A 144,179-nucleotide genomic window follows, 5' to 3' on the forward strand; every position below is an offset into this window, starting at 1 on the left:
GGTCGAGAAATTGCTGGAGATGTATGAGTCCTGACGAGATCCCCTGTTAGTTAGTTGGCAGCACTGATTTTGCTGTGCCTTCCTCTTCCACTTGTTTGTTTAGCTTTGCCCTGCATTAAAACCTGTCAAGCCTGCAAACAAGACAATGTTTTTTGATTAGGCTGCTCAGCTGACAATAAAGCAGAGCTGGGAGAATTTCCTGCTCTTCTAAAGCAGAGAGAAGTTGTGTGATTCTATTAGGATACAGCCAAAGTACACCCTGAGAAAAGGAACTTTCTGGATTATTGGAGATGCCCCCAATGCTGCATTGAGCATCATCTGAAGTCCAAAGCTTCCCATAATCTCTATAGTTCACACAGGCTCAGAGAAGAGCTCTGGAACCTCACAAAGGTGTCTCCATCTCCACTGGGGGCAGTCAGAGCTGTGGATCTCCTGCTCAAGTCCAGCCCTATCATACCCTGCACTCATACAGAGACAGCAGTCCCAAGGCAGCCACGGTTGTGCTGTTCTTTTAAGGCCTATTGCATTTTGGAAATAGAACAGCTTTGTTCATGCCTGTCAAAACACTGCTGACAGTCCAAACGTGGACAGCAGCGTGTAAGGTGAGATTGGCCACTGCTGTAAGCCTGGGATGTGCAAGGATGAGGCACTATCAGGATCCCCTCCTTGTCTCTTTGGTATTAAAGTTCCTTTGCACAGGACTCCACCCACTGAGCACTGGAGAGATGGGCAGAAGGTGACTGCTGCTGCTTTCATTTCACTGGCTTATACAGAATATCCTCAGCTGGAAGGGACCCACCAGGACCATCAGCTCCAACTCGTGGCTCTGCACAGGACAGCCCCAAGAGTCACCACAGGCTTTTTCAAGGTCTGTCTCATTCCTGGTGAGGAACACTGAATGACACATTTCCAGTTTGAAAACTCCCACATTGCCTGGCAGCCCAGCAGAGTGGAGGGAGAGGGAGAGGGCAGCCACAGCTGGGCTGAGGAGCAGCTTTCCTTCGAATTCCTGCTCTGCAGCACGAAGGCAGCTGTCCTGCCAAGCTGAGTGAGCACAAGTGGAAAACAGTGAATGCAAACACATCTGTGCTGGTGTCAGACATGGGAAGATGGGGTGGTGTAGGATGACAATGTTGTTCAACCCTCTTCCCACTGAGGGTGACAGAGCTACCTCCTCCAGACATCAGGAGATCAGGGGAAAGAGAAACTGCTCTGCAGCCTGGGGGCAGCTCAGGCTGTGAATTCCAGCAGGGCTCAGCTCTATCCAGCTTCACTCCCTGCATTCCCACCAAACCAGAGCCCTCTGAGCAAAAGGGGAAGTTGAGGGATGGACATGAGCTGGGACAGAGACACAGCCCTGTGACATGGGGAGGGATGGGAGGGATTGAGGAATAACCAGACATAAAATGTGCTTGTTTTTGCCCAAGGCTCCTTGCATCAATTTGCACGAGTGTGCAACACAGGACAGCAGCCAAACTCCAACTAGGGAGTGCTTGTCCTGAAGGTCTCCTGATTTTGCCTTCTCTGGCCAGGAGAAACGTGTATAAGTGACCATACACCCTTTGTTCAGGCCAGGTATTTTCTTTCATGGAGAACAGCTCCATCTTTCTGTTCTCTCCTCCACTGAGCCTTCTGCAGAAAGCCTCCTTCTTCCCCCCATTTGCATAAGTGATGATGCAGCCATCCTAATTATCGAGGGAATCCACTGCTCCCCCCTTCCAGCACCTCCCCCCTTTGCTGCTGCTCTTTCCCTGCTGGGGCTTTCGCTGGCAGATGGAACTGGAGCCTCCTCAGCCCACTGGCTCTTCCTTGAAGAAGAACAAAGTGACAGCCCTGCAGGCAGCCGAGCCACGGCAGCGTGACTAATCCCTGTCGGGAGCATCCCAAAGGCCAGCGCCAGGGCTGTGCTCCCACAGCTCTGCTGGGGGAAAGGGGTGCTGAGCACGGGCTGGAGGGGCTGCATTGTCCCCTCTCATGGATCAAGTGTGTTCTCCACACTGCTGAGCTCTGCTTGCTGCCCCAAGGCTCTCCTTTTGTACTCAGGCCAAGGGGCAGGGGAAGGGAGGTCTGGAGCATCCAGTGTGGGGGTAAGCAGCAAGGAGATGAACAAGCTCATACATATGGAAGGATGACCTCACGAGCTCCACTCAGCATTCTGCACATCAGATGTGATTTGCAATCAGCCATGGCCATGCTTGTCTCCATTTCCCCCTCAAGTCCTGCTCCTGCAGCATTGCTTACATATGGTTTTGCCCATGTTTTCCAATTTATCTGTCCTACTTCTCTGCCCCTAACCCATAAGCTCAGCAAATTAGCATTTACCCATTATGCCCTTTCAGCCAGACATTTCTGGCTATGTTTGTGTTAGGATTGGGTCTTCCATGCAGAGGAAGGTGTATTTTTCAGTGTTATTTACCTGCTGGTGGCAAAGTCCTGACAGCAGATCTGCAGCCACAGCAAGTCCTGTTTAGCACAGTCCAGTCTGTACACAGCTCATTTTTTATGTACATGGCATCAGATGGGCTACCCATGTGATCCTCTTCTGCTGTGTGCCTGGAAATGCTCCAAAGAGCTGATGAACCAATTGGAATTGCAGACAAGAGTTTAGTTATAGTCCCTGGGGGGAAATGAGGCCTGTGTGGAAGGAAGTAGGACAGGGGAGATGAAAATAGTCTATCAGGAAAGGAAGCCAAAAACCTGCCAAGCTCCTCCACCACACAAACACAAGGCAGCCTTCTCCCGTACTCCAAGCCATGAGCTCCTGCATCCCACAGGCATCATCTGAGCTGTCAGTACACTCAGCACTTCCAGGACATCCATTTCAGGGCCCAGAGCTGCAAATCATGACAGCCAGTTTTGGGGGAGTGCAGCAGCACGGGGGAGGACAGCAACCAGATCCATGTCAGCAAGGAGAGACTGAGCACCTCCTCCTCTGTGCTGGGCAGGACTCTGGGATCCCACAGGGGGATCTTGGTTCTGCTGGGAAAAGGCACCAAGAGAGCGGATCAGTCAGCTCCTCTCACAGCAAGCTTCTGTAGTGGACATTGCTGGCCATAAATCCAGGGCTGGCCTGAATCTAGTTCATGCTTTAAGGCTATGGCAGCTCACACCTCACCTTCTTAGAGCCCTGGCTCCTGGATCTGTGCTCAGGGATCACCCTCTGTTCTAACTTCTTGTTAGAGATCTGTCCTGTCATTTCCTACTTGCTCACTTCCTCCTCCCAGCCAGCATCTCTGTGGGATCTGACACGCTCCATCTGCAAATATCCCAGTCCAGCCTCCCCAGAGTGGCCAAAAATCATTCACAGCTCCAGCCAGGGAAAAGGCAAAATCCCTCCTGCAGTTGGATTCCACAGGAGCTTTCACCAAGCTCTCATGCCCCAAACTCTGGCCAGATGGCCTCACCACACGGTGTCCCACCACATTTTGTCAGTGGCAAAGGTGCCAATTATCTCTTCCTTCCCTGCTTTGAAATCATCACTCTCTCCACAACACAAACACTCTTTCAGTTGTCCTGCTTTCCACATTCCAGGTTGGCAAGAAGAATCTGCAACCTCTGAGCTTCTCTGCAAACTGATGAGCTGCTAAAAATACAGCCCCTGCAGGCACCCATTCAACTTCTATTTCTGTATTTTTTATTATTTATTTTTTTACTTTTTTTTTTAACCAATTTGAGATGAACAAAGCACTTCAGCAAAGAGAAGGAGAAAATGCTGTGATTGTGAAGATGGATTGCTGCCACTTACTTTGTTCATTTTAATTATACAAAGTCATCACTTAGTGGGAAGCCTCAGGATAGGAAAAGGGAGCACAAAGAAGTTACCATATCCCACCTCCTTATTTCACTATGCTTCATTTTAAAGCCTCCCTGACATCCTGGCAACAATACCTGAGCTGGCATTTCCATACTTTTAAATCTTTCCATATGTTACTCACCTGCTGTGCCTTCAACCTGGAAAGCCCAGATAGCCCCAGTCCTCCTGGTAAAAATCAGAGTGGATCAGCAGGAACAAACAGCCTCATCCCTTCATAGGAGGCTAGGGAGTTTGTTTCAAAACTTCTCTTAACCAATCCTCTTGTGCCAGCTCCTAAACTGGCTCTAGCTGGGATATGAGGGTAGAAATCAAGATCTTCAGGACAATTAAGAGGTTTAAGGCAGAACAGTTCCTCCTTTTGCCTTTGCTGTTAACTCACTTTGCCACCTGGGGCAGCTAATATTCCCATTAGTGACTCCCTGAGGGCACACTAAGGATCACTTAATTCCCCTGAAGCGAATCATGTGTTATTCAGCCTGGCATCCCTGCCTGGCTAGTGCCAGGGGTTGTGGAGGAGCTGCTGAGCCCAAAGCTGGACTATCCCAGGAGGTTATGCTCTCATCCAGCACAGGCAGGAGTGGAGTGTTCCCCTCCCAGCTGCTGCAGGTCTCACCTGAGGGACACATTTCACTCTAACCCAGTGGTTTTGCAGAGGCTGAGGGCAGTCTCTGCCCTCCCTGTCCTGCAGTGGCAGCTGAGAAATGACAGTGTGCCATTTTCTGAGCAGACTCCCAGTAAAACCTCTGTCCTGCAGGACACACAGGCTTCCCAGGGGACAGACCTTCCCCTAGTGCACTGCAGCTGCTCTTTGGGCCTCTTCTGTTTGTCTGGACCACTCAGGCTCAGCTCAGAGGATGAGGACATCTCCTCTCCCCATCAGAGCATTTCTGCAGAGAGCAGTCTCTGTTTCTAGCATTGTTTCTGATGCCAGAATTCCCAAACCCACGACCTCTCCTTTACCCTGACGTGGCTGCAGCAAACTGCCTGGTTTTGGGGGACTGAAGGGATTCTGCCCCAGTCCCTTTTAACCATGAAATGCCATCATTCCTCAAATAAATTCTCTCACTTGGGTTTCCCACATCTGCCTGAAATGTTTCTGGTGGGCCAGAACAACTTCACCATCTCTGCCCAAGCTTTCAGCTCCATCTTTGCCTTGCTAAAAGTTTGAACTTTCCCCCAAGGAAATTTGTGATTTGATCCTGTTCATTTTCACCCAAGGGCTGTTTGCAAACACTCTCTGTTTATTGCAGCTTTGGCATTGAGTGATTTTGGTTTTCACTCCAGGATTTCTCTGCCCGTTTTATGAGTAGTTGAGGCTGTGTTTAGATATTCTCTCCTCACACACCAGTTGCCACCTTGTTCTGTGTCTGACACACATTTTTGCCTGTGCAGTTTTATCTCCAGTAAGCTGTTGTCTCTCTTGTTTCACTCCAGGGTTTGCAGGCATTCCCTGGCTGTCCTTCCCCCTCCAGGGCCCGGGGGTTGCATTTCCATTTGCTTCTGGCATCACTGAGAGCTTTCTCACAGCCACTATCTGGTCCTTATATTGTTTTTTTTTTTTTTTCACATTCCTCTCTGATATTTTGTACATACTCTGAGCATTTTGTTCACAGGTTTGTTCCCACACTCCCTTATTAACCTCTTTTTTTGGATTATGTTCAATAGATAAGACTCTCACTTTTGTGGTTGCTATTTGCCTTAAAATATTTACAGAGTTTCTTACAAGTTTGTTTTTCCTTTCCTCTTCAATTTTGCATTGATTTTAAAACTATTTTTTTAAAAATAATTCCACTCATTTCTCCTTCTTTTTTTTTTTTTTTCTTCATGCACAGGTAGAATTAGATTTGGACAAGAGTCAGAATTTCTATTTCTAACAGAGTTCTTGTAATTTTGTTTCAAAGAAAATCTAATTCCTGAAGATAAGCCAAAGTTTTGAAACTTCTTTAAAAATTACTTCACTAGAGCAAGTTTTTAAACAACCCAAGTGATTTGTTTGGAAAACATTGAAAGTAAATTGACCTTGGAGGCAAAGTGAAACATAAAAATTGTCACCATCATGAAAGTTGATCCACTTGGTTGTTAAAAATAATACCAAGAATGATAGAGCTCTAAATTTTAAAATAATGTTGTTAGGAATGAAGGTTGTGGAGAAGAGGTGAACATGACAGGATCCAGCATGATAACACTGCAGGAAAATGAGAAACACTCAGTGTGGGCAAACAGAGGATTGTAACTAAGTAATAAGTATATTTTCTGTTCCAACAGCAATAATTTTCATAAGTTGAGAAAGATTACAAGCAAAGCTGATTAGAAAAAAAAATGCAGGCAGAGAAAATGCTGATTGCAAATTGGTGATTCTGCAAGAAAAGTTTATTAGAAAGTCAAAACCTAAACACTACAATTCCATATGAAATAAGAACACAATTTAATATGAAATAAGTTTAGCTGAAATCCAAACCTTGATTTATTTAAAAAAAAAATTAAAAAAAAAAGCAGCAGTGGAAAATCTCTATTCATACACAAGGATTACATATGAAAATTCAAGGTGGGAAATTAAAAACTTGCACCAAGACCATTTGAAGAATTAGCTGAAGTCCATTTTGGTCTGCTGATTTTAATTTCTAATATCTCTTCTTTACTTACAGAACTGCAGCACTGCCCCCACTATCCAGAGTTATCCCACCCACAGAGATGTCCCTGCTGTTCACCTGAAGGATTTCTCTGAACCTGTCTTGGTCTAAAGGGATCAGTTACTTGGGAGCATGGGAAGGGATAGAAGTTGGACTGGATGATCTCAAAGGTCTTTTCCAACCTCGTTAATTCTGTAGTTAATTCTGTTAAATCAACCCCTGGAGATGGAGATGGAAATGTGTTTGTACCAGGGAACAGGCCAGCCCCAGGAGAGCAAGGTGCTCCCTCTGACTTGCTGAAAATTCTCCCTGGCTGACACAGACCAGCTGGGATCCTGGGGATCCTTACCCAAAAACAGCCCCCCAAGCATTGCAGGTGTAGCTGCCTCACACAGCAGGTGTGGGAAAAGCTCTCTTTGTGCCAAGCAGGCAAAGAAAGGCTGAAAGGAGGAGGTAAGGGCCATTCACTCATTCATTCAGCCATTCAGTTACTCTCTGTGATGGACCTTAGACAAGGATCTATGTCCCAGCTTTGGCAGCTCCATGCCTGAATTCCCCTACCTGCACTAAGGAGATACCACGACCTCCAATGGAAAATGCCCTTCCCAGGACTGCCTTCAGTACTTTTTGAGGTTATGCACAGGTTTGTCATTCCTCTCCTGCTCCTCAGAGCTGGCAGCAGCATTTGTGTTGTTTCTCATCACTCAGAGCTATTATTAACACCCTTCTGGAGACATGAAATGTATCTACAGGCACCTCTGCTAATTAGACTAAAAATCCTACTGGTGCTGATGCAGCTCTTGCAGAATATATTAGAAGTAAAGCCAGCGCCAAAAAGTTTTTTGGAACTCGCTAATCACACTTGAGATCAGGATTAGAAGGTTTTTTGCTGCACAGAAGGTGGGCTGGGAAAGGTGGGAGTGAGGAGCACTGTGTGAGCACTCAGCCAGGTTCCCTGGGTGCCTGTGGCAGTCACAGGTGCCCCAGCACAGCCAGCCTGGCTCTGGCACAGCTGAGCTGCTCTGCAGGACCAGGCTGTGAGCAGCCTGCTCTGTCACACCTCTGCTGGGAAATAAACTCTGAACAGAGCCACATTCCCCCCCACAGCTCCCAAAACTGTGTGTGAGCCATCCTGGCAGGTTAACTTTGCTTTCCTGACCTCTCAGATTCAGGGGCAGATGGCCAAGCCTTGGACATTTGAGGGAGGGAGACTCAGAGCTGGCTCTGCACTCTCTTTTGTGGCACATCCCTCTTGCCTCTCCCCAGGTGTCTCAGACATGGCTGTTCTAGAGCTGCTGAACCTGTGGGGATTCAGACAGTGGGATGAGCTGCTGGGAGAGACACCCCATGTCCCCCTCTCACAGCTCTGCATCCCTTCTCTTCCATCCTACCCCCGTGCTGGTCTGGGTGCTGCAGGTGAGGGGAGAAATCCTTAGGAAGGAAAGAGTGGAAAGTGGCTGTGGTGATCCCCCTTTTCCTGTGGCCACCCATCAGAGCATTGTGGGGTGCCAGTGAGTGATGCTTTGGGGATCTCTGAATGCTCCCCTTCCCCCCCCAGCCCCACTGCAGCACCACATGTACTGAGCAGCCAGGACCTGGCAGGGCAGGACCCTCGGGAGGGAGGTTATGTGGAGCAGAATGACCTCTCTAAGTGAAGAGCAGCACTTCATTGCTTTTCAATCCTTCTGCTGACGCCAGTTCACAGCCTGCAGCAGAGTCCAGAATACACCTAAAAATAAAACAACACCTGGGCCCTGTGCTGCTGCAGAGAGCAGGCAGGGTTTGCAGTCAGTGTGGTGGGAGTGCTCTGAGCTCAGCCCTGCCCTCTGCTCCTGGCACTGATTGCAAACATCTCCTCCAGAGCTCCTTTCCCTGCTGCTCCAGCTGACACAGTGGAATTCTGGTGTGGAATCACATCACATTGGTGTGGGATGGCACACAGAGAAAGGAAGGTTGTGTTATTGCTGGGAGAATGATGTTTTTTCTCAGTGGCAGGGCATTTCTGGGTGTGTGTTCTGCTGGGGCAGTGTCACCTGAACAGCTAACAGGCAGACAGTGCCATGCTGAGACACCCCTAACCCCAGGGAGAGGGCAGTGACTGGGACATGTGCCCTGTCCCACACAAAGTTCCAATCCCAAATCTGGGGTCTCGATGCTCAGTGCTGCCAGACACTCATGAGGGTTTCTGTCATGTCATGGCTCAGAGGCAGGAATTAGGGTGGAAACCACCTTTAGTGAAAAAATCAGCATTAGCAAGGATTTGGTGATTGTTGGGCTGAGTGACAGAGAAAGGGAGATCAGGGACACTTCCTTATGCCAAAAATCCTCTTCATGGCAATAGCAGTGAGCATAATATTCTCCAAAAATGGGAGAAAGGGAGAAGGGGAGGAGGGGGAAAAAGGAGGAAGGAATAAAAGGAAAAAGAGAGAATGGGAGAGGAGGGGAAGGAGAGAAAGGGAGAAGTGGAGAAAAAGAGAAGAGGAGAGAGGGACATTTATCTGAAGTCAGGAGGAATTTTTGCCACCTCCAAAGCAAACAAATGGTCCCCAAAAAATTTATACCTAGGAAATCAATTTCTTGGAAACCAAGATTGAACTAAACAATGATGTAGCAGGTTGATCAGCTACCTAGACACTACTAGACTGAGAGTTTGTTTGAGGCTATAGTTTTACAAATGCATATGAAATCAGATTTCTAAGACCTCTGAGATATCATTTGCTAAAATGTCTGTGTGAAAGGGAATAAAATATTTTGTTTCAAAAGATCACACAATAATGGGGACAAGAGAAATGCAAAGGTTGTCTGATCTGCTACTGCAATTCTGATAAAAAATTCAGTACTGGGTGATTCAGAAGAAGGTTTAACATACCTGCTCATCAGCTCAGATCTAACACATCTAATTGTGCAATTCTTCCCATGGGAGGTCATTTTTGCCTAACCCTGTCTGATAATTAGATTATGTTGTACAGATTTAGTCATTATAAATTTCAACCTGCATAATGTTTGGCTGGACACAGCTCTCAATGAGGTTGCAAACTCTTTGATTCCCCCTAAATTATTCATTTCAGTAATATCCTGTGACAATAAATTCCACAGGTTCAGTTCATCTCATACATGGAAGGTTTTCCCATGGCTACACCATCTATACCTTGTCACCCTCATTTCCTTCTGCTGTGTGAAATCCTGGTTTTGGGGCTGGATTTCTCCAAAGGGGAGTGTTTATATAGGCTAAGCTGATCACCTTCACAGTACCACCCATCATTAGGGGCTTCTCCAGAAGGAGCATCCCAAGAGAAGACTGCAGGGAGCTTATTCTCTGTGTACACTGGGTAGTAAATGTGTTGTTCATCACAGCTGGAGAATGGCTGGTAAAACAAAAATAGATGGAGAAGTTCCATTTTCTCCATCAAATACCAGGAGAATGTGATGTCACTGTGCAAGGCAGGGTGGAAGGATGAGCTCCTCTGCTCAAGTCCATGGAGAGCCCTGTCAGTCACGCCGTGGGTGACAAAGCAATGTTTAACCTCATTTCAGCCAATATGCAGCAATGTTTGTAATAACCAGCTGTCAGAGGAGCAGAGGAACAGACAGGAAAACAGACAGGAGGGAGACACAGGAGGGGGAGGAAGGGAGCAGGAGAAGCAGACCAAGCTGATGGTGAGCTCTGGGCTAAGCCAGCCTCCCTCAGCACTGCCATGGGCACAGAAATGTATGGGAACATCCCAGCTCAGGAATTCCAGCCCCTGGAGACCCCAGAGTCCGGGTGACACCCAGCCACACCTCAGAGCAAAGGTGGGAACAGCAGATGGTGCAGCCCTGTGGCTCTAGGCAGGATTGCTGCCACAAAGCAAGGGAAAGCTGCAGGAGGTGTAGAGAGTACATGAGGGGAATGGAATGTCACAATGAGCACCAGCAGCTGCCTCTGCCAGATGTGCTCAGGCTGGCTCCCTCTCCTGCACACCCCTGACCTGACCCCCTTCCTGGAGCACTGTTTGCCTCTTCCTCAGTCACTTTCAAACCCACTGCTTTGGGCTCAAATGTGCTCCAGCCTGCCCCCACCTTTCCTGGCAAGTACCACTGGCTCTCAGCCATTCCACACCATCCTCCATCCTCTCTGATTTCCAGAGCCCTCTCTGAGCTTCAGCACTGCAGATCCAACCCACATCCCTGCTGCCTCTGGACTTTCAGAGTAAATCCACTTTCTGCTCCCTGCCTTGCCCCTCTCCAATGCACACTCTGGAACAGGCAGTGACTGCTTTCCCATCAGCTTCCTCCCTGCTGCACACTTTCCTCTCCTCTTCATTTCCTCCTCCCCTCAGGGTATTGATGCTGGATGAAGTTTCCCATTAAACCAGCCACTCTTGTAGAAAGGGGGGCTGACATGATTAATGCCATTCACTAGGAAGGCAGAAGTGCAGCCAGGGAACAAGGAGACAGGCACGTTCCCAGCAGCCACTCATTAGCATTTGCCCCAAAGTGCCAGCAGGGCACAGGATGGACACAATTTTTTCAGCTTTTTCTTATGCTGGATGCAAACTTTTTGAGGGCAAGAAGGAAGAGAAGCCTCCTTCTCTCATTTTTCATTTAATCTGTACCCAACAGTGCTGCCTTGGGCCCAGGTACAAAGGAAAAAGGGATTCTACCAAGCCTGTCTTGGTGGCTGTGTGGAATCCACAATTCAAGCTTCAGATTGGGCTCAAGGGAGGTCAGATTTATTTCTGGTCTTTTTAGGTTTTAGCAGCTTTATGTTTTCTCTCTCTTCACCCTGTTCCCTCTTCCTCTCTGCCAAATGCAGCAGGTCCTCTGTGAGCAGCTCTACTGACAAACCCATTCCTGAGATTTTCTTCACTAACCTGGAAGCCCCCAAGAGAGGCCATCCCCTTTTCCTGACTCCAGACTGCCATAATTTGGGAGAAAGGGCTTGGATGGCAGCCCCCAGCTACACTCAGCTGAGTGGAGCTCCCCTTGTAGTCAAGAGAGAGGAAAAAATCCTCTCCACATTATAAAAAGCAGGAATTTGGCTTGTGTGAGCTGGAAGAGTGTTTCCCTCAGACAGCCAGAGGTCATGGTGATTGACTTTTGGCCTTTGCAAACCTCCCCCACCACCAGCACACTGTGATCAAGATCCTACATCTTCCCAAAATAGTTTGCTCTAAGCACCCTGAATATTTAAATAAGCAAATCAATGAATAAGTAACTAAAAAAAAAAGGAAAACTAGTTTTTAATTGGATTTATTGCCTTCAGCTTCCAGCCATTGATTCTCCTTATGCTTTTTCCAGACTGAAGAACATTTTAGTATCCAGGATCTTCTCCCTTTGCAAGTGCCTGTGAAGAACTCCAACAGTTTCCAAGTCATCCTTCCTTCCCCAGTTGTTTTTAGAATACTTTACAAATGATCCATGAAAAATGCAGAAAAAGAGCAGCTCTGGCTCTTCTATCTGTGCAAAACCTCATAAATACTCTTGTTGGGGTTTGTTTGTTTATTTGTTTTTCCAGGTTACCCAATGTCCCTAAGACCTGCAGTTATCCAGTTTCAAATGTGTAAATGCTCTGAATCTCAAATGAAATTAGCACCATAAAGAGCCAGGAGCCTGGGAATTGCCTCAACAAAAGTCAATCCATTATGTTCATCCACACTTTTATCAATCAAAGCCTCAGTCTCATAGAATAAAACCAATTCTGTTTGAAAATATATTTTTTTCTGCAAAATCATGTTGACAACACTGGTTTCTCTTTCTAGGCTTTGATTCTTTATCAATTTGCATCAGATTATGTGGGCCCATTATTTGATCTGACTGATAACACGTTACCTATTACACAGCTACAACCTCCTGGCCTTTTTGAAAAATAATGTTATTACATAAAGTTCACACAATTACCTATCATGCTGTGAGGTTTATTAGAAACTATAGTCAGCAGACCAAGAACAAGTTCAGCTAATTCCTCAAAGGGTCTTGGTGTGAGTTTTCCATTTCCCATCTTGAATTTTCCTGTGTAATCCTTGTGGATGGATGTAGAATTTCCATCCTTCTTTGCTTTGTAACAGAGCTTGGATTCCAGCCAATGTTGTGTTCTTATTTCATATGAAATTCTGGTGGTTGGGGTTTGGGCACTCTAATAAACTCCTCTTACAGAATCACCAATTTGCAATCAACATTTTCTCTGCCTACAGTTTCTCTTCTAATCAATTTTGCTTGTAGTTTTTCTCAACTTTTGAAAATTATTGCTTTCGAGACAGCAAACGTACTTATTACTAGTCACAATCCTCTGTTTGCCCATATTGAGTGTTTCTCAACTATGCAAACATCTGATAAGTGAAGAACAGGGAAAATTGTCCAGAGAGTTCTTGCAACTCATTAAGGAAAAAGAAAAAAAAAGAAAGAAAAAAAATATGGAAAACCAGAAAGAAGGAAAGAAGAGATTTCTTAGTAAATTAATTTTAGAGCTGGAAGGGAGGAAAATTTGAGGCACTGATTTTGTGCCTTTGGAAGAAAGCAAGAAAATAAACACTGACAGTGAGCTGGCATCACCTCCATGACAGATATCACGACACTCCCACTCATGCTCATGCTTTGTGTGAGTTTGGAGTGTCACCTGACAGAAGCTGTAGTCACAGAACCATCCTGGTCCAAAGGGACTCAGGATCTCACTCAGTTCTTTCTCCTCAGAGTAAAGAGAACACTGAATTCTGTCAAAATCCACGAGCAGAGGTTCCTGGGTGGAAGAATGGGTGTGACTGATAATTCCAGAGCAGAGGGAAGTTCTCCTGCCTTGGCAATGGCAGGTCCTGCCTCAGGGCACAGCCCTGGAGGCCTCTCCATGTCCCTGGAGATCCCTTTTCCTATGACTCAATAGGCACTGCTTCAGCTACAATCAGCTTCCAGCCTAGAGAATAATTTCTCTTTATTCCACACAACGTTTCCTCTTGTAGAAGAGCTACAAGAAGAGTCACACATTACAGAACCTGTTGGAAAATCACATATTCAGAAGTTAACCTAAGATTTTCACGGAGGTTTTCAAGACAGGCTGCTCACAGGGGGACCTGTTGTGCCTCTCCCACTCCATCTGAGCTCTGTTTAGGCTGCACGTGAGCAGTGCTGATGGAGAAGCCCTTGCTGCTCTCTGAACCTTCCCTGAGCTTTGCTGAGGTCGCTCCCACACTTCAGCTGGGCTCAGTTACTGCCTGAGGCACTGGGGATGCTCCTCCACCAAAATGTTGCCCTAATTTTGCTCCCTCAGTTAAAATCTTCTCTGTGCTGCCTCCCTTTGTAGGCAACAGAGAGAAACATGGACTTGCTGTTGCCTGTGCGTGGTTCCAGGGGAAACTAATTGTTTTAATTAGACTTTTTAATAATATCTGAAGTGAAGCAGCTTGAATGTTTCATATGTTTCTTCCTTGATCTAAGTGCATGCCAGAATCCTGGTTTCTGTGGTATCAATTACACCCAGCCTGTATCTTCCAGTTCCCTCACTTTCTGCTGTGGTTTTTCCCTACCTTGGTATGATTCAGCCACTGAATTTCAGGCCTGCCAGTTAAGAAACATTTTCTTTCCTCTCTGAACTTCTTGTTTTGTTAACCAGCATGAGGACCTAGATCAGTGATGAATTAGTTTTCAATATTTACTGAAACATTTGCCCAGTCTCTATGAGCACTTCCCAGTAATTTGGGATGGAGTCCAAGCCCTGGTCTCCACCCTTTCCTTCCTTTTCAACTTCTCCACTTTTTTTCTTCTTTTCAGCACCTCTAAGTTGACATCCAGCCTAACTTTGGTAGAAGCTGAACTTCCCTGCCTATGAAGGCTGAAACTCTGTGACCATGCAGGCTGTTCCTCCTTCCTTATGCAAATTACCTTTGTCTGGATCAGGAAGTGGCCTGGCAGATGCACGACCCAGACATGGAGATGGAAAGAAATCGTTATCAGATCTGTGCTCCTGACTTAGATAAATAAGCATTGGGCATGATTTGCCACTCATTAAAGTGTCTCCCTCAGGAGATGGCTGACAGTTCATTAAGTAAGATGAAATATTATTATTTAAACTCAAGACTGATCAGGCTGGGTGGAAACTCAGTCTACTGTATTCATGATTTCATGCATTGACAAGCAACTTCTGCAAAACATTCCTCTGAAGTGGCTGACCCACGTGGACATTCAGCTCCTGCTGTAATTTATCTAACAGGGTAAATTGTGTCATTTAAGTGGCAGAACTCTGCACTCAGCCCTTGCATTCCAAATATTTGTTCCCACTCCCAGAGAGGTTTGGTACAGTGTGTATTCACCAATCTAAGCTTGGTCCAAGTCCCAAACTCAAGATATGTTGCTTTCCAGTTCCTCCATCCCAATAATCCCATTTTCCAGGCCTTCTGTCCCTGCTGTGGTCAGGAGGAAGTGCCCCACAGTCTGTCTGCAAAGCAGAACTCAGTAGGTGCTGGCAAAGTGATGAAAATCCAGCACAAACTGCCCATCCTTGTTTGTCTTCCTTCATTTCACACCTCAAATTCAGCTCTCCTGGTTCCTCTGCTCAGCAGTGCTGTACCTGATGCAGGGTCATTCATCTTCAGGACAAGTGTCTATTGATCAGCTGTTATCCAATTTACAGCAGCCATGTAATACAACATGAACTCGGGGCTGAGGAGGGAATTCAGTGTGGGGCCAAGGAAAGGACCTGCAGAGCAGGCACAGCATGGACAGATGCTGGTGCTTTACAGCACAGCCCCCAGCCCCAAGCACAGCAAGAGCAACAGGGTCACTGCCAGAAAGAAATAATAATTTAAAAAAAACCAGTCCAATCCCCTCCTGGAGGAACATTTCTGGCCATGTTTTAACAAAAAAAAAAAAAAAAAAAAAAAAAAAAAAAAAAAAAAAAAAAGAGAAAGAAAAAGAAAAAAGAAAAAGAAAAAGAGAAAGAAAAAGAAAAAGAGAAAGAGAAAGAAAAAGAAAAAGAGAAAGAGAAAGAGAAAGAAAAAGAAAAAGAAAAAGAAAAAGAAAAAAGGGAATCCATGCCCAAGCAACTTTAGAGGGAGAGTCCATTAAGTCCATTAATGGCTCCTAAACCTTTTTTTTTTTGTCTTTTTTTTTTTTTTTTTTTTTTTTTTTTTTTTTGGTCAAGCCTGAACATAAGGAGCAAATACCTCCTTTCCAATGCACCAGGAGAAGGAGAGAAGCAGAGCAGAGGCAGAGCCCTGTGAGAGGGGAGCCACACAAAGCCTGCCCTGGCTCTCCAGGCTGGGCTGGGCTGGGCCCAGGGAGGGTTTTTGTCTGCACAGACAGCAGAGCTCTTGAAAACAGAGCTGCACTCACCAGCCACAGCACAGGATGCCTGGGTACTTTCAATAGACCTATTATACCTTGGAAAAGCCCATTTCTTGGAAATCAGAGCCATTTGCAGGAAAGAATCAGTTTTAATAAATCCTTTCCTGTTTTGGTTTTTTTAATTTGTTGTTTTTTAAGGGAATTTACATAGTGTTTAATTTCTCTCTTATTTTTTCCCCAGATTAATTGATCTTACAGCATTCTCAATAATTAAAACTAAGCTAAAATACCAAAATGGCCAAAAAGGACAAAAGAAAACTCCACAGAAATGTTTCTATTTTTGCCCTAACCAGAATGTAGCTTTGTAAAAACTCAAGTTTCTCTCTGGATATTTTCCCTGGGACATGCAGACCTTTTTCAAGCAGCTCCATGTCATGCTGTTTCTTGTAGTAATTTTGTAGGACATGAGCACTGATATTAAGGGTAAAGTAACTCTATTTTGCACCTTCCTCTGATTTCCTTTTCCCTCTTTGATGTTCACCTCCTGCTAGAACATTTTCCCTGATACCATTCTTGAGTTGAAAGCAACCTGATTCACATCTCATGCCAATTACTGTGACATTGTCAGAACTAAACCAGTTTACAGAACCTGAGCAATATGATTATTTAGCAGTGGTATCAGTCCTCTGCCTCCTCCTTCAAGATTTCTGCCCCAGGCTTTGAAGGAAAGCTGACTCCTCTCCTCCCCCTCAGAACAAAAGCATAAGCAGCTTCATTAACTCCTATATTAGTTAAAAATCAGAGAAAAATAAAAATAAATATAAAATCATAGCTGAAAATGTGTAGATTTATTTTATTTTTTTCATGATTCTAAAGAAATGGAGCATATTCCTTCTGGACCACATTCTCCCACCTCCCAAAAAAAAAGTTTATCAGAGTTTCCCACCCTGGCTGTGCTTCCCTGCATTGCAGCTCCATTTCCTACTCCAGACCCAGGAGGGAACTGCTGTGGGGGCTGGGCTGGCACTGGACCACTCTGAAAATAAATCTTTATAAACTGATTCACTTGAGCCCCTCCACAGAAGTGGAGGGACACATCTACAGTGTGGAAAAGGGAATAAGTGGCTGGAGAAGGGTGGGACACTCTTAATCTGCCTTTGCTGCCAGGGAAATTGAAATGCAGAGCCATCCTTTCCTTGTCTTTCTTCTTTCTTGTTCACCTCTGGGCAAGGACTGTGTTTATAAAAACACAGATAATTGGCATATGTTAGAAACATAAACAAAACCAAAAATGACAATTAGGGGGAATGAGAGGGTGGATTAGAATTTTCTGCCTAGATCAGCCCTCATTGTGGATTCAGCAGCAGGCTTGGGGATCTGGCTTCAGTTCTGTTTATGCATTTGTTTGTTCAGCTTTTTATGTGCTTTGTTTCATTTCACCTAATAAATACAGACACAAATATGGATGATGTGAATCTCCACAAATTTCAAGATACAACTTTGGCCATTTGATCCAGAACCCATCTGAACTCGCACCCAAGTAATAGGATTTTTTTTCCCTTGTAATAACTATGTTAAAAACATTTTAAAAACCCCACAAACTCAAATACATAGTGCTGCTCTTCTACCTTTTTAAAATACAGTGCTGCAAATTCATCTGATTTGAGGCCTAATGTGTGACAAGATTCACACACTGAGATAATATCTTCTATTAAAGCAACGGATATTGTTAGAAGGAACTTCAGCACTCTTCATTTTCTTTGAGACTCTCACCATTCTATGCAACATCTTTGGCATATACACAAACCCAGGGTCTCTCAACCCCCAGTGGGTCCTACAGGCACAAATCCATTATCACAATATCCCAAACACAGGGAAAAGATTGTCAGGGGTAGCAGGGAAGGAGGTTTTTTATTTGTCTTTCTGTTATGGACTTCAAATTGAATCTGTCAGACAATATCCAGATTATCTGCTCAGCATGAAAACAAAGAATGATTTTTTTTTTTTTTTCTTTTTTGATGAAAGTCGAGGTGTGTACTAATGTCTTGAGGGCTGGGAGTGTTTCAGACATCTATTACCATAAATTAGCCCTAAAATATTGGAAGCTGGCAGCCCTGCAATTCTCTGATCTCCCTTCCCCAGTCTGCAGAACAAACACAGATGTGGGCACGTTGTGCCCCCCCTGACCCATGTGGGTTTGTGCCAGTGGATGTCTCGATGTGATACCACAGGAGGAGGCTTGGCTTGTTTGTTTGCACATTGATTTGTGCCTGAGTGAGAAATAACTCAAACACCACCTTCTTATCAAGTGGAAATATTGAAGTCTGACTTTGTGATACAAATACTCCGGGTGGGAGCTGTGGCAGTGTGGGCCATGCTGGGCAGGAGGAAGATGTGTCTAGAACTGGAGCCCTTCAGTGGAAGGCACCCACTTTTCCTTGGGGATTTCAGCCACACACCCTCCCACTGTCCCAGGCTGCTCCAAACCCTGTCCAGCCTGGCCTTGGACACTTCAGGGGATTCTCTGCTCACACTGTGCCAGGACCTGCCACCCTCACAGGGAAGGGTTTACCATTTAAATCCAAATTGAGAAACGTGGCAGCACTTTCTATTCACATTACACTCACTTTTTTCCTGGTGTAAAAGCCTTCTGAGAACAGAGGGCAGGCACCACCATTGTGCCCAATGGTCCTGAGTGTCTGTGTGCCAGCAGCAGATAACCCTGGATAACCCTGCACACCCCTGGGAACCTGCACTAAAGGTACCTTGCCATCCTCTCCTCTGTGTGGGCACTCTCAGAGCTCTCCAGTCCCCGTCACCCACCAGGATGGATCATATCTGCACTCACTAATTTCACAGCCCCTAAATTACAGGCATACCCTGCGTATCTTCATCTCATTAGAGAAGGTTAATTTAAGCAGACAATCAACAAAAATACAGAAAACTGGTTTGGAAAGAGGATTTTGCTGTGTGTCTGACAGACAATGAATTCACAACCCCAACATCTGCCACCACTAGAGAGAAAATGCTAGAGGAAAAAAAAAACAAGGAAAAAAAGAAAGGAACTCATTTCTATTTCCTCTGATGAATGGTGAATTTCCAATTAGCATTTTAATTACTCAAGCCAGACTTTCAGTTGGTTTGATGATCACAAGAAATTCCATAAGCAACAAGTCATCTTGGTTTGGCAACATGTGCTGGGGAAATGCAGAACACACTTGTAGGGTTTGGCCTCTAAGACCGTTTCTCTTCTGGAAAAATCCTACAGCATTAATTGTCCTCAAGTATTTGTTTATAGTTTTACATAGTTTTTATATAGTCTGTATAGTTTTACACTTCTGTTTCACCCAAGAAAAACCTCAAAGACTCTTGTACCTGAGGCCTTTGGTATAAATGGCATAGATTTATTTTCTGGCAGATCCTACAGCAAATCCATCTATAACACCCCAAACATCTGAACCTGTATCACTTGCCCGAGCAAATCCTTCAGCAAATCCATCCCATATCATTTCAGACACCTTTGTGTGCCCTTCACCTGAGCTAATCCTACAGCAAACCTGTCCCTGGGGACTGATGGATGGGCTCCTCCCTGCAGAAGGTCTGGTGGTGATAACTCCACCACCTTTCTGGTTTTGTAACAAAAAAAAAAAACAAATAAGAGCAGGGCATTTTCTAAATTTCCTGTGCAGTGTTAGTAAATTCTGTGTCCTCTGGGGAAGGAGAATGAGCAGGGATGTGTTATCCTTGCAGGTGAGGGGTGCAATGTTGACTACCCTAAACTTTGCACTCTGTTTCTGCACCACCCGTGGGTTTGGCAGGGGACACACCCCTGCCACCAGCTGGGTTTTCCAGAAGGCCAAGGCTGTCATTACTGACAGAGGTGCTGACCCAGGATGCTCCTGTCATTCCTTGGACACCTTGAGTTTTGCCTTGGGGGAAAAGCCAGCAGGTAGAAAGGTGTGCTCAGCTTTGAAGCCACAGCTCAGTGCTGAAGATCCACAAACCTATCAATGAACCGACATCAGCACAGATCAGTCAAGTCTTACAAGTACTCAGAAAGGTCTTAGTCTTAGTTTAAGACTTAAAATGGCTGATCTGGGGATTTGGATTGTTCTAATCCCTTGATTTGAACAGGCCTGGAACTGATCAAGATGAGGATGGGCCCTTTGGGACCTTGTAGACCATGGTTCTTCATTTTTATTATCTGCCCACTTCAGTAATTTTTTTCTCCCATTTTGGTTTGCTGATGTTGGGTTTTTTCCTGTGAAGACTTCCTTATCCCTCCATTTTTATGTGATTTCTCATCCTCTCTGGATGTCCATCAAAGAGCAGCCTTCTGTGGTGTAAAGCTACCTGCACATCACTGGTGTATATCCATCATCTCTGAAAATACCACCTTTTCTCCCTAGTAGCAATAATAAAATATCAGGACCAAATCTGTTTACTTGAGAAAAAAAATTACACATGGGGGACAATCATTTATTCAGAGCAAAGAAAACCAAAACAACCAAGCCAGCAGTGCCCGTTTCATTAACTGGACAAATGAGAGGTTTTTAAGTTCTTGGCAGTCTGATGGATAAAGGTACCTTGTCAGAAGGTCCCTCTAGATTGAGTTGCAAACAAAAGAGAGGGAAAACTCGGGAAGAAAAGCAGATTTGTGGTGATTTGTAGTTTCTGTGGTGCAGCTGTCCAAGGTGCTGCCAAGTGTGTGCCCAGACACCAACACTGGATGGACACTGGGCCTTTTTCCTTCTCTTTTTCAAAGTGGCCTTGTCAAGTCAATCCTTCACTGCAGCTTTTCTTCTTGCTTCCCACATCCTACCCCTGCATCCCATCCTTTCATCCTCAATGAAGCTGACCAGACTCATTCCCTTCTTGCAGTATATTATTTATGCATTTATGTTATTTTTCCCTCAAAAGTCCAAAAGTGGTCATGGCTCTGTCACTTGGAGAAGCTCCAGGAGCTGAGCTCTGTAAATCCCACAGGGAAACACATCATGCTCAGTGAAATGAGAAAAAAAAAAAAATAGAAATATAAATTATCTCTACCTGCCCTTTCCCCTTTCTGCCCCTGAAGCTTCACATCCTCTGTGTCCTGTTTTTCCCTTTCCTCCTTGCAATTCCAGCCCTTGTCCCATCCCTCTCCAACTCACAACAGTCTGGTAGAATTTCACCAATGCAGGCAAGTGGAACACTTCACTTCCAATCCCTGAACGAGGCCAGGGCACAGAGGAGTTTATTATATCATAAATTAGAACATGAAAAGCTAATACATTTTATACATTTGTCAGAGAGGGAGAGAGAAGGAAAAACCTTTGCTGCCAGATTCCTCATAGCAAATCTGTCATGCTGGAGAGAGGCTGCTGGAATGGAAGCATTTACAGACAGACAGAGACAGCCCTGGTGCAGAATAGCAAAGCTCCTGCTGGAGGCTCCAGGGCTGAGCCAGGAACCAGGATAGAGTTCTCAAGCCAAACCACACACAGCCCACCACAGCACCTCTGCTCTTCTTGTGTGGGGATAAAATGATGCCCAGCAGAGCCGTGGGGAAGCTGGCTGTGGCTGCTGGGGGCTTTGGGTGGAATCAGGGGGTGCTGCTGGTGTTCATTTTGTGGGTCTGAACTCACCTGGTGCTGACAAAAGAAGGGGAGAAAATGTACCCAGAGAAGGGAATGGAGCTGGGGAAGGGATTGAAGCCCCAGGAGAGGCTGATTGAGCTGGAAAGGGGCTCAGCCTGGAGAAAAGAAGGCTCAGGGAGAAATTCTGGGTCTGCACAAGTCCCTAACAGGAGGGGACAGCCAGGGGGATTTGGGATCTGCTCCAGGGAACAGGGACAGGAGGAGAGGGAACAGCCTCAGTCTGGGCCAGGGGAGCTCGGGGTGGACATCAGCAGGAATTTCTGCATGGAAAGGGTGGTCAGGGCTTGGAACTGCCCAGGGGGGATTCCCCATCCCTGGAAGAGTTGAAAAGGTGTGTGGATGTGGCACTTTGGGGTATGGTGATGTTAACAGCTGGACTCTGTGATCTTACAGATCTTTTCCAACCGTAGTGGTTCTATGATTCTAAGTCAGATACAGAATAATACAGAATTTTCTGGGAAATCTGTTCTACCTTCCAGGCACACATCCCCATGGTTTTCTTGCTCTGTGCTCATTCCAGATGGATTGTCCCATTTTAACTTTTGAGTTAACTGAGCTTTTGCCCAGTCCCACTTCACCTCCAGTCCCTATGACATTGCATTTCTGCTGCCTGGCAGACCCAGTGACGATGGGATTCACATTTCTCCTTCCACAATCCAAAATTCAAGGCAGGAAGGCATTTCCTAGACATCATCTCCCTTGAAATAGTCAGCAAGTCAGACTTAATTAAGACAAAGAACAGCAAAAAGCAATAATAATTAAAACTTAGAGTCACCTGCACAGATGAGAAAGTAGAAGGAGCTGATGCTGGCAGGGGCATGGTGTCTGAGGCTGCATTCCCACAGCCCTTTATCCACAAGGATGGAGCATGGGAGATGGCAGGGGTGGTGCCTGCAAGAGTTTAGCTGAAATTACCCACAAAAGTTGCTTCTCCAGCCTGTTTTGCCTCTCAGGCAGCTGCTGAACTGGTGAGGGAAAGGCAATAGTCATTGCTTTGGTTATTTCAGCCTTGGCCATCCCCAGGCCTCAGTACACAGCTGGAGGCACAGCTGGAGGCACAGCTGGAGGCAGACCTGTGAGACTCTTGTTTCTGGGAGTATTTATCTCAGTGGAGGTAAAGGTGCACTGGGACACAGCATTGGTGGAAGGAATGGCAGAGGACCAGCCAAGGAAACCCATCTGATCTGCCACCATGAGCTGACATCAGCTGAGAGCAGCACAGCAAGAGGGAAAACGTGCAGCAGTTCTTCCTCTGAATGCTCTCCCAGCCCCTGGAAAACTGCATGGCACTGGCTCCCTGAGTTGTTGCCACCTGTGGTCCCTCCTGGGTGCTGTTTCCTTGGCTCCTGCCATGGCTGTGGGTGTCACTACATCACAATTCTCAGATCCATGCTGCAGCCACCCAGCTCTCTTTGCTCAAAGCACTCCCCTTTTTCACAGAGGGATTTTGCTCTCTCCACCCTTCAGACTCCCTCCTTTGCTCCTCTTCCCCAGCCCCTTTGCTCCCTGTGGCAAAATGACCATTGGTAGTCCTGAATACAGATCAGACACCAAAACAGAGAGCTCAGAAGAGCAGCTGGAGCTGGGTGCAGCATCCTCAGATCCACCTCTCTCCAGAGCTCTGCTTGGCCCCCAGTGCTCTTTCTGTCCCATCTCCCTGGCCAGGGTATCTTTTCAGGCACCCACAGAAGCTGCCAGACAAAACACTCCAGATTAATCTCACTCTCTTCCTCTCTCTTTTTAGAAACTTTTAATTAGTCCCCAACTCGGCACCATTATTAGTATTTGTTATTAAGTATTAAAACTGCTCACCCCCAGCTCCTTCTCCCTTTGCTACCCTCTTCCAGCCCTTTGTTTTAATTGTTATATTTTTTCATCAGTGATCAGCCAAGCTTCCCTAATGATCTAGGCTCATTTAAAGGGTTTATAACTCCGGCACAAAACTCCAATAAAAAAGCGGCAGCCTTGCTGGGAACCTCCTGGGGCTACTCAGCAGCCAGGAACACAAACTCATTTAACACTTGCCTGTTCCCCCCTTTTCTTAGTCACCATCACACATTCTGTCAAAATATCTTCCTCTGCACGCACAGAAACCCTTCATTTCTCCTTTTCCACATCTTTCCCTCTCAATTCTTTTTCCCTACGGATCGAGACAGGAGAACTGGAAAAATCCTTGATTAGGCACATGGTGGAGTTAACAGCAAATAGACCAAACCCACTGTTCCTCCCAGCCTTTTCCCTGCCTATGCTGCATTCCTGTCCCCTCTCAAGAGGAAAAATATAAAGAGTTGTAGTGAGGCTGAGGAAAGAAATGATCTGGCTGTATTTCTCCTGAAGTATATTTAGCAGTTGCAAGTTACCCCTCTGGAGAGCTTAAAAGCCTCTTTTACAAATCTGCAAGTTGGCACTGCCTTTCCCTCCTTGCTCTTCTCCCTTTGCAAGAGGTGTAGATTTACACACCGTAGACAAAGGGCTGCTTGGCAGACTCTCAGAGTCTTGGCCCAGCTTCCCATCGAGTGCAGATGTTGCTTCCAAACCTGTCTTTAGCCTTGTGCACAGCCAGCAGAAAAATTCCTGGGGATCCAGGCAGGAGGAGGAGTGCAAGCTGTTCTCCAGGAACAGAGACTATGACCTAGACTCAGGTAGGCTCTAATGTGACCTACTGGGCTTCTTGCCCGTGGCCTTGGGCACTGGGCAATTAGCCAGGGTGAGGGGCAAGCCAGGAGAACACACCCTTCCTACAGTGACCTCCTTGTACCAAGCTTTTTGAGGGAAACCTCACACATCTATTCCATCTCTGTTTACACACCAAACCCTCCTGAAATGAGGAGGAAAGAGGGAGTGTAAGTGGTAAATAGGAGATGAGTAGAGCGAGGCACAGGGTGGGTTTATGTTGCTGTAAGGCAGGGAAGTGGCAAAAGAACACAGCAATAGAACTCCTTCCAGGCAGCAAGAAGGAGCAATTTCTTGAAAAGCCATGGCATTTATATAAGGGAGATCACAAAAACAAAGTAGAAAAGGCTCATTGGTCCAAAAAGGCAACACCTCTCTGAAAACATGCTTTGTGCAAAATATCATGAGACACTCAAGTGACTCGGTGTTCAACACCAGGTGTTTATCTTTCTGTCTTCCCTTGTTTTGTCTCTGAGAAAGATCTCCAGCCTGGAAAAGGTCCGAGCTGAAGCTGAGAAAGTCAACAGCCTGGGAAAAATCCAGATTGGGTTTTTCCATGAGCCTTCAGCAGTGTCCACAGATTTATTTCACCTGCCTTTAGCCATCTGCCATGTGTGTACTTCCATCTAAGCTGCCACTCTGGGCCTCCCCCTGGAAATGCCATTGAGAAAATAAACACTTAACACCCTGATTACCCTGCCCTTGTAAACCAGTGGAATATTGACCTTTTTACACTGAAAAAAACCCCCAGTTCTTCCAGGTGATGTACTTCCCCAAGCCATCCATTTCAAAATTATGGAGCAAACGATGCCATTAAATGGTCTTGCTTTGAAGTCACTATTGCACCCAGGACAGCATCACACCTGCAATGACCATGGCAGCCACAATTGCATTGATACACTTTACAAGCAGCCTTTTGTTCTCACTTGAAAGGAGCTCAGCTGAAAGGCCCAGCAATGTGTTCAGTCATCTTCAAAAAGCCAGAATCATTTGTTGGGAATAAACAGTCGGAGCTCCTCAGTCAGTCATTTGAAAAGGACAGCTTCCCTAGGAACTTCAGCTATCCTCCCTTGTCTAGCTGCTGGGCTCCTCTGGGAGATGATTTCTGGAGCTGGTTGAGCTGCTTTGACACATATTTATCAGCAGCAGTTTGAGTTTTAGGGAGAGAGAGAAATAGCAAAAGGAAACAAATCAACCCATTGGAATATTTAATGAAATGCGGAAAAAAAATCATAAGGTTTTGGGGTATTCAAAGTGTTGGGTTTTCAACTTGGGCTGAAAGTGCAGCACACTAAGTAGGGTCTGTGGAGGATTCCTGCAATTAGAGACCTGCGTGGTGATACAGAGCTATCTTCTCCTTGTTTCCAGCTGCTACATTTAATTAAAAGAAAGCTAAACAATCCATTACATTAAATTACTTTCTGCACATTACTTTTCCACATAGACAACCGAAATGGTTGCCACAGGCATGTTATCTGACCACAGGCTGGAAAGGAGATAAACCATTCTCAAAATTATTCTACTCTTGCTTGAAATATCACCCCAATGACCGGTCAGGAGCCATTCCTGACTGTGTGAGTGCCTTCAGACTGGTGGGGATTCTCCAGGAATGTGAGGATCATTAATGAACTGCAATCCCAGCCTCATCTTGCTTATTCCTGCATCATGTCACAAGATGATGAGAATGCCAAATCACTCTAATTTCATGGCAAACTAAAGGGCTTCTTTCATGTTTCCTCTCTCTACTCTCTGTCACCTTCACCACGGAATCTGCAGTAAATAAAATCATGAGTTAGTCTCTACCTCAGCTGCTTCTTCAGAGTTTCTGATCAGTACCAAACAGTCGATATACCTTGTTTCACCTTCTAACTGAAATAGTCCTTTGATATTAGAATGTCAGGGATATCTTGAAATATCTTGTGGAAACAGTATTTGTGGGAAAACTCCTTGTCCCTGTGGGCATTTTGTTTTCCTTTCAATTCTTGTTCAAATAATGATAAAAAAAGGTTTGGAATATTCCTCAGTAACCCATTTGTCCACAGAGCAGGCTTTGCCTCCTGGAAAAGAATTCCCTAGGAACACAGCCTGAGTCCAGACTGCAGCAGGGAAGGAGATGCTGCTCAAAGCCCTGCTCTGACAGCCCCTGTGTGCTGCCACCAAGCCCCTGCCTCACCACTCTGCCATTTCAAAAAACATTCAGGTCTTAAAGCAGCTCCCAAAGCATGACCAGCTTGAGGCAAAACCAACCTGGACTGGCTTCAGGAGGAGAACTGAACAAAAACAACATCCTGGCTCGACTCTGCTGCCTTTGTTACAGCTCTGCCCTTATTTTCTGCACTCCACACCACTTTCCCTCTGAGATAATTGTTGCCAAGTGGCTGTTTTGAACATGGCTGAGTGCAGATTGTTAAAGCAGAGACAGGCTTCTGCTTCTGTCTTGCTGACTATTTTTGCTTTATTCCCCATGTCACACAAAACCATTTTGAGGGTATCTGTTTACTGTTTGTAAATGTGTTATGGTAGGAAATGGTCTCTTCCTCCCTCATTTTACAGCATTTGCACCTCATCCTGGGGTGACCTCCCAGCAGCAGCACAGACCTTTATGACCACAGAGCTCCAGCACTGCCACTGTCCCTGAGCCAGCCTTCCAGAAGGGGAATGCCTTTGGCTTTGGGTTTGGGCACACAGTGGGAAATGTGTTCACTGGCTGGACCCAGTCACAGCCTCACTCTGCCTCACATTTGCCCTGTTTGAAGCCTATAAACTGCTGGACTGGGTTTGCACTTTCAAACATCCTCTTGACCCAAGCAGCATGAGCTGAGTCCTTCAGCAGCCTCATCCAGACAAGCATCTTACCCAAACACCTTGGGAATTATCCCATCCTCCCTCTGAATCTGAGGTCACAGGGCATAGGAGACAGGAATCTCAGATTCTGGTGATGGCCATGAGAGAGGAGGCTTTATGAAAGAAGGAAGAAGGAAGCTCAGGCTGTGTCCACTTTATCATGGTCACAGTAAATACCAAACTTTTGGTTTTAAAAGAAAAAACATTGCCAATTAATCACCCCCTGGGTCACATCCTGCTTCCCTCCACTTATGTCTTCATACAAGGAAGTTATTCCTGCAGCTTTATGGAATGAAGAAAACCACATCTCACACTGGGGACTTCTCCTTCACCAGAGACCCAGAAGCCAACCCAAAAGGCAGTAGGTCAAAACCATTAACAACTAATTTGTATTATATGGATTATATTTTCTCTCTGACTGTTTTTAATTCTCTCCTATCAACATAAGCTGTTGACCCTCAAAGCTTTCAGCCTCTTCTGAAATTTCAGTGGTTATCTCACAGGCTGTATTTGTATCTGTAGGTCCCCATCAGCACAGGGCAAAGATGGAGTGAAAAGAAGGATGTTTTTCAAGCCCTGCAGTCAAGTCCTCAATGTTCCCAGCATCTGACTCTTGCCTGCAGAGGTGTGAATCAAATTCTGGTTTCCCATGTGGTCACACCAGATGGTTGGCTCAAAACCCATCATTTCTTTACAGCAAAACTCACTAGACACAGACAGTAACCATAAGATATGTTGGAAACTCAAATGTCGAATAATTTAGACTGCAGACACCCATGCAAAAGATCCTTCACCCTACTCCTTTTGTCAGCTCTTCAAGAATGGTTTCTCTGCTGAAAACATCCTGAAACATTTTGAGGCAGTGACAAAAATACATTCTTACAGTCAGCCTGCATCCTCTCATTCTGAAAGATCTTGTTGCTACTTCTGAACTTCAATTGTCAAATTACATTCAAGGATCATTTCACATGCCCCAAAAGGCAGCACTGCTCCCAGGGAATGCTTGGAAGCAGCTCTGCAGGACAGCAGAACACATCCCAGGATTAGTTCATTCTCTGAGGCCCATTGCAGTGGGTTCTGGAATTCTTTGGGGGTGGACACCTCCAGCCACATCTCACCATGCCTTCTACAAAAGAATTGGGAATGTTGAGTAAGTCCCTGCCCTGGTGAAATAGTGAAGGGAGCACTTGAGAGAACATTATTCAGTAAAGAAAATAAAAATCTCGGAAGGAGACTGTGTTGAAAACAATCATATGCTTGGGAAATCTGGCTCTGTGTGTTTAGTGACCACAAGAGGTCAGGGCATCAGTTTTCCATTGCATCTTAAAAGCAACATCTCGAAGAGCCTGGAGCTAGGATACTATTTTAGCTGAGACTGTTCAGTTCAAAATTCCATCTTTAAACATTTCTTAACAGGGGTTACCACAGGAGCAACAGCTCTTCTTTTCTTTGCACTTGAGTCTATCAGGATAATAGTCAGGTTTGTCTTTCTTTATGCTCCAGGTCTTGCCCCACAGTTTGAGGGTTTACAGAAATATTATATTTTACACTAAAAGCCACAGTCAACACCTCCATTTCCTTGGCACAACCAGACTTCCTTCATTAGGAATAAACCATGCTGGTGACAAAGATCTCCCAGGTGTGACCTCAGGTGTGTAGAGTTTTCTCCTGCAGAAGCTTTTAAGCATCAAAAGCCTCCTTTTTCTCCCTTCCAAATGCACTTCTCCAGCATAAGTAAAGGTCAGTCAATGATATAGCAAATGCATTACATATTTCAACTCCACATTAAGACTATTTCTGCAAATGCAGCTCTCAGTCTGAGAGGTCTGTGTGAGAGGTCTGTGTCAGGAAGACAGGGAAAAAGGGAGCTGTGTAAAACAGTAACATATTCTTTGCATATATATATATATATGTATATATAGATATAGATATATAAAACTATAGGAACTGTGTGCACACTTGCCCTCTGAGAACCACTTTCTGTGGAACCTCTTTTTACTAATGGAGTTTTTCTAGAGTGTCCTGCCCAGGCACTAACTGGGCTTGACCCAGTTTGATGTATAAAAACAGGCAGGATTGCTGCCTGGGATATTAGATGATGAATTTTTCATGTGCAGCCTTGTTTCACTGCAAAGTCCAGCCTCAGTTCCCCCTCTGTCTGCAGCATGTCCCCTTTAGTTGGTCCTGCTTTGTGAAATTACATTTCTTTGTTTACTCTGCATGATGCCAAGAAATGCCTTTCTTTCCCCTCATTTTTTTTTCTTTCCTTTATTTTTGAAGTGAAAGTTATTAAGCTACTTCTGGCATAATACCTCTAAATGCCGAGTTCGTGAGAGGGAATTTTAACTTGGTTAATCTGACACAAATGAAAAACTATTCAAGGCTTGAGATGACTGGAAAGTTTAGTGTCATGGCTTTTTCAGGAGAAAAAGAGGGTTCTCAGCAAAATTTCATTTGAACACTTGACGTTATTTATTTCCTTTAAAGTGTTGGGCATGGTTTAAAGACACAGGAAAAATGGAGCTGTTGGTTCTGCTCGCTGCTGGGGGGCACATGGGGCAGAGAGAAGGGCAGAGGGGATGGAGAACATTCTCCCACAGTGGGACAGTGGTAACTGCTGCCACTGCCGGCTGCATCCTGCAGGCTGGCTCAGGGCTGAAATGGAAATGTCACTCTCTTAAAAGTTAAATTTCAACTGCCATCATTTCTGTGACTATTATCAGCAGAGGAAAATGGGAAGGAGAGGCTGGCTGTGATACAGAGACCTCATAAGTCTGAGATCATTCCTTTCCTTGTTCAAAGCCATTACATCTGAATTAAAGACATCTTGGGATGCTCCTCATCCAAAAGCTTTTCCATTTTTTTATTTGCATCAAAAAGAATCTGCCAGAGTTAAGCTATGCCAGTGCTCAGAGGAGTGGTCCCAGGACAGTGTTCAGCCAGTGGATAAACTTCCATATCTGGAGAGACAACTCTGGAGATTTGAGGACCATTTTCAGAGCTATGCTGTGAGCTGGTGGAGTCCCAGCATCTTTTCCTCCTTGGAGTGAGTGGGGTGTGTGTTTGAGTGTTGCTTTCACTCCTGAGCAGTAGTTGGGATAAATGGGCTGAGCTTCCCTCTACTTTTTGCTCCAATAGCCATGTATCAGGTTTTCCACAGCTGAGCTGAAACCCATGATTCATAATCAGTTTCGTTTGCGAAATGTTCTTCTAATTGATCAGACGGAGACCAATTTCAGTGTGGGAAACTGAACCCAGAGAAAATTAATTACCCGCCAGGCTAAACCCATTTCCTTTGGCCCAAGTACAGCTTATTGTATGTTACTGAGAGATGACTGGCTGTCGAGAGAAAGGCAATGCTATAATTCTTTCTAGGACACGCTACATTGGGAGCAGATAAAGTGCTGCTGGCTGAGGGCACTGGCTATGCAGAGTGGGGAGGTGGCACAGGGAAAGGGGAAAAGGGACAGTAAATACATGGCAAAAGGCTCAGAGGGAGTAGAGATAAGAGAAAGGAGAAAATACACCAATTTTAAAATCCTGGATTCTCCCAGGGATTAGTCACTACAGAGTTTGCCTTTGGGGACAAGAGGTTTTAATATTTCCTGTGCCTATTTGGTGCTCATTTTACACCTGTGAGATATGGAGGGAAGTCACAGACCCTGGGCAAGAGACACAGGCAGAGAGAGATTTTTTTTTTTTTTTTTTTGCTGTGATGCTCCAGTAATGAGGGTAGTGAACTTAGCAAGGCTCCACAGCCTCGGGGCAGGAAAGCTTGGAATAAGTGCTGTAACTGAGCAGAAAGCATCAGGGAGTAAAAGTAGCTCTCTTTCCTCCTTTAGGCTGAGGAGTTGTGGAAGATGCAGGGGCTCACAGGTGGCTCCACAGGAATGTGAATGAGGGTGGTGCACACTGGTGCATCCCCATCCCCATTCCCAGCATGGGAATTGCTGCTCTTGCATCCCCTGCCATCCCTTCTCTTCCAAGGACACCTGGCACCAGGATACCAAACTCAGAGCCCTCCAAGACAGGAGGTGCTACAGATTTTTTAATTAAAGCCAATTGGGTAATGAAAGTAGCAGGAGTATGTTCCCACTCCATGAGTGGATAAATTAAAGCTCCCAGCAAAGACGGCAGAGATGGAGTCTGGGTGGGGAACAGATTTTAGATGGAAATTCGAACGGCTGCCATCTTTAAGCTAATGACATCCTGCCCACACAATTGTGCCATCTTCCAGGGTAGAAAAATAATGCCAAGGGAACACAGATATCCTTGTTTTTAGACTGGGGCTTCAACAGTGAAAAACATTAGTATTTCAGGATACTCGGGCTGCAATCCCCTGACAGTGAGAGCCAGCTACTCTCCAGCTGCTCCAGGTTAATAGAAATACTTCCTTGGCTAGCCCCCAGCACAAAACAAAATAGGATTTACAGCCAGAGTAAAGCTAATCAAAGAAAAAGGACAAAGGTTTATCAGCAGCCAGAACTTTTCAGAAGCAAAGAACTTAGTGATGTCTGGGTCAACAATGTTCTCGTGCTTCAGAGAGCCCTCGATGCAGATTGCTTGGAGAATACCTTGCCTTGATGGAAAGTTTTAACCCTTTGACTTTTGAAAGGACACGGTCTAGGTGTATTTATTGGAAAACCTCAAATTCAAACAAAATAATCTCTGTGTTGCTGCCAGCCTTTTATCAGCACCTGTGTGGAGGTGCTCAGGAGCTCTGTGTAAATGCGATGTACTTAAGAAACAAAGGTTGAGTGGAATGACCTCTTCAAATGCAGATGTCAGGCGTCTTTAAAGCCCTGGGGTTCAAGGATCACAAAGCTGGGTTAAGGCTCCTACTCTGTTTTCCTTCTCTATCCACCTTTTTCCTGCTGTAAGAAAGAGGATGGCATAACTGAGAGTCAGCTCAGTGAGGTTCTCCGGGGAAAACACAATTCCACAGTAATTCCTTATGGTACATTGAGGAATTTTCTCTTTAAGACAGGATGTTCCTTCTTACATACCCTGCACCAGAGACCTCTGTTCCTAAAATCTGGAGTGCTCCAGGGCTCCATCTCCCTAACAAGTCAACTGGGAGGAGGAGATACGCTTCTGTTAAGAGGGAGAGAAACCTGGGAGCAGAGAAGAGGTGCAGGAATCAACACGGAACAGAGAAAATTGAAAAATGTTCCCACTGAATTAATAATATTGAGATAATTGCTATTCTATTTAGGACCTCTTATTTAGGCAGTGACACAGCCAAGGTGTAATACAGCTGGAAATCAAAATGGATGGAAGTTAATTCATTGAGGTTTATGGCTACTGTTAGTTTCTGATGGATCCTGATAGTCTGCTAAGCAAACACCTCACTACCTGCCTCTTAAACCAGAGTTCACAGCTCCTCCAATCTCTTGCAGCAGGAACACTTTTATTAACCCACTTAGTGCATTTGAGTTGACCCTTTTCCTGGAGGAAAAGTCAGAGCTCTCTGAAGTGAAACACCAGTTTTGAAGGGGCAAATTCCATTTACACCATGACTGTGAGCCAATATTTTTACAGGCAACTATGCAAGTATAAAACCACTAAAAAATGTTGGTGAGTTAAATCAGTTTAGTGTTTTCCCACCCATCAACTGAGCTACTATAACAGAGATTGTGTCCACTCTTATCCCCTAGCTCTTGGACAAACTGCAAAGCCATATTCCTTGGCTACAACTTTTTTCCCCTGCTTGTCTGCCCCTCCACTCTTCTATTTTTCCATAGGAAAAGAAAAATAAGAAAAAAACCCACACATTTTAAAAGACAAAAGCTATTTTCTAAATACTCATTAATTCTAACACCCAGAAAAGATTGGTAAAAGATCAACATGCACTTATTGAACAGAAATTCAGGAGAGCAGTGGGAGGTGAACAGTGACTCTCCTGGAGAATGGTGCTGGTCCAAGTGCAGCTCACCTGGCCATTCATTCAGTGCCCACTGAGGGGGAAAGGAGATGAGATATTACTCCATTATAGTCTCGAATGTATAATTCATACAATGCCAATGAAATAATGATAAATGACTGAATTGTTCACAAAGGCCATTCTTCACACTTTAGCCCATTTTAAAAAATCTTTTATTCCTCTCTTTGAAACTTTCTGTTAATGACTCCCCTCCTTGCCTTTGCTTCCCTTGCAGCCACTTGGCAGAGAGGCCCTAAAGAGGCAGAAAGACAATTGTTGGAGAAGCCATAGAGAATTGGATATGTGGATTTTGGGAACTTTTATTCAGTGAGGGTGGTGACCTCACAGGGTGCCCAGAGAAGCTGTGGCTGCCCCTGGATCCCTGGAAGTGTCCAAGGCCAGGTTGGACACTGGGGCTTGGAGCAACCTGGGATAGTGGAACTTGTCCCTGCCCATGTCAGGGTGTGGAGTGAGGTCCAAAGTGTTCTGTGATTCCAAACCCCTCTCTGTCTCCATGGACATCCCATTCTACACCCAAGTATGAAAGTGTGTGTGAGCCAGCTCACTTTTTACACATCCCTCTGCCATCTGATCTGCCTCAGACAACCTCTGCCCATGGTCAAGAGATGTGTCTGCCTTCCAGTTCCCTCCCCTGTTCTGTGGACAAGGCTAAGAGCATGTTCCAAATCAATTCTTCATTTGTTTGGTTGTTGTTTGCCCCCTGTGAGATATGACAAACATGAGATTCTTGCACATGTACTGCAAGGGTTTTGAGTCCACAAAACCAAACCACAGCACTTTGAATCCTTGAGCTGGATGGGAAAGTTTCCTTGCTCACTCACCTGGCCCTGCCTGGTGTTCTTTATCCCTGGGAAAGGTGAGCCACAGATGAGGAACTGCTGGAAATAGGAGCTGGTAAAGGAATTGCACCTTGGAGAGCCCCAGCTCTGTGTGAGATGGATTGGGAGAGGTGGATGTATCTGTCATCCCTTGCTCAGAGCTGCTGTGCTCAGGTAATCAAAACCTGGGGAAAAAACTTGTAAAGATCGTAGCACACAGATGGATGGACGAACACTGAGATAGATCATGAGCAAAAATAACAGTTTAAAATGGCATTTCTGTTTGTGACCTGGTTTTCCCCAGTCCGGAGTGCTCGGTCCAGTGGCACATGCTGTGGGAGCAGCCCCCTGGGGAATTAGTCCAGAGGCAGTCTCTGCACTTACAGGCCTATTTTTGCAAATTTTTCTTATGTATATTTGAAAAGGTGAGAAAGCACCAACCAAGGATGTTTTCTAAAGGTCGAACCTTTCTTTTTGCAGGAGCTTTCCCACTCTGCTTGCTTTTATTTCCAGGTGCTCCCTAAGGAGGATTGAAACTCCATAGCTCCGAGCACATCCTTTGTCCTGCCTAATCATTGTTAACAGCCTAAAAGATGAGATAATGGCGACCCATCCTGGGGACTCCAAGATCCTGATTGTTCAGAAAGGTCATAGAAAAGCCACGTTTCTAATCTCTGCAAAAGAAGAGATTAACAGGCAGCCTTGCTGAGATGTTTGGCGGGGGAAGGAAAAGAAGAAGAAAGGTGATAGAAGGCTCTTTGGGTTTGACTTGGATACAAGGAGTAGGAACTGTGAAACAAAGTCTTGAAACCTCAAAGGAAGCAGGGAAAAAAAATTCCTGTGCAAAATACGCAGGCACCATGAGGAGCAACTGGGAAAAAGTGTGAAAAGGCACAAGCTTTGGGGAAAGAATATTCGGTGTAAGATGAGTCAGGGTGCTCTGTATTCCTCCAGCATTCCAGGGTGCTGGCCTTCACATCTGATCCCTAAGGAGACTGGTACTGGAGCTGTTGTGGCTGAAAATAGGGATGGGACAGATGGGATTTGTCCCCCATTATATTCTATACAAATTAAAGCTGACAGACAAGACTCAAGGAGCTCTCCAGGCTTCCTGGAGTCCATGGAGGAATCGTCACCCACAACAGGCAATTCCACCCATTATGACAGAAGTGACCAGTGAAGAGGGAAGAGATGCCTCAGCTCTAGAGGAGCTCATCTGTCTTTGGTTAAAGAAAAAGAAAATAAAACAGGACGAGTTCAGAATGGAGAGATAATCCCAGCTCTCCTGAGTCAGAAAAATCCCATCCAGGAGCCTCTGAGAAGTCTTTTATGGCTGGAGCAGGTTCTGGGAGAACAGAGGGTTCCTGCCCATGCTCTCATCCCATGCTATGTGTTATGGAAGGACTGGAAAATGCAGAAGCAGAGCTAAACATGAAAGGCTGTGTCAGACAGCACATGATCACCTTGTTCACCATTTCGTCTGTATTTCATCCAAATGATTAAGGAATGTGTTAGGGATTGTGATTCCTCTCCCAGTTTTGAGGAAGTTCTGGCAGCAGATGAGAGAAGCATTTGGGGCCAAAGACTTAAAAAATTCAGGCCCAGATTTGAAGTTTCTGAGGTTTGAAGTTATTTTATGCTGGAAGTTTGGCTTGGACACATCTTCAGTATTTGCTAGAATCAGACAGAATCTCCAAAGATTTGGAAGTATTCCTAGTGCAAGAAATTACCAATTTCCATATATTTGTTGCTCTTGATGTTTTTGACATACAGGAACAAACGATCTTCATTTAAATGAGATGAGAAAAGTATCTCCTGTAAATTATGCCATTTCTTTTCCCCATTATGTTTTTCTGCATCTTCTGGCAGTGCTGTTGCAAAACCAACAGCAAACGGTCAAGTGGAACTGCAAAGACAATAACTTTAATGGAAAGAAATTGGGAACTGGAAGATGACACAGATTGCATTAGGGGGGGAAAAAAAGTGAAATAATATTTAATTTCCTTAGTCATAAATAATATGTCCGCCCACATTACAAACACATCAAATATGACAGGAAAAATAGGCAGTGACATGAGAAAATATCATTAGTCCTTCATTAAATGTTTTATACATTTATAAGGGGGGGGAAATTAAAAAAGCACCCTGACAAGCAAAAATATAACAGCTGAAGGGCCATTATGGAAATGAATTAGGACTCTAGAAGTGTGCAGAAGCGGAAACCAAAAGGAAAGAGAAAAAATATGTCATAGGCAAAACTTTGTTAGAACCCAGTTCCTTTCCAGGAAGGAAGTGGGGCTGTTGCTGGGGGGCTCTGGACATTGGGCAGCCTTTGATGGGACTGAGTGATCCCATCAGGGCTGGTTTTGGGGTTAAAGAAAGGGATCTGCTCTGCCAAGTGTTTTTGTGTAGTGGTAGTTGAGCAAAGAGGATTTGTGCACAGCACCTTGCAGAATGCATCAGGCTGAACACAAAACTAGAGGCACTGGAAGCTTGATGTTGATTTTGCAGGAAGCTGCAGGAATTCGGGAAGGTCATAGAGGCTGAGGGTGTAAATTTACATGTCAGGGCCCATCAGGGGAATGAGAGGAGCCTTGCAGATCCAGCTGAGCTGCTCTATTTGCAAAGGGATTTACATTCCATGAGCGTCACTTTATCATCTTACTGGATTTCGGTTTCTTGTGCACACTATTGCTCACCTCTGGACCCCAAAAATACCAACAGTGGGTCAGGGAGGGCAAAACAGGCTCCAAATGAAAGATGACCTTTAGGGAAAAGGGGACAAACACTCCTGCGTGTTGTTTCTTCACTACACTCATGGCCAGCACCTCTGTGAGAATCAACACTGAGGCTTTCTAATTGTTTGTGTCTCTCTAATGATCCATCCTCTCCATCCCTCTCCAGCCTGGGTGACCAGAACACGTCCATCCAGAGGAACATTATCCCTGTCAGTTCTGCTCCGAGTCACTCGCCATCGCTCAGCAACGAGAAGTCAAGGTCACGACACCCCCCAAAGCAGCAGGCACAGCCTCATCTCCTCTGCTCTCTGTGCTGCTGAGGAGCTCCCTCCTCACCCCCACACTAATGGCACAGCCCTGCTCCCCTCCAGATTGTTTAACAGATGCTCCTGATAAACACCCGAGCAGCTGAAATTCTGCGGGAAATGGAGCGCGGCCGCCGGGCTGCCGGTGAAGGATGGGAGACACTCACAAGGTCTTTGGGATGGGTCTCACACCAGCAAAGGTGTTTGGCCCTGTCCTGGATTGGAGGACAGGTGTCTGCTAAAAAAAGCAGAAGCTCCTCTTTGAAATGGAGAATGTAAACTCCCTCCCTCCAAATTATTATCATTTTGAAATTAAGGGGCTCTCAGGCAAAGATATGGGAATTAGGAATAACAGTTCTTTACCAGGAAAATTAAAATAGAAATGCACTATTACAAAGAACAATCCCAAACCCTGCCAGAGTCAGAATCCAAGCTGACACCCGTCAGTCAGTCAGGGTGTTGGCACAGTCCCATTCAATGGTGGCTGCATCCTCCTGCAGGGGCAGATGTGGTTCAGCTGGAGCAGTGCTCCTGGAGAAGGTGCAGTTTCCTCTGAAGCTCCAGGGATGATGTGGAAAGGTCTGGTTTTCCTCTGGAATCCAGTGGAAAAAAAGGCTGCTCTGATGTTCCAAATCTCAGTTTTTATCTGGGTAGGAAATGTTTGGCTCTTCCCCCTGGGTGGAGCATCTCCCAGTGGGATGATGGAATTTTGTCAGTCATGCCCTGGGACTCAATGGCCCATTAGCAGAAGATATATTCCTGGAGGAAGGATGGGTTGTGGAAAATATAAAATGACTGCCCCACCTGGTTTCAACAGATGGTGACAGAACACATACTTTTGGTCACATCCTGTATTGCAGCCTAAGACAGGCCCTTTCACCAGTATAGAAGTGTATGGAATCGGGCAGTGGGATGGGCCTGAGTGGCAGGAATTCTATAATATATTATCATCTCATTCTGTAATATATGATCAGGAATTCTATAATACATGATCATCTCCCAGGTTGCAGGCACAGGTGGGCTCTGCTAGAGGAAATATCCTGGCCTGTGCCAGGTTAGAGGGCTCCAGGCTGCATCTGTGCAAGTAATGAATTCACTGGTAGCCAACAAACAGAATTTACAGTTTGAATAAATACACACTGTCTGTGTGTGTATATTTACATGTGTTTACATGTGTTTGTTTATATTTGAGTTCCACTGTTCTCAAATAGCTATCTAATGTATTTGAGAAGACAGAGTGTAAACAATCGATTTGGGGGACAAAGTTTGTTGCAGTCCTTTTTAACCAGAGAGGTTTTCCAGAAGTTGTCTCCACCAACATTAACAGTCCCAAATAATGAATGGATTGAAGTATTTAGATTTTCTCTCCCTTTTGACTTGCAAAAGACAGCCCTGCAAAATACAATGTCCCTGTGAAATCTGTATTTCATCAAGAGAAAGGTTTTGTTTACAATAACACCCTCTCACTAAGCTTCTGCTGTCCCCAGAAACAGTATGCAAGATTCAAATGATTGAGCACTGGAGCAGAATCTAACCCTGATGTTCCCATAGCCCCATTTTGTCTCTTTCTACTACATTTGTTTTTTATCTACACCTTCAGTATTCCTTTGAAGCACAGGAGATTTTTACTGAGTATAAGGATAGGAAGGAGAAAAGGAGAATGAAGAAGTGCTCAAGACAGAGGGAAGAAGGATGTTGGGTATTTTGAGAAGGAAAAGAATGAGCTGCTGGGGTAGTAGTTGTAGTTAATAAAGTGAACTTCCATTTCTACAGGAAATTCCTCTTCTGGATGGGAAGCAGCAGCCTAAGTTCTCAAACCTTGCCACAGAAGAGAAATTATGTTAAAAGAAAAAATCACAGGGAGACATCAAAATGCCATAATGTGTGGCGCTCTATGCCATTACAAACTATTTAAAATTAATGCCTAATGTAATATATGATCCATACAAATTAGGTTGGAGGAAAATGTGAAAATCAAGTGGTTTTCTGTTCTCAAAACAAAGTTTTTTGTCATTACCAAGATGAAGTCAAAACAATTTAACTGTTCTTCATCAAACATTTCATTTCAGATGAGCTGGTTCTGTGAAATCTTGTAGAAAACACCTTTATATTCCAACAGCAAATTGGTCAATTTTATAACAGTCAAACAATGGGGAACAAGTAGTTTTGAGAAACTTCTGGCTATTCAAAGATGAGTAAAAGGTGACAGGCACTGCAGTTCTCTTGGTCTGGGCCATTGATAATCGCCTTTGCATCAGAGACTCTAAAAGCCACAGACTGGTGTGTTCTAACCCATGGAAAGAATATCTTTGAATAAGATCCCTGCCTGGAAATTGCTCCTGCTAATCCCTTTCAGCTCAGCCCTGTTCCTCCTGCTCCTGTGAAACCCTGAAGGATTACAAACACAGGCTCAGCACAGCTCTGGGTGGCAAAGAGTGATGCCAAGGCACCCAGAACAGCTCTGGGTGGCACAGAGTGATGCCAAGGCATCCAGGGCAGCTCTGGGTGGCACAGAGTGATGCCAAGGCACCCAGAACAGCTCTGGGTGGCACAGAGTGATGCCAAGGCATCCAGGGCAGCTCTGGGTGGCACAGAGTGATGCCAAAGCACCCAGGGCAGCTCTGGGTGGCACAGAGTGATGCCAAGGCACCCAGAACAGCTCTGGGTGGCACAGAGTGATGCCAGAGCACCCAGGGCAGCTCTGGGTGGCACAGAGTGATGCCAAGGCACCCAGAACAGCTCTGGGTGGCACAGAGTGATGCCAGAGCACCCAGGGCAGCTCTGGGTGGCACAGAGTGATGCCAAGGCACCCAGAACAGCTCTGGGTGGCACAGAGTGATGCCAGAGCATCTTCCTGCCCCTGGGGATGTCTGTGCAGGGCCCTGCTGAGCCCTTGGCATTGGCACTGCCAGGAGAGTGTGGCACGAGTTGCCTCTGCTTTGTTCATATTTGCAACCTTTTCTTTGCCTTTTAAACAGTCTTTATCTCAACCCATGGGTTATCTTGCTTTTACCTTCCAATTCTCTCCCATCCTGCCAAGGGAGAGTGAATGAGTGAGTGAGTGAGTGAGTGAGTGAGTGAGTGAGTGAGTGAGTGAGTGAGTGAGTGAGGCTGATTTGCTGGCTGTGGCTAAACCATGGCAGTAACTCACTTCATCCTAAAACACACAGAAATACACTCAAGGCTGCAGTCATGTGTCACAGTGAGCCTTTTGGGTCCATGGACTGCACTCTTCTGGGAACTGGGCCATTAAGTATGGGTTTAAGTGCTTTGCTTTAGGCACTTACATTTAATTTGGGTTTGTTGCACAATTTCCCAGCTGCCCAGGAGAAGGTGATATCCCTCAGCCCCTGGTGGCTGCTCTCAGCAGTCCCTCTGCACAAACTCCACACTCATTTCTGCAGCCACTGGAGCTCTTCTACACCCCAAGTCCCTACTTCCCCCTCTTCCCACTTTGCTTTTCCTCTATGGGCTCTTTCCTGTCATCCTATGGAGGAGGGTGCAGCTACCACTGTTCAGCTGAGATTTCTGCTGCTTGGCCAGGGGTCAAGGAGGTTTTACTTTTTATTATCCTTTTAGTGCCAGCAGGCTCTGCATACAAGGAGCATCAGTAAATCCCAGAGCAGAGCAGGCTGGGTGCACACAGATTACCACGACCCATCAAACAGCACAAATGAGAAATGGGCAGCTGAGCACAGGCAATGAGAAGAGCTGTGTTAATATAGTCAAGAAAACAGAGCAAATGCAGCAGGGGAAATAATTAACAAAAAATACATCTGCAACTTCCTACTATTGGAGATGCAAGTGGGAGATGGGGGCTTCCCAAGCTGAGAGTGGAATCTTCCACCCAGGGACTGCTGAAATTCTGGGTTGCATCTTCCCAATTTCTGCAGCTGCTTCTTGTACTTCACAGAGCCACCCACAGAAATCACCAAACTGATTTGCAGGCAGAAAATTGTCCCTGAGCACACCACTTTGATGTTTAAAGGCTGAACAGGACTGTGTTCACCCTGAAATCTCATGGCTTTGACCGTAGTCTTGGGTGGATTTGTGTCCAGGACATCATCTCCCCTCAGCAGGAACATCTCCATGTTTTGGTTGAAAGCAATAATAGCATACTAATGTGAAGGGAGGCAAAGAGAAAAGGGATAAAAGAAAAATGTGTGTCAAATAAAATAGAAAGGAAGGTTTTAGGAGAAAAGAGAGAGAGAGGGAGAAGCACTGCAGGCAACAGAAGGAGAGTGAAGGAGAAAAATGGGGAAGTGGGAGGACAGAATGAAATGCTGAGATACAAAAATAAACAAATGTATGAATACAAAGTAAAAAAGCCAGATCCAGGTTTTCCATTCATATGTGCTGGTACAGCTCCATCAATCCCTAGTGAGAGTCCAGTTCCCTGACTTAGAATCATAGAAACATTTAGGCTGAAAAAGACTCCTGAGACCATCAAGTCCAGCCATTCCTCTAGCACTGCAGGGGCCACACTAAACCATGTCCCCAAATGCCATATTTTAAACCCCTGCAGGTATGGTGACTCCTCCACAGCCCTGGGCAGTGGAGTGCTTGACAACCCTTTAGGCAATGCAATTTTTCCAAATATTTTTCTCTAAAGCTCCTTTTATAGAGCTTTATGGATTTCATAGAGCTTTATGGATTGGCAGCACCTCAGCCTGTGGCTCAGGCCCTGTGGGCTGCAGTCCCAGCAAAGGTGCACCACACACAGCACCATTCCTTCCTGGGCACAATCTCTTTATTGCTCCCAATTCCCCAGACTCTTTGCTATATATGATTGACAGGAATTTCTGTCCTTGCCAGCAGGATTCCCATTCCCATCACCTCTCCAGACCATGTCCTGTGTCAAGGACCATAGCCATGATTTCAGTGTCTGTCCATACCCACTGAATTCTTTGTCAGACCAATCTAAAGTTACCTTCTAACCTGCTTTGCACATCCCACTCCTACTAACTCTCCCTTACACCCTTTAACCATGTCTGAGTCTTTAAAAACTCACCCCACTTTGATGCTCAGGGAATTTTTTATTTTCCTGAGACACACGATAAACAGAATAAAACTCTAATAGAACCATTCTAGAAACAAAATTGTTTTTGTTTTTGTTTTTGCATGGAACTTAGTCTAGGCCTTCATTTGATCCATGCAATTAATAATTTCTTGGGTTTAGCACTATCAGGCAGCTGTTTTTTTCCCTGGGTATTAACCTCAGGAAGTCTCATGGAAGGAGATGCAGCAGGGCATGCAATGGAGAGCCTGTTTTCTGAGGTTTCATTCCTGCACTGTATTTGTTCCTGAGGCCTCATGAATAGCATCCCTCTTCCTTGTGTGTCGTTCCCAGACTTCTGAATTCTGCATGACTCACTGCCTCAAGCAGCAATGATTTGTCTGCCACGTTGCTACTTCTGGGGTATTAACAGAATATTGAGAATCTCATTCTTGATCTCCCTTAAAACTCCTTGGTAAATGGATCCAGCTCAGAGAAAGGATGAAAATAATGTGTGCAATAAAAAGGCCCCCAAAAAAGGAGGAGGAAGAAAAAAAGAGAAATGAAAGAAAAAGATGGGATTTTCAGAGAGTCCTGACTGATCTCCACTTCATTATTGAAAGATTGGACTATTAAAGGGATACAGTAGGCCTGAAGGAATTGTGGGATCATTTGTGCAAATGGTAATTTTAGTATTCAGTCTATCATATCCATAAACATAATGTGGCTGGGACTGACATGAGTGATAGCAAATCCCCTTCCCAGGAGGCTCCGTGGCACTTTGATGCAATGCCTGAGAACACAGAAAGCTGGAAAGAGAGAGATGCTCCCTCCCTCCCTCTGTGCTTGCTCTCCATTGAGCTGATGGGTGAAGCCACTCTGATTAGAGCAGATTTGTGGAATTAAATGGAGGAGCCACAGCACTGACAAAGAAACTGTTCCAATTCTGGAAAATCTCCTCTCGCTCTTGTACTCACTGGCTCACACAGCCGAACATGCAAAATCTGCTCAGTAAATAGAGATGTGTTACTCTGGCTCCACACAGCACTCTGCTCAAGTGCTAATCCCAAGGGAAATGCCTGCCAAACACTTCCCCCGCTCTACAGATGTGCTGCTTGTGCCCTCACACTCTGCTGGGTGCAGGAATCCCCATCCCAGCACTGAGACATGGCTCTCCTGCTCTGGGTGAGCTCAGGCAAGCAGTGCCAGCTGGGATTTGTAACTCTGCCCACCCTAGTCCCACTGACCCCAATCTCAATCCTTTTGTAAACACCCAGCATCCCTTCCCTGCTCTGTGCTCTCACAGCCCCTGACAGAATCTGCTGCATGAAGTTAGGGTGGATAAACTGGGGTTAACCACTCTGGGGACAGAAATGGATGGGCAGAACCAATTCCCTGCTAGGGTTATGTGGAGGCTGGTAAGAGTCAGGGAAAAAAGCAGTGTGAATTTTCCCAAAGGAAAACAGAAAGGAAAGAATTAATAACAAAGCTAGCACCTGCTTTTGTGAACAAGAGGAGTGCATGAGAGACATGATGTTTTGGTGAAAGCATGTTCACAAGAGGTTGTAGAAGTGTTGCCTTCCTTGGACCAAGGAGCTTAATTCTATCCTTGGTTCTGCAAACCAGTCTATAAATATGCAATAAATTGCTTCTTCTGCTTCCTGGATGAAGCCTGTGTTGCTGTATTCTTTCCCCACTTCCTTGCCCTACAGTAACAGGTCAAGCCATCAAATCTTCCCTGTGCCTGACCCTTGCTGGGTGTGTGCCTTGGAAGAAGAACCCTGGAAAGTCTTGGCCCCCATCCTCCAGGCCAGGACCTGCCCACAGACCTGCAGAAATGTGGGATGTTTGCCTGTGCTTCCCCATCCAGGAGTAAGACATGGCAAAGACCAGATTTGCACTGGACACTGACATCAAAGCAGCTCTTGCTCATGGCCTGCCAAAACCAAATGTGTTTGGTGGAGCTGAGTGAAATTCCTCGTGGGATTTGCATTTACAGAGTCCAACTGCTACACTGATGCACACTCAGCAGAGTAACAAGATTAACAAGCCTAAAAAAAAGGGCAAAATGGAATGCTGTGACACCCAGATAGGAGAACTGATTGCACACAGACCCCAGCAGCAGCACTGTGGATTCACTTTAATGCACTAGAACACCAGTTACTAAAATCTAGTCCTACATGGGAGTAGCCTTGAATTTAGAAAACAATCTTGTTCTCTTTCTGACCCATACAAATGAGGCTTTCACACAATTTCTGCATTGAGATAAATAAACACACATTTTCCCATCTTTCTAAAGGCAAAGGGCAGAAAATTGTACTTTATATTCTTTCATTCTGGAAAAAAAGAAACCAAACAATTTTTTAAATGTCACAACACAATGCATTTATTAATATATAATCCAATTTTTTGGATTCTTGTTTGTGCAGAATTTTTGAGTAATTTCTTTTTGAAGAAGAGGACAACACTGCATCAAATCCTGTGACAGGTTGTGTTTGGTTCACTGGATGAGCCTCACTGAATTGTACAAAAAAGTAAAGAGATCTAGGGGTTTTTTGAGAGTTTCTTTGAGTAGCGGACCCAAATAATGGTCTTTGCTAACTGATTCATTATAAACTCTTGATTAGAAGATGTTCCAGGTTCACATTTCATATAAAAAGTACCAAAGATATCATCCATTGCTCTGCAAAGGGGTGAACTTCACGACTCTGATTTGATCAGGCAGCATTAACCTTGATTTTTCTGTTACCTCAGTTTGGAAATTCACCTTGCAATGCAAAGCAAAAGTGCAAAAAAAGAAAGGAAACAAACAAGCATTTTCTCTTTCATGAGTTAAGAAACAACAACCAGTTAAAAGGAAACATTTTCTTTGTTCAAGTGAATTTACTGCAGTACCTAAGGGACAGATCTGTGAACAGCCAAAGATGTTCCTCATGTCCCAGGCTCCCACAGCATCAGTGGAGTTGGAGACCTAGTTCCTCTGTACCTCTTTCTCCTTATCTCTTCAGAAAGTTTATGACTTCCAAAGACCTATCTGTGTGTCCTGGAATGTGATTTAAAATACAAACCCATTAAAAAGTGACAAATGATCTTCATACCTCAGACCTTCCTGCATGTGGTATTTCTAATGAGATTCTGGACTTCCTAGAGCAAGAATAATAAAATACTTACAACTCTTGCCCCAGACATTCAGAGATAGCCAAAGACTTTAACCCCATGTCTAAACTGATCAATGGATGATTACAATTTGTTGTTTGCTGTAAACAACAGCTTGTGGCTTTACCAGAGAGCAGCTACTACAGGTGAGCTACAATGGGATTTGGATAGATGACTACTGTAGGGAAAAATCTGAGGAGAAACATTTATTTACATAAAAAGATCAACAGAAAAATTAGCAGTTCTTTTCCACTCCCTTACTTTCTTGACTCTTCCATCCCTCTCTTCCTTCTTCAGCTTGGTCAGAAAATTACTGTACAACAAAAATCCACAGGCAGCTTCAGCTCCTTCCCCTCTCTTTTGACCTTTTCACAGTTCTAAGGGTTATTTAATGAGCTTAGAAAAATAATGCATCAGTTAATGGCAGAATCCCTGGAAGGGCAGCATTATCAAGATTCCCTTTCCTCCTCCTCCCCCTCACTGGAGATCCCATCACCCTCCAACTTCCACTTGCAGTTTTCTTCCTTGCGTGCTTTAAAATGCCTTCAAATTAACACCACTTTATAAAATGGAGAAAGAGATCAGTGAGAGGCCTGGGAAGGAGCATTTTAATGTTTTGCTGTAGAAAAGAGTCATATATCTGGTTAGGCTCAAGAGAAGGAAGCATAATTTCTTTACCATCAGGAGACAGCCACACTATTATATCCCAAAAAAGATGTCACTATCTATTGTGAAATAGAGGGGTGATAGGATCACCCATGGCCAAAAGATTGGTGCCACTTCACCCCTGCTAGAAACAGCTCAGCAATCCAGGCAAAATTAAGGAAATTTGTTGTAATAAATCTAGACTCCATTTCTAGAAGTCAATAATTCTGCTCTTTCTCCAACAGAGACAAAACCTATTGCCCACAGGCACTCTGAACAGCCCATCCTTCCTGCCAAAATTAAACTTCCCATCATTTCCTGTGACACCTGAGCCCATGTTATAATTCAAAGCACAATCCAGAGACTCCACACAGTTAAGACAAAGTATCTGTGGCAGGCTAACCCTCCTTTTGAACTGGCTGGGAAGGTACCTCACATGCCATCAGCATGTAGGAACTTTGCAATATCTGATCTAAACCAGAACTGAGCCTTCAAAATTGTGCATTTGCTTTTGCAGGTAATTTATAATATTGTGCAGGCAGTCCATATGATACCCTTAAAATAATCATCCTTCATCTAAGAATTAATTGTACCTTTCCATTTGCAGAGTCAGCCATCATTATTTAAGGATCTGAGGAAGCAGGAGTGGACATGAGCCACCTTAGACCTCAGGTCAGTGTGAGGAGACACCTCTGAGCTGATTCAACACACTCAGGATCTGAGCACACCCTGGAGGAGGCTCTTCACATTAATTAAAGGGTGTCTTGTAGTGTGATCAGTCCCAAGGGTGAATATCTTAATTTAGTGTCTGTAGTTTGGTGGGAAGAATCTCAGCTTTTCTCTGCCCCGGACAGGCTTTGCTCTCTCTCCTGACTTTGCATTGCCTGTTTATATTTTTCAGCCTGTATTTAATTGTGGCTTGTTGACGTTCATTTCTTCTGGTGTCAGTGTTACCCTTGAGCTTAACAAATCAGCTCCTTCTCTGGCATTTTGAATCCTTCTGTTCATCTTTTTCACATACCCCTCAACACTCTCTGTTTAGTAACAGCAGTTGTTTACTTGTTTTAAAAATTCCAGTCTTTGCCTCTCCATCCACTTGATTATCCCATCAGTCCTTCTCTGTGCCCACCCTTTTCTGGATTAGTCTCCATTAGGCATGGATGTCTGGAGCAGTACCTGGCACTACAGATGAATGTGTACCAGGCTCTGATACAAAAATATTTCCATTTCTCTTGCTTTATTAGACACACATTGCCTGAGGCATCTTAGAATTTGCCTTTTCTGCAGTTCCATCACATCCTGATCTCTCAGCACACCCCTCTAAGCTTGTCTGACATCTCCAGGTATTCTTCAGGCTCATAGACTCTGAGAACACAGAGTTCCCAGGTCACTTGTCCAATATTCATTAGGACTTTAGCACAAACCAATTCCACCCAGTTTATACCAGCTTTTCCCCAGACCATTCATCACTAGTAATTTCCATTACTAGTGAAAATGTGAAGTTGGATCAGGTGAGGCTGTTGCTTGAAGAATTTCACTACTAACCACACTCACAGAAACACTTCCCTTCTTGGAGAATCTCTTTTTGTAACACTCTTCTGATCAGATTTAACTTCACTTTACCTACCTCTGCCTTAGTGAGAATTTCTCATCCTGCATGTCTTAAATGTTTCTGGCTTATTTGGACACAGATCTAAATGATACCAAATAGATAGAAATTAGTTAACTTCTCAGAGCAAGATACCACATTGTTCTTCCCTGATCTTTTCTCAGAAAAGGTGGTGTGATCCATCTGACACTCTTTTAATGACTCTGCCATTCCAAGTTGGTTTTGCAAATTACAGAGGTCACACTAATGGACTTGCAAATGCCTTGATATTTTTTTTCTAAAATACACGTGCTTACAATCCTTGTATCAAATAATGTCAACCTGCTACTGCACCAACACTGCAAAAGAGCTCTTCCAGAAATCAGAAACAAAAGCAGTTTGTTCCTCTCATTATCATTACATCAAGAAGTTTGAATTTTACTTTTACCTCAGCTAGAGTAATTTAAATGCCCATAAACTCCTTCCCATTCACACCCTCCCTTTATGCCACTGTCATTATCAACACCCTCTCTGAATTTGAAAGAAAATTATTCATTTTGTTTTGAGGACAAATGCAGATCACTTTCTAACTTGGTCCCATTCTTCCTGCTTGGTGTCAGTGCTTCTTGCCTTATAATAAACTCCTCATTACTATGGGTAAGGAATTTCTACTGTTTGTTTTAATTTCCTCTACAAAGGATCTTCTTCGTGAGGAAATTAAAACCTTGACATTTTACAAGTCTCACTTTATCTCCCCAGCTCATCTGAGATGTTGCTCTCATTGCTGATCAGTCCCTTTCTTTATAGATTTACTCATCACCCAAGCGAGTATCTGGAAAACTTTGATTTTTCTGTTGCCACAAGACATTTCTCCTTTTGACTTTCTAAATGCACCTTGCTGTCTGATGGTTTTAATCTAGAGAATTGCACAAGAGACTCTGTTTTATCCCAGAATCTCCAGCCATTTCCCTTGTGTCAACATAATCAGTTACATTCAGAAATAATAATAGAATAACTTTTAGAGTTAGGAGAATAATATTATTCCTCAGAAATTCTAGGGGAAAGAAAATAATAATAATAATTAGGAAAAAAAAAAAAAAAAGAGCTACTCACTCTAATCAGAAATTCAGGTGCTGCCCAGGGTATTGAGTGCAACTGGAGGGGTTTCTCCTGTGTACCCAAAGGGTGGACACTGTAACACAGGTCTAGTTAATCCAAAAAAAAAAAAAAAAAGATTTTGAATATCAAGGTCAGATTCACTCCTATAAAGTGAGAGCAAGCAGAAATACATTCATTGATTCATGAATTACATAAGTTTACCCAAAATAAATTTGCAACAAGTGGAGCAAAGATTTTTTTTTTCTTAATGTTCTGTTCAGAGATGAATATCACTTTAGTAGATAAAGCCATTTCTTAAATATACTGCTAAGAACTAGATTTAAATGTTGTTATTAGTTGGGAAAAAAACCCAGAGATCCACATGAGATTTTAATTCAGACCTTATGGATCTGAATTGCTGTTTAGTTTCTACACTTTAAACATGATTTACAGCCAGCCCACTGCCCCATAACCCATTTTACTTCACCCTCCAATTCCTCCTTTGTTTTAGAACACAGATTGGACAGAGCAGCAGCTTTACCACTCAGCCCCCCTCATTTTTGTGTTTTCTGGGTTTCCCTGTTGAATTCTTGCAGTGGATACTCAGAATATGCCTTGTCACTCATTTTTCACAACCCTCCTCTATTTTATGTACTGATCCACAGCATCTGCTCATACACACAGGGCTGTGCCACAAAGGGCACATACTGGAAGGACTGGCAGCTGAATTACCTGGGGGTTCCTGCTCCTTGAGTTATTCTGCTATGAAATTCTCATCTGCAGTCTGCAAAGGGGAAACGACAGAGAGAAAAGAAACAGCTTTTCCCTGTCCACACTTTCTGAGGAGTCTGTCGTGCTAAGTACTGGCCTGTCTCCTCTCGTTTGTGTTAACAGTGTCTAAATCACTCTTTCAACTCACTGCCTTCCACAGGAGGAGCTGAGGCAGCAGCACAAATGGATCCTTAAGTACAAGGAGCTGGAGTAAGCTATTTCCGTGTACACTGGGATGTCAACACAACAAAAAAAACCCCAAACAAATAAAGTACTTTTAGCTTCACATTTCCATATATAATTTCCATTAGTGCAAGCCTAGAAACCCTCCCAGCCATTTTATTTTTGTGTTTGTTGTATCTCAGAAGAGCTTTGAAACTGGTCTCAATCCAAATATCAAAAAATAATAACCTGGAAAGAAGCTTTGTTCCACCCACCAGTGACCAGTTGCTGTGTTTTAGAACCTTTTGCAGGTTCCTTACTCTGATCTCAGAATGAACTGTGTGAAACTTGAAGCAAATCAGAGGAAACCAAAATCTGAGTTTCTCTAGGGGTCTCCTGACCCTTCAGGTGTTTGGCTCAGGAATCAGAGTTCAGATACAGCTGACAGGAGCTGTGGCTGTCCCCACCTTTATTCAAATCAGTTAATGAGTGTGAAGAGGAAAATCTGTGTCACCTATGGCTGCAACACCAATGCCCTTCACCTACTTCCCATCAACAAGGGAAAAGGAAGCCATGAACGGGTTAACAGCAGAGATCTGGGGCTTTAATCTGGCCACTAATTCGACCCAGCTCAATAGCAGGGCAAATAAAAGGCATTTCTTGGCTCTAGCAGCCTCAGGTGCTGTGTGGGACCTCTCTCCGTGTTCCTGTTGCTGCTGGAAGCTCCCACTTTGCAGTGATAGTCACCAAAAAGGAGACCAAGGCTGCCTACAGGTGCTCTTGCTAAAATTGCTTTCATTTAGTACTATTTATCAGCATTTTCACACCATTTTTCAGCCACTCTCCTCAGCAGCTCTGTGCAATGTAAATCCCTGCAAGCCATCACCTGATAAAATATAATGCAAGAGGCAGGGAAATTCAATTACACCAGGCTGGCTGTGCCAGTCCCAGCTTTTTGCTGGGCTTCAAAGGGGGAGGGATAACAGGGAGACAGATTTTGTAGGCACGTGTGTGCAGTAATTTCTGCTGCTGATCTCTCACAGGCAAAGTGATTGCTAAGTTTGCCTGAGACAGGGAGAATTTAACTCCTGGGATATGACCCATTGCAAAAGCTGAAACTTCATTTCAGTCCCACCTGAGCTCACTTTTGAGGACTTCCATTAGGCAAATTTCACCCTTAAACTCAGCTGAAAGTGTTCAGAGATTAAATTTAAAACAGTTCTTTGATTTGAGGTTGGAAGGGTTTAAAATATCTTTAGTCATAGCACCAGGGCAAGTAGGGAAATGGGCACATCTGCCTTATCTGTCATTACACCCAGGTAAGTAAAAGTTGTGAAAGTCACAAGTTCTCTCTGCATATGTGAAATTAATCCCAGAAATTTGAAGATCAGACAGAAGAAATATTCAGTATTATATCAGCAATACGCATTAGCTGGGTTGGATCAGCCCTCCAACCATACACTGAACCATAACCTTTACAAACTGGCAGGACTCTCACTCCCTTACCATTGCATGCCAGGTATTCTGTAATGAAATTCTAGGGCAGAGCTGTGGTCCTGGAGCAGTTGCCAAAACCTGCAATACTTCTCTGGTGGTATTTTCCTAATTCATGACCTTCAGTACACAGCAAGATAAAAGCTGTCTCCATAATGACATCCCTTTAAAACCCAGTGCAGTCCTGTGGCACACTTCAGACTGGTTTTTCAGAATATATATATATATATTTACATATGCATACATACAGATTTTCCCCCCTGTCCTTTCAGTAATTATTTTTGTTCCAGCAAAATCAGAACAAGCAGAGCAGCTACAAATATCTCAGAAGCTTTTAGAGAGCAGGCAGCAGCCCACACACCAAGCTGCTTGAAGAGGAAAAGCTGACATGATGAGGCTGAGATGCCTCTTCCCCACAGAGAGCTGGCTGTGATGAGGCTCTGTGTCCCTGCCATGGATTCCAGCACCCATGGACCTGTGGACACAGCACTGGGCACAGCAGAGTCCACCCTCACCTTGCTGGAGTGGCTCCATGGGGGCAGACAGGGAATAGTGGGATTCCAGCCAAACAGCAGCCCAGAATCTCTGACTTTTGCACATCTGGAATAACCTCTGGCATCTTCTGCCAGGAGCTCTCCCAGCCAAGCTGCACATGCTGCTGGTTAATTCTAGCTGCACCTCCCTGAATTGCAGTCTCATTACTACTGTCCATTACCTTGGATAAATTTTGGAAGAGCAGCTCACACACCACCATGCTCTGAGATGCAAATGTGATCAGCCTCGTGTCCTTCTGAATTTTGAGGCAGGAAAACTGCTCTTTGAGTCCATGGTGATACAAGAATTAACTCAGCCTCACCTACAGAAATTCAAGGACACTGAGATGTTGCTGCATTGCCTACTTGTGACAAGGCTTAAGCACCTGCTTAATTTTAGTCTGGTTCTCAGAATTTGCACAAAACATCCTTTTATAAGGGGTGCTTTACTGCCTTGAATGTCAATGCATGAGCAGCTAAATAAAATCAGCATCAGGAACAGAAGAGAATCCTCTGTGGGGAGAAAAGTTTTTGGAAAAGTAGATGTAAAGGATCCACTGCCTGATGCTAATATTCCACTTTGGAAAGCCAATTTACTGTATCTTCGGCATTGAATATTCTGTTATGGGAAAGCAGTTGTTTGAATAAATGTGTGAGAGGGAAAACACACACACACACAAACTCTCACACATGAGATATTGATTCAAACTGTATTTATGAATCCTCAGACCTTTAAAAATTGATTTTAGACTATTCTCCCTTTTTCTGTCTCACTCCAGCTGAAAATCAAAGCTCAGTGTAGGATCCCATAAAGAATTTTTTTCTAATACAGGAAAAAAAAACAAACTTTTTTCCCCTAAAGTTTGCGTGGATAGGAAAAAAGTGCCCAAAATCCTGTGGATTTAGTGTTCAATATTCTGTCAACTGACTTTTCAAAGAAATAGAAAACTTAGAAATGACATTTAAAAATAAACAAGTAAACAAACACAGCTCCACTTCTTTCCTTTTCAAGTAAAGTAGCATTTATTTTCAGTAAGTTCAGACAACTACTTGATTTTGCAATTCTCTTTCTCTCTCACCAAAGTCTTCCCTGGAATTCAGTGTTCTCATTAAGACTTTTTTTTTTTCAAGAGACTTACACAAACTAAAAGTTACAAAACAGCCCCTGTGCCAGCCATCTGCACTGGCACATATCTGCCAAGCTGAACACAGCCTGAAATTCAGGCTTTGGACCTAAATAAACAATCCATCTTTATTAGGCAAAGCACTTGAGAGTTTGCTCAACTTTAAGAACAGGTTTCAATAGAAAGACAGCACTTTGCTGAGCTCTAAGTGTTCTGATAGTACCTGTTTGTGCTTGGAAGGAGTTTGTCCTGGCTCTGGTGTCCAGGAAAACCTGCATTAATCCCAAGGCATCACAAACTCAGCCCCTAGAGTGTGACCACAAGAAAATATTCCTTGGGCATGGAAAGATGGGTCCCATGAGAACAGATTTTCAGGGATGAACCTCTGACTGCCTCCAGCTCCTCCCATCTTTTTCCTTTTCATCCCCCCCCTGTGCTTTCTGCCCAAGCCAGTGTCTTCCCCATCGGGGGGATCCAGTTCATTTCATTCCAAGCACCAAGCACCAGCTAATTATAAACCAAACACAAATTAAACCCATCTTCCCATCCTCCCCTCTGAAACCCCTAATTGCCCATTACCCTGCATTGTGCTCTGACACAAAAGTAATTCTACTAAGTGGCGAGTTTTGTTGTTGTTTTTTTCTTTCATAAAAACTGTTAATTTGCTATTAAATCTCTTGTTGAAAGACTAATAGCTTAATGAATGCATTAAACGTGCAAATTAGGGGGTTTTTTACTGCATTACTTCGTGGAAGATTGAAAGGAACCCATACATCATCGTTGGCTCAGTAGGATTTAATGAGGCATTAGACCATCCTCTGTCTTGGAGGCCAGACTATGAATGATCCCAGAATTGTGCAGGCAACACTTGTCCCAGGTCCCTCTCCTGCTAGGGACATATATTTTCCCTTTGCCTGTTTCTTCTCCTGTCACTGCTGATGTACGTGAAATAAAAATGTAGTTTCCAGATCAGTTTTATAATGAAAAGTAGCCCATTGCTGATGACAAATGTTGTTTACAGTCACTAGAAAAGAGGGTGGAATGGCGAGTGAATATATTAGAGGAGGAGAGGATAGCTTTTATATTCATTATACTGCCATTTTGGGCCTGCAAAGACACATAACCTTTCCCTCTCTCCCTCCATCATGCAGTCACTTTCAGATGTCTACATTAAAAGAAAAAGCTGCAGGCAGTGTGCTTTGCATTACCTGCTATCAATGAAGAAGACATTTTCCACCAGTCAAATAGAGCTCCTCGTGGGAATACTTTCCCCCTAAACACACTTACCGAGGTTTTCCAGATGTTTTCCCTCCTGTGCCGCTCTCCAGGCATCTTTCCTGCTTGGCACAAAAAGAAAACCTGCACAGGGCAGCTAGGAAAAGCCAGTGCAAAATCCAGATCCCTCCCAGCTGGAAAGGAATGGCATGGATTGGAACAGACTCCCCAGGAAGTGGTGGAGTCACCAACACTGGAATTGTTCAGAAAATGAGTAGCTGAGGCACTTGGTGATATGGTTAATTGGCAAGAGAGTTTTCAGTCCCAGGCTGGATTTGAGGATCTTTTCCAGCCTTACTGATTCCATGATCACAGCCTCAGAATGACACAGGACAGCAGCAACCATCAGTGCCTACATGAGGAGAGGGCAGCCTGTCCAGAGAGGGTTATTTGGGAAGATTTTTAGGGGCCTCAAGTGGAAGTCACAAGCCTCATCTGCTCAGGAGAGAAATTTGGTACCTTGCTCTCTAAAAAAAATTCCATTTGAGCTGTGGAAAGCCTGGTGGGGCCTTGGGTGGACAAAGTTTGTGGAATCTTGAAGGTTTGCAGCATGGGACCAGGAAAACTGCTCTGGAGAGCAAGATTTTGAATGTGGATAGTGAAAGTAGGAGCAGCTTTGGAGGAGAATGTCTCATCTGAGGCCTGCTAGACTTTTGCTGCTCAGGGAGAAGTGGAGACTAAAGAACGATGAAGTTTGTGGAAGAAAAAACATTATCTTGGCAACAGCAAGAAAGAAACTTTATTCTGAGAAAAGTTAGAGAAATTAATTCCAGGAGAGGAAGGCACAGTTTTAATACTTTTGGGGTTCTGTCTGTTAATTAACAGAGGGAGAGGTCTGTGGAGAGGAGGCTGCAGGACAGCCATGAGCTGAGACGTGCTGGAACAAACCCAGAGTCAGACAGGCTGGCACCCATCCCACCCTCTTGTCTTTCCTTGTAACTGCTCTCTGCCACGATCAAAAGGCTGTCAGATACTAATAAAGTCTTAATGCATCATCTCTCATTCACACTGACTCATGTGAGACATCCTGGGCATCCAAGTTTAGTGGGTCAGATTCCTCCTTCTGTAGCCAGCAAAGAAGGATTAGCTTGTCCAGATTTGGAACAGATTAGTCAGGATCCTGGCATGGATTCTTTTTTTTTTTTTTTCTTTTTTTTTTTTTTTTCTTTTCCAAGTCTTTCTCTGTGGTTTTACAAGGAGCTTTAGGGGTTCCAGCCAATTATATCAGACACCCAAGTCAGATGTCTGAGCTTAAGACAGCAAACAGCTTCACAGGACTCTGGGTTTATTCATACCTGCAAATCCAAGTATTTGAAAAGCAGCAGGGCTCCCCTGCTGCAATTAATGGCTTGAGGTATTGTAGGGCAGAAAGAGCCACAGGACATGGAATTACCATTACAACTGTATGTTCTCACCTGAGCTGGTTCCCTCCACTGGCCTGAAAGGAATCTCATGGAAGAGGCACATAAGGGAATATCAGAATGGAAATGAAGCTGTGTATGAAAGTCTGCAGGAGTGTGGCCACACCATCATTCCTGGTGCTCTCCAGCTGTGCTTATATTGAGTGGAACCTGCTCTGGTTTGCATTCAAGCCAAAGCAGATGAAGGGAACCTGTCAGACAGTTTCTTTCTCAGGGATCTGGCTTCTAGGGGATGGTGCAAGAACTGGAAGAACTGATGCCTGCTGAGGAAACACTCTGTTTTGCTGAGTAATAAGGATATGCCACTTTTATCCCCAGGGCCACTGACACATTCATTAATTTGTTAATTAATTGGAGGAAAGTTTCTGAGCTACCTGTAGCCAACTAAAATTTAGGGGTTTAGTCTCAGCAACACCAGAAGGTGAATCCAGAGGGTGACAGGCATCTGTTGCAGACAGATTATTGGTCCCATCTCTCTGGATAGCAGAGCTGGTGAGAGGATAATCACTGTGAGGTGCAGAGTGCTGTGCACAGCCTTTAGATAGATCCTGAACCACCAGTCCAGACAAGATCCATAGCTCCCATGTGGTTAATGAAATGCCATGGATCCCGTCCAGTGACACTGGAGAACACTTCCATTAATGCTCTCTATTAATTCACAGAGTAGAATAATACCATCAGAAGTTCAGCTAATCGTTTTGCACCTCAGAAGATATGAAAGTGTTTGACAGGTTCAACAGAACCTACTGCACCCATAATTAGGAAATACTGGGTTTAAAAGCCTGAGTGAATGCTGATTGTTACTCTTTGGAAATACAGCTGTTTCTGAGAGGAGAGAAGGCAGTTCAGGTCCCTCACAATAGACCTGTTGAAAGCACACATGCCACACACAAAGAGCAGTGCAAACTCACAATTTTTAAATTTTCAGACCTAGGAAATGGGCATTTACAAACAACTCTTACATGCAGGACAGTTAGACGCATTCATTTAAACCTTGAAACACTGAATATTTGTACCTTGTACACAGGTGAACACCAACACATGCTCTGTGGAAGAAGAAGGGTCCCTGCTATTGAAAATAAACATCTCTGTGTTTGCATTGCCCATTGCCATGGCTCCCATTGCTCCCTGCACACAGCACAGCAGCACAGTACAAGGTCAGCAGTAGACTGTGCTCCCATTGTTAGTGTTTGAAGAGGGAACATTTTATCCTTCACAACAAATCTACATACAGGCTATTGAATGAAATACAATAGCCTCACTAAATTACTTCATCCATTAGCTGGATGCCTGTAAGAAAAATAAAACAGAGTATTTTTGTACAATCCATTATGGATTGTGTGGTAAACAACGTGCGTTCAGGGGGGAAAAAAAAAAGGAAACCTGATCCCAAAGACAGACAATCTCTGGTATGCAGAGGAGGTGGGAAATTTCTTTAAGTATTACTTGGTATTTTTTTAGGAAGCCAAGATGATCTGAAATAGGAGTGCTGTATATACACAAGGTAGAGTCTTGTTCCAAGGGGTCTGTGGTTGGAGCTGGGTGATCCAACCTGCACTTCTCACCTTCAGAGAGAGAACCAGGGTGCAAACAGAGCTGGGGGCTCCCTGGGGGCTGGGACCTGGCAGAGAGCCTGGCACCCATCCCAGCACCCCAGCCAGGGAGCAGGACAGTGATGGGGACAGGCAGGGCAGCCCAGCACCCCACAGAGCCCTTGGAGCAGGGGCTGGTGGCCTGGGCTGGGCTGGAATGGGGCTCTGGGCCCATGTGCCACGTGTGGGATGGAGTCCCTGCATGTAGGATACAAATCCATACCTAAAACATTTCCCAGATCTGGAGGGGAGGTGGTCAGGGGAGCAGTAGCAGGTGAGCAGCACCTCAGCAATCAGTGCATTGCTAACTCACTGCCAGGTCTGAGGGTTATGGCACAGCTCCTCCTCTCCTGTCCCCCCAGAACAGGCAGTGATAGCTGTCCTGGATTTTCATTCTGACCCAGTGGCTCCCAGGCACTTCTCCCAACCTTTGCACTTGTGCCCCATCAGGTAATAAGGCAAGAGCCTTGCTGTTGAAGGGAAGAGGTTGGGACTGATATTTTCCTTTCTCTTTTCTTCCCTCCCTCTCAGACTCTGCTGATGATGCTCCTCTCTTAGTATTCCCGTTCTCCCTCCAAACCCAGGACTCAGCTGCCATTCTCCAAAACATGATGTGCAGGTGACACTTCAAGGATGTAATCAGAAAATGTCATGGGGGATGGAGGAGCAGGAGATGCTGACACAGAGGAACTATTGTGGATAGTTGGATGCAAACCAAGTGCATGAGTCCCAGCTCTCAAATCAGCAGGGCTGCCTGCTCTGGAGCCATGGATCCTCCAAGTCTGGCTGGGGAAGTTGGACTTTTTTTCCCCAGCCTTTGCAAAATATCTGCTGTATGCTGGAAAGGGTGCAAGGATTTCTCCAGTGGGAGCTGGGGCAGCTGGATGGGCTGGGAGGGTCCAGGAAGTGGATCCCAGCATCACTGAGGGATGTCACACAGCAGAATGGATTTGTCTGGCAAGTTGAGAACAACTCATGAATCTCTTGAAGATGTCAGTGAAGTCACAGTAACTGGCTGAGAGCTCTCACTTCCTCCCAGCATTTAATAATAAATAATTGTTAAATTATTTTGTAATTTGGGCACTCTCCATCACTAAGGACTGGGCTGTGCCATGGGTCACCTGGAGGAGTGTGTGCTCCATATTTTAAAGCAGACACTAAATTATTAAAGCTCCATTTACAGGAAGGAAACCAGATCTTTGCATTATAAACATACCTATAGGTGGGAAAATTTTCCACTATTTCATATGCCCAGAGATGGTATCAAAACATGGGCCAAGACTGGCAGAGAGGTTCCCTGTGACCTCTCAATCTTTACCTTGAACTTCAGAGCACCTGATCCTACAGAGCCACAATTTTTTTTTTTTTTCCTCTTTTATTTGGGATTCAGAAAAAATAACAAGGAGAAGGTGCTTGACCTTCCAAACAATGCACTGAAGAAACTCTTCAGAGTGGAGGGAAATCAGACCTGGCCCTGGTTGAGCTTGAACTGGAGCTTGCTGGAGGGCAAATTATTTGCTTTACAGCACTCAGGCATTGTGTCAGCAGCTATTACATGTCCCTCCAGGTCCTTGAAAATAACTTTGAATTCCTAGAAAGAACAATAGGGGATATCCTTTCAGGAAGAATGGGATAGGAAGCAACCTGGAGCACCTATCTGCATTGTCATTATTTGCATGCTCTGGGCAAGGAGACTGAGGTGAGTAAACAAAACCTGAGGGAAGGAAAAACAGAATTACCACAACAAAGCTTGTTTCAAGGCCCCCAGAATGCTTTTCTTATGGGTAGGAGATCAGCTGAACCAAGCTGTCACCCAGCCTGAGGCAGAATTCTTTGGAACACTGTGCCCCAAATGAGACACAAATTCCTGGGATCAGGCATATCCCATCGTGCTGAGACAGTTTTGCTGAGTCTCACTTAGAACAGAAAACAAGTGAAATCAGGCAAACTCGTTGTTTGTTTATCAGACATAAAGAACACGCACAGTCCTTGGATTAGAGCTTGGCACTGCCAAGATTTCTGCTGCCCAGGCCCTGCTGTAGCTGCAGCCTGCTCCAAGAACACACTGCTGGAAAACAATGCCACAGAGTGGGTGGGCAAACACACATCCAGGCCCAGGGCAGGAGGCAGCCATCCCAGGGGCTGCTCTTGGCTTTGGAGATAAAGGATGTGGTGAATGGAGAGTCAGCAGAGCATGAAATGCACCCCCTCCAACTGCAGCTGCATTCACTCCCTTCTCCTGTCCCTGAGCCAAGCAAAGGCTGTTGGATGGTGTTGGACCCCAGAAATCTGGGGATTTTGAGCTTTCTGTGCTTTCAGGAGAGTGCTGCTTTTGACCTGGGCCTTTGAGAAAGCTTCTAAACATGAGGTGAAGCTGAAATCGAAATATGAGATGCTAATGAGAAGCTAAAGCTAAATATGAGATGAAGTTAAATCACGAGTGTGTAGTGAAATAGAAGTGTGTGCTTTCACAGGGTGATGGGGTTTAAATTTGAGAGTTTTATAGTGCAGTAATAGGTATGGGCCAAGATGGAGGATTTGGGGCGTTGTCTCTTTCTTTGTCCATCTTTCTTCTTCTTCCTTCTTCTTCGTGGATTTCAGGTAGTAGTTTCTGGTTGGTCAGTCAGTAGTACTCTAAGGGTCATGGGAATCTAGTTATTGGGTCAAAAGTATAAATAATATAGATATTAATTTTCTATAGGACTGTTTAGCCTTAAATAATCTTGTAGCAACTGCATTTGAGGCCATTTTTCCTCACTTGTAGCAGGTAGCTGGAATTGATGTTGAACACTCTGTAATTTCTGATAAGATTTAATAAACAACCATGCCCAAACACGAGAAAATCTGTTTCTATCATGTTTTTGTTAATCCTGGCTCTGAGTGAAGGCAGACGAGACTGAGACAAATCATTAATTAGGTGGTGTAAAACTCCTGCACTGCTGTTACAGGATGGAGTCTGGCTTGATTAAACTTGGCTGGCCATGGCCACCTTCATCTCTTCCCTGAGGATCAGGAGCCTGAGCAAAGAGGAACTTCCCTGTCAGCAAAATTCTTACCATTGCAGTCATGCTGACTGAATATTTCACCAAAAATTATACAAAAGTCACCACTGGCCAGCCAGCCATCCCAGTCATCCCTCACACACCCAGTTTAGGTTTTGTTAAGAGCTGCCCTTCACTCACCATCTTCCCTCTGAAAGGCTTCCATTTATCTGTTAGTAAATTCACTGGGAATATACCCCTACCTAAATCCTGTCCTGGATTCCAGTCTTTGTTCAATTTCCTCTCTGTATTAACAGTTTCCTGCATGACTTTACAGTCATGTTTGTGCCTACAGCTTGTTCCACCACCCTCAGCCCCTCTCCAGCTTCCATCAATCAAAGGAACTTCAACAGCATCACTTTCCCAAGAGGCAACTTTCTCCTGAAGCTTTTTCCACTGCCCCAGCATCATGTCCCTCTCTGTCTCTTTGGATCTATATTTTCTGCTGCAAATTCAATTAAAGCCTCTCTGGGAGACTCTGATCAAGCCAATACAGTGACCAGTGGTAGGATGGGTTAAAGTGAGGTTTAGGGTGAGTAGATTCATGAGGGATTGATAGGAAGGCAGGCTTTGATGCTAGGAATGTGGAAAGGCACAATCCATCACTCCTCACTTAGGATGTACAATGTGGGATCCTACTTTTAAGTATCTGTGCTCCCACTGCAGTCCTTGGAGATTCAGCATCCTGCACTGCACTGGAGATCTCCAACAGGGATAGCAGGAACTGCTCAGGGAAATCCAAGGGTTGTATATCACACCCCATCCACCTGGGCACGTGATCCTGTCTGTGTGAAATGAGCTCATCCTTATGGTCTGTACAGGCTTCTCTCTCAATTCCCCTGCAGCTGTATCTGTTCCAAAAATAACAGCTAGCTCCTCTGCATTTTGTGACTGTGCCATCCTAATTAAAACAAACTCCAACCTCCAAACAGCAGTCGTAGGAGCACATCAATTTTGTCAGAAAGAATGGACAAATACCTTTTCCAAATTATCCTTACTCCAGGTTTCAAATGGGTCCTTGATTCCATTTTGTTGCTGTGGGAACAGCCATGACGTCAGACCTGGGAGCTGTGATGTCACTGAGGAATAATCACACACTGGAGAAGACAGCAGGAAAAGGGAACTAAACAAATGTGTTTATCCACAAACCCTCCTACCACGAGGAACTGGAATGTCTGATGGCAATTTACCACACGTTGCTAATGTGTTTGTTATAATGTATTTCTTAATTCTTTTTTCCTTTGGTTCTGGCTGGATAGGAAGGTTCATCAGGGCTGGAACAAGCAGGGGAAGCAGATTGAGATGAGCATTACAGATCTGCCGTGCTCTGCTTTATGGTTTGTTCCCAGCGATACACAGTAAGTAAAACAAGCACTGATTGAGTCAGCTGCCTCCTGGGTGTTCATTTGCTGGAGTGTGAGGAATATTAATGCTAAGAACATCCTCGTGCACCAGGAGAGGCAGGAGGAGGCGAGCAGATTACCCCGGCTTAGGGGTATTATACACGCGTCTGCAACTTCCAAAGACACAGAGAGGAAATAGGAAACATTTCTGTGGGGTTTTGTCTCTTATCTTCTTACAGTCTCACAGATTTTGGGGATGCATTACCCTGCAGTTTTAATACTCAGAGTTTTCAGGCGGGATTGTGATTATTTATTTTTTTTTTTAAATCTTCCTTTATACAAGGGGAAAAAAGGAAAAAAAAAATGCGAATGCTGAGTTTCATCAGGATAAAGAAAAAGCAGATTCCAAAAGAAGAAAGAAGAGATGAAAAAGAGAAGTTTGATTAAAATCCCCTCTTGTTCCATGTGTTTGATGTAAATATCTTCACACCTTTCTCTTTTCCTTTGCAACCACAGCAGAGGGTTCAGCCCGTCACCAGGGGATTGAGTTCCCAGCTTTGGGCTTTGTAGTTGCTGCTGCTCTTGCTGCTGTTGTCTAAAGGGATTATAAGCCTTTGTAAAGCTTGTGTTAATACCCTGGAGGGGAAAAATGAGTTTCCAAATAACCTTTGTTGTGCATCTCCTGTCTAAGGTACCCCAGGAAAGGAAAAATCAGGAAGTGTTTTGGCTTTGTGAGTAGGTCATTTAAAGTTCACAGACCAGGTCTGCACCTCTCTGACCCAGCCTCTCCAAGAGCAGAGATCTCCTTGCCCTTGTGCTGCTGACACCAGGACCTGCTAAGAATAGCAATGCCCTTCTCTGTTCACCAGGAAACGTGTTCAATTTTAAACTGGATTTTTAAAAAAAAATACCTGCAGAAACTGCATTAGGTGCTTAGCTCCCAGCACATCCTCTGGTAACGTTTGGGCACTTTATATTCCATACCATCTTCGGAAAATCCCAGCTCAGGATCCAACTCCACAGCTTCAGCCTGACTCTGTATCTTCTCAAACATTTTATTTTTTTTCTTTTCCTCGCTGCAGGAGGATTGGTTTTGAGCCATGTCTCCACGTTTCCCTCCAGACGCTGTAAAGGTGCAGAGCTGTTTGGTATTCAGGGAGTGCTGGAGGCTGAGGGTCACTCAATATTCCAGTGTGAGGAGTGGGTTGCTCAGTATTCCAGGTGAGTGCCAGCACCAGCAGGCAGGGCTGTGCATTCCTGAGGTGTGCTCCAGCTGCTGAAAGGCTGTCAGGGAGCACTTGGGTGAGAGTCCCTCAGCATTCACAGCTGTGTCCCTGGGAAGGGCTGAGGACAGGCAGCCATCCCATTCTCTGCTCGGAGAATCAGAGGGTCAAAGGGAAAATTATAATGGAGAGAAGAGGGAGAGAGAAGTGGGGAAGATGAGAAGGGAGAGTGATGAAAGGGCAGCACTTCAGAAAATGAGACTTCTGAGCCCCTCACTGGGTACTTTGCAGGAGCCACACTTTAGGTTTAAATTAAAAGGGTGAAGGCAATGCATTCCATCTTTCTAAGGCTGACTTAAAAACCCAGAGCAAAGCTGTCCAGATACACTCATTATCACATTTTTTTGGTGTTGGTCAGTGTTGGGTTCTGTGATAAAAGATTCATCCCCACAAACACACAGGGTCACAGCAGGAGGGGGGAAAGCCCTAGACAGAGAAATGCAGCCCCCTAAACTGGCTCCTCATTGGGTGCCACAGCCATCAGCCCCATCCCTTGGGAGAAAACCATCAGGAGGAAATTCTGACACATTGGGCATGAGGAATGCATAATTCCCCCATTAGTGTTTCTTTTTGTCTGAAGTTATGGCAGTTTCACAACAAAATTGAAACACAAAATTATGACAATTCACAGATGATTTTTTTTTTTAAATTCACTCAAATATATTTTTCTTACAAATCAGGCAGTAATAATTTTGCCTTCTCAGAATAAAAATCAGATTATGCACAGAGAAAAAATGAATCTGAGGTTTTGGATAGGAGAAAATGTTTCCAACACAGTCCTTTTCATGAGGCCATCTGCTCCTTCTTTACCAGGTATGGGTTTGTAGGTGTTATGTGCCAGCTTCTACAGATGACAAGCCAGCTCTGTGTGCAGGTACTTTCTGAGGATGCCTAGCACAAGGCTGAACAAATGGGCTGCCTATGGAAATTGGAGGAAAAGTTGTGTTTTGGAGTACCAGAAATGAGACTGGACTCTAATGCCTGCTGCAAGGGGTGTAACTTCCCAGAGAGTGGATGTGGCCTGGAGTTAAAATGGGCACCACTTAAAACTCACCTTGCCATCAGAAGGTGTTGATTTTTCTGTTTACATGGACATGCAGTGATAGGACAGGGAAGAATGGCTTTAAACTGAAAGAGGGTGAATTTAGGTTGGATAACAGGAAGAAATTGTTCTCTGTGAGGGTGGGCAGCCCTGGCACAGGGTGCCCTGAGAAGCTGTGGCTGCCCCTGGATCCCTGGAAGTGTCCAAGGGCAGGCTGGACAGGACTTGGAGCAGCCTGGGATGGTGCAAGGTTTCCCTGCACATGGCAGAGGATAGAACTAGATGATCTTTAAGGTCCTTTCCACCCAAATCACTCCATGATGTCATGAAATCTGCTTCACAGTCTCCCTTTCCCTTTCCCTTTCCCTTTCCCTTTCCCTTTCCCTTTCCTTTCTCCTTTTTCCCCTTTGTATGTACCTTTTCTTTCTCCATCAACCCTTGGCCTTAAAGCATGAAATCAGAGGTCTCTGGATCTGCTACACCATGAAATTATTTAGTGAATATAGTGTTTATTCAAGATCCTTGATTCACTCAACCCACTCTCTAAAGGAATCTCTCCCAACATGCCCCCCAGTACTTAGCTATAAAAATTACATTCCCTTCCCCATGACTTTGTCAGAGCAGGGAACATCACAGCCTGCTTCAAAATGCTGCACTGTACTTAATGGTATTTTATGACACATTTTTCAAATCAAATTTAAAAGCATAACTGAGTGGAATTAAATTAATGCTGTCTGGTAATGTCAGCAGCACTGGAGCTGCACATGGCTGGCTTAGCTCCTAAACCTCTGGCAGCTTCCTGGGACTTATTCCTGACTGCAGGGTAAGAAGGAATGCAGTGATGGGAATGGTTTTTTAAACTTTTGTCTATGGAAGGGAGTGCGTGGGAGTAAATGGCAGCTGAGGTTTGGGTGGAGTTTCCTAAGTTTTGATGGAGTTATGCTCCTGGGTGAAGGAGGGAATGGAAATTGAGGATGTGTATCCATGTGAGTTTTGGTGTGATGGATGCATGTACAAGGGCCATGAGAATATCCCTGTGTTACCCAGGCAGAGCTCACTGGGTCTGGTTTTGGGCTGGTTCCATCTTCCCCTCACACCTGCTCACTAGGTTGATGAAATACATCCCAGCAACCATAGTAGCCATTGTGATAATGATTTAAATGGCAAATTGTTGTGTCACTGAGCAGAATGCACAGTTTGTGCCTGTCTGTATCTTGTCTGTGCAGTCAGGAGAGCCTCCTGAGCAGCTTTGGAGCTGGAAACCCAAATCCAGCAGAACTTCAGGCTGAAGGAAGGGTGAGTGCAGGGCCAGGGAGGTGTGCAGCCTGCTGCACTTTGTGTCCACAGATGTTGTAGTGCTTATTCTAATAACACAGAGCCAACAAAGACGTGCTGGAGATGGTATCTGCCTCACTTGTGTACATCATTTTCCTTTTTCACTTTCTGATTTAAAAGAAGCAATTCCAGCTTTTTCCTTTTCTGCATTGTGAGAACATCTCATAGTCATTTTAGCCAAAATAGATCACGCTTGCTCCAGGACTACACAGCACAAGATGTACTTCATCAGTACCCAGAAACATTTTTTTTTATTCCTCAATGGCTTTACATTTCCTCACCCCATTCAAAGCCACGTACTTGAACACATTGATTGTCTGGGCCTCTTTACCTTCCACACAGGCAACACTCGAAATGTTCCTTTTAGAGAAGAGGGAGAACATTCCTACTGACTGCATTAGAATTTCTCAGACCCAGGTGGCATCCAAATGAGCTCTGCTGGAGTGTTCCAGCCTCCCCTTGTCCTCATGGAACACTCAAGTTGCCTTTGAACTTGGGTTCACATTGTGGGGGGAGGATGGACCCTAAGCCTGGTTTGTGCATGGAATTTCCCTGGGATTTCCAAAGCAACTTTTGGGTCTGGGTGCACCCCAGAATTTCATCATTTTTAAAAATGTTGAAATACAATGTCTGCACAAGGATATTTCCCCCCTTTTTTTCTTCTCAGAACCTGACGCAAGGTTGAAGCAGAATTTCATGAACTGTTCTTAATGCACAGGGATTTAAACTGCTGGAATTCTGCATGCCAGGCAGAGGGAGACTAATTTCCTTAATTTAAACATCTAGGTGTTCAGCATTGGAGGCTGGTGTGGTCACAGCAGGGTGGCTCTGCAGCCAGCAGCCAAGGCTCCCCTGGAAGATGCCTCATTTCCTCATTTCCCTCTCAGAACAGGCTCTAATCTGGGTCAGAGGAATCCCCTCGGGAGGCACCCACAGCCCCAGCCTGAGGAGAGATTGGGGTGATTATCCCTGCTCCACTTCTGAAGGGAAGGGAGATGAATCCCAGCCTCAGCTATTACATCCCTCTGGGTTAAGGTGCTTAAAAACGTCTCTTTGCCAGCTTGAAAGCCTCCATCTTCCTCACCAAGAGACAATTTCATGCTCTTAAACAAAGTACCAAGGCATGAAAGCACGATCCCAGTCTGTTCTTTCTGTAGGGCTGCTTAAAGAAAAGGGCCATGTGATGTGCATTGGATTGAAGTGAGGAGCTGACACTGGTATCTGGGAAATGTTCCAGTAGGCTGAGCAAGAGGGCTCTGCTCAGTGCCAGCATGAAAAGATACAATTTTCATGGAGATGCATCCATTTACACCTGGTCTGCATTTGGCATGGGAAGAGAAATTGCCCCTTGATCAGGGCATCTTTGACATATTGAGTTATCTCTCTCATGAGTAATGGAGTAAAGATGAGCACACCTTTGATATGTTAGAGTGGCTTCCCATAAATATTAAAGTGAAAGGAAACTTCATAGACTTATGGGATGGAAGCACCTGCAATTCATCTGCACATGCTGAGGCTGAGGTGGCTGCCAGCTGCTGCCTTCCCAGAGGGGTCATTAATTGCTCTCTCTGGGCTTTTCCTGCTTTTCCAAGGCCTTCATGGATGGAAGGAAAACTTTACTTTGCTCAGCCTCAATTTTTGAGGTAGCTGAGCTCTCAGAGCTCTCTCTGCTCTGCCTGGGGAGAATGAAAACACCATCACTGGAGGCTTTTAAAAACACACCAGACAAGTTCATGTCTTCAAAAGCATTGATCTTCCTGACCCTACTGGAAAGCAAAAGGGTTGACCAGAGGTCACTCAGGAACTTTCCCACTTCTGTTTACCACATTTGGTCCCACATGGCACAATCTCTGAAGAGCTGTTTCTCAGCCTGTGGTCTGCACAGCACCTGGACAGGATGCACGGACTGATGGCAAAAAGCAACTGAACTGGGAAATGAAAATGCACTTCCATGTGCTATCAACAAGCAAAATGGGGAGGAAACAAATTAATGAGGCTCAGAGGTTTGGCCTTATTTCTGTGCAGCTGTACATTAAAATGGTGACGGAACGTTCATATTTTTGTTTTGTTAAAAAAAAATAAATAGTAATTCTCCATTTGAAAAGAGAAACAGAGTCCTAAAGGCTATCAAATGGATTAATAGCACAAAGCCTGAGAGGTGCCAAATCCCACAAGAAGCTCAGTGAGTTTCCTGATGTTAATCACCAAATCACTGGTAGAACACCAGAAGAGCCTGGTACCCTCCAGCCTCTCCTTCCCATGTTTCTTCTCGAGCCTTTTCTGCTTCAGTTTGCAGGGTGATGCATCAAATAATCCCAAAGGAGGAAAACTGATCTTGGCAGGGTTTGCTGGTATCTTCTGAAGTAATTTTCCTCCTCTCCCCAACCCATTCTCTCGCTGATTTCTTGCCAGGCTGTTTACACACTACGGTTTCTGCTGCTCCCCTGAAGAGAGGAGCAGTGGATGCTGATCCAGCTGTGAGATGTTCCAGTAGGATCTGGACGTCAGTAAATCACCATCAGATGTTTACAGGAACCCCGTGGTGCTGCCCAGCTCCTCCCTGGAACAAAATCAGGGAGTTTCACACACCAACGTGCTCCATTCTCTGCTGCACCTCAATAAAATTAGAAGTGTTCTTTCATTACTGCCTTGGGAATTGTCAGATGCAAACACCTGCCTGCTGCAGAGACAGCCTGACCATGGCTCCTGCAGCCTTGGCAACAACCAGCTGGAAGTGCATCACTGCTCAGGCTGGGGATGCAGCTTGAAAAACCCAATTGTTTCAGAATCACACAGTGGTTTGAGGTGCAAAAGACCTGAAAGATCTCATTGCACCCCCTGCCTCAGGCAGGGACACCTTCCACTGTCCCAGGCTGCTCCAAACCTCATCCAGCCTGGCCCTGGGCACTCCCAGGATGGGGCAGCCACAGCTGCTCTGGGCACCCTGTGCCAGTGCACTTCCAGTTTCCTCACTGTTCTTCCAGATTTTCACCTGTGAGAGAGAAACCAACTCAGTCTCTTCCCCAGGAGTGTGATTTCAGGTTTTAGTGCAAGACCTGGCTGCACTGGGCAGATTCCTGGCTCTTCTAAGGCACTGAGCCAGTTTACATCCAGTTCAGGTGCCTGTGTTTTGTTAAATCAAAATAATTCCTTAGGAAATTAACACTAGGTTTCAACATCTGTAGCAGTGTGTGCTTACATGTCACATCTGCACCTGTGCAAACACCAATTAACCCTTATAATTAGCCACAATTTTTCTCATTACCATTAAGATGAGAATCAAAAGCAGGATTTGCTTCCTCATTTTTCTTTCTTCTTTCTTGCAGCTCATGATCTTTCTGTCACTATGGTGGATCGTGGGATGTGTGTGATTGGCCATGTGAGGCCCATCTTAAGGGAAATAATACACTCAAACTAAACCCTCAGAATCAAATTTCCAAGACCTCAGCACCTGAAATGCTGATTTGATTTTCAGAAGAGTTTCTTTCTTATTTAACCATCCAAAAGAAGGGGTAAATTTGTGTCATTTCTAGCAGTTTTACCATGAGGCAGATTGTTAAGGGGAATCAATGCATAGAAAATGGAACATTTTGGAGAAAATGTGACTCTAAGAGCCTTCAACCCTTCTGAAAATGGTGACAGAATGTGGCTATTTCATCACTGCATGAGGCTTCCCTGTCCTACTTTGTGGTTTGTAATAAATAGATATTATCTGACAAGCAACAATACTGCCCCCCTATTATTTATCATTATTCATTAATCACACTTCAGTAATCATCTACATTATTTATTATTATTCATTACCTTTTGAATAAATAATAACCATGGCAGGGATTACCATTGTGAGGAGCATGGAGAAAGACAGGATATTCATGTGTGAAGTACCAGACTCCCACAGACTTTATTTATGAAGAAATCTGCTGTGGGTAGGAAGAACAGGAAGAATATTGTAGCCACTATGGTTTAAGTGAGGAAAGATTTGGAAGAAATATTTCTTTTTATTATCCAAATTATGCAATTGAAGGGGGGGAAAGAAAAGAGCCAGAAGATATTTCAGACACTGAACTTTTTTAAAATCGAAATAGGAGCAGCAAAATTTTACTTTTGGATATTATTATTTTATCTTTGGATTGATAGGAATGGATTAGCATACATTGGTTGTTAATGCACGTACTTGCAACTCCTCTGAGCACAATTTATTTTTCTTTGAATCTATTTCAGTATTGTATAGAGCTGCATTGATTCTGATGGAGCTTCTGGCAGAGAGATTTATCTCCAGGATGGCTTTCTGATCACTTCCAAAGACAGAGATTGTGATCCCAATTGAAGTGGAAGTCACTTCTCAGCTTAAAGAAATGTAACAGCCCTGATCTAGATGTCCACCAGCAGAAAGCTTATTAAAGTATTCTTTAAAGCACCCAGTGAAGGATAATTCGTGGCTGTCCTTTCTAGTTGATTTAAGTGCTAAATTTTCTTACTTTAACACAGTTTTCCTTCCTGTTGGGAATGAAACCTCAGCCTTACTGTCTCAGAACCCACTGAGATTTCCTGCAGCCCATCACCAAGCTGCACTGTGGCCTCTTCCAATCTTTTCTTACTAAGGTTTAACTACTTCAACTTTTCTCACAGGTCCTGTTTCCTGGAATTTCTCCCTTCCTTGCTGGCATCTCTTTGAATCTCTGCAGCCTGTGCACACCAGGGAATGGGTGCCCCAAGGGAATGGGTGTCCCAAGGGAATGGGTGTCCCAAGGGAATGGGTGCCCCAAGGGAATGGGTGTCCCAAGGGAATGGGTGCCCCAAGGGAATGGGTGCCCCAAACCCTCCCTCTCCAGCTGAAGCCTCCCCAGCCCCAGCCAAGCAGGATGGATGACCTGCCTGGTGTTGCTTTCCAGAGGAGACTTTCCTCTCCCCACTGGAAATTCCCTTTCATCCTGGGGAGTGCCATAACCCCAGAGCCTTTTGCTCACTGCTCCCATCAGGGCAGTTTATGGTTTCTCCTTCCTGAGGAGTCATTTGCACCGTTGTCCTATTGAATTTCATCTTGTTGATTTCCTGCTGCTCCTCTGATGAATCAGAATCATTTTAAATTCCAATCCTGTCTCCCAAACTGCTCGCAGTCCCTTCCAGCAAAGTGTCACTTGCAAATTTTATAGATGTGCATCTCAGTACATCATCCACATGGATAATGAAAATATTGAAGTAGTGTGGGACTCCAATCCTAATGTCCTTCCAGTTTAGAGGAGAACTATTCATGTGTGACTCCTCAGCCAACTGAGGACCCATCCTGATTCAGGACTTCCTCTAGATCATATTTTCCTTTTTTGCTTCTAAGAAAATGCAGTGGGATGATATTAAAATCAAGATACATCACAGCTGCTGCATCCTCCTAAGCCACTATGGCAGCTGGCTTCTATGAAGAAGAAAATTAGATTGATATGACAGAAATTGTTCTTTGCAAGTCCATGTTGACTGCACCTTTTATTTTTATTATCCTCCAGGTGCTTATGAATTAATTAATATTATTTTTCTGGGTTAAAAGGACTGGCCTATAGTTCCCTGGGGCTGCCTCTCCCCTTTCCAAATGTAGGAACTATGTTTGTCCTTCTCTGGTCCTCATACAATTCCCACCAATCACTATTCCCTATCAGACATCTAGGAACCAATTTTAATTTGATATGCCATAAAAATTAAGATTTACATAATTAGTTTCCTCAAGTCTGGCAGGTGCATAACTCAACTCTTCCATGTTTTCATCCATCTGGATCTGTTGCTGTATGTGCTGTATGTTGCCATTCCTTTATGTTGTTTCTTAAGAATCACATAAATCATATCAGGTTAAAAAAAAAATCCAGCAACTTTCCAAAAAACACCTCACACTCATCTGGCTGCCCATTCTGGAGTCTCTTTAATTTTTTGCTATTATACCAGAGTTACTATGCACACAAAAATAATAGTAAAAAGAAAAGAGGAGAATTATAAGTTGACCCTGCTGGAGTCAGGGGGGTTTTTTGTGTTTGTTGCTGTCACACTGCAGGTTTGGGAGCACAGGGAACACCCTTTGATCCTCTGCACACAAAATCCAGGGTCACTTTGAACCACCTCCCCTGGGGCTGGCAGAAAGGCCTTTTCCCATCCCATGGCACATGTTCATGTACACCTTTTCTGCCTGGAAGGCAAATGACACTCAAGTAAAACATTTTGAATCTTCCTTACCCCACATTTGGCACTAATGAGCTGATGAGTGAAGTTTGCAGCCAAAGGTGAGTTTGCCAAGAGAACCCAGGCTCTCCTTGCTGCCTGTGAATTGGTGTCTTCCCCAAACAGCCTGAGAGACAGGAAGGGCATCCTCTCCTGAAACCATAAATCATCCCTTTAATTGGTGATCAGATGCTGTGAGAGAGGCCTGGCAGGTGTCAGTTCATGGCTGTGTGATTGAAGGCAGCTTGCCCTGCTCATCCCTGCCTCGGTGTGTTGGAGAATCAATGCAAGCCTCCAGTGTGACTTGAACAGCAGAGAGGAGACAAACAGGAGGGTGCAGGAGTTTATCTGCCTGCAGAGCAGTGTGTGGGTGACAGCTGAGGTGCTGGAAGGCACCTCAGACATGTGTTGAGGTGGTTATCAGACATCAGAGAGGCTCCAGCACTGCTGTCCCTGCTGTCCTGGCAGGGCTGCAAGCAAAGGGCTGTATGAGGAGTTCCACTGCATGGGCTGGAAAATGAATGAAAGAAACTCCTCTCATCTCTTTCTCTCGAGCTAATATCTGCTTTAGTTCATGTCTGATATTTACTTTGTTTGTTTTCTTTTTCCTCCTCTCTCTCACGAGGGGTGTAGGTGCCCTGCCATGCATATCCCAAGACACAATTTTGGTGTAATCACTGCTGAGAGCTAGAAGGAATGTGCTTTCCTTCCAAATCGATATTCAGGCCTAAGATATTTTGGGTTCCTCCTGATATCAGCCATCTAACCCCTATTTAGGTAGCTAATTCCTACTTTAATCAGCAAAAGTTAAGTCCTTAAATATCTTTAAAGAGCTAGTCCCCAGTGTCTTCCAGCTTCAGATCCAATCACTGCTTCATCAGCCCCTGGATCCAATCAGCAATGATTGATTTAATGATGTCAATATTCCTTTCCACTCCTCCATAATTTCCTGTCCCTGCCCTTTATGACTTACTATAGGAAGCAACCCATTACAATAATTCAGTATTCCTGCTGCAGACAACTCTGCTGAAAATGAAAAGCCAAATTCTCCACAGCCCTGAGAAGCATCAGGAGCTGCAGCAGCAGTGTTCAGGCTGCTATTTATTGAATTGTTTGTCTATAATGCAATGCCACAGTTTAAAAAATTAAATTAGTCTAATTATCCTATTTAAGGCGATAACTCTCCTGTTGCTACCACTCCCATAATTTTCTGCATTTCCATCTCCTAAATTATCCACTTCTAGGCTTTTCTTTTCCTAGCCTGTATATATCTGAAAAAAATATCCTTCGAGGTATAATTAACTTTTTCATTCAGAATCCTAATTTCCTCTCTCAGACATTTTCTGCAGTGTTTAAACTATTTATTATGCAAACTTAGAGAAGTCAAAATATGAATTATGTACAAATCTACGTACTGGAGTTCTCAGCTAATCACTGCATCTTTGTGTCTTGTGGTTGAAGGGAACCAACGTGCACAGAGTAGAAACCATCAGAGTCCAGAGCTCAGCATACTGATATTTTTCCTCCTGTAAAAGACATCTTTTTTTTCCCCAAAATTAATAACTTAATGCCATCCTTTTAATGATTTTATTTTTTATCCTGTTTGCCTCCCTTGACATCACACTTCCTTCATCTCCTCTCAGCACTCTCACTGCAATGGAACATGTGAAGACTTGCAATGACTTCCTCAGGCTGGGGAACATCACACACAGTTGGTGTCTGATTCTTCTTTTTCCTGATTTTCCTCATTTGTTTTTTTTCTTTGCCCTTGCATTTCTTGGTGTTCCAGGTGGGATTTCACACTGTAATTGTGAGGGTGTGGACGTCTTGTGCTTATCAAAGGCTTTGGCAAAATCCTAAAGGATGCTGATGTTCTTGGTGTGGTGAGCTGCACAGAGCTGCAAGCCTAGACTGAGGCCTGAAAGACATCAAAGAAAAAGAGAGATTTTTCAATCCATGACTCTCCTTTCTGTTAATTAATAGCACATCAGTGGCCATCTATCTGTCCTGTCAGCAGGAAGATGTTCAAAACTCCCTGTAGCTTTTCATTGCCATATTTTCCTGTGTGTCTGTTGGAACTAACATGGAATTGCATTGCATGGAGAGATCTTTTTGCCCCCAATGCATACAACTTGAAAAAAAAAAAGGAAAGGGTAAAAAAAAAAAAGCCTCTATTTATTTTTGCATATGGGATTTTCATGATGCACTAGCACAGAAAATGGACAAGCTCTGTGGGGTTACATCCAAGGGATGGATTGTGGAATGAATGAATTGGTAGAACTGGATCTTCTGATCGTGCAAGGCTGGGATGCTCCACTGTTCTGGTTGAGAGCTGGAGCTGGATTTGCTGCAATACAAAGAGTTCTCAAAGGGATTTGTCTAAGAAAATAAGACTTACTTCCCCTAAATTTAGCAGCCAAAAGGTCAGGCATTCTGTCTGACCTACCAACCCAAATTCAGTCATCCCTGACTAAACAGTTATTAAAATGGGTGGGATAAAATGTCCTTTTGGAATTTTTCTGTGTGTTGAATATATATAAAAGGAGACCAAACTGTATATGAACAGAGACTGGACACCTCTGAGAGCCTTGATTGTCCAAGGCTTGGAAAGGGGAGGGAAATACAGTCCTGAATCATGGAGAAAAATATCTTCTCTAAGAAAATTCTGGGCAAGACTTTAATTTATCAGGCCCTTAGTAGCTTTTTAGCAGAGTAAATGAATGTGTTGCTAAATCTGTGTCCATAATCAAGGATGTTTGTGCTTCTGGAATGAAATTTGACCAACAGATAAATACTGCTGAGCATGTGCAGCTGGAAGAGGAAAGCTCCAGGTTGTTTTCTGGAGGGCTCATGCTCAAAGCATGAGCTCAAACCCTGCTGAATGTACATTTTATTCCATGCCTTTGGCCACCAGCCCAGTGGACATATGGAAGAAGCTGGAAGGTGCAATTCATTAGGAAACAGGGGATGGGACTTGTGAACATGAAAACCAAAATACTGAGGTTCTGTCTGGGAAGTCAGAGTAGATTTTTAGAGGCTTTGGGATTTTTTTCTGAGTGGGGTCATAGATCTTTCTCCAGACAGATTCCTGTAGAACTGGGAAAGAGATAAAAACCTGTCCAGTGTGGTTTTGTGAGGAAGATGGTTCTTGAAGTCTCCCAAAAGGGGAGGAAAAAGCATTGTTAAATACTTTTATATCAGCTTCTATGCTTCCTACTAATTGGCTTTGTCTCATTACCAAAGGCCCCTGACTGCTCTTTTCACTCAGGCACGTGGGTGTGTGCATCAGGCAGAAGAACTTGTTGGGATTTTTGTTTCCTTCTCCATAATTTTGGAAGTCAGCAGCTCCAGAGGAGAAGGATTTTTGCAGCAGCTTAGCTGTAACCTCGGTGCAACACAAATTCAACTTCTAAGTCAGGGCATGGAACTCCAACCTGCAGTTTCAGAAAACCTGGTGGGAATTACAGATTTTGTGATTTGGTCCCTTACACCATCCCATTAGTCTTGAAAGTTCAAACAAGCCTGCACCAGGGGGAGAAATAATTGCAGGAGAGCTGAGCTGGAACATCAGATGGAGATTGGAAAACAATCAAAATAAGTTAAAAATACCTTCTGCAAAGACAGTTACAGGCTGGTGCTTCTGAAAAGCTGAGTTCCTTTCTCATCAGGGATTCTCACTATTATTTTTATTTATTGCTTTTGGCACCTGGTCTATCATATCAAGAAATCTTCTGGCTCTGCATCCTCCTGACGGATGCAGAGTGCAGCAAATGCCTTCCCAATGCAGCTGCCTCTGTCCTAGCAACAGGCTCAGGATGCAACCAAATCCTGCTGTAATCAGGGCTGGACAAGTTGAAGGATGGATAAGATGGATGCAGTGATGGCTGCTGAGAGGATGAGGCTGAAAACTGTGTCTAGGAGACTTAAAGCCTGGCTGCAGCAAATAAAACATGCACAGCAAGCGGAACAGATAATGTCAGTTCAAATCTTATTTATCTCATCAGTAGGAGCTCTGTGAGTTTGTTGCTTTCTCTTTTTTTTGCTATTTTTTTTTTTGTTTGGGATGTCTCTCATTAACCTGCTTTTCCCTGGATTTGTTTGTGCCTAACTTTGGCAGCCAGCCAGCAGAAAGCAGGGGTTTAATTTCACAAACTGTAGATTGTGTCCCAGTTATTAAACCATATTTGTTTCTCTCTTTCCAGAGTTTTGTTTTAGGCTTGTTTTTACTTTTTTTCTTCCCTCTAACTCCCTAGCTCTATTTTCTTTTTTTTTTTTTTAGTTTGGTCTGGTTTTTAATTTCTGTGTTGTTTTGTTTCTCTCATTCCCACCAAGGGGAAACAGCACAGAGATTTAACTCTTGGGATGCCCCAAACAAAACTGGTATTGCAGGTGGGCCAGGCTCTGGAGAGGGTCCCTGCCAGTGCCAGGGGCTGTGACATGGTGACAGGAGCTGCCTGGGGCTGAGGGAGCCACTGGAGGGTTGTGCTGGTGAGCTGGGAGCTGATGGATGCTCTGTGAGAGGTACTTTGATAATGCAGTGCCTTTTGGACACTTTTCAGTCAATGAGTGAGGTTTAAAGAACCAGGAGGGACATCCATACCCCTTCATTTCTCTCTCTAACCTGGAGTGGATTACTTGGTTACTCAGCTTTTATGCATGGTCAGTGAAAAAATAAAAAAAAAAAAAAAGAAACAAAACCTTTCCAGGAGAACTTTCCAGAGCAGATCTGAAGCTCCCATTGCACAAACTCCTCTTTTTCTGAACTCTCAAGGAACACCTCAAAGACAAGTTGTCTGAACTTCAGTGCTGTACATCTCCCCCTCTCCTAACCAGGAACCAGTTTTGCAAACACAGGCTCACAGTTCTGCATCTTGGAGTTTGAAAGAGAGTTTCAGGCATCTGTGTCCTTATTTTAAATAGCTCTTGTGACTGCTGGAGCATGGACCTGCAGATAGGAGCAGCAGAGCTGAATAATCCACATTCAAATTTGGGCTCAGGCCAAGCTACCACTGTGAAAATTCTGGTTGCACAACTCAGGCAGAACATTTAAAGAGTGCATGAGAGAGGGGCTTTCATTTCATGAACTTCAGCAGGACCCAGTGATTCCTCACCCACAGCTTGGAATGGGACAGCTCTGAAACCAAAGGGATGCACACTGAAGGCAAATCATCACAAGATTCTCCTGGATATCTACAGTATCTAGAGATGTGTTTAACAGACTCTTTTTTTTTTTTTTTTTTTTTTTTTTTAAACTGTCCATTTTTTCACTATCATCCACATTTTGTAATTATGCAATATCTGAAAATTCTGGAAAACATCTCAATTCTGCTGCTGGCAAAGAAAAAAAAAAAGTATCAATCCATTGTGTTTCAACCAGTGATATCTTTTTTTTCCCCATGGAGGTACACAGATGGCTCATTCAGTCAAGAGATTGCTCAGAGGTTCCCAATCTATCAAACTGGCATAGAGAAGATGGATGGCAGATTCTTTTTAAAGACATGTTAGTGTACACAAGAACTCTGAGAACTGTATTTCAGATCAACCCATTAAAAAAAATAAAAAAAAAGGCAGGGATTTTAAGAGACAAAAGTCCCCCTCCCATTTCAATTTTTCCCTATCACGATGTCTAGCTAACATTTCTAGCACAGCTGCTATCCTAATTAAAGCCTAGGGTGTTTTAAAGCACAGGCAGAAAAATACCATTATATGCTATTTCTGTTCTCAACTATACAGTCTCCACTGAACCCTTGCCAATCCTATGGGAAAGAAGACACAGAGAGATTTGGGCCCAGACACTGGATGTGCTCAGGCCCTGAAGTCCCCACTGAACTGGTGTCACTGGGGATCCAGGCTGGAGGAAATCAGGAGCTACAGAAAGATCATTTCTGAGCATGAAAAAGGTTTCTGCCTAAAGCCTGCTCCCACCTCTTACAAATTCCTTCTGTGTTTCAGGACCAGGTTGTGTTTGCTGGCCTTTCCCTCCCCATCCATTCTGCAGCTCTCTCCTGAGCTGCACGAGCCAAGCCATGAATTATTGGTGTCCCTTCAGCAGAGCGGATGTGGGCACCAGATGGTGCATTGCTCTTGGGCTGGCAGGGGATGCAAAGTTGAATTTCAATGTCAGTGAGCAGCTAAATGACTGAGGGCTCATGCAGACACACTTTAGTCTCTGGGCTGAAGGTATTGAAGCTGGGCTCTCACAAACTGGGCAGAAGTGCTGCTCTCTGAGAGGGAGCTGCACTTGCTGCACTCACACCTGGAGCAAGCCTGAGCACACAGGCTTGAATCTGCTACCTGCACCTGCTTTCCAGGCCACATTTCACATTCCAAATTGTCCTCCAAACATCAGGCCAGCCCTTCCTCAAGTATATCTTTTGTTTGATTTGGCTTTTAAAAATTCTTTTTCCCTTGGTGATGCTAACTTTTTTTTTTTTTTTTGAAGCATAGAAAATACTTCCAGAGAGTCCCCAGCTATTTACTTTTTTCCCCCTTTAAATCCTTTTACACAAACCACTGGGTTCATAGTAGCTTTCATCTTTGTGAAACCAGCTCTGGGTAGGAGTGTATCCATGTGGTTTGGATGTTATTCCATTTGCTGTGGTAAGAGTTAAAGTCTATGCCACTTGCATCCAAACATCTCTCTCACCTTTAATTCTGGGACTGAATTCTCTTTATCTGTCAAGATGATGAGGTCTAGCACTATCCCCCTGTTGGATAAAACACTTTTATCCAACAGTTTGGGAAATTCTCATCTTTGTTTTTGAGAAAAAAAAATCTGGCATATTTGAGTTCTTTAGTGAGATCTCCTTCATAGGCCATGCAGATGAAAGTCTTTTTGTTCCTTCCTTTAACAGAGAGGTGTGTAAAGAGCCAGACAAGAAACCAAGTTTCTCTCTGGTCTGTGGTGGGTGGCAGAAAGGAGCTGATTTGGTTTTTATTTGTAAGAATATTAATGCAGATCACTTGCCTCTGAGATCTCAGAGACTCAGAAACATGAAATGCCATTTTTGACACAAGGATATTGTCCTCCTACTTTTATTTGCCTGGTTTTGCTTGCTGAAGACATTGCAACCAGTGCTTTTAACATTCCACTCATGCAAATCTTCCCATCAGCCTTCAGCAGCACCAAAGTAGGTCGAATTTGTGCTCATATGTGAGGAATTTCTATTCCTCCCTTCCTACCCAGAATCTTCACATTGGTGTACAGGCAATTAAAGATTTTCTATTCCTCCAACTCTCTTGGTACCTCAATTAATCGGGTTCTCAACATCTTGATTTTGTGCTAAATTAGTGCTCCCTGTCCCTTCTCTTCCTCCTCCCCTTTGCTGTGAGTGCTCTGCTCTCCTGCCCCCCTCCCTCACTGCCTCCTCCTCCTCTGCAATGGATTTTCTCCAGGCAGCACAGCCTCCAGTGCTCACACAGAATGAACAATACCCCACGGAAATCCCAGCTATTTACCCCAGTCCCACTGCAATTTCACATCCAGAGTGTTTGACCCGAGTGTGTGCCCAGACCTGTGTGCAACAGGTGAGTTATTTATCCTAAGCCTCACCAAACACTCACCAAGTGGCTTCAGCAATGAAGTTTTGCTATTTTTTGGGTTTTTTTGGGAATGACCAAATCAGTCCTTAGATGCTCTTTCATGGTGGGATTATTGGGGTGACCTGTGCAGGGCCAGGACTTTTGGATCCTTTTGGGTCCTTTCCAACTCAGGAGACTCTGTGATTTCTTGGGGGAGAATCTGAGAAAGGATCTATTTTCTTTGTTTTTTTTTTCACCTTCCCCCACCTCTTTTTTTTTTTTTTTTTTTTTTTTTTTTTAAATGGATATACACAATTTTCTTTTAATCTATGCTCTGAGTACATTCTCAGTCCCATGCAGATCCCTATTCCATTTTACTAATTGGATCATCAGAGATAATTTCCTACATAACAGCCTAAGAGACTTGAAACAACTGAACATTTCCAGTTAAGTGAAAATTATTCTGTTTTCCTTCTGTTTGGAGCTCTCATTCTCAGGACAGCAGTTATGCATTAGGTCACCAAATCCTTCTGAGTGTCCAATTGGGCAACTCTGGTCTCAGGGATTTTGTGCAATACTGATATCATGGAATGCTAGAAGAGTTTGAGTTGGAAAGGACCTTAAAAATCATCCATATCCAATCCTCCTGCTGTGGGTAGGGACATCCCTGCCATCTCAGGTTGCTCCAAGCCCCATCCAGCCTGGCTTTGGACCCTTCCAGGGGCAGCCACAGCTTCTCTGGGCAACCAGTTCTGGGCCTCCCCACCCTCACAGGGAAGAATTTCTACTAAAACTCTAATCCAGGCCTCCCCTCCATCACTTTGAAGCCATTCCCCCTTGTCTTGTCATTCCAAGCCCGTGTAAAGAATCTCTCAGCATCTTTCTTGTGACCTCTTCAAGTACTGGAAGGTCACAACAAGGTCACCCTGGAGCCTTCTCTTCTCCAGGCTGAACATTTCCAACTCTCCCTGCAGAGCTGTTCCATCCCTCTGATCAACCTGGTGCCCGCCTCTGGACCTGCTCCAAGATCTCCATGTCCCTCCTGTGCTGGGGCCCCCAGAGCTGGATGCAGCAGAATATGAGAATTCCATGAGAATCCCATCAGTGGGGATGCAGCAGAATATGAGAATTCCATGAGAATTCCATCGGTGGGGATGCAGCAGAATATGAGAATTCCATGAGAATCCCATCAGTGGGGATGCAGCAGAATATGAGAATTCCATGAGAATCCCATCAGTGGGGCCTCCACCTTCCGTTGTGTAAATGCAGCAGAGATGGGAACAGTTTTGCTGGGCTCTGAGTCATTGTGTTCTCAGGAAATTCACACAACCACCTCCAAACTCAGCTCACAAAATTCAGAGTGGTCCCTGGCCCCTCTGTTCCCTTCCAGCATGAGATTTTTGACTCCAGATACTCAGGGGTGAGGCACCAGTGCTGAGTCCCTGCTAAAGGTCCAGTCCCCAGCAAGGTGCTGACTCACCCAAGGGCTGCCAGCGACTGAGGCTTTCTTTAAAAGCTCAGTACTTTTAAAAGCAGATGAATAATAAACTCGAAGCCACATTTCTGCAGCTCAATGGTGACATCCAGTGCCTGGCTCATTTATTCCCAGGTGTGTGCTCCATAGGGGCAGGCCAGCCCTCCTCCTTGGCTCTGGGGATGGCTCACATGTCTCCTGCAATCACATCATGTTCATGCTGGAAAATACTTTAAAATGAAATCCCTGTTCAGATTTGCATAATCACTTAATTGCAGGGCCTCACATCTCTTTTGTTGCCACTGAGCAGCTCGGTGCAGTGGCCGTGTCTGCACTCCCTGCTCCAGCCCCAGTGTGCCTGGAAAAGGGTCTGACTCTGTTATTGAAGCAATTCCAGCCTTTTAGCAGGAATTTCACCAGCAGCAGCTGACAGGTAACTTTCCTGTGACCTGAAGTGATCTAAAATATTTTATAAGCAAGGCTGGAAGTTGTTCTTTTGCAGTCACACCATGGCTGGCCTGAGGATGTGATGTGGGGTTTGTTGGGGCTCTCCTGGGCTGTTTGGGCAGAGAAAAAAAACAGGAGGAAAGGGAGAGGAAAGGGGTGAAGTGCTGGAAAGGAGCAGAAAAAACAGGCATGAAAATAAAATTGATGGAATCACAGAGAATAGCAAAGAAAAGAGGAGGAAAAAAAAAGGAAAGAAAATGTGTGGAGGGGGAGGTATCAAAGGAAGCTGAGGAGGAAGCAGAGATGAGGAGGAGGAAGAGCTGTCCTGGTCTCAGGCAGAAATGGTGTCATTAAGGGAGCTGGGTGCAGCAGGGATGGCGTGTGCTGAATAACTCTGTCAGTGCAGCAGCACTGCTCTGCACAGTGATAAATGTCACATGTCTGTGCTGACACTTGATAAAGGTTCTGTCTATCAGCAGTGCCAGCCAGCAGGGCCAGCTGGCTCCAGCTTAACCTTCAGCACTGCTCTTTCAAAGAGGAGTCCCAGAATTTTCCTCTCTTTCACCACTCCCTCTTCCCAGCCCATTCACCCTGCTCACCTCAGTGCTTTCTGGCACTCAGCTTAAAAAAAGACCAAAAGCAGCAGAAATAAAACTGACTTAGCCAACCAAGGAGAGACAGTCTGGGGCTGGGCTCATCCAAGCAAGGCTCTCAGGTAGGATGGAAAACATGGAAAAATCATGGAAATGTTAAGATAATAGGGTAAAAAAAAATATGAAAATAAATAATCTTGTCCTTTAAACCAGGCTTGCAGCTAATCAGTCATTGAGCCAGGCAGTTCCTCAGCCAGTGTTAAAAGATGGGTGCTGATTTACACCACAAGGGTTTGGCCCTTGTCCTGATTTAACCCCAGCTGGCAACAATGAACCACAGAGCTGCTGACTCCATCCCCTCCTACCAGGGTGGGATTGGAAGAATTGGAAAAAAACAATAACTCCTGGGTTTAATAACAGTTTAATAACTGAAACAAAGTAAAATATTATAAAAGTACTAATAATACGAATACTGCTACTAATAATAATGAAAAAGAAAAGGAGAGGATTAAAACTCAAGGAAAACAACTGCTCAGCACCCCTTGCTCCCATCCCTGAGCAGTATCAGCCCCTTCCAGAAAATCCCCTCAGCTTCTCTACTGGACAAGAAGCTCTGGTGTGAAATGTCCCTTTGGATAGTTTGGGTCAGCTGTTCTGGCCATTCTCCCTCCCAGCTTCTTGTGCATCTCCCCATTGGCAGAGCATGAAAAATCCTGGATTTAGGAAATCAACAGGAACAAACCATCAGTTTGTCATCAATATTCTTCTCCTGTTGTATCCAAAATGCAGCACTGGCTCAGCTACTGAGAAGAAAATGAACTCTGTCCTAACCAATGTCCCATGTGCCCACGAGGGGAGAGGAACATGGTGACAAAGGCACTGAAAGACCAGGTCAATTAAACTGTCATTATATACTTAAATAAACTTTGGATTGGCTCTGAGAGCACTGGGAAGTAACTAGAGTCATAATACTTCCCATGGGGAGGCCCAAACATCTTTTAGAAATGCAAACATTCTAAGCCATAATTGGAAAGTGCAGCCTGGCCACATTATTAGCTTCATTCTGGAGGTGAAACCAAAAAGGGAAGGTTGTTTGTCTAAGGTGAAAAATCAGCAAAAAGCCCAAGTGCAAAAATAGTAAAGCAGCTGGTCAGCCTGGAATCAGGAGAGGCAGCAACATCTGAGCTGCACAACAACATGAAGCAATACAAACCACCTGAATTGCAGCTATTCAGGAAGTGAATTATTCAGAGAGGATAAGAATAAATCACACATTAGTACATCAGGTTAATATGGCAGCAAATAACAGGAGAACAGGGTTATTTAGGATATATATAAATTCTTGTCAAGTGAGGTAATTTTTTTTTCTCCCTCTGGGCTCAAAGAGACAAACATTCAGTCAGGTCTGAGTATCTCAGCATCAACAATGTATTGACAGCTTGGAGGGAACTCAAAGAACATCTTCAGAGATGATTTAGGGACTGGAGGGATTGATTTACAAGGAAAGATTTTATGCTCTAAGTGGAATAGATTCATCTCTACTATAATTCCATTGATGTCAAAGGGCCAAGTTTTGCACTCAATTAAAACAGTGTAGATGTGGCAAAACTTCACTGGAGTAAAAATGTAAGGTCATGATTGGGGGTAAAAAAAATGGAAAAAGGAATATTGTTAGACTCTGGACATATCACTGTGGAGAAACAGTAAAAACTCCAGTGCTTGTGATATTAAAAATTAACCAAGATAATAGTATTGAACAATATTGTACAGAGACCTGCAGTGACAAGGGAAATAAAAATACATAAGTGCTATTTCCCCATATTTTTATTACAATGATGATTACTATTATATGAAAGCAGGAATCCACATCTGAAATTAACTGCCTATTGGCCCTTTTAAACATAACATGTTTTAATATAGACAAAATATATCAGGGAAAAATCCATCTTTGGCAGAGCCAAAGAAAATAAAGATGGTTTTTAAAGTATGTAACGGATAAAGCAAATCCTGACAAAAGTATCAACCTGTTCCAATATACATCAGCCAGGGATGGAAAGGCAGAGATGACAAATGGAAAAAGGGAATTCTATTCAAAAACAGTTTATTAACTGCAACATAGAGAGATGGCTCTGAGGAAAGGTTTTAGAGGATGCTTGAAGTGAGCTTTAGTTTGGTTTGTAATTTGAAATGTGAATCACAGAATCAGCAAGTTTTGAAAAGGCTCCCAAACCACTGAGTCCAATCCCCACCTTGTCCCCAGCCCAGAGCTCTGAGTGCCACATCCAGGCATTCCATGGACACCTCCAGGGATGGGGACTCCAAACCTCCCTGGGCAGCCCCTGCCAATGCTGAACACCCTTTAGTGAGGAAATTCCTCCCAATGTCCAACCTGAGCCTCCTCTGGCACAGCTTGAGACAATGTCCTCAATGTTCTGTCGCTTGCCATCAGGAAAAGAGAGCAATCCTTGCCTGATTCCACCCTCCTCTCAGGGAGTTGGAGAGTGAGGTCTCTCCTGAGCTCCTTTTCTCCAGGCTAAAGAACTCCAGCTCCCCTAGCTACTCCTCACAGGATTTACAAGCTGGTGGAGTCCTCTGGAATTCCAGAATTTCCTAATAAATTGTTTGCTGTAGAAAGGGAGAACTATTATCCCTACTCTTCTATCTCTGAGACAAAAATAACATCTCTAGCGGAAAAAAAAAAAAAAAAAAAAGCTGATTATTTTTGGAAAAGCAAAAAGGACCTGAGCAGGTTTCAGAATGTTTTTGTGTCTAGGTTTAGAAATAAATCAAGGCAGCTGATGTGCACAGAGCGTGAGGAGGAAGTGAGGCACAGGAATAGTTGTGTCTATCACAATCGAGATCTGCAAGATGAGGCATCAAAATTCCATCAAAAAGACAGAATTTGCTTTCAAGCAGCTCTGTGTATGAGCATCCCCTCTGACTGCAGGGGTAGGACCTCTTCCAGAAGGAAGAATGCACAAGTGCTGAATTCAGTCCTGGAAATACAAGAGCTGCTGCTCCTCCCTACCCCACCCAGCTCTCCAGGAATGGAAATCAGGGCTAGGGATGGTCACAGCCCCACTCCCCTGGCAAGGGGCTGATAGCAAGGTTGATAAAGAGAAGTTCTAAAATAAAAGTGTACTAACTGGAAAAGAAGGTTTTTTCAAGGAAGTGCAGAATGAAAAAAGGAGAAGGAAGAGAAGACCAGGCTTGCAAGGCATGGAGATCCCCACAGAGAGAGGATGAATCAGCTGAAAGACTTTGGCAAACAACCAGCTGAGAAGTTGGTTTTGCTGGGACACAACCTTTGAACTGAAAGCTGCTGGTGGCAAGGAAGGTGAAGAGATCATTTAAATTCACCAGTCTGGATACTTTAAATCAAAATGAAGAGACAGTTTGGAAGTGATCTAACCCATAAATACAAACAAAAGTCATAAATAACATGAGAGTTACAGGTTACAGACAGGGATTGTCTGATAACAATGTGATATTAAAATTAAAACTCACTATATGGGATTACAAGTTACTTTGGATTGCTAATTTATCCTGACATAAATGCAGTGAAAATAATGGAAGAGCTAATAGAGGAACCAATTAATAAAGAATTAAGGGATAGAAATAGAATTAATGACTGTCAACATGATTTTATGGAAAATAGGTTTTATCAAATAAGCCTGATTTAATTATTTGGGGAGATTCCAAGTTGAACTGATAATCACATTGATGGGCTAGGCTCCAGCAAAGCCTCTCTGACTCAGTATCATAAAATGTTTTGATTCTAAAAGTTAGAGCTACACTAATAGAAAATAGACTAAACAGATTAAAAACAGACTAAACTTGGTGAGTTCAGCAAGAACTAATTAATGGGGCTTTACCACAAGCATTTTCTCCTTGGGAAATTTCTATGTATATACATAATTGCAGAGGGTACTGTGAAATACTTCTAGCAAAGACCCCCAAATTAGTATCAGTATACACTCACTCTTGCCAAAATGTGTCAATGCAGCAAAGTTTGAGGGAATTGCACAAGGGGGCACTTCTGGGTACTCCCAGACTGTGTTGGATTTGTCTGGAAGTTCCAATTAATAACATACCTAGCCATGGTGGGAGCTGTGCTGGTGTCCAAGTTCACATGAAATGGGCGTGGACACAAAATCCTGACACTGCAGATCCCCTTTTCTTCTTTTTCCTGGATCCCACTGCAGTGTCCCATGTGCTGCTGGAGACAACTCTGAATTCTGAACTGGCTGGTGCCTGCTCTTATTTTCCCAGTGCCATCTCCTGCTGCCTGTCCTCAGATCCCCGTGCCCTGGTTAAACCCCTGGCACCTGCTGACAGCCAACCTCTGCCAATCCTACCCATGACTGTGTTTAACTTTTAACTTTGATATGGATTGTTATAACTCAAAGCCTTCTCCCTGATGTTCTTAAAGATCACATCCCAAATAATTCTCCACACTCAAACAGCAGAAGCAGGCCACTCTCTTCTAGAATCCATACAATCAGAGACCTTTCTGAGGGTGTTTTTGTACCTTTCCCTTTTGCCCTCCTGGTAGATCTCTGTCAGGTTCTGTAATAAACTAACTCTCAAGGAAAAAAATGAGTACATACATTTCTCCCCCTCATTTCCAGATCCCCACCCACAAATAAGTGGAATGCTTTTAGTGCACTTAGTGTTCTCAGATTATGTTAAAATATACCAAACATACACTGTTCTAGTCTGTCATGAAAACTTTAAATTGCTATTTCTGGGCTCAATTCAACCCTTGCCTCATTCTGTGATAAAAGGACTTAAAAGCACTGTTCTAGAATAGAATAGGCTTTGGGTTTTTTTATAGCATCCTTCACGTTCCCAGTATCCCAAAGGGCTTTACAAAGCACTGATGTAGAGACTGGAAGTACAGTGAGTGTAGGCAAATGCAGCATCCATTATGTGCTCAGGGATGGCTCGTGCAGCCAGCACCCAGCCTTATGTAACAGCAGAGGGGCAGGGAAGGGAGTGCAGCATCACTTGGGCACCAAAATCCCTTAAATGGGCCACAGGGATGGCTGGGAGGCTGAAGGAGTGGGTGGAGGGGAGCAGGAGAGGCAGGGAAGTGTGGCTGGGGGGTTGCAGGTGCTGTGTTTGAAGCAGTCAGTGGCACTGATGTGCTGGGGTGGCTGCACCTGGGAGAAACTGGGATGTGGGGGCTTTTCTGGGCTGGTGGAGGCAATCAGCACCTGGGTGTGTGAACATCCTTGCTGGATAAAGGGTTAGCAGGCAAAGTGTGCCCAGGATGGAGTGGGGAGGGTGGGGACAGCTTGTCTGTGGTCAGGGCTGGGAATGGGGTGTGGGAGAGCCACAATGAGATAGAAATCCTGCATTTGCTGTGTGCCTGTGGAGGTAAAATCAGCAGGAGGGGGATGCACAGTCCCTGTGCCTGAATTGTGGGCAGGTTATTTGTGTACCTGAGAAAGAGATGGGGTGAGAAATAATTCCCTCTGCAAGGCAGGGGAAGGATTGCTCTGCAGACAGCCATTGTCCCTGAGGTACATGGAAACAACTTTTCACAGATAAATTAATTCACAGCCAAAGCAATGGCCTGAGCTAATGAACAGCAGGGTGGTGACAGCCAGTGACAGGGAGGAGTTCCAGCTGTGGTGAACATCTGGGGGATGGTGCTACTCCAGGAACAGGAACCACATCCCAAACTGCACCCACCCACACAGGGGAGGCCTCTCTGCCCAGGGCACCCAGAAGGTCACAGCTCTTCACCCAAAGGGTAACTCAGGGATACCCAGGAGGAAAATAATCCTCACCAGGTCTGGGGCTCTCCACAGATCTATCCCAGTCCCCAAGGCTGCTGCTCTGAGGAAAGTCACAGAGAATAAAAAGGGGCTTCCAGCAAGGTCTGTGGACCACCAGGTCAGGCTCATGGACACCCATGGTCACAGCCCAGGAAATAGAGGAAAATATAAACCAAGCAAAAGTGCTTCCTGCAGAGCACATGGCACAGAATAGTACAGGTCTGTTTGGAGCTGGCTGTGGGACTGCTGGATGTTTGCATCAGACTGACTCAGAAAGAACACAAATCATTTTACTTCCACTCAGTCCTTTGTTCCTTTCAAAGTCTGGCTTTTTAGGGACTTGGCATTAAAAATAAATGAGAATTTCCCGCCAAAGACTTTTTTTTTTTTTTTTTTTTTTTTTTTAGTGCATCACAAGGCATTCATTTAAATGTAGAATATTTTTAAAGATGTAAACACCTAATGGACATAACTTACTCTGATAGAAAATGGGTCTCTGTTTTAATGTCAGGTTTTCCACTAGAAAAGGAGTTTAAATCAAATTGGAGAAAGAACAGTCCACAAAGCACTTTGTAACCTCTCCTTAAACACAAACAAAACAAAAGAATAAATTTTAAACACTCCCTATTCTGTCTATTTTCTGAAGAGCTATGGACAAGTCATGCTCTGAGGTGGTGAGGACTGAGAAGTCTTGAGTCAGAAATAATAAATGATAACACCCTGCAATGGAGGTTAGTGCGTAAGTCAGGAGAAACTGGTACAGGAGGCAGAGACACCATCCTGGCTTTTCACAGGGGATAAAAACCTTATTTCAGATGGAAAGGTAGGGGGATTTTGTGTTTTAGCTCACCATAACTAAGAGAGGGAGTAAAACTTTCCCATGTGGATCCAGAGATCAGCAATGCACAAATGCTGTGGGAAATATCACACCACACTTCCACAACACATCCTTGTGTTGCTCCCTCCCTAACCCCCTGACAGGTTTTGAGCAGAACTCTGCAAGAGCAATTTGGGGTTGTGAGGTTTGTAAAGCCTGTGCTTGTTCTTGCATGTAAAACCATCCAGATGTTCAGCTGCAGCTCCTCCATGGGGCTCCACATGGCATTAGCTTCACTCCTGGGTATCCCATGAATTATGGAGAAGTGTTTGCTGCAGGCCAGAGAGAACAGGAGTCTGCAATGCTGCTGGAGCCCTGGCTTCCCATGGGGGCCTAGGAGAGGAGCAGCTCAGTCCCTGAGAGAGAGAACTGACAGGGAGGATGGCACAGGTCTGAGGGCAGCCTCTGCCAGGCATCCTTGCAAAGCCAGAGTGTCACAACACTCAGATGAAGGAGATCTCAGCAATCCAGGGACACTTTGCAGAAAGACTTCAGCAGATTATCCTAAACCAAAACATCCTCTGTGATCCTACAGGCAGCATTGAATGGCCTGGGTTGGAAGGGACCCTCAAGCCCATCCCATCCCAGCCCTGCCATGGCAGGGACATCTCTCACCATCCAGGGTGATCCAAACCCCAGTGTCCAGCCTGGCCTTGGACATTTCCAGGGATCCAGGGGCAGCCACAGCTGCTCTGGGCACCCTGTGCCAGGGCCTGCTCACCCTCACAGGGAAGGTTTTTTCTTAATCTCTAATCCAAAGTCACTCTCAGTTTGAAGCAAGCCTTGCCCATCCTGCCTTTCCCAGCACAGTTTTCCTTCCCTCCCAGGCTGCATCCCAGCCTTTGCTCCAGCCATCAGCTACAGAGCAGGTGGGCTGCTCATGGTTTGCCTGTGTTTGGGGTGGGTGACAGCAAAGGCAACTTCTGAACAAGAAAAAAAGATTAAAGAGTAGGAAAACAGCAACATTCCTATCTAAAAGGACTGGTGGACAGCAAGTAGATAAGCCATAAAAGCAAGAAAATGTCTCCAGACTAAAGTAAATAGTAAGCTCTAAAAATCTACCTCTAAGAGATTATGTAGGTGGAACTTTACAAAAGAAACCTCTGGGTTTACCCCAGTGTGAGCCATTGCTTTGAATCGTTTGCCAGGCACTCCAAAGTTTAATATCAGCTTTTGATACAGTATTTTTCTAAAGTGATTCTGAAGATTATATAGAGGGAAAAGGTAAAAATAAACCTGAATGGGAGGGTTTTGTTACAAAACCAGTTTTATAGCCTGACAGAAAAGTCATGAATGCCTTGGTTAAGAATGAAGCTCTGGCAGGATTGGATATAATTTCTTACCTTGCAAAGTTTTTAGTGAACTGTCTAAAATACCAATGTGCTGCTGCTGAGATAGGCAGATGGAAAGGAGCTGATAAGCCAGAGACAAAGGAAATATCTTCAAATAACCTTTCAGAGAGACATCATTTAATGAACAAAGCAGAGAGATGGGCTTGGAAAAAGTACTGAGCCAAATACCTGTTGGAGAACAACACAAAGGGGCTGTTTCACAAAGAATTTTGAGATGTTGGAATTTGCTCTAATTTCCTTAAAAATTGCTCATAACAGATTGGAAAGGGCAGGAAAAAAGCATGACAAAATGAAGTTCTAACAGTGTCAGTAGCTGATGGAGATCTACTTGGCTTTTCTGGATAAATGGCTAGAAAAGATCTTTTCTTCACTTCTAGAACCACTTTATAACTGATAGTTTTCAAAACATTCTTGAAATGAATGGACCTTCATTAAACAGAGATCTCACTGTGGAGATACTATTTGTTTTCTGAGTGGTTGAAATCAGTTCCCCCTCATATTTGTGCAAACCCAGCCCTGTAGACTCTGTGTGCAGCAAGAGGGAACTAATACAGGTCCAATGATTTTAGTGCCCCTGATTTATGTTGGATAAAAATCTGGCTTTATTTCTCCACTGTCCTAAGTTTATAGATTTTTCACTCTGCACATTAGATTTTTCCTACAGTAACCACTGAAAGATGAAACTCAAGCAGAGTTGGACTGAGACATGGGTAAAGCATAAAATTTGTGGGATTTGCAAAGGACATAAAAGGCCATTTACCCCCAGGTTATGCCATTGAAATGGGCTGCAGTCTCTGGAAAGAGACATTTCTCTTGCAAATACTTTAGTTTGACTGCTCCAGCTAAGGAGTACACTTAAATCTGAAGTAAACTCTGGGGGAATAAGCTAGACCAGAACCTGTAATACACACACAGAGGAGATCTCCATCCCCAAAACCAGGTGCATTTCCCTCCTGTGCCCTCCCTGCCCCTTGTGTGCTTCACCAGCTGCCCCTCAGAATAAAGTAATAAAAATTCAAATGAGTTTTCAGGAAAATATACCTGCAGAGGGGAGACACCTCCTGTCACTTTAATAACACACCAGGTTAATAATATTAAATCACTGGAGGCCAAGGAAATGTCACTGGAAATATTTAAGGCTTCCCACTCAGGAGTGATGAGACTTTAAAGCAGCTGGGAAAGAAGCAGAACTGGGTAGGAAAGACTGGTGAGGCTGATCCTGGCCAGCAGGGAAAAGCAATTTTGCAGAGCTTGGCTTCTCATTTAAGGGCTATTTAATATATTAAGAAAATAAAAGTTTATATAATGCTGGAAGTGAAATACATGCTGGTGAAAAGGGGCAGGGCAGCTCTGCAGGCAGCAGTCCCAAATTTATCCACCAAACCAGCACAAGAAGATAAGAGTAGGGCCAGTTTTAAACTTTTTGCTGTGCCCAGAGATTGTTTCTCAATTAATGTCAGAAGTGAGGATTTTACTGACATGAAAATCATCATGCCCAGTTGAACTTCCCATACTCTGGCTTGGGTTTGTATCACACCTTGATCCACCTGGGAATTTTATTGGGAACCAGTCTTAAAACAAACCCAGCAACCAAAAATACACAAACCTCTCCTAAAGACAGATGGACAGCACAAGTTTAAGGCTGACTGGGATTGCTCAAATGATACAAAGCTTCTTGGCAGATCTGTGGGATTTGTGTCACTTAAAAAAAATACTATTTCAATTTTTTTTTTTTTTATTGATCCACAGATATAACTAGATAGGGTGAAAGTGGCCAGATCCTTAGCTCAGGAAAAAAAAAAGCCTTCCCTGGAGTTGTTCTGATTTATACCAGCTAAAGGTAAAATCCTTTTCCACTGTGGATAATCCACATTTGTTTGGTTCTTGAGTTTGCTGACAAACGATTCAGAAAGAAGAGGGACTGAAGCAGGATTGTGATTTGAAGGGCCCTTGTATCTCCTGCTGCTCACAGCTCTGCTTCTCCTCCCATCAGAAGGAAGCCTTGAACACAAGTATTTCTTGTTCAGACTCCAGGTTGTCAGGAAAAACCTTATCCTTAAAAAGCCTCCCATGACCCCAGCGTGCTCAGACTCCATAAATGCAACTTTTACCTGGTGGAGTGAGAAAGCCCCACATAGGGATTGGAAGGGTTGTGACCAAAACCTAAAAACAGTGATGAAGAGAAAGATTGTGACAAATGGGAGATTTCAAAGCCTCAAATGAAGAGATTCCAGTCCATGTTGATCCTTCCTTGGCTGGCTTCACACAGAGTCGTGCCAGCCACCTCCCAACCTCAGGGAAAGAAATCTCCACACCAGAAGGAAAACTGGCAAATATAACTCCAGCCTTAAAAATGACACAAAGCAAAGCACTCTCTGGAGCCCAAATCACCAGGTCTGATTGCTGCACCAGGCCAAATTATTAGAAACTAACCCAAACAGAATTAGTGAACACATGGGCAGCACATCATTCTTTGGGAAGAGTCAATACTGCAGCTGTAGAGTGAAGTCATCTCTCACAAATCATTCCAGGCTCTTATAAGTGATTAAGGAATATATCAATAAGGATGATTGAGTCAATGCAGCATTCAGAAATTAAAAAAACAAAACAAACCTCTCATGGTGACATCTCAAAGCTCTTAAAGCAGCTCTGAGCTCATGGGATGAGAGAAGTTTTCTTGTTAAATCACCTAAAAAGCCAGAAATAAACATATTTAATATATCCATAAATGGTCTGGAAAAGAGAGTTCATAGAAAGAAGATTAAGTTAGTGGAAGACACAAAATAACTGAGCATAGTCAAATCTGAACCTGACTGTAGAGAATCACAGAATACTCCTGAGATAAGGATTCAGTAATGACAAATGAAATTCAGTGTTTGATAAGTGTTAAGTAATGTATAAGGGAAAATAAGCCAAACTCCACATTTCCAGTCAGGAATGGGATCTTGGAGTCATTGCAATTACTGCTATAAAATGCTGCTTTAGTGCTCAGAAATGCTCAGAAAGGCAAATAAAATACAGGACCTGCTGGAATATCAGAGAAAAAGACACGAGGGGCAGTGGTTACACATCCTCTTCTCAACACAGGGACCAAATCCTCTGAGCTCTCCACTGTGTTCTGTTTCCCAGGAAATATTGCATTTTGCCATGATCCCAGCAACAAAGCAATGCTTGTTTATGCAACCTAAACCTTGAAAAGAGGTTTTGTACCCACTGGTCCTTTCCCTGTGTTGTTGTGTGTCACAGCAGCACCCTGCTGGCATGAGAGCCACCAGCACCAAATGGAAATTTTTATCATAATGGGCCAGATTCTCTGCAGGCAAAATCAATGGCATTCCCTCTGGATCAATAGTGAGGGGCCAGTTTGCAGCACATCAGGAGGTCACTAAATAAAAGTGATGCTGGACATTTCTTGAAATGAGGAGTTTTCCTTTGTATCTGAGGGCTGAAGAACAGGATCAGGTGGGTTTCATGTTCATCAAAACAGGGTAAATAAGGTTTTATTCGGTGTAATATAGACATTTCTTTCAGTGAAAGAAAAAAACTCTACTTTCTTTTGTTTATTTGATGTTTCCCCTCCCTACTCAGCCCCAGAAGAGAAAATAAGCTGATAAAGTCTATAATAGCACTAACACATGTATCAACAATACTGACATGTTTTCAGTTGAATTTTCAGTTCATTCTATTTTCCATCTCACAATGAAATTCAGTTCAATTGAAAGATTCAATAGTAATGGGAAATAAGCTCTGGAAATTGCATAATCTACTTCTCAAAGACCCAGGAATTAACAAACAAACATACAGAACACACACAAACCTAAAGGACCCACATTCTGTAAAGATGTAATAAGTCAATTAAATTCATGCACAATGTGATTCTTGGCTGATGGGAGAATACAAAGAGAGAGGTCAGATCCTGTTTTCAAAAAGAAGCCTCATGAAAAGGAAAGCAAATGGAAATGTCATTATTGAACATTATGATGAGAGATGAAAGGAGTCTCGTCCCAAAAAAAAAAAAAAGAAAAAAGCTCCAAGGAGGTGAAATGTAAATTGTTCAGATAGGAAGCAAATGAAAGGAGATGTGATAAGGTCAGTGATGAGCAAACATGGGGGAGAGCTGTAACTCAGGTTCAGATGATAACAGTAATAAATACAAGAGGGCCTGGGTCCAAAGCAGGTAGAAATCAGCACAGTTTCATCTCCTTCAGTGGGGCTGCACAGATTCACACCCACTGAGTCCTGCTCACAACAGCACTCAGTGTTTGGGCAGCTCTTTCATCTATTGCTACTGTCCACAAATTATTCTCTTCACCAACAGAGGGAGAAAGGGACTGGGTACAGAGGGGAAAATCCTTGGGGATTTTCATTTTTTCTTCTAAATGTAGATGTGCATTTTGGTTGTTACAGGATTTGAGGATGTTGCTGAAAGCCAGAGCCAAGCCATCTCCAGAGACACCTGAATACCTGGAACCTCTAGAGATAAGATTTTCCCCAAACAAGTGTTGCCCAGATGCCTAAAGGAGTCAGAGGACTTGTCCAAACAGCACAACTCAGGGCCACAGAACACTGGTTAAGATCCCTCACAGAAATGGTTTAAATATGGATAAAAAAGTCCAGTATTAGCCCAGTGGGAATGCCTAAGATCTTTCAAGGACAGGCACTGAAAGGATGTTTTTCCATAAGAAAACCCCATGTTTAGAAATGTTTATGCCTAGGAAAGGGTTAGATTAGATCAAAATGGTGACTTCTGAGTTATGATTGCCTAATTATAAGTTGACACACACACCTAAGATACCTGCAGGAATTCTAGACATGGGCACTGCTGAGAGGAGATTCCCAAACTGTATTTCCTGCTCTGTTACAGGGCTCCTGGTGGCAGCTGCATGTGAAATAAAATCCCTGCAGAGACATCATTTTGCTAGACAAGTTAATCACTCCATAAGGGCACTCCTTCCCCTTGCCATGAACTGGAGCACAGCTCCTGAACCCGGCTCTGAACTGGTTGCCATTCATTTGTGAGGAGGAAATCCCTGGGCTTGGCACAGGCTGGTTTGTTTAATATGTGGAGCTCCAAGAGATCCACTGGGATGGAAGGTTCTCAGTGGACTCTCATCATCAGCAAATGTAGGATGATAGTTAATTAGCTGGGATGTCTCCTGGTGCCCGGGAGAGCAGCCATTCAAGCCTGACAGAGATAACTTGTCTGAGGAGAGAGAGTAATCCTGATAAATGGGACTCCAGAAAAGGACAGGAGAAATTAGAGAGGCTGGAGCAGTATCTCTCCATGTGAGATTAGGAATTTTGATCCCCCTTCTCCCACTGTGTAAGTGAACACTGAGACTCCAGCTGGGCTGAAGAGATATTGGTGCTTTCATCCTCACTGACCCTCAACATCCACAGCTAACCCTGCTGGAACAGAGACATCAAAAAGTGCTTCTGCCCACTGTAAAAACAATAAACACATATAAAAAATTAAAACATTTTGGAAAAAAATATGTTTCTTTAATAGAAGTCATCTATAAATGGTCAATATATGTGACAGTCTGATCCTTTCTGGAGTCCCCAGCACAGGAAGGACATGTTGGAGGAGGACAGGAAGTTTATCAGAGACATGAAGCTGTTCTGCTGTGAGGAAAGGCGCAGGGAGCTGGGATTGTTCAGCCTGGAGAAGAGAAGGCTCTGGGATGACCTGACTGTGGTCTTCAGTACCTGGAGAGAACCAAAAGAAAGATGGAGAGATACTGTTTACAGCTCCTGGTGTGACAGGACAAGGGGAAACAGCTTCAAACTGACAGAGAGCAGGTTTAGATGAGATAACAGGAAACTGTTCTTTGCCATGAGCGTGGTGAGGCCCTGGCACAGGTGCCCATCCCTGGAAATGCCCAAGGCTGGGCTGGATGGAGCTCTGAGCAGTCTGCTCCAGTGGAAGAGGTCCCTGGCCATGGCAGGGTTTGGAACCAGAGGAGCTGTAAGATCCCTCCACACCCAACCCATTCCATGATTCCCTCAGATATCTTTGAGTGCAAATGCCCTACTGCAGGCACCAGCAATTAAAAATTACATCCCCTGGCTGCTACATAGCAAACCCAGAAACAACAGCCCTTTAATTGTGCCAGGAACACTTCAATCAAACACCCTACAGGGATTTGTTTACCACTGATGATGAAACTCCATAAAAAACTCCTTAAAACCTGACATGTGTATCCCAGCCCAGCTATGAATAAAGATGTTTTAAAAATCTGGGCTGCAATTTGTGAAACCTGCTGAGCAAAAAGGTGTTCTGTAAGATATTATTATTAGGAATTTTATAAAACTTTGAAGGTTATTATTGCTCCAGATTAGGTCAAAATGTTTAATTATGAAGGGAGAGAAGGTTTCTGGGCTTTTCAAAGGGTAGGAGCCTTTATTGATTTTATTAGTCAAAGAAGGTGATAATTTTTACCTTAATAACCAGAGAGCAATTTCTCCCTTAAACAGTGATTATAAAATACTAACTTAAATACCACTGGAAGAGTCTGAGGAAGGTCACTCTTTTTTCTTATTTTTTGTAATCAATCTTAGTCTATCAAAGGCTGCAGAAATAAAGCAATAATCTAAGTGGAATTGTGGACACTTCTGAACTTTGGGCAGATGTGGCAATGCCTTTGCTTCTAATTGAAGCAGGATCAAATGAAAGCCTCTGGTTGGATGAACTATAATTGCTTGCTCAGGAGCTGCAAACGTGGTCAGCTACCTGAGGAGTTTGTTAAATGGCTCCAGGACTTCTGCAAAGGGGTCTGTGGAAGGCTCTGGATAAGGAGGCAGGTGAGACTGGACAGGAATTACTCAAACCAGCTGAGCAGCCAGGTGGGATTCACCTTTGGGGTTTTTGTGGGCTTACACCTTTGTCCCAAGGTGCCTGGGACATGATCCTGCACTGGGAGCTTGTGCTGCCTCTGAGACCCCCCTGCACAGCTGGAAAGTCAGGAACAGCTGGAAGCAATGCCAAAAATCCCAGTTCTACTGTGCCACGGGCTACCATAGCTGGCTCTGGCTTTGATTTTTATTGTTACCTTCAGACAGGAGCTGCCTCAGTGAAAGAGGGCAGAGGTTCAGGCAGCCAGCAACCCCTTGAGCAGCCCAGCATTGCTGTCCTGCCCAAGAAACCCTGTGGAAAACCATCCCAGGACATCCTGAGCACCCAGCACGTCTCTGCCCTCAATTAGCAGCTGCTTTATAAGCCCAAAGCATGACGTCCTCCATCCTTCATGCATTTTTTATTTTCTCTAATAGAATTTCCCATTATTCATATGAATCTCTAATCCTTTTGTGAATCCTCCAAGGCTCTTGGCTTCAATAACGTCTGTGGCATTGAGTGCCACGTGTTAATTATGTGCTGTGTAGGAAAAGTATTTCTTACTATCAGTTTTAAATCATTTGCTTTAAAAAAAATAATTTAATGGTTATACCAAGCATAATGGAATATAGAACTGCATAGATAGGGCATATCTTGCCTTAAAAATTAATTATGGTTTTCTGAACACTGGGAAACTGAGGCATGAAAGGACATAATGTAAAATTGGTCATTTGCTGCTAAAGATAGAGCCTAGGAGTTCTGCTCCTTATATTTTTTTTTTACAAATAAGGAAAAAATATGGTTTGACATATAAAGAAAGCTGATTTAGATATGCCAAGTTTTCTCGTTCCTTTTAAGGAACAATCCCCTTGTTTTGCACTCAGAAGGAAAAAAAAAATAAATAGGATTCCTATCTGACAGAGAGACTATGTTAGAAGAAATCAGGGATCAGATTCCACCAAATCAAGTTTGCTGAGATCCACAGGGAACCCAAGGTAAACTTCTGGAAAACAAAAGACTAAAATTGAAGCTACTGGGAATTCTCTGTGCTGGACAGGATTAAAGTCATTCTGCCTCTTCTATTGCCAGTAATCCCTGAGAGGAGATTTGATTCTCACTTACCATAAATAACTTTATGTATTTTACTTGCTAATATTACTGGGGTGGCGTGATGAACAAATTTGTGCAAAATGTACCCTATTTACCAATGTGTCAAGAAAAGGCTCAGGGATGAAATAACCACCACCCCCCTCCAAAAACATACCTCACCCACATGTAGAAAATAGCTGAGGACAGGGAATTACTCTCCTGCTACTTCTCCCTCATGTGTTGTATATAATGATTTCTGGAAACATTTTTATCATGCAGGGATAAAGGAGATGGAAAATAATCTATCCTTACTTATCTAAGTATGGTATTTCGATGACCCTTGTTACCCCTGCATTGACTGCCTCCACACTTTTGGAGTAGTTTTTATACTCTGAAAATCCCATGATGCAAGAGAGTGTTGACAGACCCAAGTTACAGGAAAAAACAGGAGAGAAGAGGTGACTTATTCAAGATTAGAGATCTGTAGCAGAGCAGAATCCTGAACCCAGGTCACCCAAGATTTAACTCACTGCTCTGTGTACTTCTGCAGCCTCCCTTATTGACCCAGGCTTATAACCTGTCTCATCTATCTATAAAGCAAGGATTTATTAGGACAGGGAAATGTCTCAGCAAATGCCACACTATACCCAAGAAACCTTTCCTGTTGGAAGTGATATAAGGTAAGATCATGAAAACAGGCCGTTGTATTCTTTTTTCCAGCCCCAAATGGGTTGATTTTAATCACAGCAAGAATCACAAGGGGTGGGAGTGCCATCACATCCCAGCTCAGGTGGTCACATGTCCCAGTCAGGTGAGATGTTTGATGGAGAGGATTGCTGACAGAGGTTTCTGAAAATTCACTGGCCACTGAGTATCATCTCTTAGTAAAGAAGAAAGACACTGAAAAGAGCTAGAAAATAGAACTGTGGAACTGAAATGGTCTCGAGTCTCCTGATTTAAAAATGCACATGTCCCACATGGATATAGGTACAATATCACTGCATCAAATGTTCTGCAGGGCCTCCTCAATCCTTACTCACACAACATCCTCCCCTTGTTTACAGTTTAATTTAAATTAATGTTTTAATTTTTCAAACGAGCAGTGGTATTGTTTATGAATTCATTACCATTGAATAATCACTCCTGAATATCAATTAACTCAGCAATTTTAAACTACAAAGCCCTTGCAGTCAAAAGCCTGTGCTCACAGAAACAGATTTGTTTAAAACCACCAAATTCCATCAAGTTTTCAGCTGTCAACAGCAATGAGGATTTGAAAGGAGCTGTATTCCAGAGGAGGATTCTGATGGGATATAGTCTGCAGAACAGTAGGTCAGCACAGAAGCAGGAAATGTCTCACACCACCCAAACATGACCCAATGACAATTAGATGTCTTCAGGGTCTTTGGTGAGGTGGGACAGGCTGTGGGGGCAGTTACAAGGTGGGAAATGAGAAATTGAAATTAGGAATTGGAATTAATTCTATTTTCCAATCAGATATTGGAAGGAGAATTACAGGAAAACAGCAAGAAATAGGGTCTGACTCCACACAACACAGGATCTGCCTGGTAGGAACCAAAATGAGTGTATCATCTTCCCACTGTGCAAGAAAAAATGATCAGGGGTGACAGCTCAAAGCTCATGAGTCCCAGGCTGGGGGTGCAGCAGTGCAGCTGAACTTTAACTCATCCTGAGAAAAGGGAGCTGTGAAATTCAGTGAAGCTCCTGGCTGAGGGATCTTGGTAGAGCTGACCCAGCCTCAGGGAAGAGGCATGACCTCTGATGGAGCTCTCTGGTTCGGGATTTGGGGAGTTTTTTGGTAGTGGGTGTTGGCATTGTGTTTTTTTCCCCACCTAGATGGAAGTCTTGGTTTCCATGGAATTCCTACTGGATGGATCATGCTACATGTGGAGCTGGGGTGGCTCTGGGGACACATGTGCCACACAGCTCCTGTCCTTAGGACTCCTTCTTGCTCTCAGCTTCACCTGCAGCTCTGGCAGTGGGAACTGGGACACAGATCAGCCCTTGGAGAGGTTTTTCTGTTGCATTTTAGGCTATAGGTGAGCGATGAAAAGGTTAATGCAACATAATTACTCATGTAATGGAGAAGCAAAAGAGAAGAGAGAGCTTTATTTAAAGAAACACTACACATATATATAGGGTAGTATGTGCAAAACAGAATAGAAAAGGCTCATTGGTTCAAGAAGGCAACACCTCTTTGAAAACATGCCTTCTGCAAAACATCACGTCTCTCATGCACCCTGCAGGTGTTTACTCATTGTTATAATTCCTTTTCCTTGAGCAGGCTAAGAAAGGCAAGGCTCCAAGGCTGCTTTTTCCCTGGCTCCCAGCAGCATTTGACATTTTCCCTCTGGTGTTAGGAAACTCCAAGGGGGTCTTTCCTTTGTACTTGCAGCATGCAAACACAACAGAACAATTCCAGCTGCCAGGTGACTCCCCAGAGCACCAAGAGCTCAGCCACAGAAGAGCCTAAGCCAAGGAGACCACAAGTTGCATTTTGTGGCCACCATTTCCACAAACCCAAATTAGTTCAGCTCCTCACATCCTGCTCCTGAGGAAGACAGGAGCTGTGTGTGAGTGCCTCAGCCTGCCTCACAGGGGCCCAGCTAACAAATGGAGGCTGCAATATTTCAATCAATAGGGAAAAAGAAAAAGAAGAAACCAAGCAGTCAGGGAAGACAGAGACATTATTGATGCTTCTATTACTGCCTGAAATTGGTCACTGTGGAGATAAACAAGTAGCCACAAAGTGGACTTGGCCTGACCTTTTGCTCCTCAGCAGGCAGCAGATTGGTCATTCTGGTCACCGCCAGTGAAAAATGAGGCTGAAATCTTCTTTTAGTGGATGAGGGACCAGTGCTCAGTCCCCACAGCAGGAGCGAATTCACAGGTCAAGGGAGAAGCTGTAACCCTCACTGTGGGCTCCAGAGAGATTCCCACATGACACATAAGGACAGGGATTTGATTTGCTGCTTAACATGAGTGGTGTGTGCTCAAATGTGAGCAGACAGGCTCCTCGGAGAGGGAGGGGAGTTTCAGTGATGGACAAACCAGAGCAGGGAAAGCTGAGTGACCCAGCAGTGCAGTGAGGCAGGGAAGCCTCAAGCCAGGCAGGAAAATGGTGAAGAACAGGATGGAAGGAAGGATAGAGAGGAATTTTGACTGCACAGTACTGAGATGTGACAAAGTAAACCAAGGCAGGAACCTGTACAAATTCAACAGGAAGGAGAAACAGGACTGACCCACAGGGCAGAGTCTGGAGCACCAATTCTGTACAAACTCTTCTACCAACTTCCATATGGCCTTGGATGAAGATTTTCTCAGTTCCACAGTAGCTATAAAAATGCCTTCCTTGTCCCCTCAGACCCAGAGCGAGCACTTGACACCTTCTGGGCCCAGGTCAGAAAGTGGAAAGAGATTTTTCCAGCAGTGTGTGCAAGGCCAGTTGGGATTGGGCAGGCAGCTGCAGGAGACCCCACCTTGGTGTGGAGGAGAGTTGGGGGAATGAGAATAAGCACAGAGTAGGAGAAGCTTTGCCAAGTGGGGAGTTGCTGGCCTGGAGGAAGGGACACCCTCTTCTGCCAGACCAGAGCGGTCCAAGCAGAAAGAGGATGATTTGTGTATCCCAAGGGATGTGCTGGCTTATGACAAGCTGGTAGAGAATAAACAAACAAATAAATAATAATACTTTGCCCTAAAAGAGGGTAAAAGCATGAAGTAGGGTCTGCAGTTTCTTGGTACAGAGACAGAAATTCCACATCGAGAATTTTTTTTTTCCCAGTTTATTTTGTTTTTATCATATCTGCACATTCAACAGCCTTAAAGAACACAAAGACCCATAATTTAGGCCCTCCTGGATAGCTTAGCTCCCATGATAAACTTCAAGAAACAGCACTTGCTTTCCCATTAGCACTGTGAACTGACTTAGGTGGTGATTTCTGATGAAGAACAGACGTCAGAGAAGTGCTTCAAAAGAACAAGTCACAAAGATTCATAATAAACCTGCTTGGATGCACTTTGGGGAATGTAAATCACTTAAATTATTCAAGTGTCGAGCTGTTGGGACTCTGGCAGGTTGAGAGCTGGTGCACTGAAAGCCAAGGCAGCCCAAAGTGAGCAGGACAAGGAAGGAGACAAAGACATTTTAAATTCAAGCTGCTCCACATGTGCTGGAGCTTGTAACCATCAGCTGCAGCTGTTTGTCTTTACTTAATGAAGGACAGGGCTGAAAGGTGAAGGAAGAGGAGGAAATAAGGATTGGGCAGTAACAGAAGTGAGAGAAGACCCAAACCCTGAGTGTGGTGCAGAGTGGATTGAAGGAAGATGTGTATGACACAGGGGGATGTATAACTACCTCCTCTATTTTAAACCTGCTGTATGTGTAGGAAGGTACTTGAAGAAAGGAGAATTATCTTCCTCATTTTCCTGGAAACATAGCAAAATGCAGGAAAAATGGTGAAATACTTAATTTATCTGCTTGAGCATCAGAAAGGGATGAGGTTGGATTCAGGTCCACTCTCCTGCCCAGCTTGTGGCTCCTTACCTGCCTGTGCCTGCTGGCTAGAATCCAGCTCTTCTGATATTTAAATGCATTCTTCTAATTAATACCTGAATTTATTAAAGGCCTATTTATTATACCCATTTGTTCTTGCAGCATTGTCCTTTTGATTTAATGGCTCTTTTCCTTCCCTGCTGCTACACCCTGATCTCCTTATGTACAACAATCCCTCCTCTCTTTCACCCTTCAATTTTGCTAAGCTCCTTAGTCAGCTCTTATAAGAAAACATCTTCCTTCCCAGACCATAATTTAGTATTCTATTGTTTGAAAAACACCCGTCAAATGTTCATTATTTCCACCTCCTCTTTCCTTGGCAAAAATTCAGAATTCTGAGCAAAACCCACTGTAGCACTTTTTTTTCTGTCTCCTGCTCCCAGCAGCAGCACAAAGACTGACTCAAGTTACTGTGAGGAGCAGCACAGGTAAACTGTGCAAGCAATTCAGAATTTGGGGGAGTTTAATTCTTCCAGCCCACCTGAAACCTTTTTAATTTGCTTTTCAAACATATTTTTAAGCAGCAAATTCTGCCTATGGAAAAAAAATAAAACAGAAACAACAAAAAAAAACCCACAGCTATTGTAAGAAATAGTCTTTATTCATCAAAGTCAGTGGAATTTTTTGGGTTTATACAGCTCAGGTTCTATTTCTTTACAGCTGGTGCAGTTCAGGGAATATCCAGGCACAGATAAATGCTGGACTTTGTTGATATGATATCTTGTGTGTCTCTGTACTTAAGGGCTTTAGAAATTGATTAACTGGAACCCTTATCAGGAAGGTAACTATTATAATACTCATTTTAGTGACGAGGAAAATAGAGCACAAAAAAGCTTAGTGACAGCACAAGGTTACACAGTGAATTAGTGGCAGGAATACTGATTCCATCTCCCTGGCCTGACCATTAGATACACTTCCTTAATCTGAACCTTCCCCCAAGCCCTCTGCCTAATTTTGTGTGCTTTATTTAAAAAAAAATAATAATAATAAAAAAAAATTGTCCTGCCTTTCTGCAATTTCTAGTCTGGCTGGGAGCTATGGGAGAAACCTTGCCTATAACAAAAAGTTGGGCTCAGCAATATTTTAAGTATGACAAGGAAAAAAAAAAAAAATCTCCCAGAATGAGCACATTCTCCTAAGATCTTCAGCCTGAATTTGCAGCTTCAGAGAATTGAGCTAAGCCACGGAATAGCTGGGTGCTTTATATGAAGCAAACTTCTTAAGGCTTTGCATTCATGCATTATTAGTAGCTTCATTCTATATCTAAGTTACTTATATGGCTCCTAATTACCACAGGATCTTAATGCCTTGCCTTAATGTGTTTATCCTTGATGCAGCCCAGTGGTGCAAGAGCTGTTGAGCCTCCTGCTCCACGGGCTAATTTTGCAGTGCAGAAGACTCCAGAAAATTCTGTCTTTGGGGGGATTTATAATCTGAGTCTTCCTCTACTTTCCTTGCCAAAAGCAGAGCTAGTGTTACATTTGGGAATTCCTCCATGGGCTCAGCCTTGTGGGATGTCAAGATTTCAAGGTGGCTATTGATTTTTTTTTTTTTTTTTTTTTTTTGAGGCTTTAATGAGTTGCCTAATCTCACTCAAGAAGCGTGTGGCAGCGGGAATTCCATTCACAATCATTAAATTTTGGAAGGAAGACCTCCAAGATCATCGAGTCCAGACTGATCCCCACCTTGTCACCCAGCCCAGAGCACTGAGTGCCACCTCCAGGGATGGGGACTCCATCCTCCCTGGACAGCTCCTCCCAGTATTTCACATCCCCTTATGTGAAGAAATTTCACCACAGTCCTGCAAGCACTTTCCTAGTTTAGCAACAGTGACAAATCCTGACTGAAAATAGACTGAAATATGAAAGAAAACACCAGCAACAGAGCTGAAATGCAGGAAAACTTAAAACAAAAGTTGTAAGACAACAACCTGTGATTTTTCATGAGCTTGAGAGAAGTTTCTTCTTGCTCTCATCTCCTAGCTCCAGTTTAATCATTCAAATGGATTTATGAGCAGTAGGAGCTCTGGATTGATCACCTGTACAAGGAGCCCATTTCATTGTAAGTTTAGAGATTGCAGTCCTGTGCCAGGAATTGTTCTGCAGGGCTCTTGGATACCTAAAATGTTGCTAAAATCTTAATCTAGTCCTTTTGCCCAGGAGCAAATTCTACCTGTAATTATTAGGACCAGGAATGCTCACCTAGTCCAGGAGTCTGACTACTTGAACATTTGTCTCCATAAGCTTTACACTTTAATAAATAATTTACCCCCAAAATGCACTTAAATTAGATCTATAATTCTACCATGAGGCTCTGGTGGTGTGAGGAGACCTCCTGACTTTGCTCCGATCATTTATAATGCCACCATAAGTCATCAGTGGAATTGCAGCATTCTTATTTATAGCAGTGCTTATATTGTTCCTTATATCGTTTATTATCCTCATTTGGAATGGCCCCAGCTCGTCAGGAGGAAAAGATGCTGCACAGCCACCAGCTCAGGCCATTTCTTAGCACAGAAATGGGGCCTTCCTGAGGAAGCAGAGATGTTATCAGGGAGAGGATGGATATAAATTGCCTAGACATCCTGTCCTCATTTCTGCCAGTCCTTTCATTCATTTTGGGGAAGATTAAGGGGATGGCATAGAGCCTGAAATTTTTAGTGATGTTTTTGCTTCTATTTTCCATCTTGAGGAGGGTACACTGAACCCCTGACTCTGCTCTGACCTGTGAGAAACCTGCACAGGAAAGGGGACAAGAAATAATCTCATAAAGCCACACCCTCCCCTCCCACTCTCCCACGTTATTCAGGTTAGAGCCAGAACTCTGCAAGTACAAATCACATCCTCTTTCCTGCTAGAAGCAGGTTAAAATTAATAAATCAGGGATTTAAAAAAAAAATAATAAAAAGTCAGATTTAACATCACCCAGGTATCCCCAATGGTTTTTCTTTCCAGATGCATTATGATAATTTTCAATGACATCATCTCACACTATTTTTACCAGAGATTTTTTCTTTTAATGGGTAGGAGATGAGCATGATCTCCAAGGTGGAGGTGGGGGGGAACAGAACCTTGCTTCACTTTATGTCAAACTGTTCATGTAGAATCTAACTTGCAGCAGCTCTTCAGCATGACACACCAGAGTCCAGATAATTAAAAGCACTAAAAAGCAGAGTATTTCAATGGGAAAAGTTGCAAGCACAGCCCCTAAGAAGCCATTGAACTGCCACTGTCCTGCCCTGCCAAGGGCAATCCTAAAAGGGGGGTAGGACTGGATCATCTTTAACAGTCCCTTCCACCCCAAACTCTTCTCTGGTTCTAAAGATGTAGGATAAATTCCCTTAAATCTTAAAGAAAATTCTGCCTTTCTGGTTATTTTCCTGAATTTGTTTCTGTGCCCATTGGTTTCCTACACCTCAATCTTGGTGCTGGCAGGTTTTCACTCCCTGATTTAGCCATTAACTGTAGGGTTTGGTCTGGAGAATTTATTCCCATAAAATACAGGATTGACAGTGATGAGGGCACAGACAGGCCTGGCTCCCAGGATGTGGATTTTGGAGGGTGCTGTGCTGCAGCCACCAACAACCTGCAGAGAGAACAACCCCACTGCCCTGGGGTTCCAAAGGGACCTGCTCCTACCCCTGGTGCTCTCTGACCCACCCACTGCTCCCCATCTTTGCAACCAAACACAAACCAGAGAGGAGCAGAGAGCAAAGCTGGGAAAGGATCAGAGCAGCTGGAAGTGGGAATAAAGAAAATGAGGAGGAAGATTTTGTATTCCTGTATTTACCCTCCTGCACAGCCCAGCAAGGCAATGATAATGCAGCACAGAGCTAGTGAATATGTCATGAACATTAGTCTGGATTTTGGGATGCAGCAGAATCCCACCAGGAGAGAGGGTTTAAATCTTGCACCAGGAACACAGAAAATAAGCCCTTTTATAACACTCTCTCTTCAGAAAACATATCCACATGTTGGAATCAGAAAGCCTTTCCAGGTTAATTTAATTATACTTTTTCTCTGGAGTTTGAGAACATCAGAGTTGAACTCAGCAGAGCAACCACCCACCCCCTGAAAGCAGCAGCAGTCAGGAAGAGTTTGGGGATTTCATTCTCCTTGCAGAAAAGAAAAAAAAAAACAGGAAGCAGGGGGATATGTCTGTGCTGCTGTGTGGAATCATTCATTTTACACTGATCCCCATCAGCCAGCTGCAGCTTTGCTTAAATAAACAGAGATTGAGGCTCTCAGAGGCAGTTCCCACTTGTCTTCCCATGCAGGAGACCCCACTGCAGGACACAGGGAGTGTAGGACAGGCCTGGAATAAGAGAATCGGCCCCCTTGTTTCTCAGGTTCTCTCGTTAATTGGCTCTTTTGGGTTTTTTCTGTGTATTTTTGGAAAATTAGAAGTCAGACAAGGAAGTGAGGTAAGGAACCAACCCTCACAGAGGGGCTTTGCATTTGTCTGTGGGGATAGCAGTGTCTGAACAGCTGAAAAAATCAATCCAGAGAGAGCTACAAATGGTGAAGGCTTAGGGAGAAGGATTTTATTTTTTTATCTTTTTTTTTTTTTTTTCATATCTTGCTGAATATTGCAAATTTGGTGAACTAAGCAAGTGACCATCTGGGATTTTTGTGTGAAGACATACGTCAGTGAAGAGCTATTCAAATCAGCCCCAAAGCTCTCTGTGTCACACTTCTGATGTCTCTTCTTCTATCACTAAAAAGTAGTTATACTAAGCATGAAATATATTTAAAATGTTTAAAAAGAAATGTAATTTAAGTAGTTAAAAAAAGAGATCCATTTCAGCCTCAATCAAAGGGTTTGTTTTGGCCACTTAGCTTGGCTTTCTGTCACTGTCATGAGCTGTGTCTGGGTTGGACAGAGAGGGACAGACAGAGAGGGATGTGTGAGTTCCACTCAAAGCCATTAAAGCCTGTGAAATTGGACAACTGGCTATGCAGACAGCCCTCAGAAGTATTTGGAGCACTTTTGTTCCTTGGCTGATGACTGGAAATGGGGATGGAAGCAAGAAAATATTTCTATATGTATTGGAGCTTTGGGGGGAAAAAAAAAAAGAAAAAGAAAAAAACATTGAATGTGGACATGGAAAAATGAAACTTCCAGACTCTGCTAAGTCTTTATCCCTTCAGAAATATTTTTTCCAGGTGTGGCTCACACCACACCCCTCAACACTTAACCAAACTCCTGATGAGATTTCACATTATGCTGGCATCAGGTATATGAACTTTACACAGAATTACAAAGGTTTCCATCCATCCATTCATCCATCCATCCATCCATCCATCCATCCATCCATCCATCCATCCTTCCTCCAAACAGAGAGAGCTGATTCCACTTTATGAATGATCCCTGTTTAGAAAGACAAGCAAGGAAAAGCAGTTATTACTTTGCTCCACTGCTGTCACTGAACCTTCCATGGATTTCAGCTTTTCCCTCAATGATCCATTGCTCCTCTCATGGTTTCAGCCCAGCCTGGGAAGGGATTGCTTGTGCCATCTGTATCCTCAATATATTAAAGGAATGGACTAAATTCATCAGCACTTTGTGCCTTTATCCCATAGCCCTGCTCCCTTCAGTGCTTTTTGGATTATGCTGTAGGTGTTTAGATTATGCCCTTGCTTTGGAGGTGAACTTTGCTGTCAGGTACATAGAAATGATTGAAAAGCTCTGGTTTTTCTCCAGAATTGCAGGCTCTTTTTTTGTCTATTCATCTGCCAATAGGTGCATTTTCTCTCTTGCTAACATGGAATATCCAGACAGGATGACATTTTCTTCTCTGAAACATTACCCAGCCAAATCCTTCAATAAATAGCTGTATCTTCAGAAGATTTTGAGATACTGATTGTAGGACTCTTGAAAAATCTCTCTGCAAGGAGCAAAGGGTTTGAAATCACGACTGTGATTAAGCAACTGACATCCTGTTCTCTGGTTTGGGGCACAAAAGTGCATGGAAAAAGTGTTGTACCTTGTTATAAGAGCTGTTCAGTGATCAGACCTCCACAGTCTTTTTTAAATGACCTAAATTTATATTTTAAAATCATTAAATTTCCCTTACAAGATCAGACAGTACAGGGGTGTGTGAAGCACAGGGAGGGCTACGATGGGCATGGACTCAAATGCAGCTGCAGGATGTGCCCATCAAGCCACCAGGAGGAATTTGGGGCAGGAGGCTACAGCCCAGAGCATTTTCTGCTGGAATCATGATCAAGGGGCTTGGAAGGTTTCCCTGTGAATGTTGAGCCATCTCAGAAGTCCTGCCCAGCAACAGAAGCCTGACAACAAACTTCTCTGAAGGGGAAAGGTATTTCCAGCCTCACTTTCTTGTTCCCTAAACCTTGAAAATAGCATTCACCACCTCCTCTCTCCCCAAGTTTTTGTGGTTTCCTATTACAAATCTCCCTAGATTAAAGTGGGTCTGATTTCACTCAAACTCTTGCTTGTTCTGGAGTGAAATTTGAGGTGACAAGAGGGTACGTTTTCCTTAGAACGTCTGTTACCCTCCAGTCAGCAGGAATGAAATTGTCTGACGATGCCCTCCCCTTGGGAACCTCTCTGAAAATGAGATGTATCTCTCATGAGGACCTCTCAGCAAGCACAATTGAAATATCTTTGTGACTGCAGTAGCTCTGTAATGAATGAATTAATTGATTTCACCCTCAGCTGCTTCTTCATCGACCCCGCTGGCCCCACAGTGGGGAAGGAGCTTTGTTCCAGTTCCAGTTTCCCTCAAAGCCCTGTTCTATTTAAAGGTAGATGAAAAGGCTTCAGGGCTCAGAATGGGAATCCCAAAACCTCCCTTCTGGAGAGCAGCCAGATGGGTCATCAAGCTGCACACTGGGTTTGGAGAGAGGGATGGGAACTCCACCTTCCAGCCACTCTCAGGGGCTCTGCCAGAGCTGGAAAGTGGGGCTGAGAAGTCTGATGTCCTCACAGTGCATCTGCCTCAGTCTGAGATTGTCCAAGGAGCTTGTGTGGACACATCTCTGGGTCTCCAGGCAGCCCCAGTTCTTTTTTCTCTTCTTAATCCAAGTTATCTTCAGGGAAACATGCCAAGGACTCATGCATCTATCAGACTCCTTTCCATCTATAAAATCTTGTGTCCAGCTCTTCCAATCTCCATAAACATCAGAATGATCATAGGCACCACACAGATGGGGCAGAACTCAATAACCTGGGAAATGGCAGGCAATTTGAGAAATTCCAGTGAAATGAGCCACCAGGGACTGGAAAGAGTGGGTTCTGTTCCCATTCCCAGGCAAACAGCTCCCCCAAACCCAGGTCAGTGCCTGAGGGTCTGCCATGCCTCAGTTTTCCTGTTGTATTCTCCACTTCTGTTCTCTTGGTCCTCTGCAAAGTAGATGACCTCAAATATTGTCCTTCTTTTGGAAAGCATTGCTCCTACTATGTCTCGTTTAAATTTAAAAGTGGAATATTGTAATTAGTTTTTCCAAGGAACATCTGAATGTTCAGAATGCTGTTCTTCCACCCTTAACAAAAATTGAAGATTTTAAAGTTTTAAAATTAAATCCTTTAACAAAAGAACTGAGTTTCCTGATTCCAAGTGGGCATGGACATTTTGCAGTTTCATCTTTGGCAGAAGTGAAAATACTTCTTCTCAGTTCTGGACACAGTTGAAGAAACAAGTCCAAACCCCTTTGCTGAGGAAGCAATGGATGAATCTTTGGAAGAACATTGTAAAGAAGCTTCAGATATCTTTGGGCAGCTGCTTTCTGTGTCTCAGGCCAGTCTTCACTCCTGTTTTTGCCTTGATCCTTTCCTAAGCCACCTGGCCATTGCCAGGCTTGTCCCTAGAGCTGCTGCAGAGCTCAGACTTTGTCCCAGTGTCACACAGGAGCTGTGCACACAGTAAATGGGATGTCCTGGTGAGGAGGGAGGGGAATTGCCAGAACTACCAGCAGCCTACCCACATCCATTCTGAGCCCTGGCTCCTGATCCATTTCCAGTTGTGCCATCCCCAGAGGGGGCTCAGATTCAGCATCCAGAGCTGAGCAGCCAAGCCCAGCTCAGCCCCCAGAGCTGCCCCGAGCAGACATCAGCTCAAATAGCAAAGAGCTGCTCCTCAGCCTCACTGAAAAACTGCCCAGTCTCTTCTCACTCCTTCTCCTCACTTCTTTTTCTGCTGTGTTTCACTTTGGAGGAAGAGAATTGTTTTGACTGTATCTTCCTTGTAGACATTAAATGCCTTTCAAAGCAAGGTCACAGTCCCTGGAGCTCTGACAGCACGTGAAGATAACAGCTCAGGCTGGGTTTGCTGCCCTTGGAGCAGGCAGGGAGCTGCTTCTCCCTGTCACAGGGAGTGTCTGACAGCTCAGCATCCTCAGCTTCCCCAGGAGCAGCAGAGCTTGGGAGCCCCTTTTCCCTCCACCTGCACACCTGTGCTGCTGCATGGGTCAGATCTCCCAGGGAATCCATGAGCTGGGTGTCTGCATGGCTCCTTGGGTTTGAAACTCACCCACAGGTTCTGGTTTCCAAGGACCAGGAGGGCTCCTGGCAGCTGGTTCACCTTCCCACGTCACGTTGGATGTTGGAAAAGAGGAAAAACACGTGAGTTTATTTCCAGCACCTCTCCCTGTTCGACAGGTGACCTTTTCAGAGCTCTGGAGCTCCCAGGAGAAGTGTTCATGTGGTGCTTGACAATGAAGGTGGTAAAGGAGGGGAGGGATGGCAGCTCTGGAGAGGCAGGAGAGCTGCAGCTGTGGGAAGTCTGTCTCACCAGCAAGGGCAATGTTTGCTTTGGCTCCCTGTGCTGAGGAGTGCTGGTGGGGGCTGACAGTGGGGCTGGCTGGGGCAGGGTTCAGGTGGAGCTCTGGGAATGGTTTATCCCAGCTGGGAAAGAAGCCAGGCTGGCTCCCTGTCACTGCCCATGGCTCTGCTCACCAAGCACTCAGGACAGCACAGAGACTCTCCATGACATATCTGGGGATTTTATTTATTTTTTTTTTCTTTAAACTAAAAGAAGCCACAACCAGTTTCTGTGTTGGTTTTCCATGGAAGACAGGAAACCAACGAGTTTTTCTCACTGGCTCTAGATAAGATTCCCCCCAGTTTCCACCGGTGGCCAAGGTGTGTAGCTATCATCCCTTTCCCACATGCCCCATGCTGGATCCCAGCTTGAGGCCCCTCAGATCCTTTGCTCAGCACTGAAAAGATGCAGCTGATTCCTTCCTCCTTTCCCTTTCATTGTCTCTGCCTTTTGGGGTGTAGCCAGCACCAGAAGGAGAATGAAATAGAGTGAAAAAAGCTGTTTTGTTCCTTGCCAGCTCAGTTGGAACCAAGAAGCACTGGAAATCTCCCAACTAAGTCCAGCTTTGGAAGACCTCCAGCCCACTTTGTCGGGGCCTGAGGCTCCAGGGGTTCTGCAGAGAGGCTGAACTTCTGGGAAATGCCACATACAGCCCAAAGACTTCAGCTGTGTGAGCAAAGCAGGGTTGATGGGAACTGGAAGAGTATACAGCTGACTGGAAAAAAAAAAATTAGTCCAGGAGGTCTGAACTTATATATTATTGTAGGTTCATGCTCAATTTCATTTATGTGAATGCTAATAAACTCAATTAGAAATGATTTTGGGAAAGTTGTGGTTGTCTCTGTTCTGAATTTGCTGGTGAAGAGGAGGAGGAGCAGAGAGCAGTTGCACTGACAGGCTGACCTCCACACCAGCCCAGTTATTGGACATTCATATCCCTCAGTCTGGATACCCACAGACCTTCAGACACAGATCTCCAATTAGCTCAAGACATGAGGCCACAAAGGTTCTCTGGACTCCAAGTGCTCTCCTGCTGTTCCAAAAGGCAAAGCCCTTTGTGTCCCAAAGCTCTCAGGAGCCACGGATGCTGTGCTGGTGCCAGGCACAGGCACAGAGCACACACAGACCCTTGGGAGGGACTGAAGGGCTGCAGGGAGTTTTTACTCCCCCAGCAGCCAGTTTTTATTCCCTGGCACTATTGCCACTTTGGGGAGTTAACAGAAGTTTGGGGTTTTGGCATCTTTAAATGCTGACAGCTCCCACTAGCTTTCTAATCGTGGTTTGAATGCCCAGCCCAGCCTGGAAGGCTCTGGAGCTGCCTTCAGTGAGCAATGAGACAGGACTTGAGCACACAGGGGCCTGGAGGTGACAAGGAATGGACACCATGGGCACCTGATGGGAATTCTCCATCCTCTTGAGCCTGGCTTTCCTGTCCCCAGGAGGTCAGGTCACTGTCCCACCTCCAGCCCTGCAGCTGAACTGCCCTTTAATGCCAGGACAAGCTGTGGCAGCACTGACTGCACCCGGAATTGCCTCCACATGCAGAGACAGGCCACGTGTGCAGGTCCCTGCAGCCCAGAGAGCACCAGGCAAGGCTGTGCCAAGGCTGCCTCAGCAGAAATGGATCCAAGCTCCTGCCCTCCACTCCCATGGGAAACCTGCTCCCAGTCCCTTCCTGTGGCCATGGTAACACACAAAAGTCCTGCTCACCAGGCACTCTCCATCCTATTGATTGCTTGGGAGATTTATGGCAGAGACCTGGTCTCAGTGAAGGAGCTAAATCCAATTCACCAAGGAATTACAAGCCTGTCCGATCAATAATCTATTTATCTCCTTCACTTTGCCATCTTTAAACACTCCAGCCCTGTCAAAAGAAATTGAAAGCTTTTTAAAAATAAAATTATTTGACTCTGGAATGGCTCTGCTAAGGCTTCTGGAAAGCATCCTAAATCCAGGATGGATCCAGTTCAGATCCAGCACTTAGGAGGGATCTGTCACAGCTCCAGTGCAGTCCAGCAGAGCAGCCAGAGGATCCTGGCACTCACCAGGGAAAGAATCCAGCCCAGGAGATCACAGGTGCAGGGACACAGAGTGTGCAGGAGGCACTGATGCCCAAGAAAGGATCACACAGACTGTTATGCACTGGAGGAGCCCAGAAGAGGCTCCTATACCCGTGTGAGGAGCTCAGAGTAAAGTATGAAGTGTCAGCCCCAGCTGGAAATGCCTGACAAAGACCCCTGGGGCTGCAGGCTGCGTTTGTCCATGGCTTGAACACGCCATGAAGTTGAATTTAATCAGCCCATGGCTTCAGAAGCAGCCGTGGAGTCCCCCAAGGGCAGAGGTGGGCTCCATCCCAGAAATAATGCTGGTTTCCAGCTCTCATGCAGCCCTTCTAATGAATGGATCATGAAGCAGTTTGCATGGAAGCAAACCCAGGCAGACAGGAGACAGGATGAGCTGGGAGCCAGTGTCAGAATCCAGGAGCAGGACCAGAGCCTCTGTGAAGAAGAGGAGTTTCCATCCATTTCCAAGCTTCCCAGCTAATTTATCTGACAGGTGCAGGCCCTTACAAACACAGGGGGAAGTGCAGGATCAGCTCCTGCACATGAACTGCCTTCCCAGCATGAGCTCCTTGCCAAAGCAATATTTGTGCACATAATTAAGCCTTTCTTCAGACCAACTCTTAATCAGAATATTATTTGCAGTCCCAGTGGGACTGATCCATATATTCTGCTGGCCAAAAGATGGGATTTTCTTTTTGGTAGAGTACCATTGGGGAATCACAAGCACAGTTGCTGGGGAACAAGCCTGATGTTCACACCTGGAGTCAGAGGTGTTTGGGGAAGGCAGAAGTTCTGCTGACATTAATGGTGTTGCACTGGTGCCTGTGGGGGATTTTGGCCCTTGTGGGATATCTGCTCCCCAGTTTGTCCCATTTCTAACAGGTTCATGTACCTATATTTCTGAAATGGGACTCCTGTGCTGAGGTGGGAGGGGCTAAAATTCTCCAGAGTGGGAGAGGGACCAGTTCCTCTCACTTCAGAGGTTAATGAATGGAGCCATCAGGATAATTAATGTTTTACTGATGAATTAGTCTCTCTCTGAAGCAGCTCTGCCTTTCCCTGTGCAGAGGCAGGGCTCTCTGGAGCTGTGACACATCCCTTGCTTTGTCCTGACAGTGCCTGCTCTTGGAACAGGCTCCTGTGCATCTGCCTGTGCAGCAGGGGACTCGTGTTCCTGCGGGAGGGAAACCTCCCAGCCAAGAGCAGTGCTGAGCTTCAGAGACTCCAGGCTGCCAGCTGCCAGCATTTAGCTTTCTTCCAAACAGAATTAACACTTCCAGCTCTGACTTGGAGCACCTTGGCCATCCCCATCCTGGGCCTGTTCACCACCCACCCAGCAGCTCTGGCAAAAGGCCTCACTTTTCCTCTGAAGAACCACCTGTCGTTGTCCTTGAATCCCTTCTCCTTGAGATTTTCCCGCCTTCTCCATCCCCCAGTTTTACTCCAGCCCTGACCCTAAGTCTGTTTATTGATCCTAAGCCTGACTTGAATCACACTCTTTTTTTTTTTTTTTTTTTTTTTCTAAAGAGCATGACTGCAGCACTTCACTAAAGAGCAAATGCCCTTGTTGTTCTCTTGTTATTGGAAGTGTGAGAAAGTGCGTGGTGACCATGCCAAGAAAATCAGTAACCTTTCCGTGGCAGTTTGTACAGCACAGTGAAACATTGCAAAAAGCTGCCGTCACACAAGGACTCTCTCCCTTGGCTGCAGGCACATTGGAACTGTGATATCCAGGGGGTGGAAAGCTGAGAGTGATTTCACAACATTGTTCCTGAAATAATCCTGCTAAAGTCAAGAGGGCGCCTTGAGCAGAGTCCCTGGAGTCCTACAGGAGTCACAGCAACCACATCTCTGTGTCCCATGCAGAGGTTGAGGTGAAGAAAAGGCTCCTCTCCCCTTTGGGGTGAGTTTGGCACCTCTCAAGATCACAGACTGTCATCCTGGGTTGGCACAAGGTACGAACCTCATCACTGAGAGTTTTTGGCAGGCTGTTTTAGGGAAGGGATTTTGTATCGACACCTCGGATGGGATGAAGATATCGTGCAAAAGTACACAAGCCTTGGGTTTTCTGGTCAGCTCTTGTCAGGTGGAGAAAGAAGAATCGAAAACATGACCTTTTTAGTGATATACTACAACATTTTGCTGTTTCACAGGGGGGAAAAACGTAGAGGTAATTTAGAAATCTTGAAGTGTGGCAAAGCAGAGCTGCCATCCCTCAGCCTGTGCTCCTGAAAAACTGAGGGATTGGAGGTCAGCTTCTCCCCTGACTCGAGCTGCCAGCATTCACCTGTGCCCCCATCCTCAAAATCCGCTTTTCCCCCTCCTGCCTTGTCTCCTGACGTGTTTCCAGCTGCCCCTTGGACAGTCCCTTCCCCAGCACCCATCCATCTCTCCATCTCCACATGACCTTTCCTGCTCGCTGTTTAAATGCTGCCTGTGACTGATGGCCCAGCAGCTCCCCAGCACAGCCCTGTGCTGGATGGCACTGGCACAATGCACACTCCCCTCAGCCACAGAGGAAACAAACACTGCTAATTTATGCCTGGCTTTTTTTGTTTTTTTAATCCCTGGCATAATTCTGATTTTAATGTTCCATCTACACCACATGAATATCCTTTCACCGCCAGCAAGCGAAAACAAAAAGTAAATATTTCATTTGCCATTCCCTCCCCTCCTAAAAGGTTTTGCCAGAGCTGGCTCACCCGGCATGGCCTGGGGTGAGACAAATGGGAAGTGACTGTGGGCTGCCACAGGGGTGCTTTATGGGGAGAGCAGTGCCCACGAGTGTCAGGTTTCCAGGATAGCTGCTATCTATTGGTGCATGAACAGAACAAATGCAAACATCTCCTGTATCAGGTTAAATTACTGGCCTGAGCTAATCTGAGGCTCCAATTCATCGCTAATTTATCAGTCTGCTGATGCCATTTGCTGCATGGAGCTCTATTCAGAGAGCACATCAAAGTGCTCCAGGAAAAGAGAATAATGAAAAAAAAAAAAAAAAAATTAGACAGAGAGAGGAAGAAGGGTAACAAAACGTTATGCAGAAAGTATTAAAAGGCTAAAACAAATCTCTTGGCAGCTGCAGGGATTGGTATCCTGCTGGATCCAGGACATCTGCCACGAGTCTTCTCCTGACTGAGGAGCATTGAGATTCTCTCAGAGCTCACCCTGCTCCCCAGGCTGAGATACAAGTGCTGTACTCCTGGGTGCTCTTCACATCTCCCTAAAACTGTGGGTCAGGAACAGCCCAGTTCACTTTCCCAGCATTTTTTGGAGAGAGGGTATAGAAAGACAGTGATTTTGCTAACATTCCAGCTGAGCTCAGGTCTCCCAGAGTGCTGGAAACACAGAATAACTTTCCACCCATCCAGCTACCCCAGAGTTTTCACTTTTTCTTAGTCTGGAAAGAGATTTGAGGTCAGTGGGCAGACCCTAGACAGAGGAGACCTCTATGCACACACAGCCTGTGAATTGTAAAACTCCAGCGACTCAAGAATGTCACTGGACTGGGATTATACCATGGCCAGAGAATTCCTGCACTCTGTGTGTGTCACTGAGGTGCTGCAGGGGGGGGTCACAAACCAGGATAACCCCTGAGCTGAACACAGCAACAGCCAGAGTCTCCTCTGGAAATCAGGTTCCTGCTCTGGAGCTGCTGGAGATCATTGTTTGCTTTCCTCCAAAAAGAACTGTTGCAAGACAAATACCTCTCTGAGAGCACTGAAGTAGGTCACATCAGGCAGAGTCTGAGAGTCTGTCTGACACTTCCCCATCAGCAGCAAGCACTGCTCTTTTCTTTCATTTCTTTCCCTTTCCCCCCTCTCTCCCCCATCCCTCCTCTCCTTCCACTGCTCTAACTTCTCAGGAAGGGGATGCTGTGGAGGGGAAGCATCTCAAGGAAAATCCGTGCTCTGCTCTGGCAGCTGGAAGAATCGATGCTAACACGGCCCCTGACTGCAGACAGCCACTTGCACTGGCACAGCATCATCAGCCAGGCAAAATCCTGATGGGCTTGGGCAGAGCAAGCCAGAGCTGGGCAGGGAAGGAGCCCTGTGGGCCCCCAGGGAGCAGGGCTGGGGTGTAAGGACTGTGGTATAAGGTCAAACATTATTTAAGTGACAGGCATCAGGCACTGCAGCATCCTGAGGGATTTTATTCTGTTCTCCAGAGCTGCTCTGCTGCCATGCCCAGGGGGGTGACGGGGACATCCCAGCTGGGCTGCTGCCTTTCCTCACACTTAAAGCATGATCCCATCTCCTCCCTGAGGGCACTCCCAGCTCCAGCATCACCCCCAGCACTGCTGTCTGCCCCTTCTCCCTCCCAGGGACAGCTGATAGATGCCTAAGCCAGGACTCCCAGCCTCCTTGTTTGTTCTCCAGCTGGGAGTGCTCAGCACCTTCAGGCAGCTCAAGGCTGCAATGCTGCAGGGATGTTACACCCCAGACAGGCAGAGTGAGTGTGAATTAACTACAGGTACTTTTTTCAGTTTATAAATTAGCACCAGGCTCCCCCCAGCCCACAGGATGGTTAGATAAAGAAAGTTTGTGTGATTAAATGATAAAATCTGAACATCACAGAGTAAGATGGTCCAGGCATGGAGTTACAATTGGCTAGAAAAAGGCAACAGGAGATTTTTTTATTTTTATTTCTTCTTTGGGTACTCTGCAGAGCTCAGGCAATAAACCCACTCTCCTCTCCCTGTAACACATCAGAGCCCCACGGCATCCCCGCATCCAGCACTTCCATGGCACTCCTGATAAACAGAGGTTTAAGTGCTTAGAGCCAGAGAGTGATCCCAGAGCCAGCAGCTCTCGGGCTCTCCCCTGGGGCAGAGAGACAAAAACCTCAGGACCTCCTGCCTGCAAGAAGGACCTAAGCCCAGCAGTGTGTCCTGCTCCCAATAATCATCCAAAATCTGTTTTTGGACTGTCTGGTCTGAAACAAGGCTCTGCAGCTCCAGCTCTGGAAAATACAGGATTACACTAACAAAATGCAAAACGAATTCACTGGCTTGCTGCTGTCTGAATTTTGAAAGAATTTCATTCTGGATGTTTAGGAAGCTTCTGTCTCCTGCAGATGAGCTGCATCGATTGCCAAATGTATGTCCTCTCAGAGGGAAAAATGAGGTTTATTTCTGTTACAAACCTACAGGACTTGTTTCAGTTTTACATATTTCCTTTCTAAATGGGAGCATTTTAGAAGAAAAGAAAATACTTCAAAAATCCTTCCCAAAAAAAGTGATTCTGAAAATGTTTTGATCTGATAGATCCATCAAGCAGTGGCTGAGGGAAAGGAAAAGATGACAGCTGCTCCTTTTGTTGCATGCTGTTCTGATTAGCCTCAAACAAGATGCTCCCTCTCACCCCTGGCCCTCCACGTAGGGAGTAGAGAGCTCTGCACAGAGCTCTGCAGATCCACTGAGGACACCCCATGTGGGAGCAGATCTCCTTCTGCTGGAAGGAAAAGATTTCTTTTTGCCCAGGACTGTTCAGAAAGCCATGGTTGGATTTAAATCCAGAGTAAAAACAATAAAAATTAAGAGATGGTTTAAGGGTTTTTTTTTTCCAAAAGTGTTCAAAGGTAGCTCTGTGCATCTGTTTTCCTGAGGACAAGGGTATCTGTTCTATATTAACCCTGGATGGATGGATGGATGGATGGATGGATGGATGGATGGATGGATGGATGGATGGATGGATAGATGGATGGATGGAAACGACTTTGCTTCTTTTCCTTCTTTGTGCCTCCTCTATCCCCAGCCCCTCTGCTCCTACCCAGGAGTAGAGGATGATTTGTTTACTGGCTGGAATGAAACCCACTTAAGGATAAAGTCCATGGCTAAATCCTGTGGACATCAGGGCAGCCTTATTTCTGTGCCTGAAACACATTAGTAGGCACGAGCTGAGACTGGAAAAAAGATTAGACTGCTGAAGAGCTGGCAGAGCTGGAGCTTTCAGTGTGAAAATCAGCAGAGAGAACACAGGAGAAAAAGGAGCCAGACACACAAGGGGCTGCTCTGGCTGTGCTAACATCCTGCCTGCCTGAGCCACCAGCCTTCCCTCACGCTCAGCCTGTCCTTTTCCCAAATCCCTTCTGATCTCCAGCCCTCCCAGTGGCCTGCAGAGCCCTCACATCTCCCCGTGCTGCTGGCCTGCACCCCAGCTGGCAGATGGGATGGGATCCTGTGGTGATAAAGGCAATAGCCTGCTGGTTTTGTCAGGCAGAGGAGCCAAGGCTCTGGGAGCTCTGCAGAGATCTAGATTCCCTTGAAGGTGAGGCCTGTGTGCTTTTGTCTGATTTCCATTCTGGTTCTGTGCTGGGTTTCAGTCCATTTTCCACTCGGGCAGCAGAGCTGCCCAAGGGCCATGCTGTGTGCAGAGAGAAGGGAGGTCAGAGGCAGGGAAGCCTGGGGCTGAGTTAATGTGTCCCTGCAGACAGGGAGCTGAGCAGATGGCATCTCAGAGCCCAGCTCTGAGTGACCCTTCAGCTGTGGCATCACACAAGTCCCCTCCCAAGGGACAGGGAAGGGAGCATGGCTGGGAGACCCCTACAGTGCAAGAACAGTTCCATGTTTGAGAGGAGCTGGCAGCTCCTCCTGGTCACTCAGAGGCTCAGAGCCAAGGCTGTGCCCATGGGAACCAGGGAGCCAGCTGGGGTTTGGAATGGGGCACATCTGTCCAAGTGGCCCCAGAAATGCTTGGAGCAGTCAGACATGGCTCTGGGGGTGATTGGCTGGGAGCTGGGCAGGAGAGGACTTCTCTGTCTGCTGCCACACGAGGAGATGTGCCCCCCTTGGGCCACCAAGCCCTGCTGGCGCAGCTGGCTTTGCCCAAATCACCAGGGACCCTGAACTGCTGGGATTTGACACAGGCACAGTCAGCAGTAACCCTGAGTGTGGAGTGACAGGAGCAGGGGGAATGGCTCCACACTGACACAGAACAGGTTGAGAGTGGATATTAGGAATATTGAGGGTGGGCAGCCCTGGCACAGGGTGCCCAGAGCAGCTGTGGCTGCCCCTGGGTCCCTGGCAGTGCCCAAGGCCAGGCTGGACACTGGGGCTGGAGCACCTGGGACAGTGGGAGGTGTCCCTGCCATGGAAGGGGTGGAATGGATGAGCTTTGAAGTCCCTTCCAACCCAAACCATTCTGGGATTCTGATTTGCACAATTTCTCTGTGCCTTGAAATGTGGCCATCAATCATAGCATCAAAAACCTGTTGCCTTTCTTTAAAAAGCAATGAATAATTATCACACCATTGCAGGATTGGTCCTTCAGTTGCTCTATTTTTCTTAAATTCCAGCATAATCTGGCTCTGTCTCCCAGAAGACAAACGTTTGACTTTTCTGCTGTACCCTTTCAGATGCATTACAGACCTGTGATCTTGTCTGTGCTCTTAATGGCTTTGTCAAGAGATCATTTCTGCTCAAACCTTGTTAGTCTTAATAAAGATTAAATAAAGCCATAAATACATTTGTGGTTTCCTTTTTGCTGGACTGTAATTTGACTAATGAGTTAAATTAATTTGGAAGATAATAATTATTTGGTTAGAAGTCAATGGAAGGAAGTTTAAGTTGAAAATGGACTTTTCATGGGAAGAAAAGAGATACCAGTTTTTAGAAATATAAACTGAATGTGGGAAAGGGGATGACTGACATTTTGAAAATCCTTTCTCATTAACTGGCTTTAGCTTTCAGTATATGTCATTTTTATCCCCATTTGTAAAGCTAATATTTCTTTCTGTCACATCTGTTGGGCAGACAAATCCACGAAGCCAGAAAATGTTGGTGATGGAGTTACAAAAGCAGGGAGATCATGGGAAAGATAACAGTCCATTTCCAAGGCTTGAATCCCAGAATGAGTTACTTTCCCCTGTGATCTCCAAATTCACATCCAGGAAAACAATGTTCATGCTGTGCTGCTACAAACTATTTTGTGATCTAAATGGAGAGAGTGTTTTGGCACTCTGTTTTCATTTGTTAATTGACTCCTCTCTTACTTAAGATAGGAATTGGAGTAGTTTGTGATAAATGGATTACACAGAGCTCTTTGTTTCAGTGCAAAGCCTGTGAAATAAATGCAAATTCCTCCCCACACCTCCAGCAGCACTGCAGCGGGTAAATGTGCACAGGGATTTGAGTGTTCCAGGGACCTGAGAGTCCTTTCCTCTTCATCACTGGTGTTTAACACAATAATTACCTAAAAAAGGGAATAAATAACTCATGGAGCACAGTCTAGAACCCACCACTGCTTTTCCTGTATGTTTTACAGTGATCCAGTCCCTGGGAGGGCTCCTGAAATTTTGCACTGCCACATCTTTTGCACATCAGCTCTGGCTCTAGCAGGGAGGATGGAGAGTCTCCAGTTTCTGCACAGTGCCTGGGATCCTGCCTGGAAGGAGAATTTACTGCTGGGACACATCTCCACACACAATCTGCTGAATGGGATTGAAGGTCTCCCTTTTCCCAGGAGAGCACTTCCAGCAGGGAAGAGGTCTCAAAAGCTTTTTCAATAAAAAGAGGGAGCCCAGCACAAAGCTCTGGCCCTCACTGCCAAGTGTGATTGCCAAAGAGACCTTTGGATTCCCTAAACTTGACCAGAAATTCCCATTCTTTGGTCCTGCTCACAGAGTTCCTGTTTTAGCACTGGTATTTTAGATCCAAGCTCCAAAACACACAGTTCAGTTGACTTCATGTGCTTAAAAACAAAAACAGATCTGTGCCTCTCCCTGTCCTTTACACTGGTTCTGACCCTCAGAAACCAGAAGGTGCTGGCAAACTCCACTGCAGCTCCATATGGTTGTTTTGTGGCTCCCTCTGCTCTTTAGAGTGTTCTTGCTCCCCTCCAGGCTCCACTGCCAGGCTCTGATCTTCCAAATTATCACCCCACAAAGAGACCTTTAACAAGAACTGGCTTGTCCCCTCTGCTGGGTCTCCAGCCAGCATTTCTTCAGTGTCAGAGATGGAACTCTGCATTTTTCTGCCTCCTCACATAGGATCTTTCTGCGTCTTATTCACTCCTTCCCCTCACTCCCCATCCCTCTCCTCTTTCAACTCACTCCATCACCAACACATTTTCACTAAGGAGGAGCTCTCCTATGGTTTTTATTGCCAGCCCATGTTGCCCTGACATGAAAAGCTAATTAAAAAGTAGACAACTTCTTCTCCAGAGGGGATTGAAGATTGCAGCCATATTTTCAGCTTTATGTGGGATCAGAAATTGCCAGAAAAAATATGAATTATAAGAACTAGAGCTGATTTACAACAGGCAGAGCTTTCAGTTGCTGGCACAACAGCAGCACATTTGAATTTGGCTGGTACTGAATGAGAGCCCTTCTCACTGATCCCTCTAGGCACTGATCACACTGGGGAGTGAGAACCAGTCTTGGAGATGGACTGACAGATGTGAGTGACAAGAAAAGGGCTGAGGTTGTGTCCCACTTCACCCTCCAGCCTCTTCTCAGAGAAGCTGTATCCTAAAGATTCAAACATATTCTGCTTTTTCAACTTGCTACTCATTGCTTTAACTCTACCAAAGGCTGAGTTCATGGGAAATGAAATTTCCCCCTTGCTGTGCATATTTCCAACTTCAACTTGCTTTCTTCAATAAGTCTTTGTAAAAAACCAACAACAACAAATCCATCTCCAAATAAACTGCAGAACAAATAAACAAGGAAAGTCCTTGTTGCTTCCACCAACGAGAGCACAGGACTGATGGAGAGATGAGACAGTGCTGTAACTCCCTGAAGGATGGCTGATGTGACAGCAGAAGCAAGGCAGAAGGGAGCAGAAGTGGTGCTGAGGAAAAAGAGAAAGGTTTCTGCAGATAGCAGGGACCTCATGTCGATGCTCAGACTTGCCCTTACCAACAGAAAGGAGATGCAAGAGCCCTGGAGCTCTGAGCTCACACCAGAGCAAAACTGCTGTGAAATCCCTGAGGACAGAAGGAAGAGACACTTGCCTGCAAACAGCTTGGCTGCACCCCTTGGAACCTGGGTGAAGGTGGCAGAGCTTCAGAAGGTGCCATCTGGCTGGCAAGTGCTCTGGCACTTGAGCTGGCATTGAAATTCAGGGGAAACTTGGACAAAGTCTCAGGCACCACCCTCTCCCTGCTCCCACATTTCAGGACACCCCACAGCTGAGCCTGGGGAACATGCCCCAGGCCCCTGACCCCATTCCCTCCCTGCAGCTGGTCCCAGGCACACAGGGAAGGGGTTTGGCCCCTAAATGGTGCCTGTATACCCAAAGCCCTGAGAAGCTGTAATTTGGCATTCACCACACCTGCTGCTGCAGACACAAAGCCTGGCCCACAGCCTGAGCCTTCTCCCCTTCTCCTGGGATCTCTCCATCCCTTTCCTTCCTCTAGTACCTCAAGTTAAAATAAAAATGGTAGGAACAAACACTGGGGAAAAATACCTCTAGTCAGATCAATGGATTTCATTTTTACAGCAATCTTAAAAGTTTCTTTTCTCTTTAACAGCATTTGTTTTGATTTTCTTTTGGTTTTCATCATAATAAAGTTACAACCTGAAACAGGGGGATAAAAAACCAACTTTCAAGCAGGGTTTTTCTTGGTTTCTCTTCTCACTTAAAGCTGCCGCAATATTTAGAGTTGCTAAAATGAGGAAAAATTGCCCTTTTATTCTCGCAGAAAGCCTGTTTCAAAGACTCAGCATTTTCCAATGAAAAATGGTTTGTTGAAATTTCCCAACATTTGCTTTTCCTGAGAGCACTGAACTTAGTCCTGCTAATGCTTCCTTTCTGTTTGGAGGGTGTGGATCAGCCCCAGCCCTCACAGGAGAAGTTTGTGGGTATCAGGTCAGATAAAGGCTACTTGATATTTGGGGCAGGATTTTTGTATTGGACTTCCCATTTTCCAGAGACTTCTGAAGATGAAACCTGTTCCTATATTTTTTTTTCACTTTTCCTTCTTTCCCAAGCATTGTTTTTTACCTCCATCAGGACCAGCTCCAGCAGTAGAGACTGTGTCCCAAATCCCAAATCCCAAACCCCCAGCAGGGATGCTGTGCATATCTCCTGCAGACACAAGTTATCCTCCTGGGTGTAGGATGGAACAGATACCCCCTTCTTTTGCCCAGCTCTGGCAAGAGCCTGGACATGGTCAGGTTTTACCAAAACAAAGTGCAGAACTGTCCTTCAGTCTGTGAGATCACTCTACTACTGCCATGGTAGAGTGGGAGCTTCTAACCCAAGCTAAAATTCTCCCTTTTGGGGTTTGGAGTGGCCAGAACACATCTTTCCTGCAGGATGATCAATACCCCAGTCCATGTTAAAGTGCTGGAGTGTTGAAAAGGATGGGATAGAATCCTTGGAACTGCCTCACTCCCCTGCCCAGACCCTGCTCCTACCTCCAGGAGCGGCTGCTGGCAGAAGATGGAGCCAATCTGCAAAATGAGCATCTCCATGGAGATAAGCTGGGAGCACGAGAAGGTCAGAGCCAAAGCGTCAGGAGCAGCAGAGGAGTTCTTCAAACTTCATTTCCTCCCAGAGAAATCACTTGATGGAGATTTGTTGAACGTGACACCTGGCTGCCTCACGTTGCTGGCTCGAACGAGGAGACAAAAGAGGGAGCTAATTATTTCCAATGCATTCAGGTTTAATATGGCGAGTTTTTAATTAGGGCTGGAAAGGGGAAGGGAATCAATTACCTCTCACAGGGGCAGACACCACTGGCAGGTGATGCCATGCAGAGAAAAGGAATTGTGGCAGGATGCTGAGGTTCCTGGTGGGGAGAGGCCAGGGTGCTCCCTGGGGAGTCCTGTGCACCAGGTGCTCTTGGTGGCTCCAGGGAAGCTTGCCACGAAGTGGCACTGTGACACCATCCACAGGGACAAGAGCAGGGGGAAATGCTGCTGAGCACCCTGCCCTGGGGGTGCCCTTGTGCCTGGGGAAACTTTAGAATCCCTTATCACTCTCTACAGCTCCCTGAAAACTGAGGCTGTAGTGAGGTGGGAGTCGGGTTCTTCTCCCAGACAACCACAGAGAGAATGAGAATACACAGCCTTAAGCTGCTCTAGGGGAAGTTTGGGTTAGATGTTAGGAGGAAATTCTTCACTGAGAGAGTGACTGTGTGCTGGAATCATCAGGGTGGTGCTGGAGTCACAATCCCTGAATGTGTTTACAAAAACCCTGGACGTGGCACTCAGGGCCAGGGTTTAGTTGATGTGGAGGTATTGGGTCATAAGTTGGACTTGGAGATCTCAAAGGTCTTTTCCAACCTATTCATCCTGGGATTCTGTGATCCTATGGGATCATCTGCTCTGGAGAAGGAGATAAAGACACTTGACAGAGAGCTCTGTGAATATCCTTTCCCACAGCTCTGGTGGGATCTGGTCCCCTTCACAGCACCCTGTTCCTTAATTGAGCAGGACTGGGGTAACCCATTAACTATTGCATGGTAGAGGCTTGGTGCCCTGTCCTGGGGCAGAGGGAAACAAAGGCACTTTCATGGTTGGGATGCAGATCTCTGGAGAATTCTGTGCTTGTAGATTCATGCCAGGGATCTGGAATTAAAGGGCCTCCAGTGAACAAACACAACAATCCCAAAGACTCTCAGAGAAGCAAATCCCCATGGCACCGTGTTGAGACAAGCACACAGACTGAGCTGCTACTGCTGAGATCTTATGCTCAGATTGTTCAGCAGAGTGAAGCTGAGGTCTCCAAGTAGCTCAGTTTCATGCCTTTAATGAGAATTATATTTCCTAAAGGAAGCAGCCAAAGTCCTTCAATTCATTGGAATATTTTGCAACAACAGATGGGTGTCAGGATCCTGCATTCTCAGAACCCTCAGACTCAGTCTTTGCCAGCAGAAATCACAGCTCCTCCATGTCCTTCAGCAGGACAATTTGGGAAGGGTTGAATTTATTCTCCTTAGTTCTGAGTGACTTCAGTGCCTATTGACATCCACACCACAGAGATTTCTCTGTAAGGCTTAAGGGCACCAATTCAGCTGGCTAAAAATAAAATCAGTAGCACCATCTGAGGGGCTCTACACCATCCTAACACCTGCATGTATCCTTACAGCTATCTGGGGTACTTGATGTTTCCCAAAATATTCTGGACACCTCTTCTTGGCCAGCTGAAAACAGCCAGTGCTTGATGCAAAGAATTTGTTCAGTTGTTACACAGCACAAGGGCTGTACAATGCTGCATTTTGAGGACAGAAATGATCTCCTAGAATTAATCTGATTTTGAAGTTGGAGCTACATTAGTATATGGCACTGTAAAGCCAGAAAGAATAAAACACAAACAGTATCCATTAAAATAAAATGGTGAGTAAAAAGTGGGTATTAAAGAAATAGATCCAGTGGTGAAATTCACCTTACACATGTAAGATTGACCTCAGGCCTTCACTGCCAAGAAGAATTGAATTCTTTTTCACTTCATGTCTTTGTATTTCTTCATATTTTCTCAATGAATCTCTGGAAGATGCTGTTTATGGACAAGCATGCTTCTCGAAAGATTTATTAATCGCAACTGCCAAAATCATAATTACTTTCTGGGCACTGAAATTGTTTGGCCTTATCAAATAAATGAGAATAACCACTGATTATTGTTTTTGGAGAAAGGAGTAACTGGTAATAAGGAAAAAAAAAAAAAAACCAACATGCACATATGAGAAAGAGAAAGATGATATAAATGGTCAGAGATGTGTTAATGGAGAAGTTTGAGTGGTCAAATGACCCATCTGTCTGAAAAAAGAAACATAATTTTCATATTATGAGGCACTTGAGCAGTCAGTAGTGCTTTCATTCCAGCACGATGGATGAACTTCATTTGTTTCCCTGATTCTTTTCTGCCACTGCCTTTTTATGGTGCAGAGGTTGCTTTTAGTTCAAACCCAGGAACTTTTGTTCAGCAGAAATTACTGACATTTAATGCCAGCAAGAAACTTGTAAAGACGTTGAGTTTTTAGACTTTTTTCCACTTCTGGGCCAGAACAGCCTCACCTGATGCACAGATGCAGCACTACAAGTTTTTTAGGAGCTTTTTACACTGGCTCTGAAGTTCCAGGAAACATCCACAGGTATGGGACACCCAGCCTGGAGTGCAAAAAGTTTCACAGCTTTCAAAAAGGAAGATATTTGTGCCCACCTGCTTTTTAAACATGGCAATGGACATCTGTCATTACTGCCATGACTTCAGCTGCTCTTCAGAAACATGGGACAGACCCAGGCGCTGTCCCTGGTGCTGCAGCCTCAGCCCTGCAGGGTTCCAATGGGGACAGGGTTAAACTCTCAGGTTGCTGACTTGGGGATTCCTCTCTTTTCCACTTCCCAGCTTTTGCAGATTTTCCCCCTCCTCTCTTCCTGTGATGATTTATGGGGGGAAAGTACAATTCTAAAATGAATAATTGATATTCTTTCAAAGCTATCTCCTTTACTCTACTTGTTCTCTTAATTTACTCGGTTTATAGCAACTGATGACAGAAGCCTATTGTTTTGCTGAAACATTAACTTCACAAAGTCATTCTGCTCCCATCTGCAGCACTAAAATTAATGATTCCCTCTGCAACATCTGTTTAATTAACTATCGGCACCATAGAAGAGGCATCCAAATACCCCAGCGACTAAATCAGCCTCAAATTAGGGAAATACGATGTTAAATTGTATCAGAGAGAAGCAGAGATTATCCTTTGGAGTACTGACACTCATTAGCCACCAGCCACCCCATGTATCTTCTCCGTGAAGAAGTGTCAGCAGCACTTTGCCATAAAGTTTTCATTTAAGGGCTGTAGTCACAGGGAGGAGGAGGGGTGCAGGGATGGGAGCCAGCTGAAGCCAGTGCTCCATCATAGTGCTGACAGATCTGCTGCTGGGGTGAAAGATAAAGGTAAAGCTGTGCTGCCACTGAGCACTGCCGTCGTGCTCTTGGAGACTTGTGCCAGCTTCCCAAATGTTTGACCATTCCCTGCAAGGACAGCAGGAGAAGCTGCTCCTGAGAGCAGGGATGTCCAGGGATGCTGCTGGAGCCTCCAGACTCTTGGCTGCCCAGGAAGAGAGAAGGAGGCTCTAAGGGAGGACAAGAAATTTGGATTTCCAGTCTCTGAAGTCCCCAGGTATAAAAAGGTTCCTGGCAGGCCCCGCTGCTGATGTAGCATGGCCAAAGTTGTATGGGCAAGGCACAAAGTAAGGGGCTAACCAAGAGTTTTTGGGGAGTCTTTTTGACTCTTTTTCCCTACTTTGAACTCCCTCTTATGTTGCCGTGGCAACAAATGCAGCGTGAAATTGCAAGTTTGCAAAACACACTCAGTCAGCAGCAGAGGAAAAGAGGTTCCAGCAAGGTGGGAGATGGGCAGGGAGGGGACCTGGATCCCACCAGTGCCTGAGAGAGGAGAGGAGAGGAGAGGTCTAGGTGGCCGTGGAGGGATAGGGTGGGTAGAGGAGGGAGGGTGGCAGTGAGAGGGAGGTGTCCTAGCTCAGATTCCTGCTCTGTAGTTATTAAAATACACATCTCCACCCACGCAGTCTGCTGCCTACCCAGAGGTGTTACCTCGTGTGAACCCTCTCCAAAAAAGGAACCCTCCGGGGATTTTCATCACTTCCCAGCAAACTTGGGAAGTGTTAAGTTGTTCACTTTAAAGAATGAGCCTGAACTCCTGGAAGCACTGAAATAACTCTGAGGTTCTTCTCTGTGCATGAGCTCAGGTCAGGAAAGTGCATCCACTGAGTCCTCTGGGGTGAGATTTTTCAAAAGCACACCAAGCCCGAGGCTCAGTGCCCACAAGGGCCAGATTTTCATCAGAGCTCAGTTCCATTTAGGCAGCTAATTAATCTTTGCAAACACCTCGAAGTATCTAAACTGCATCTGCAGCTGTGATGTTGCCCTGAAGAATGGTTGTGGCTAAACTAAAACTTCACAGTTTAAAAATCCATTCAGTCCCTCTTTGGAAGAGTGTCTGCTGCCTTTCTTGGCAAAACTGACATTTCTGATTGCTGTTTTTTGGCTTAATGAATCAATGCACATCACAAATCTGGTCTGAAATCTCACTTTTACATTGTCCTCAAATCAAACATAAACTTAAATACCAGGGAGGAGTTGAGCTCCTTTAAACCCATACAACCAATTCAAAGGCAACATGTTGGCACACTGGACACATCTATAAATGATGAACAAATTTCAAGGGGAGTAAGGAAAAACAGGATAAATGAGACAACAAGCAGAAATACTACCCTTGAATCAAGAGGAGCTGAAGTAAATTATTACTCTTACACAAGATCTGTGTCACCCTCAATTTTCACTTAGAATAAGCAAATTTTAGCCCTTTCCTTCTCATCTTTTCCCAAAGATCTTGGTTGTCTCAGTGTCTTGACATTGTCACTCAGTGGACTGCTCCAACCCCACCAGTAATTCAGGGTTTTCAAAAATTCCTTTCTACAGTCCTGCATCCTCTTGTTTCCCAGCAAAGATGCAGTTGTTTATTTGGTTTAATTTAGGGACCGCCATGAGTTTTGTGTCTCCATGGAAGACACTTCTGAACATTTCTTGTAATGAACACTCAAAGTGGATTTGTCAAACCTTGTGCAAGTTTAAGACAAGTCTATATAATTCATGGTGAGGATGTTTAAGACTGTTACAAGAAGTTTTGACTTGTTTGCTTTAAAAGTTAATTCAAACATGCTCAGGCATCCCTTTGTATTTATGTCCTGTGGATGCTTCTTGTTCAGGACAGAATTCCAGATGAGTGACCCAGTTAATAAAACCCTACCTTGCTGAAAGAGATGCCTGTGTGGCTCCAGCAGGAGGAAGAGTTTAGTCCCATGTGACAAATTTTCCATTTGTGACATCCCCACACTTCAGCAGGGGAAGCAGAGCCAGGAGCTGCTTTCCCAGTGCTCATGAGCTGAGGTTATTGGCAGAACTCTACTGACAGAGCATGTAGAGAATGTACCAAACCACATTTAAAAGTGTGACATGAAATTCAAAAGCAGGCAGGGGAATTACAATGCTCTGGAGCTGGATAAGATGCTAAAGAAGCATGAAACACATGCTATGCCTAATGTGATTTTTTTTTTTTTTTTTTTTTTTTTTTTTAATAAGACTGTTTCCTTTGCTTGCCAAGGAGTACATGGAGTTGTCAAAGTACAACCTCAGACATGAGAGTGGTGAGATGGATCCAGAGGCAGAGCCAGGGCAGTTTATGACTCTCTTAGATAAGGGAGTCAGGTGAGCACAACAGACAGAAACCACTCCACATAGAGAGATGAAGAACAAATGTATTATTCCATGTGCAGAGGGTCTCCAACCCTGGATATTTCTGATAATGCAGTGAGAAGGAAAATAAGGAGGTTGAAGGCTTCAGTTGCTGGGAAATGAGGGATCAATATTTATTTGGTAACATGGTACCTGGCTCTGAAACTCAGTAGATGAGGAATAAGACATTGCTTGGATGATGCCCAGAGAAGTCAGCAGGGACTGGATTGCCACTGTGATTGGGTCTGCACACACATCCAGAAAAGCAAAGGAACTGCCATGGTGTATTTATAATTTTAAACAGATTGCATGAAATAATAGTGGGAGAAGATTTAATGGGAAAAGGTGTTCCAGGACTATATAATAGATCAGTGCCAGAGCTGAGAATTGGTTCCTGAGACTCACAGTCCTCAGCCCATTATAACAAAACCCACTGAACATGAGGAGTCCCTCTCTCTGCTATTATCCTCAAGGTTTGGTTTTATGTATTTATTTATTTACCAAACACATAGAAATGACAAACAGAATGAGAAACACAGAGCGCTCAAAAAAACCTCATAAACTCCTTTTCATATCTTTAATCAATCATGACTAGTGTGTCTCCCATCCATTTTTTTTCAGTTTAAAATAGAATAAAGATGTCCCCTCACATCATAATCTGTCTCCAGGCAGCTGTGCTTCTTACATCAGCACAATGACCCAAACTGCAGGGCTGTATTAAGAGATACCATCTAGGCTTTAATGGAGTTCAGCCACTGGGATTAGCTCCCTGCAATGGAGTTTGGGCTGTCAGGCACTGCACGCCACTGCGAGCACATTACAAGTTATAGGCATCAATTCTTTCTAAGTGAGAAGCCATTCCAAATTCAAAACAATTCAGACCTAATAACAGGAAATTATCTTGATGGATCCCCTTCAAAGGCTAAAAAAAAAAAGAGATGAGGAGAGAGGGTCAGGCGTCCCATCAAAACAAAATCATATCCGTGCTTTTTTTTCCCTAGTTCAGAGCAAAGCAGGAGTGTGGATTTAGATGTCAGGGAGGGAACAAATTGTGGAAATGTAGGGTGGAAACTATATTTGAAAGGAGAAAGGGAATTTTTTGATTGCCTATTTGGGTCAATGTGTACCAGACATATCAGTCTGACCCAGCAGGAACTTCTCTAAGAATCCTGAAAAGTTCCTTGCAGCTCCTTGGAGTGTTTTTCCAAATGGAGTCAGGAGTTAGTTATCATAGAATAATAAACTGATTTGTGTTGGAAGGGATCTTAAATCTCATCTCATCCCACCCTCTGCCCTGGTCAGGGACACCTTCCACTCTCCCAGGCTGCCCTATCCAACCATGTCTTGGACACTTCCAGGGATGGGAAGCCACAGCTGCTTTGGGCACTGAGCCAGGACCTCGCCACCTTTTTTTTTTTTCCCTTTAAGACTTCATATTTCAAGGATGTCCAATACAAGCATCATTAACCTGGCTTTTCAGACAAGAGACACTCAGTGCTTCAGAAAACCAGGTCCTTTCTAAGTGTCTTTGCTCAAGTACACACTGGGAGTGCACTCTCCAAAAGTGTCCAGAGTCAAAAAGTATTGTCCATTTGCCCCTTTAATCTCTATCAGTGATCCAGGGCTAGAAAACCCCAGAGGAGAAGAGGAAGGGTCAGAGTTCCAGTGATGAACGCTGACAAGCTGAGTCACTGATGCGTTGTATCCTACAATCCATCATTTTTAAACCTCTCTTGTCCAAGAGATTTCTGTGGTGTTGAGCTGAGTAATTTCTGCCCATGAAACAGGGAGAAGGGAGGAGAACCTTATTTCATCTCCTAGCACTGTGGCCATGCACCAGTCCTGCTGCTGCCCCATTTTCTCTGCATCTGTCCCACTCCTCCCAAGCATGAGCATTGGCCAAGCCATCCTCTGACATCCTTGAGAGAATAAAACTTCCCCAATCCAGCAAAAGAGTCCCCTAAGGATAAGGGACTGAAAACAAATTGAAAGCAAGACAGACAAACCAAAAGCAGATCTCCCTTTCAGCACATTTCTGGAAGAGGAGGGAAGGAAGTCCCTTAAGGGCAGAAACCTGCACTGCCATTGGATTTCCAGCTCAAGTCAGAAGCCCAGGGAAAAGACAGCTCTTCACCAGCAGTCAGGAGGGACTGCAAACACAACAAAGCATCTTGTAGGCAAACAGCACAGGGAGTCATCAGGGACTGCCTCATTAGTCATACAGCGTTTGCACATGCTGATGGCTGAAGGCAAAGTGTGACCTTAAGTTCCATTACCACACCAAACAAAGTGTGTCAGTGCAAGAGGAGAACAAGGCAGAGCAGGTGTGCTGCATGAGATGAGAAGGACAGGGCTTTGATGTGACAAGATGTCACAGCAGCTGCAGAAGGGGATGTCCTTGGTGTTCATCTCTAGCAGGGTGGTGGCTCAGACCTGGGACTGTGCCAGGATCTGGAGAAGGGAACTCTGGAATAAACATGGTCTTCTCTAAAGAGCTTTCACCCTAAATATCACTCTAAATATCATCCTAAAATCTCCCAGTGGGTGAATATCAACAGACAAGACAGACCAAGGAGGAGTGTAATGATACCAGAGTTGTTGGATATCCAATTCTTTGTGAAAAAGTCCAAGCAGAAATTATGACAGACTATGGAGGAGGGGACTGTTTCACAAAGAGAAAAGCATCCTGTGCACTGAGAACTGAGAGGGCTCTCAAGTCCCTGAAAATGCTCTTTCCACATCCACTGAAGGTGATATTTGCCTTCACACGGGGTGAGCCCTGAGTGCTGTTGTGTTTAGAAAAGAGAAAGTAACTGAAGTGCTGGGAAAAGCTGGGTGCTGAAACCTTCATAAAGATCAACTTCAAGACAACTCTGTTGTCTTTTTCTGGTTTCACATATCTCCTGGGTAGGTCTTTCTTCCATCACTCAGAAAGAAATTAAATTGCTAAACATCCTATGGCTTTCCATGAGATGACCCGAACTTGATTTTTTTTTTTTTTTTTTGCCTGAGGAAAACAAGGGCACTTTTTATATTTGAAATCAGATTTAGAGTAAGATTTCTCAAAGGGACCAAGGTTGCTAGATCAGATGAGTTTGGGTCTGCTGACCAGATCAGCAGAGCTCTGTTTAAATCTCCGAGGGCTGTAGATGTGAAGTCCTCTAACACACATTCAGCCCCTCCATTTTCTTACTTCAGACTAAATGCATCAACATAATAAAGAGAGAAGTTATAAATAGAGGTTTCATCTCAAAGAGTGAATCCCAAAGTGCCAAGGACGGATTTGTAAAGGCTTCTTGAAAGTTTTCTCATCAGTAACATTTGCATGTCTCTTCTTCTGGGTCTTGACATATTTTACATCTCTTTTGAGGGCTTGAAACATAGGAAGAACAGATTTAATGGGAAGCAGTGGCCTCCTGCTTCCAGGAAGATATTGTTAGGGTTGGCTCAAATGAAGAAGGATCATCAGCATGTTCTCAGAGCTTCTTGCTGTGGCACTGAGGAAGATTTAGCACATTCTGATATCCATTTCCTTCCCAGCTCTAATCTTAACACCCACCTCCTGCATGCTAAATGAACATCCCAGCACTTCATAATGGAGACAGGAAATTAATTCCTCATAAAGGGCTTTTTTTTTTTTCTTCCTACCCCTCTTATTAAGACTCCTCAGCCCTGTCAACAGCCAACTGAGCTTCCACAAGTCATAAAGGTGCATTTCTGCAGTCTCATTTCCTCAAGTCTCCTGCCTGATGGATTATGGCCATTAATAACCTTCACATTGGAAGAGCAGCTGCTGGGATTCACAGAACCTTGTTGGATGGTGCAACCCTGACCTTCAGCAGGGGCACGCTGGGAAATGCAGACATGGAGCAGGGGGACTGATGATCTGAATCTGCTCTGCTCAGTCCCTATTGGAGGCAGCAGCTGGAGAAAACAAAAACCCTCCCTGGTCTTGCTGACCAAGGATTCCCAATGGGAACCTTCACAACTGAACAACATCAGAAACCAAGTCTTTGATCCTGGAGTCTGATGTAACTTTTATCATTTCCACATCTTTAGCACCCTCTAAGGGCATGCATCCATGTTTTCAGGATACAGGATGTCCAGAACCAGGTTTTAAAAGGAAAAAGTCCATGGAGTTGTCTAAAAATAATCTTTCCTTGACATATAAATTAACCAAGAAGTGTAAAATCCCTATGTTTTTTATTACAATTTTTCTCTCCAACCCATAATCTGTTGGGATTTTTTTTTTTTTTTTTGTGGATATGACTAATCTTTAATTATAAAGAATATAATTTGTGATCATTACATGGACCATCTGCATCAAAATGACAGATCTGGTTTAAAATTGTGCTGTTTCACCCAGGCTTGAGCTCAGCAGTGTTGGACAAGTAGAGATGATGCTTAGTGAGATGGATGCTAAAATTGCAGGCAAAATTCTTGTGAAATGAAAATGGATCATCTCCATGGGATATGGATTTGGAATCCAAATAAGGTGAGAATTCAGAGCTGATATCAGAAGTTGGAGGGCAGTGGAAAAGAAACACGCAGATTGCATCCCCAATTTTGGTAGAAACCTTAAAAAAATATAATTCATGGAGCTCTCAAAAAAAAAAAGCACAAGACCAATTCCATGATCTCAAAACTAGGGAAAATATCCCAGGAACATGATGTTTGGAACTTCCTTCGGTTCCCTTTGCAAATTGATATGTAACATTTAATTTTGATTTTTCACATACCTCCACCATGTAAACTGCGGAACAGCAGCATAATGTGGCTCTTCACAGGATTTTAAAGCTTTTCTAGCAGGCCTAGATGAAATGTTCTGTAGAAAAGAACAGTTATGCTGTGGTTGCCTAGCAAATGTCTCTGAGAAAGTGTTTCTGTTTAAAGAGAAAAACAAATTAAGTATAAACTGCCTGCAAGGCCATACTCCCCGGGGACAGTAGATTTCTGTAAGACTCAGAGGGCAAAATTGTCAAAATCTCTTGTTAAAATAGAGGCAGCACACTGCAGCCCTGGACACCAGAGATATTAAAGTGAAAAACTCTGCTAGTTCTGGCTCAAAGTCAGAAATAACTGAGTGCTTCAAGATCTCTTGACCCCAGGGAGTTATTAGTAACATTTTTAAAGTCATCTTTAACATTATGTGTCTTTTGTTTTTAATATATTAAGAAATTACACCCCAAAGGGGAATGGACTCCACAGTTCTGTGCCAGTCCCTGAAATACTAACTTAGTGCCTCTAACTCAGAGCCAAATCTGTGTGTCCATGGAGGGGAACACACCCTGAGTCTGCCTCCTAATGGGTATTAAACTCTCTTTGGCAAGGGATTAATGGACTGGTTTGGCTTCTCAAGCTCTTTTTTCTTTTGCTGAAATATTTCTCTAAAATCATTCAAATTCCCTCCTCCCTTCCAAAATTTTTCCCACCTATTAATAAAACAGAGCAGTTGGCAACATGGAGTCTCTGATGTCGTGGCCTCTGCTTTCCACTCAGGGGGATTAGGTGAAGGCCACAAAAGTCCACTGGAGCCTGAACTTGAAGAGAGAAACACAAAATAATTTGTAGAAGGATGTCCCAAACCATAATCCCCAGTGCCATGGAGTGGGAGCTGGAGACAAACACAGGACTCCTGTTAGTGTGGCTTCATTCTGCTCTGGCCCTTCCCCTCCAGCTTTTCTGTGCTTCCAGAATGATTAGTGGAGTCCCTAATTAATCAGGGTTAAACCTGATTGCCCACCCAACAGCAATGTGTTCCTTAAACAATGTCACCACGAGTCCAAAAAGAAAGATTTCTGGAGTCCTCAGTGAGAGCCTTTGATCTGCTAACTGCCCACAAAACCCTTCCAGTACAGATTAAATCCAGGGACTCTTTATCCTTTAGCAGGGGACTCATTTATCCACCTGGGGCCTTAGCTCTGAGCTCAGATCATGAAGGTTTTGTCTGTCAAGGGCTACTGCCCACATTTCTTCATTCCTTCAGAAGCAGGGGATAATCTTCTTGACCTGGGCTTTTGCAACACTGGGACAAGAGTGAGTATAAATATTCTCCTTCCTTATCATTCCAGGAGAGTTTAAATTTACACATTTTATGTCTGGGAGAGTTTCCAATCCGTATTAAGCTTGCTGAAAGGGAAGAGTATCATTTAAGCCAAGGGATCCAGGATGAAACAGCTCTAAAAAAAAAAAAAGATTCTCTGTGTTCCTTCCCCTGTGAGCTGTGAATTGCATTATTAACAAACGTTCTGGAGTATCACTTGGGAGAAAAATCCTGAGTATGTGGAAGTGGGAGGATGGCATGGACATCCCACAGGGATGCAGAGGATCTGACTGGTTTCCTACTCGCTGCAGAACAGGTACAAACACAAAGCAGAGGGTTGCTTAGAGCAGCAGACTCTGCCCCTCCACTGCAGAATCTCACTGAACAAAGCAGGGCTGGGGGTCTCTGCAGCCCCATGACTGAGGTAATTGGCACTCACAGGCCTTTCCTAAACCCAGAGGAGGCAATCCCCAAATGGATCATCACTGCAGAATGGCCTCACTGGCTGGGTGAACATGCTGGATGCTCCTTGAATAAACAATACCTTGGCAAGCAAATTAATGATCTCATTGTAAATATCTGTTTCCAGCCTGGAAAATGGTTCATCAGTCTGAAGCTTCTGATCCCAATTCTTCAGCTCTCCTGGCTTCCAGTGGTGACAAGATGGGACATGCAGCACATAGGAAAAGCTGCTCCATGTTTGTGTCCTTCTCAGCTATTTACAGAAGTGTTTAGATGTAGGGGGAGTTTGATTTATGTGCCTTATCTTCCTCAAACCAGAGAGAACTCTTCCCTTCCGTTACAAACACTGCTTAATGGATCTCTAACAGCCCTGCTTTCACTACATCAAATACACCAGAAAATAAGGGGGAGCAGGAGGAACCAAACAAACAACTCTTTATTGTTTCCAGGTGTCCCTGATAATGGGTGGAAGAAGAAGTGGAGAAGAAAGAGGGGAGAGAGATAAGAAAATCATAATTGGGTCCTTGGCACAAGCTCATCATGCATAAACACGGCAGACAAAAAATCCTGAGTGTTAGAAGAAGTTCTCCTCTCCTGAAATCCCAAGTGTTCAGAGGATGTCTGAGAGCAGCCTGGCAGCTCTTTGCCAGACCTGATTGCCTTCTCAGGGCTCTGCAGACAAGCAGGTGGTGTTTCCCCACATGGGAGGCTGTGCTCCACCACCCAGCCTGGACACAGCACACACCAGAGGATGAGCCAGCTGGGGAGAGTCCCTCCCCTTCAGCCTCAGGAGGATTAAAAGTCACCCAGTTTATCTTTTTTGGGGTAACACAGTTGTTCTCCTCCGGTGAGAGAGGCTGCTCATTACACACATTTGTATTGATCTTTGTGCATTCCTGCACAAAGTTATGCTGAGAACGGGTACAAAGAGTGTCATTTCCTATCCCCTCTGAACCAGACTGGGGCACAAACCAAAGCAATCCCAACCTCCACACATCCCCCACATACAAAATGGGTTGGCCAAAGTGAGTTGGAAACATTCATTATATTATAACAAAATCTTCTGCTGTATTTTTCCCTGCCTCCTGTGCAGTCCCATGCTTGGCTTCTGCCTTTTTAACTTTATAATAGCCTCCATTCTTATTTTTTTTTATGATTTTTTCTTCACTGACTTAAAAAAAAGCCACTCAATTTAACAGCATTCCATTTGGAAAATCAAGGAGTCCACAAATAAGGCTCGAGACATACTCAAATATAGTTGCTAACAGAAATGGTAACTTTTATGAGGCTGGACAGCAACTTTTCAATAACAGATTTTGACAGGCAAATGCCACTGAATGGGATGGGAGTACAGAGAAAGGTATTTTTAAAAATGAAAAGTTCAGGTGGTTTTGGTCAAAAGCATTGCATTTCTCCTGAAATGTAGGGGAGAAGTGGAGAGAGAAAATAGAACAAAATATGAAAAGCTGCAAACAGAGGATTTCATGTGATTTGATCCAAATCCTTTGGTCCGTTTCTCTCACACTCCAATTTAATTTTGACTTTGCCTGTTACCCTAAACCTGCATAGGAAAAGTAATTGACAAGTCTCATGTTGTAGAGGTGAGAGCAGGGAAGATGAGAAGGCTCCAAAGCAGCTGGAGCAGTCCAGGGCCCAGTTCCCTTAGAATATAAATGAGAATTAAATGCTTCATTCCTGATGGTGGTGCTTGAAATCCATCTGCAACCAGAGGAGGGAGGGAGGGGATGGGCCTGGGCTCGCTGGGGTCTCTGGAGCCCAGAACTGGGGATTATTGCAGTGGTGCTTTAATGGGCACCCCTAGCTCCGAGCACTCCAGGAAAAGTTATTGCCCACAAGAACTCCCTTGTAAAGAGGTTTTTTCCTCTCTTTTCTATGGCTTCTCTGGATCTGAGCTCAGACTCAGCCTCTCCTTCAGTAAATTCCCTCATTTATTTAGAGATCTCTTCTTCTCACTTGTTGCTTTTCAGAAAATGAATAAAGAAATCAATAGCTTTTAGGATTCCATCTTCTTGGTTTTTTTTTTTGTTTTTTTGTTTTTTTGTTTTTTTGTTTTTTTGTTTTTTTGTTTTGTTTTGTTTTGTTTTAAATGGGATTCTTTCAAACAATAATCAGGGAATCACATGGCCAAAGGATGCTTTCAAGTAAGTTTCATTTTCTTTGAGAAGTAGTATTTTATTAATTTTTTTTTCTTCAAGATAGGAATTAAAATCAATAGATTTTGCTCATCCTGCCCAAAAGCTGTTTTCAGTGAGGAGCTTAGGTTACTCTGTTAGTAAAATCCAAGGTGTGGGAGGTATGAACTCTCATGTCCACCTGCAGGATTCTCAATCCACACACACAAGAGAGATCCACACTCCCATTCACTTGTCCTTGATGGCTTAATCAGTACCTGAACCATTCAACACTCACCTCTTCACTTGTCCTTTTCATTCAAATGAAAATGAAATTCACCTCCCAAACCAGTCTCTCGGGGAGGAATTTTCAGATTTAGGAATCCTGCTTTTTTTCTTCTGGATTAACTACCCATTTAAAATGACACTTGCCCATCAGAGTCTGGAAGGGGAAGGAACACTCCTAATCTGAGATATAAAAAATGTTAAGGGAGAAAGAGGGCACACAGCTGAGGAAGAAAGTGCTTGAATGATGCACAGAGGGAATCCAGTGCAATGTGAGACCTTGGGATCCAGGCAGATTTTCACTAATGGTCTCTGCAAGTCTTATTATTTCAACCATATTCTCATGCCTCTGACAGAGATATGCATAAATCACTTCCCCTTGTCCCAGGCTGACCCTGTAACCCCTGAGAGATAATGAGGCACTGTACCTGGCATCTCCTAATGCTGCCAAGATCCAGATCAAAGAACATTAATTCTCCATGATAACATCTCTATTTATTAATGCAAATGCCTTTAATCCTTCCCCAGCCTCTGCTCTGCTCGCCACCTTTACTTTTATTACTGAAATTTCTCTGGAATTAGGTAAATTGGCTTAGTGTCCCCAGAAGGGGGATGTCACTAAGAGCTGAAGTCTCACATGTCCCCCCTGGCAGTGACACTCACCTCCTGGACAGATTAGCTCCCAGATTCATTACAGTGGGCAGGGGCTACATGTTGGGGCTTCCCAGAGGTGCCAGAGTGTTTGGATTCATTCCATAGAGATCAAGAAATAATTCATAATGATATTATTTTATTAATTTCTCCCCCTTTTTTGCCAGCTACTAGTGGAGCAGACTGTGATTTCCCTGTTCCCCCTCCAAACTTCAATATCATGTGCTGCTCAAAGTTATTTTCCAGGGTGATTTTGGGGAAAACAGGGCAGGCCAGCTCCTCCTGCCAGCTATCACATGTGCTGGGATGTTTACTTTTCTTAGATCAGGGAGCTCTGTGAATTTGTGCTAAATGGTAATCTGTCCAAGCACAGGTTTCCAAGGAAGTAGGAAAAAGGCCTTGACTCTCACAAACAGGCCAGCAGAGAAAGAAAGGAAACTCCTTCTCCATAAGCAGTGCTCAGTGCAGCAGGCACAAGGTGGGCTGCAGTGGGAGCTCTCTGCACCCCACACACACTTTGGGAGCTGGGACCTGGAACAAAGAATGAGAGAGCTCCTACAATGCCTCAGACACTGGCTTGGGTTGGGATCTCATTCCATGGCAGGGACACCTCCCACTGTCCCAGACCCTGTCCAGGCTGGCCTTGGACACTTGCAGGGATCCACAGCTGCTCTGTGAGGGACTCCCCACCCTCACAGGGAAGAATTTCCTCCTAATATCCAATCTAAACCTACTCTTTTTCAATCTGAAGCCATTCCCCCAATGTCCTGCCACTCCAGGCTCTTGTAAATAATCCCTCCCCAGCTTTCCTGTGGTTCCTTTCAGGTGCCATCCCTTCCTGTTTGAGTGGAGAACCACTCTGGGGGTAGTGCCTTGTGGTGGGAAGGTGAGGATAACCTTTTACACAGTGGGGAGCTGGCAAAGGGAACACACACCCAGCAGAGCACAGCCTGGGGGGATGCTCAGGACAGGCAAGAGATCAGGGAACCCCACAGTGTGAAGGGTTTGCGCATTGCTCTTCAAAGCATGACTCTGCACCAAGAAGTGGTGAAAGAAATGTGAAGGAAGAAGGTGACAGGAAACTGCTGGGTCAATTATTGCCCTCTCTCTCCAGCCAGTGCTGGCTGTACCCTAGCACAGGGGACAGGGATTTAGGTTCTATTGCTGCCACATGAAAAGCATGGAAAAGGACTTTGCCTTCCTTCCCCAGCTCCCTGCCTGAGAGGGAAGTTTATAAAACTTTCCTTCTTCTCCTTTTCCTTTGGCTGTTGTACTTGTCAGGGCCCACACCTGCTGTTAAGTTTCTGTACACAGAACAGCCCTGCAAGGTTCAGGACTCAAATTTTGTCAGTGAATGTGACATCAGTATTACTACCTAATAAGCATTAGACATCAGCCTGTAAGCAGAGAAGAACAAATGTTTCCTTCATACAAACTGGGATTATTGTCCCATAAGGCACTGGCAGACAAAAGTGGAAAATCAATGTAAGAAACTGAATATTTGGACTGAACTCCAATTTGTCCTGGGGTCCAATCTGGCACCTATTCTCCTCTTCCTATTCAAGCCTAAGTCCTGTCGACATCAATGGGAGCTTTTTGCAATTATGGAAGGAGGGAAAAACCATAACACACTCTGTAAGGCTGCAGCTCCATCACCTTTTCCTTTCTTGGCCATCAAATGCTGAAAGAGTGACCTTGTTTTCATTAAGAGGAACACCTTGTGAATGAATACAGGATGTCAGGTGGGAACAGAGGCACACAAGGCAAAGAATTCATTAGAGAAAGTTTCAGTACTGCAGAGTGAGACATTCATTATTTTACAACTAGTCCCTGTGAGTTTTAATTAAAGAGACCAGGCAGTTTGTATATAAACTGCCTAATATTGTACCTTAATATCTCACTGAATATGAATTCGAAGTTTTTCCAGTTTAAACATTTTATTTCTATCACTGCACAGTACATGGCCAATTCTACCCTGAAAGCTGGGAGACAAAACAGTTTGGAGGCTGCAGGCCCTCAAGAAAACTGTTCTTGGGAGACTCCTGGCCCAATTTTGCTGCCTCTGGAGATTTACATAATCCAGGACAACACTGGAGATTTCAGTGTATGGATGTGTAGAATTAAATCTGCAGACACCTCAGGCTCCCTGGCATTGCAGGTTGAGAAAATCACTGTTAAAAAGAGATCTCTCTGGAGCACTGAGCTGGATTGCAACCTGCACACTCATCACATGGCTGAATTGAAAAGTTTGGAGTGATCCTGGGGCTCCACGTTGTGCAGCATCACTTTTCCCAGAGCCCTTGGCATATCACAGAATGGGATGGGTTGGAAGAACCTTAAATCTCATCTTATTCCACCCCTGCCACGGCAGGGACCCCTTCCACTGTCCCAGGCTGCTCCAGCCCCAGTGTCCAGCCTGGCCTTGGGCACTGCCAGGGATCCAGGGGCAGCCACAGCTGCTCTGGGCAACTCAGAGCCCTCCCAGGGAAAGATTTCTTCCCAATATCCCATCCAACCCTGCCCTCCTTCAGTGTGTAGCCATTCCCCCTTGTCCTGTCACTCCAGATCTTGTAAACAGTCTCTCTCCATCTTTCTTGCTGGCTCTCTTTGGTTATTGGGAAGCTGCAATTATGTCACCCCTAACCTTTCTCCTCTCCAGATGAACAATCCCAGAGCTGCTCCATCCTCTGATCCCCTGGTGCCTCCTCTGGACTCTTCAGCAGCTCCATCTCCTCCCTGTGCTGGTTCCAGGGCTGGGCAGCTCTGCAGGTGGGGTCTCACCTGAGCACAGGGGCAGAATCCCCCCTGCCCTGCTGCCCAGGCTGGGCTCAGCTCAGGACAGGGGGTTTTGGCTGCTAACACATGTACATTTGCAGAGACTTTTGGGTTTGCACTGCAAGGGACAGGGATCTACTCTGTTAAAAGAGGCTCAGGCTCACACCCATCTAACCCCACTATTAACCTCAGCTGTCACAAATCCCTGCTGTCCATGCCAGGCAGTGGGACTGCTGGATAAGTCCTTTGCTAAAACCAGCCTCAGGACTTCTGGACTGAATAATATGAATTCCTGCAACCTGTATTAACTGAGGAAGCATTCCATTCATCTCACACACAGGTGACCTAACCACCAGTCGCAGCTGCCTGTGGTTAGCCAGGATAATTTTTGTGCTGGTAACTAAAATTCAGAGCCCCTGCAGCCCAGCCCCTCTGGGCAGTGATAACTCCTCGTGGGTGGCTGCTCAGCAAGGAATCAACACACAGGCAGGAGACTCAGGAACATTTTGTCAAAGAGATGCAAAAAGGAAGGATCATTTTAGGCTGATTCACCTTTCTGTGTGTGTGTGGGTGTCTCTAAATCTGTGTGTGCATATGTGTGTCTGTGTGTTTGCCTTGACTGAGTGAATCACCCTACCTGTTACAGTGTAAAACAGCAAACATTAGTAAAACCCATAATAAGCCTAGTGGTGGTGATTCAACCAAAGCTAGCACATCTGTCACTGAGCAGCAGACTGCCAGGCTTTTCATCAGGGGAAATACAATTGAATAATAATGTAGGAAAGGTAAAGCAGCTTCAACAGAGCTTTCTGCCAAGTTAAATAGAAGGTGTGCTAAAGAAAAGGGGAGAAAAAAAGCACTGCACAAATGTATAACCCTGCTTGAATACAAATCCCTCAGTGCTGGGGACTCTGTGGCTAAGGACACATCACATCTGGAGGGTGAGCAGCTTGTTCAGGGCTGGGGGTGGATGTGGGTGGGTGGGTGAGCAGTGAGGATGCTGACAAACATCCAACTCTGGGAACACGGAATCTTCCCTGTGCCAGCAGCCAAAGAAGGAATTGAAGGGGAGGAGGAGACTGGCTTTTTGACTAATATTTAGAGACCTGGTTCTCCAACACCATCTGGTCACTTGGCAGTGCAGAGGGGACTTAACCCCACCCAAAGGGTCTCAGAGGGATTTCCCTGTGGTAAAAAGTCCTTTCATGGCAAAGGAGTTCTGCAGTTCTTGTAGGAGATGCTAAACCAGAGAGAAAAGACGACACTGCTGGAGTACCTCTCCCCAAACCCTGGCTCTGCCCAGCCTTGATCATCAGAGAAAGCCAAAGGAAGGCAAGGATGGGATGAGATCCAGGCCAAATCACTGCCTTTGAGCCTGCTTGGTGGGTCAGAAACAAACAGAGCTGTGGGTGGGGGAAACAAAGTCAGGATCTGTGGAGGCAGAGCAGGATGGCCCTTCTCCCACCCACACCCCAGGGCATGGGCACCTCAAGCTCCTTCAAATCCATAATTCTCAAGCACTGCAAAGGCTGTTGGAGGCAGCAGCACCGACTCACAGGAGGGAGCCCCTGAAGAGACCTTCCAGACACTTTAGGGGTGTGTTAGGGTGGCAGTGCCACCTCTCAGACCAGCCCTCTGTACCCCACATCCCTCTTGTACTGCTGGCGTTGTACAAAGGGCCTTTGGTGGGGTAACACTGTGAGTGACCCTGATTTGTTTCTGCCAGAGTGGAAATAAGGATAATGGGCCATCAATCCATCAGCTACAAATGAAATATCTCTGGAAAGACAAAAGGAAGAAGAGAGGCTTGTGGTATAAACCCTTTCCTGTATGCAGAGGCACTCTTTTGGGGCATTTCATTTTAAACATCCATTTTCTTTACATTCTCTCTTTCCCTTGTACACAGAGCATTTTATTCTATTCTGTTTTTGTTCCCATTTACTTCTCTCTCTTTTAACCAGAGGGGCATTAAAAATCCTAACACCTTTCAAGCACTTGTGTTTACCATTCGCTCAGCTTTGAAAACCACTGCAGGGCTGGAGATAAAACCACACACATGCACACACAAACATCCAGACCCCTTCTGGCTGGAGCGGGAGGCAGAATAAACCCTTTGGACTATTTCAAGACGAGACAGATTTGCAAAAGCTCTGACACAAAACCCAGGACAATCAGCACAGACACAGGTCTCCCAGGCTGAAAGGAAGCACTCCTTCAAATTTCATTGGAAAACGTGCCTTGCAATTGCCTCTCCCCAGCCCATAAACAGCCCTGCCAAGCAGTTCCAGCTGAGTCACTACTGCAGGCCAGCCCGTGCCTCTCCCTCTCCTGCTTCTCCCCCTTCTCCACAGCCTGGCAGCAGAAAGATCAATACACTCTGCCCAGGCTACCAAACACGCTGCAAAAATTCAGGCTAATGAGCAGCGTTAGGGGAAGTGGGAGACAATAAATCCCCCAGTGCTCATACAGAGCAGGG

Source organism: Oenanthe melanoleuca, chromosome 17 (genome assembly GCF_029582105.1).
Source record: "Oenanthe melanoleuca isolate GR-GAL-2019-014 chromosome 17, OMel1.0, whole genome shotgun sequence".
Lineage (NCBI taxonomy): Eukaryota > Metazoa > Chordata > Aves > Passeriformes > Muscicapidae > Oenanthe > Oenanthe melanoleuca.